Source organism: Limanda limanda, chromosome 12 (genome assembly GCF_963576545.1).
Source record: "Limanda limanda chromosome 12, fLimLim1.1, whole genome shotgun sequence".
Taxonomy (NCBI): domain Eukaryota; kingdom Metazoa; phylum Chordata; class Actinopteri; order Pleuronectiformes; family Pleuronectidae; genus Limanda; species Limanda limanda.
The window spans coordinates 21103300-21225195 of record NC_083647.1 but is presented as its reverse complement, the minus strand read 5'-3'; the positions used below and the strand labels follow the sequence as shown (position 1 = coordinate 21225195).

General features: G+C 43.9%; 4 protein-coding genes across 6 annotated transcripts; all 4 read left to right on the top strand.

Annotated features, from left to right (window-relative positions):
• Positions 1-751: 751 nt before the first annotated feature.
• On the top strand, positions 752-22840 carry ttbk2a (tau tubulin kinase 2a). Of its 2 annotated transcripts, XM_061082417.1 has the most exons (16): positions 752-1189; positions 6709-6873; positions 8990-9137; positions 11012-11085; positions 12483-12623; positions 12999-13103; positions 13683-13748; positions 13869-13961; positions 14060-14185; positions 14381-14538; positions 14621-14828; positions 14939-15168; positions 15261-15816; positions 16639-16974; positions 18518-19491; positions 20849-22840. In XM_061082417.1, the coding sequence occupies exons 2-16, from the start codon at positions 6805-6807 to the stop codon at positions 21306-21308; spliced, it is 3744 nt and encodes a 1247-aa protein (XP_060938400.1). In that variant the 5' UTR covers positions 752-1189; positions 6709-6804; the 3' UTR covers positions 21309-22840. The 2 variants fall into 2 exon arrangements, with proteins under 2 accessions (XP_060938400.1, XP_060938401.1); XM_061082418.1 differs by lacking the exon at positions 16639-16974 and having other exon boundaries at positions 753-1189.
• A 2145-nt stretch (positions 22841-24985) lies between these two features.
• Positions 24986-37585, top strand: cdan1 (codanin 1). Its single transcript, XM_061082637.1, has 28 exons — positions 24986-25063; positions 26204-26931; positions 27027-27227; positions 27513-27703; positions 27888-28004; positions 28090-28168; positions 28266-28386; positions 28558-28667; positions 28758-28847; positions 28961-29036; positions 29206-29411; positions 29555-29687; positions 29828-29971; positions 30140-30306; positions 30925-31006; positions 31118-31207; positions 31731-31785; positions 31942-32078; positions 32167-32270; positions 32641-32790; positions 32961-33024; positions 33196-33274; positions 34219-34433; positions 34541-34648; positions 34738-34801; positions 35353-35564; positions 36409-36516; positions 36647-37585. The coding sequence occupies exons 1-28, from the start codon at positions 24986-24988 to the stop codon at positions 36767-36769; spliced, it is 4032 nt and encodes a 1343-aa protein (XP_060938620.1). The 3' UTR covers positions 36770-37585.
• Positions 37586-39101: 1516 nt separating this feature from the next.
• On the top strand, positions 39102-78360 carry stard9 (StAR-related lipid transfer (START) domain containing 9). Of its 2 annotated transcripts, none has more exons than XM_061082516.1 (32): positions 39102-39327; positions 42649-42718; positions 45159-45275; positions 54024-54140; positions 54397-54429; positions 54542-54603; positions 55034-55146; positions 57259-57401; positions 57610-57677; positions 57864-57961; positions 58170-58391; positions 58857-58954; positions 59050-59127; positions 59409-59483; positions 60501-60680; positions 61518-61569; positions 62019-62144; positions 62582-62664; positions 62874-62935; positions 63428-63621; positions 63835-64315; positions 64466-71083; positions 71331-71534; positions 71626-71809; positions 72268-72414; positions 72589-72688; positions 72916-73082; positions 73209-73273; positions 73379-73581; positions 74422-74501; positions 75233-75391; positions 76128-78360. In XM_061082516.1, the coding sequence occupies exons 1-32, from the start codon at positions 39281-39283 to the stop codon at positions 76227-76229; spliced, it is 10548 nt and encodes a 3515-aa protein (XP_060938499.1). In that variant the 5' UTR covers positions 39102-39280; the 3' UTR covers positions 76230-78360. The 2 variants fall into 2 exon arrangements, with proteins under 2 accessions (XP_060938499.1, XP_060938498.1); XM_061082515.1 differs by having other exon boundaries at positions 59406-59483.
• Positions 78361-85946: 7586 nt separating this feature from the next.
• On the top strand, positions 85947-121157 carry sptb (spectrin, beta, erythrocytic). The gene is made up of 36 exons (XM_061083064.1): positions 85947-86097; positions 95653-95804; positions 95909-96082; positions 97797-97894; positions 98810-98890; positions 99059-99174; positions 99302-99414; positions 99500-99687; positions 100174-100291; positions 101070-101228; positions 101878-102180; positions 102263-102413; positions 102832-103702; positions 103789-103926; positions 104231-104990; positions 106057-106259; positions 107364-107454; positions 107716-107862; positions 108617-108883; positions 109341-109565; positions 110169-110258; positions 111379-111669; positions 112064-112194; positions 112438-112642; positions 113636-113859; positions 113972-114122; positions 114629-114873; positions 115657-115795; positions 116145-116229; positions 116386-116582; positions 117057-117139; positions 117770-117833; positions 118330-118586; positions 119030-119203; positions 120460-120502; positions 120933-121157. The coding sequence occupies exons 1-36, from the start codon at positions 85953-85955 to the stop codon at positions 121131-121133; spliced, it is 7080 nt and encodes a 2359-aa protein (XP_060939047.1). The 5' UTR covers positions 85947-85952; the 3' UTR covers positions 121134-121157.
• Positions 121158-121896: the final 739 nt, after the last annotated feature.

Sequence of the window (121896 nt, the reverse complement as noted above, 5' to 3'; positions counted from 1 at the left end):
ACAGTGTTGCCAGGTTGGTCAGCCTTTCCGTCTTTTAGGATAAGTAAATGTTATTGGTTCATGTTGTTATTATGATCTTGGCTGATTCTTAATACAATGTTGTCTATTTATCCTTTTATCTTTGAAGTAAAAGTCCACAAACATAACTTGCTTGCAAATATTTGTGTTTTTTAGTTGTATTTAGTATCAATGTTATTTATTGACAGTGCAAATAACAGTAGATAACAAACAAAGACTGCTACTGGTCGAGTGTTATAGTTTAGTTTAAACTAATATTTGTTTAGAATGGCTCTTCAATTTGCAAATCACTGAATCTGCGGCTGAACTATTCTTTCTTCTGTTTGTCAAATTTACCATCTAATGAAATAAGCAACGACTTTTTGTGATTTTTTTTTATATAAACAAAATACATGAAAATTATTCGCAGAGAGCACATACATATAAATAAAAGCAATACAAAAAACAAGAAAACCAAACACACGCACACACAGAGAGACAAAAAAATAAAACAACAATATTCTAATAAGAATAAGAACAAGAATAAGCATAAGCATAAGCATAAGCATAAGTATAAGCATAGGAATAAGCATAAGAATAAGCATAAGCATAAGCATAAGCATAAGAATAAGAATAAGAATTAGAATAATAAAATAAAACAATAATCATCATCATCATCATCATCATCATCATCATCATCATCATCATCATCATCATCATCATCATCATCATCATCATCATCATCAGCATCATCATCAATATGCACGTTTCCATATTTCTCAACTTTTTTATTTTTTCATCGAATCTGGCAACGTCGTGTGCAGCGCGCGTGCCCGACCCCACACGAACGAGCTTTTTTAAAGCCTCTGCTGCGCGCGGCCGAGCTGTTGCGAGGGGCGATGGGATCGGGAGCGCGCACGCAGGGGCAGGCTGCCGATCACCGTCACGTCGCGGATCCGCCGCAGCGACAGAGATGCTGAGGTGAAGCCGCAGAGGAGACACCTTCGCCCGGACACATTCCCTCCTCTTCCACCGCTTTGTTCGGTTCCTCTCCCCCGGTGGTCGCCTCGCCTCCTGCCCGGAGGACCCTCCCCTCGCTATGGGCTCCAGCTCCGCGTCGTCCCCGGCGGAGGATCGTCTGTAACCACACCCGGAGCCTCCTCCTCCTCCTCCGTGGATCCACAGACCCGAGGTAAGGCTGCACGATCCCCGCAGGCCGAGGCCCCTCCGGCCGGGGGGATTTAACTCACCCACCCACCCTCCCTCTCCGTGCGTGTGCTGCGTGCGTGTGTCGGCTTCATGTGGTCGCAGCTGACCGGGCACGATCCTGCGTGGCCTGTGGATCCATGCAACAGCCAGCCCACTGCAGGGAGCTGGAGGATGGGTGTCATGCTCTTCTCTCTGCTGCCTGTCACATCCCATTGAGAACAGCTCACCAGACCTCAGGGTTCTCATTCTGCACTGACGCATGCTCTTATTTTGAAGGATCGTCATTGACAGTAGGGTTAGGTGTTCTCCATAAAAACACTGATCAGTTTCATGATCCATCCATGCAGAGAGTGGAACCAGAGAGTGGAAGGGCCTCCCCATGCTGGCTCCTCTCCAGCAGCTCCAGCAGCTCCCAGTCCTCCCAGTCCTCCCAGTCCTGCTGTCCAACCAGACCTCAGGGTTCTCATTCTGCACGGACACATGCTCTTATTTTGAAGGATTGTCATTGACAGTAGGGATAGGTGTGCTCTATTAAAAACACTGATCAGTTGCATCCATCCATGCTGAGTGTGGAGGGGCCTCCCCATGCTGGCTCCTCTCCAGCAGCTCCAACAGCTCCCAGTCCTCCCAGTCCTGCTGTCCACCCAGGCCCCGACCATCATTGTCAGTCTGGTTATTCTCACTCGAGCCATGTGTTGTTGCACTGATGGTGTCAGAGTTTAATTTGTTTTGTGTGAATACTTAGTTTTTAAAGGACAAGGAGCAGTGGGTGTGTCTGGTCTGTTGTGTCATCACTCATAAGATTAGATAAGATAATAATCCTGTGTTAGTGGCACAATGGGGACATTTGCAATATTACAACAGCAAGAGTCAAGAAATAGGCCCCAGTTAGTAATAATAAGGAACATGCAATACTTAAGTGTAAGGATAACAACACTTTAAATATATAAAAAACTGATGTACACTGTGTAACAAAAAGAAAATGGTTTGCACAAGAACCATTGGATTTGACAGACAGAATGAATATTGCACAGTAAGGGTTCAAGTTCAGTCCCTAATGGGTGTGTGTAGTTCTACTGGGAGCAGCACTGGTTGTACTGTACCTGTATGATGTTGTAGTTTGTGTGTAGATGTAAACTTTTAGCTTCCAGGAGGCAGAGAAATGGAATCTCATTGATTGTCAGTGTAGTGATCATCGCCGGGGCCACGTGTTGTTGAAGGTTCATGCCCTCGCCGGCTTCCAGGGTCCCAGGGTCCGAGGTTATTTGTTTTGTGAGGTTTTATAGTTTCAGGATGAGCAGCAGAGTGAGTGTTTCCTCTGTAGAGACACACGTCACTGACATATAATTCCACAATGCTTCGCTTTGCGTTGCTGTGAATGTGCAGCTGGCCGCCGGCTGAGAAAGGGCCGAGGCTGCAGTCAGCAACGGGAGAAAGATGGCACTGCACCATCGTCGCCATGGAGATGCTGGGGGTCAGGTAGCGTGTGATTCATGGCGACACAAGAGCCGGCTGTCATAGATTGTTTTTGTCATTATTATTGTTCCGTCCCTCGAGTTGTTTACTTCTCTTTTTCTTCTCTGGCGGTGATTTGTACGGAGGAGGACGAGGAGGAGGAAGAAGAAGAGGAGCAGAGCCGTGCCTCCGTGTGTGAGGTGTGAGATTAGTCACAGTGTGAGGCGGCCTGGCTTGTACACAAGTGTGTGTGTGTGTGTGTGGGTCTAATAAGTTGGTTGTGTGACAGATTGATCGGGGGGGCCTACGCTGTTGATAACAATGTCTCAGTCACTTCCTGTGTCTTTACCCTAAAGTTTTATTTAGATTATAAAACACTCACCTCCCCAAACACCCATCTTATACTTTTGTGTTTCCTCCACTCTTCCCTCCTTCACATCCATCCCTCCTTTGATTGAATTTTTAACAAAGTTACCAAATCGTTTTTTAAAAAAGGGAAACACCAGGACGACATGTGACCTTGGAGTGACTCACGGCCGAGGTCATTTAATCTCAGCGTTCACAGTCGGTTTGTTTATCTCTCTCTCTCTGTGGGTTCGATGCTGTGCTGTCGTTAGTAACAATGGGAAGGATTCAAGTGATGCCTTCAAACACAAAGTGCAGACTCTGACTCTGTTTCTCTGTGTCTACACAACCCCCAACCCCACAGATTGCAAACACGTGAGGCAGGAAATTCAGGTTTTAGTGGCTGACGTCAACACAAATTGTTGCCAGAAAAAATCCATTAATAGGCTCAAGGTTTAGTTTGTGTGGATTTGTTCAGATGTGTTGGCGTCTGTTCCTCTTGTTTACGAGTGTTTTTGATGCAGATTAGTTAATCTTTCAGGATTTATAGCAAGCGACACAGTTTCGGTGTCAGTTCCGGTGTTGGTTCAGATTCTAATGTGTCAGTCACAGTTGCTTTCATGTTGTCTAGATATTCATCGTCCCCAGAGGATGATGTGGGCTTCGGAGATCATTTGACTTTAATGTAGTGCCACCATCAGGTCATAACTGTATTGTAAATCCCTCTGTGATTTGGCTCATATGTTAAAACCTGCAAATTGTCACATTGACCCCACTCTACTTTAATTTTAAGGATTATATGAGATTTACAGCTCACTAACTCACTAAACACATTAAACCTGCTCAACATCTATTAGTATTTGATATTAGCATTTAGCTGTTAGCACAACTGTGAAGAAACAGTGTTGCAGCACGGCTGTGTTCTCTTAAACATTCCATCTACTTTCCAAAGGATAAAACTATTTTTAAAGAATATCTTCTCTGTTTCTATTATAATTCTATACTGGTTAATAACACACTTATTGTCGTCATGTTCCCATCTAAAACTTTATGATAGTAACATTAAGCCACTGTACGTCATTAATATTTTTTTATTGTTTTATAACGAGTGAAATAAGGGAACAAATTGGATAAAACTCATGTGTCACAACCACGAAACACTGAAATGAAATGACACATAAGATGCGTTATTTTTATAATTACCAAATATTATATACAGTATATATAAGATATAGATTAGGGCTTGATGTTTTTATCTTTTATTGATTAGTGTGGCCAACTGCCCATTATTTTCTTGATTTATCATTTTAATCGTAAAGAAGATATTCACTTTACCAGTCACTGAAACCAGCAGCTGTTTGTTGGTGTTGCCTCACTAATGACTGAGACCATTCTCAGAAGTTTCTCATTGATTATTCTATTCATAAACTAATTGATTAGTCAGATAATCAATTCAACTTTCAGGTTTTTGTGTATTTTTAAGTGAGCTATATAAAAACGTTTTAACATCTACAGCTGTTAAACTAAAACACAATCTATGTTAACATTTTATATAAGGAGTATGTATAAGTAGAAATACTGTACTGTACTACATATTACTAAATGTTTCTCTATTATGGGAGGAAGAAACTCATGTTATTGTCAAATTGTTAGTGTCCGTCCTTGAATAACTTCCCCACATTGTAACAGACGATGATAACAAATGGCCACTGCTACACAGAGTGCGCACAGTTCAAAGTCTGCTAAAAGTAAATAGTCTGTAATTATCCTGAAACCTCTCGTCTGGTTTGGTCTGTGAGTTGAAACGCTGCCGCTGCTCCAAGGCCACTCGCTCCAGAGTCCTGTAACCCTGGGTCACATTTCACGCTCGTCATTCCGCTGTTATTGAGTCGATCCACGCTTTGCCCTCTTCCATCTCTCGACCTCATCCCGGTGCATGAAGGGATTGATTGGCTCCTTGATGTCGGCATCATGTCCCGTTACCAAATAGTGTTTTGAAGGCCCGTTGCATAACGGTTAGATTCCAGCACGCCGTGTGCAGCGCTGATGAATCAAAGTCGGCTGTGCTCTGATTCTTTGAAGCCAGGCTAAAGGAAGTTAGCTGCTCTGCTGAGGAATCTTATCTCTGACACGGATGTTGTGTAACATCAGAGAAAGATGCAGATTTGACAAGGAACTCTTCACTGAAGCCATATTTCACAGGAAACCTACTTTCTGTGTAAAAGAGACTTGTGCCACAAGGCGATAGATGTAAAAAGTACCATTCTATAATAGACCTGTTTCCATGACAGGGTTGAATGTTAATAAATAATTTAGTCATATTTAATAGTAACATTTGATTAGTCTGTTATTCATAATAAATATGAATTTCCATTCAGCAAACAAACTATCCTCCAGTGGGACACTTGTCTTTTTGGCTCTTTACTCCACTCCATCTAGTTTTGAGAAAAACCTGCTAAAATTCACAAAATCACAAATGATGTTAATAAGTGAACGTGTGCAGTTGAAATGATAACTCAAAATGAATAAATTAGCAGATCATTCACGATTGATTCATATTTATAAGTCTGGTTTCAAGCACAAATATCAACAATATGCTGATGTCAGCTTCTCCAATAAGCTATGTGCAAGTTGTCTTTAGTCTCGGTTGTAAACTGAAGACCTTTGGGTTTGGACAGATTTTTCATTATTTAATTTCATTGAAAAAATAGTTTGTAGGTTATTTGATGATGGAAACAAGAAAGGCACTGAGAGAGATACTACCATGCCGTGTAACAAAAGGGAAAAAACAAGAAATCATTGGATCTGCCTGTTCATCCTGTTTATCCTTCCTTGGGTCAAGCTCCACCCCTCCACTGCATTTCATGGAAATCTGGTTTTGTGTAATTCTGCCTGAATAACAGACAAACAGAGATGAAAACATCAACTCCTTCGTGGAGGAAACAATTTGTGGCAACCTTAAACAGTAAAGTGATTTAACTGTAAGTATTATTAGATAATAATCTATTATTGACAAAAGAAAAAACAAAAGCCAGTGGATTTTTCACAAGCTAAAAGCAAGTATTTCTGATTATTTGTTCACAAATGATATTTGACTCATTATTTAATAATTGATAACCATCAATAATTAAAACAACTAACCTTGTAGTGCACACAATTTTGGTTTTCATTATAATCTAACTTACAATATTGTGATTTACACATTTCTGTTTTTTACAAAACTTAATACGGCTTAACCGTCCAATCCAAAGTGAAGCAGATTTAAAAGTGTCTCATATCTGATGAGATGTATTTTCGAGGTCTGCTCCATGGTCGTCTTATAATGAAGATATATGACTGGGAAAAATGACACTGAGCCGAGGCCTTTGGAAATGTAAGATGCGGGACATTCGCCTGGGAGCTGCTGGCAGGAGTCGGTCCAGAAAGACAGCTGCTGGCAGCAGCTGTGGCAGCTGCAGCCGTGGTCAAGTATCAGAGAAGCTGCAGACATTAAGCTCAGGGTTTAACTTCGTCTCACAACCGGGGAGACGCTCACTTTTTTCACATGAATTTCAACCAGGCCTAGAAAATAACTCCTTGTTCAACACCCAAGAACAAGACCTTAAGTTTCTTAAGTTATCATGTTGTGCAACTTCTCCAGAATCACCAGGACTCATCCATCAGCTGCTGACAGTTTTATGTCTCTCTCTTGGATGTCTGCAGGGTTCTCCCATCCAGGTCCACATGCCCGGCCCAGTGTGAGGCAGCGGGTCGCGGGAGGGGAAGCAGTGAGGACAGCGTCTCCGGTCCACAGGCGTGATGAGCGGGGGAGCGGAGCAAGCTGACATCCTCAGCGTGCTCGCCCTGGTCAAGGAACGATGGAAAGTGGTGAGTGACATGTCGTTTTAAAAACAAGGGACGCAGTGTGTGTGTTGGGTCCTGTCGCCGGCCGTCCCTTCGCTCGCTCTCCGACCCACAACACAACAACACTTTGTTCCTCAGACAAAGCTCTGCCCTGCCAGCCAGTCCCTCTCTCTTCTTCTTCTGAAAGTATCTCACCTGTGGCTCGGCCAGCTTGGGGTCCTGTCCCTCCGTCCAGGTTTAGTGCTGCAGCAGTGTGAGAGATCCAGAAATAGCTCTCCTATCTATTCGTGGCAGTGCAGTGAGCTATAGGCGGCCGAGGCATTGCTCCCCCGAGGGCCCATGGCTCTCACTGCTGGTCCCGCCCGGGCGCCATGTGAGGCTGTGATTTCTCTACTGGCAGCCTGGCACCACTTCCTGTCTTCCACGGAGCAGAGTTACATAAGAACGCTGCAGATAATCCCACGACTTCATCTCCGAGTGCGACACAGGACTCATATGGAGAGTGAGTGCAGGGAGGACAGTGAAGGACACGTAAGAGCTTAGGGGGAAATTAAAGCTCTGGTCGTGGGCAGTGAGAGCGATGAGTGTTGGAGGAAATTTGAAAGAGCAAACGAGAGAGAGAGAGAGAGCTTGGTTAAAAACAACAGAGCTAAGTTCATTGTCCACATAAATTCCTGCCGGTAATTAAAAAAGTATGTTTCATAAATACTGACCTTGTTATTCTACATCAGAAACAAAAACACGTCTGTTGACACAGTGTAAAATATTCAAAACGGCGAGACTATCCCATATGCATGAACCTGTTAAACCTGCTTATTGTTTGCTGACTGTTGGGGGGGACGAGCTCTGTCCAAACCAGTTTGGAGCAACAGACCCTTGTGATGAATATAAACTGAACAACAAAGAGAGATGACGCCATGATTCTTAGGGTTTTTAAGCATAGGCTGTAAATAAAGATGGACAACGTGTCTCCATCTCTTTCCACTGTAGAAAAATTAAGCCAAAATATCCCGGTTCTAGATCCACTTGACCAATCACGAGTTCTTCTCACCTGTCAATCAGGATGTTTCACTTTGTTTATAGCATCAAATAACAAATTAAAAACCAGACTTGGTGGAGAAAAGAGCAGTTGAGGATACGTTCATGTGATAAGAGCTAACCTGAAATGAGTTAGTTTGGTCCGTGTCCAATCTGCTAACATGGAGGTCGCTGAGTTTATGACCTAAACTGCAGGCGACCACCAGGGGGCGATCAATGTGTTTTGGCTTCACTTTTGGAGACCTACATGTTATGATGTTAGGGTTCTATGGAACCTGTTAAACATTAAGCTTAAGAATATCTTGTCATGAGATAGATAGATAGATAGATAGATAGATAGATAGATAGATAGATAGATAGATAGATAGATAGATAGATAGATAGATAGATAGATAGATAGATAGATAGATAGATAGATAGATAGATAGATAGATAGATAGATAGATAGATAGATAGATAGATAGATAGATAGATAGATAGATAGATTATTTTATTCATCCCCGAAGGGAAATTAAGTCGTCTTAGCAGCCGGTATATTTGAATACAATAAAATACAATACAATAGAATAAAATAAAAAATATTGAGGTAGAAAGAATAAAAACAGAAACACAAGATAAATAGGTAGATAAGGTGCAGTGGCAAGATGATGGTAATAGTACTGATGATATGATGGTAATGTTATTGTTAGACAGTATATAAAAATAGTACAGTATATTTAGTATATAATATAACATAATATATATTTATATATGATAGTAATTATACCTATATAATAGCAGTATATAGCAATAATGGCAGCAACAGTATATATAATAATAATAGTAAATATAATAATAATAATAATATTGTCATCTCCTTCACGCCCACATCGCAAAGTCTCAGCGATTTTACTGCATGTTGCTGCTGCTATCAAACTAAAACTCACTTAAACAATCTTGTAAAGAAAATACATTTCTTATTATGAAATGTTATGTTTTTGATCGCTGAACTACTTGCTCCATTGCTCAAGAGTCTGCTCCAACTCCATGGAGGCTGATTTTTTTGCTGACACATGCAGTCTGGGTAATTATGAAGTTCTTACGTGTTCTCGTCTCGTTCCAGGCGAAGAAGATCGGGGGTGGAGGGTTCGGCGAGATCTACGAGGCGCTGGACCTGCTGACCCGGGTCAGCGTGGCGCTGAAGGTGGAGTCGGCCCAGCAGCCCAAACAGGTGCTCAAGATGGAGGTGGCCGTGCTGAAGAAGCTGCAGGGTGAGTCGACATGGATTCAGCGGATTACATTTCTGGAATCGATTGATCCTCCGTGGCCGCGCTGACCTATCGAGTCGCTCCAGAAGACGATACTCTGTGTGTCACCGGACAAACGGTCCTGTAGATCATTTCTCCTGGGGTGAAATTAACTGAAAAAATCTGAGGAGTAGCCGAGGAGTCTGGGATCTGTTGTGATTAGGGTTGCAAAATTCCGGAAATATTCAAAGTTGGAAACTTTCCATGGGAATTAACGGGAATATACGGGAATTAACGGGAATAAACGGGAATAAACTGGAAATGTTGTGGGTAATTTATACTAACTGTATTCACCTTGTCATATACAGACATAAATATAAACATTTAGTTTTGTCATAGGCTGATTTGAGCCCTTAGGAAACTTTGGGCACTTGACTTTATGCTTCTGCATGGTTGTGTCATTCTTAACATAGGTCTTTGCACAGTATTTGCAAATGTACACAGCCTTTCCTTCTACATTGGATGGGGTGAAATGTCTCCACACATGAGATAGTGCACGTGGCATTGTTCTGTAGAATAAGATGAGAAAAAAGTTTGTAAAAGAACACTAATGCAATGCCAGAGATATAAATAGTTAGCCAAACAATTGGAATCGTCTGTAAACATATTTTACAGACGATTTACGGAAAGTTTCCGGAAATTTACCGGAAACTTTCCGCCCCTTTGCAACCCTAGTTGTGATTGTAGAGTGCACAGGGAGGGATGTTGAGTTTGAAGGCTGCATGGAATAATCTCTCCTTCAGATATAGATCATCTGACTCATCTGAAAACACAGCTTGGCCCAGAGTTCAGCCGTTTGTGTGAGTCTCTCTCTGTCATTCAGCAGATGAAGCATTGTTCTCCTGTCTTTTGATTCCATGGAGGTTTTAATCTAAACGTCTCAGGTGACAGTCGCCGAGGGGACAGGGTTCGTGCAACAGGAAGTGTTATAGTTTTGTATATTTTCGACTGGACGCTCTCACAGCAGAGAAACAGGATCAACACAAGCAATCTCCTCGGGGGGGGTTGTTGTATAGTTTTACTCTTTTCTCTCTTTCTCTCTTCTCCCTCCCCTCGTCCTTCCTGCCTTTCCTAACCACCTTGGCTTTTTCTCCTACTCTTCCTCTTCTCTGAGGGTAAAAAAATCAATGGGCCGGGATCATGTTTGCTGTCTAATGGCTGCAGGCTGGGGCCTCATGGTACTGCATGTAACTTGAGATGGGCTGAACTCCAGCCTCCACAAACACGGCTAACCCCCACCACCCCCCCCCCCCTAGCTGACAGAGTACACATCGACCCGTGGCCTCATAAGAGCACTAATGGATCCTATCCAGCTAATAATAGCCTGTTGTGTTTTCTATTTGGACCTTTTTTCTTAGTCGGATTGTTCTTGATTCATTGTGTAAGAATTGGGGGGGGGGAGGTATTCTTAAAAGCTGTGTTTGTTACCAGGGAGGTTTTGTTTGTGTGACCGTTTGCATTCAGTGCGTGCTGAAGGGCTTCGGGGTGTGGCCGCAGTCAAGCTGCCAGTGCAGCAATGTCCTCTGGGACCAGAGAATACACACACTCAGCTCTTGCTCACTTACACACACACACACAAAAACACACACACACACTCACACACATATGTAGGCACAGTGTTGTGCGCTATTGCATGTAAATCAGCAGGGTTGTTATACAGGAACTATAGAGTTTTAGTGCTCGGAGAGGGAAGGGCAGGGAAATATGAAAACACATCATCATGATTCATGCATCTTCAGCCCAAATGCTGCAGCTGACGTCAAGTAGCTCAGAAGTGACCTCATCTTCCTTCTGGAAAATATCTTTTAAAATGCTCTTTTCCTCTTTTTATTTCCCAGGTAAGGACCACGTGTGTCGCTTCGTGGGATGTGGCCGCAACGACCGCTTCAACTACGTGGTGATGGAGCTTCAGGTCGGTCCTGATGCAGGAGACGTGATGACTCAATGTGACACATCAAGCTTGAGCTGAAATATAATGAGCACAATACAGTTTTAATGGCCAAATGAGTCACTGAAATCATTCATCAAGCAAAAATGCCAAACATTTGCTTCTCAAAGGAGGATTTTCCTACTTTCCACTCTTTTATATGATAAGTATCTTTGTGTTTTAGACAGTTGGCCTTTAAAAATAATCTAAATTTACCCATTTAACAAAAGAATCTCTCCATTGGAAGAATCAGGTTGAGCAAAGGATGAAGCTTATAGCAGCTTTACTCTCAGAGCAGAGATTCAGGCGGAACCAGTGTTTGCTGTTCACACGAGATTTCACCTGCTGTGAACTACAGAGGCGTCAAATTAGTTTCAGTCATTGCATCCAGCACCTGAGGCCGGGATACAACAAGTCATCCTCACAAGTTCACAAATGTATTCTCTGCACTTGATGAGAGATGGTCATGTTGTAGTTTATTCAACCAAACTCACAGGAACATTATGTTAATATTCACTTCACTGTTTAAACACTAGGGATGGGGGGAAAAATCAATTCAGTTACAAATCGTGATTCTTGTGAATGACTATTTTAAATCGCCATGCTGCCTCCCAAATCGATTTTTAAAAAAAACAAACATATTTATTGTTTTTTACAGGGGGGGATATATGGGGGGAGCAACATCACCCCAGAGCATGTTGACCAGCTCTTGTTTTTGCACAAGAATCTAAACATACCCAAGCACTAGCATTGCATCGCCTACATGCAAACAACAATAGCTTACTTTTTGTTTATTTCAAAGTTTATATTTTAAGTAAACTTTTATTCATTCTATTTAATTTACCTTTTATTTATTGTTTAAAAGTAGCCTAAGTGGCATACATTTCTTAATCTGTCAGTTTGTGTGCAGTTGACAGGGGCTATACATTTTTATTTATTTCCTCTATTGGCTGCCCGACAGTCATTAAGTTTATGTTAATATTTGAAATAAAACTTGTAAATCTCTAAGTGAATTTGACTGTGTTGTATTTGAAGGTATGATTCAACATTTTTCCATGGTCCAGTATTTTAAAAGAAAATAACGAAATCCCAGGAAATCGTAATATCGAATCGCAATACCCACAGAATCGTAATACATATCGTATCGCCACCTAAATATCGTGATAGTATCGTATCGGGAGGTCGCTGCCTATTCCCATCCCTATTAAACACAAAGGATCCCTGCAGCTGTATTTGTATTTTTCTCTCCCTGTCCACTAAGCACACATTTGACTGTCACCTCTTTATTTTGTTTTTGTCTGGTGGCAAAGCAATCAGGTGTGTTATAGACGGGACTATGGGTTTGACCTTTGGATTAACATATCTTGTACTTGGTCTCTCAGGGTCGTAATCTGGCCGACCTGAGGAGGAGTATGACCCGCGGCACCTTCAGCATCAGCACCACCCTGCGTCTGGGCCGTCAGATCCTGGAATCCATCGAGAGCATCCACTCGGTCGGCTTCCTGCATCGGGACATCAAACCGGTGGGTCTCAGGACCGGGGGGCTGCAGCAGAAGATTGTCTATTCTTGGTTTTTATTTCATGACCCTCCTATATATTCCTGGCACAGGGGAATATTTTTTATAGCTCTATTGCTAGAGTTCTTGCTGATTTAGTATTTTCCTTTTTTGACTGTTGCACTTACAGTAATTTGGCTCGATACCAGTTTTGGCCAAATGCCCAGAAATATTCTGTCTTCTGAGCTGCCGCATTAAATCCTATTCCACCACAAGAAGACATTTATTCCTCTGAATTTGCATAATGTAAATGCACATACTGTTTTATGGGGATTGCATATCACACCTAACCAGTATTATTTATCTTTCTTTTCAACCTTTGCCTCCTTATCCCCCATTTAGTCCAATTTCGCCATGGGTCGATTCCCAAGCACTTGTCGAACCTGCTACATGCTGGACTTCGGTTTGGCTCGTCAGTTCACCAACTCGTGCCAGGAGGTCCGACCGGTGAGTGCCCTCTTCAGTTAATGAGTTCAAAGCTGCTCATATTAAACATCATTCATATGAACAATGGATCAAATCACTGTGTGACTTGAAGGACGTCACTTTTAGAGAATTTTCTGCCAACTCCGCAAGTTCCAAATGAGCTGTTTGCTTGATGTGTCAATAAATATCTGTTAAGTAGCTTAAAATCCATAAATACATGTTTAGCATAATAAACACTGTCTAAAACTTCGTTCAAGGGTTAAGTTTAACAGTCAGACTGAAGAACTAAAGTTTGTGTTTATTTATGACTAGAATCCTGCTGGATTTCAGAGAACGTCACTTTTGGAGAATTATCTCCAAACTCTAAAAGATTTGTTATGTAGCCTTAAAAATCTATTAATAGATGTTTAAAATAATCTAACACTGTTTAAAACCTCAATCAAGGGTTAAGTTTAAGAATCAGACTGAAGAAAGCTACAAAAACAAGCAGTTTGTGTTTATTTATGACTAGAATTCTGCAGATCTGGTTTGGATTTCAGAGAACATGTTCGATACTGTCTATGTTAGCGTTTAATGTCTGTATCTATCTCTACCCGTCAGCCTCGCCCGGTGGCCGGGTTCAGGGGAACAGTCCGTTATGCATCTGTCAACGCACACAAGAATAAGGTGAGTCTCCTGTGAGCTGTGACGCTGTCCCACAAGTGTTGTAGTTTATTAGTGAAACCCTGACCAGTGACCCCCCATGCTGTTGATAAATGTCAACTCAAACGTGACGTAATCCTGCAGGAGATGGGTCGCCATGACGACCTCTGGTCCCTCTTCTACATGCTGGTGGAGTTTCTGGTCGGTCAGTTGCCGTGGAGGAAGATCAAGGACAAAGTAAGGACAAGTGATGATTGTTGTCCTTCCTTGGGACTGAACAGCCGTGTCCAGGTTGCTGTGAGTGATGGGATGTGACATGTTTTGTTGATTCCTAGGAACACGTGGGGAAGCTGAAGGACACGTATGATCACCGTCTCATGCTCAAACATCTGCCGGCAGAGTTTGGTGTGTTTTTGGAACACATCTCCAGCCTGGACTACTTCACCAAGCCGGACTACCAGGTACACCGGGGATTAACTTGGGTTTAATAAAGACGGCTAGTTTGTGTTAACATATGGGCCATATTCTTTCTGATAAAAAGCAAATGTGAGCAGGACAAGGCCAAGGAGGATCTGTTAAAGCTGATCCACCATAGAGAGGAGCATGATGTTCTGTGAATTTCTCCTGAGTAAACATTTTAACGGTGTGTGTTACAGCTGCTGATGTCAGTGTTCGACAACAGCATGAAAACCTACAACGTGGTGGAGAACGACCCGTACGACTGGGAGCGGACCGGCACCGATGGCACCTTGACCATCAGCGCCAGCGCCACAACGCCACAGCATCACACCCGGCTCACTCCGGCACTTATGGGGTGCGTTTGCTTGAACTTATCTAGTTCTTGGGATTTTTGCAGCCTCAATATGGAATAATGTGTGAACTCTGTGTTTTCCCAGGATGGCGAATGCGTCCCTGATACCTGGAGACCACCAGAGGGAAAACACAGATGAGGTTTTGCAGGACGAGCAGCTCAGTGACGTGGAGAACAACCCCGCCCCCGACCGCCTGCCCGGCTCGCCCCTCCACCCGCACCGCAACCAGGAGGCTGACGTGTGGGAGGAGCTGGACCGCAACCGCAACCGCATCAGGACCGCAGTCTGGAAGGTAGATCCCATGTGAACACACAAACCTGGGCTTTGTAGGAGTTCAGCACTGCAGGTGAAAATCACTTATTCCTTTGGTAAATACATTTAAAAACCGACTGGTTCCCACAGGCGGCGACGGAAGAGGAACACAGCAACAACCAGGGCAACCAGGGGCACCAGGGGCACCAGAGCCCCTACGCCGGGCCCAGTCTGGGTTCTCCGGTCAAACACTCTGAGGCGATGGCTTCAGACCGAGAAGGCCCCCTGCTGAGGAAGCTCCGCAACATCCACAGCTTCGAGCTGGAGAGGAGGCTCGGCCTAGAGTCCAAGCCCAGTCCAGAGCGCTTCCTCGAGACCTGGTGGGTCCATCCAGTAACCACTAAATCTATGATGCAATATTTATGTCCCTAGTAGAGGCCTGATTGTTTGCATCTGTCTTGTGCCTGTTCAGCTCGCCTCAGCAGCAGACCGGGACCCCTCACCAGGAGAAGGAGGCGAATGGAGCTGCAATCATCCCGGTAACTCAGGGTCAAACGGTCGCTGGTGGCGAGCGTCCCGATCGGGTCTGGCACTACGACGATGAGTTCCTGTCGGGCTGTGGTTCTCCTAAACCCGCGTCCCCTGGATCTCTGGAGCATGGGGAGGGGGCGGCCAGCAGCGGGGGGTTTGTGGCCCTCAACTTGAGCTCTGGAAGGCAGGACATTGACTCGAGGGAGTGGGTGATGGTGGAGCGGCCCGGTGCCTCCCCGGGACCCAAGGTCACCCACAGCCCTTCAGAGGAGGAGGAGGAGGAGCCTGAGGTGCTCCAGCCGGGGCAGCGGACTCCTGGGTGGGGGAGAGGCAGCCCGGGCCCGAGCTCTGGAAAAGCCAAACAGGAGAGCACGGCTTCCTCCAGAGGAAGCACCAAAGTGGACAAGCTGGAGCTCAGCGTGGGGCCTGTGGGGACCCTGCCTCCCGTCACTCCAACCAGCCCGGGTGAAGCTCTGGCCGAGGGAGTCCTCACGCAGGTAAGCGCTTTCTTTTGAAAGGCCACCTCTCAACCTGGCATTCATGAGACTGACCGTACTCAGCGTTTTTTACCGAGTTAAAAAGCTGCACAGAGTCAGAGTTCTAGCTCTATAGAACTGTAATGCTAAGATCATGTAAGCTCCACCAGCTGCATCTTGCTGTAGTTTGAAGCTAAGTGTTACGGCTTTGCCCGCTTCTTCTTCACATGTGTATCTGTTAGTAGAAGATAGTTGTGACACAACTGCAGAGCTTTGATCACATCACAGCATGGGGGAAGGGGAGAGCTTTGATTTGCTTTAGATATTATGCATAATTTTGATCTTATTTGCAGATATTTGCAATATGTTGATTTTTTTTAAATTTATTTTACAAAGCAAATGATTTCTTTCCAGAAAATACTTTGATTTGCTTATTTTTTTATATTTTTAATTTTTTTGCTCCTTTGCTGTTCACAACCTTCCACCAGCCCATTGTGCCCGACACCCTGCTCAATCTGCAAGTTCGGCACAAACCGTTTTTACTCAAATTGCAGAGTTTTTCTTTTTCACCACAAGAGGAGTAACTGTCCCCTTAACTCTCATCCGACCAGAACCTGAACCTCCAAGTTGAAGCGCTAAACCATCTTTCCCAGGATCCACCTTCCTCGTCTCCTTCCTCTTCCTTAAACCTGAAACCATCCTCACATCTTTATAATCCCACCATCGCTTAATCTGTGGAAGAACCCGGCTCATCCTCCCTCCATACCTCCTCCATCTCCTCCTCCACCGATCTCACACCTCCTCCTCTCTCCACCTCCCACTTCTCTCGTCCTCCTCTCTTAGTTCCCCACCTCTCCTCCGTCCCTGCCTGACGAGGTCGCGGTGCGGACGTGCAGCCCCACCCCCCTGCGCTCCCCCAGCCCTCACACTCTCCTCACCACCCTGTCGGACCCGCTGCACCTGCGCCACCCGCCGGGCATCAGGCGCAGCCAGTCTGCCGACCAGCAGCAGGACCGAGTCTCCTCCTCCTCCTCCTGCCACGCCTCCCTCCCACTGCCACCAAACCCCGCCCCCGGCACCCGCTCGCCCAGTCGTAGGAAACTGCCCGCCATCCCAGCGGGCGCCGCCAACGCCAAGTTCCCCTCGGTCATACGCATCACACGAGCCCAACTCCAGCAGGTGATGAGCTCATCACGACAAAAAACCGACACATCCATCCAGCCTCCTCTCCTCCTGTCAGTAGCCACTAGGGTTGCAAAATTCCGGGAATATTCAAAGTTGGAAACTTTCCATGGGAATTAACGGGAAAATACGGGAAAATATGGGAATATACGGGAACATACGGGAATTAACGGGAATTAACAGGAATGAACTGGAAATGTTGTGGGTAATTTATACTAACTGTATTTACCTTGTCATATACAGACATAAATATGAACATTTTGTTTTGTCATAGGCTGATTTGAGCCCTGAGGAAACTTTGGGCACTTGACTATATGCTTCTGCATCGTTGTGTCATTCTTAACATAGGTCTTTGCACAGTATTTGCAAATGTACACAGCCTTTCCTTCTACATTGGATGAGGTAAAATGTCTCCACACATGAGAGAGTGCACGTGGCATTGTTCTGTAGAATAAGATGAGAAAAAAGTTTGTAAAAAAACACTAATGCAATGCCAGAGATATAAATAGTTAGCCAAACAATTGAAATCGTCTGTAAACATATTTTACAATTGATGGATAAATGAATGGAAATAGGCTAGATGAACAGATGAACAATCCTCAATCAGCATGCTAATATATTTTCCCCAGTAATATCATCGAAACTTACCTGACTAGTCCTGCACACTACAGCAGACCTCAATAGCGTTTAATTTGCGTATTTATTTTTTTTCAAAATTCCCCAAATTCCCGAGCTTAACTTCCCATGGAAAGTTTCCAGAGGTTTCCGGAAATTTACCGGAAACTTTCCGCTCCTTTGCAACCCTAGCGGCCACACACGGGCTGTCAACCCTTTTGTTTGTCCATTTTCTTTTTCCTTTACGTTGCTTGTTTTGGCTTCTTTGTTTTCCGTTGGCTTGCTCACTGTGGGGGTCTCTCTCTCTCCAGGGACCATGGGGGGCTTTGTGCAGCGCCAGGCAGAGCATGGGTCAGATGTGTCCTTGTGTCTGGACATGTGTTCTTGTGATCTGAATAGGGGTTGTGTGTGTTTGTCTGATTGTGGCATGTGTGTTTTGGAATGTCGAGTCATGACTACCGGTTGCATGATCTCTTTTGTTTCAGATCGTCTTTGTCCTCGCTATTTTTCTCTTCCTCTCTCTCTCCCTGTATTTGTTCCTCACCCTCTCTTCGCTGAAGCCCCCTGCGAAGTTGCGTGAACCTTTCCTGTCCTACTTGCCGGTTTAGTACTCACAGCTTGACTGACACTGCCATAGCACTTTGTGTGTGTTTTGGTCTGATAATGGTAGCTATGGTACTGCATGCTGTTGCCAAACTAATCACCATTTATTACCCCATATTACACACTTCTTCTCTTTTCACACACCTGCACCAGGCACTTGCTACAGCACTACAGCACAACTCGACATGTTGTAGTCTATCAGCAACAGGCCCTTGACAATTCCTATAATATTCCCAACTTTAGTGTGGTTGATTGTTGAATAACACTCGTGTGTGTTTCTCTTCTGTCCCATGTCTTCACCTCCCACCCCCCCCCCCTTCAGTTGACAGCTCAGCGTCCCTCTGGGCTGTCCTCCCAGTCGGGATCGGACAGTGCTCCACAGTGCCTCCTGCTGGAGATGCGTGGAGAGTCGGAGGCTCAGCAGGTCCAGGATCACACGGTGGACATCACCTCCCCTCAGGACCACGTGCCCACCCACCCAGGGACCCCCACAGACCCTCTGGCTGAAATGCTGATCAACGGAGACGGCAACACCAAAGCTCCGAGCCCGGTGCCGAGTCGTGTGTCTTCCCCTCGTTCTCCCCGCTCCCCTCCCCCCCGCTCGCCCTCCTCCCCCCACTCCCCTCGCTCGCCACATTCTCCTCGCTCTCCTCGAAGTCCTGTTTTTACCAATGGCCCCTTCTCCCCCCACGGCTCCGGCCACAAGGATTTAAGTAACGGCGCTTACCCCAAGCTGAGAGACTATGAGAATGATGCCGGCCTCGCCCCCTGTGCCACAGAGTCTCAGCTGAGAAGGGAGGAGGGGGGAGAGGGGGTCCAGGCCAAAGAGCCGACCAGCAGCCCGGGGTCCTCCTCCCGGGCGCCCCCCCGCAAGGACCCCAGCCGCAGGCACAGTCGCATCCCGGTCCTGGAGCCCTGCAGCCTGCTGGAGCTCCCGACTCCGGGGTCGGCCAAGGAGAAACTCTTAAAGAAGAAAGCCAGTCACCAGGGCCCGGTGCCCTCCCCCACCGCCTCGCCCTCCCTCTCCGACAGGCGCAGCGCCATGGTCGCCCTGGCGAGAGACCCCCTGTCCTCGGCCTCGGACCGCTCGCAGGACGAGGACTCGCTCATGGGGTCCCGCTCCGACCGCCAGGGGGACGACGGCCCCTCCCTCTCCTCCTCCTCCAGTCCTCTGTCCCGCAAGAGCAGGATCCCTCGGCCAGTTCACCCGGTGTCTTCTGCTGAGCAGCTGGCTGCCCACTACCTGCCACGCCCACCGCCCGGGAAGCCCCTGAGTCGCTCCACAGTGGAGGGCAGGTAATTAGTTTATCTGAATATAATAATTAATACGATATGATAACATCATACATTAGGGACGGGAATCGGCAGGGACCTCCCGATACGACTATCACGATATTTAGGTGGCGATACGATATGTATTGCGATTCGATATTACGATTTCCTTGGATTTCTTATGGACCATGGAAAAATGTTGAATCATACCGTCAAATACAACACAGTCAAATTTACTTAGAACTTTACAAGTTTTATTTCAAATATTAACATTAACTTAATGACTGCCGGGCAGCCAATAGAGAAAATAAATAAAAAATTATTGTATAGCCCCTGTCAACTGCACACAAACTGACAGATTAAGAAATGTAAGCCACTTAGGCTACTTTTAAACAATAAATAAAAGTTAAATTAAATAGAATGAATAAAAGTTTACTTAAAATATAAACTTTGAAATAAACAAAAAGTAGGCTATTGTTGTTTGCATGTAGCCGATGCAAAGCTAGTGCTTGGGTATGTTTAGATTCTTGTGCAAAAACAACAGCTGGTCAACCTGCTCTGGGTTGATGTTGCCCCCCCCATATATTCCCCTGTATAAACCAATAAATGTTTAAAATTTTTTTTTTTTTTTAAATTCGATTTAAAAGCCAGTCGTCATTCACAAGAATCGCGATTTGTAACTGAATCGATTTTTCCCCCCGTCCCTACTATACATCTATTCTTGTGATGGAAAGAGCAGGAAGATGAAAATAATTCCACCTTAAATTTGACTTTGCCTGTTTATTATTGTGATCGATGGAAGAATTCGTCCTGTCTGTTTGTTGATGGGAATTAAAAGCAAACAATGGTCCTTTCTTTTTTTTTTTTTTTTTTTAATATATTCTTTATTTTTTTTGACAGTTGTTTACAAAAACTTACATCAGCCCAAGGGCAATTTTATTTCTTCTGCTGTCAACCTTTTTAAAAATTGGGTAACTTTGTACATTTTGGGAGAGGTACAGTGCGAACATGTAGACAATAATCACAGATCAGTAGAGAAAAAAAAAAAAATGAAAAAAAACAAGCCGAATAAAAAACAACAACATGTTAGAGGGTGATTTGAGTGAGAATGGGATAGGGGTCGGTGAGGCTGAATCAAGGCAACATTACAGGGTCATTCATTCTATACTTCCACAAAGTCTGGCCTTAGGGGTTTTACATATCTCACCTATTTGCTCCATGATTGGATGAACAAAGTTTTCCAAAGACAAAGGGAGAAAGTAATACAATGGTCCTTTCTATATAAATATGAATGACATGTATCCCTCTGTTTCCTATTTTAATGTGAACCATATGATTTAACTGTTTCTCACACCTCTCCCTGCTTGTTGTGTCCACTCAGGCTGAGGCGCTACCGCATCCGAGCGAGCAGCACCAGTGACTCCGACCTCCTGACCTGCCTGGCTCAGCTGATGCACGGCTCCCGCGGCTCCCCGGTCCACCACCGCTCCTCCGCCCAGCACGCCGGCTCCAGGATGGGCGTGTGCAGCCTGACCAGCTCGCCGCACCACCACCGCAGCTCCAGCGCCTCGCCGCGTAGCTCCTCCTCCCTGCAGCGCTCCGTGAGCTCCTCGCCCTCCCGCCACGAGCCCCGTGGCGGCGGCGGCGGCGGGGGAGGGGGCTGCCTGGGCCGCAGCCGCTCGCCCCCCAGCTTCTCGGGCTGCTCGCCACCCCCCCGCCGCTTCTACTCCCATCACCAGGAGACTTGCTGCAGCCGCCAGGCCCGCACCAGCCCCTTGTACCTGACCAGGGGGAAAGGCTGCAGCCGAGAGGGCAAGTGCTCCACTAAGCTGAGCAGATAGTTGCACTGACACAGCCGAGGATGGAAGACTCCACATTCTGATAGACATCAGCCAGGAGAAGAACCTGAGTCTTCCTCTTTAATTACATTTAAAAAAAAAATCTCCTTTCACAGTTTTCCCTGTCAGTCTGAACCTTACAGTTTCCCCTCCGCTTCCCAGTGTTCGCTCCTTCTATTTGCACCCAGCGTTTGTCATTCAATTCCGTGCTTAGCTTTAAAGGGGAACTCCAGTGACTTAGTATTGAATTTCTGTAAAGTTGTGGGACAAAGTCGACACAGGTTTCAGGAACAAGGGTCAAAATCTGTGCATCAGAGGTCAAAATGTCCTCGCACCAAAAGCCTCTTCTCACATTTACCTGACTCCTTAATATGAGTAAAAATGAAATTGTTCCTGTGCCACTTTCTGACAATTCATCTGACAATTACTGTATCTGGACACATCAGGGTCCTGGTTTTGTTATGTTAAAATGTGGTAGAAGCAAAGTAGTGTAGCTGCAAAATGTAAAAAGTTCTTTCTCAATGCAGGAAGTTCTATGATACATGAATCAAGAGTTAGTTGAGCCGGTAGAAACATAAATAAATCAGCTTATTTAACTCCAAACCATCATGCACAACAATATATAGTAACTTATTTATCCCCCGGTAACAATGCACTGTTTGAATATCAGTGCAGCACATCCCAGCTTTGTTAAATACTAACCCTGGGGTTGACTCCGTTGTCTCCTCCGACTTGAGGAGCAGGCAGGGTATAATATTGACTTTATGCTACGTGTGAATGCATAAAGCCAGAGTTTGTGTACAGGTGTATTTATTGAGATATTTATTTTCATGCTTAGCGATTGCCTACGACTCCCGTTCCCTCTTCTGTGCGATCGTGGACGTGCGGGTTTGTGTCGCCCGGATTAGTTTTACACGCTCAATCGCCGGGATTACGCCGAAGTGATCCTTTATACAATCAATCACGTACCGTGTGTGAGGACACACACCTTTCTGTGCCTACTGTGTTGCTGTGAAGTGATCTGAGGGGATTAAAGGTTGTTATAGTGGAACTCCCTTTTTAGATGTGAAGGCATCATGTGTTAGCTGTAGTTGTAGTAGCAGTGGGAAGCTTAAAGAACACAAGGTACATCACCTGAGTAATGTTCAGATAGATTTGTCCCAGCGTGTGCCTTGGCACTTTGGGCAACTTGAGGATTCACTCTGGTGTGAATGTGATTAGAAGAAGAAAAAAGCCAAAATCAGACGAGTGCCAGTTCCACCAGTATTCTCTAATGTAGAAGAGGTAGCAACACAACTGTTTGTAAATCCGACACAATTTGAACAACGGTTTACTTGAGTGGTTGTTATTTATAAAGATATTTCAAATTTCAAAAACCCACTTCAGCTGTCCTGTCTGTACCAGGTCAGTGTTTGAGACGACACTTTGAACAAATGTGAATTTCTGACCTCAAACAACATTTTTGTCAAATGTTACTGAAAAACAGAGGCCATATGTGTGTATATATATGTATATAAATATATTTCTCACACCAATATGATGAAGAATGTTTTTTTTTTTTGGTTTCTTTGGTTTTCCTCCTGTGCCGGAGAATGTCTTTTTTATAAAACGACGTACAATACGTTTGTGCTCCGGGCGAAGGAGGCAGAGTAATGTTTGTGTTTTGATTTTACTCCAGATTCCTCACTCAAACTCCTCTTCCCACTCCTCTGCTTGTAAGATGCTGTAAAAAAAACTCCGGCTTCCTTCCAGCGCTGCTCTTTGCATGTTCGACAGAGAAAAGACGGGAATATAAAAAGAAAAAATCTGACTCTTTACAGAGTAAAACGCTGCATAACACCTCCCGTAACAGGGCATTTATCTTCATGACCTGTGTGTCTCATTTTCCTTCATCTTCCTAATGTGTGACTCTAGTGTTTCTACGCTTCCTGCACTGACTCGGGACGATTGTGTTGCTGGATAATGATGACACTGTATTTTTATTAGTGCAAATATAGGACGTGATGCGCGAAATTAAAAAAAGGAGAACAGACTTTGTATTGTAGGAAAAAACCACCACAGAGTTGAAAGGTTGAAACAGCAGCCTCTATAGGACCCGGCCGCATGTATGAACAGACATTGCCAAATATTTTGATAGATTTTGCAGATGTGGTTCATCTTGATATAGGATGTAAGTGTATGGAGTGGGCTCTTTGCTTGGTAGACGTGCTGTTTGGGTTGGACTCGTGCAGGAGCCTACGCCGGCCTCACAGAGCAGCTACGATGACTCATCCTGACGGCAGACAGCGTTCAGTCAGTCAGCCGCCTTAAAGTCTCTTCTCTGCCCCCTCTGTGCATAGCGAGGGATGACTGAGCCTTGTCTGTGTTGGTGATCATCCCACTAGTAAAGGGCCGGAGCCTTGTCCCTGTCCCCTATCTCTTGTCTGTGAATGCCTGGTCACCTCGGATGTCCGTGCATAACCCTGTTTGTTCTCTCTGTGTGAGCTTGCATGGGCCGTTTATCGATTGACTGGCTGGAATGAAAACGTTTCAGGTTGCAGTATTCAGTTTGTGTGTCTGTCCGTGCGATCACCGCTCAAACAGGGGCGTGCAGTTTCTACATCAATCCTTAAATCCTCCCTCGTCTTGATTTTCAGCCTCAAGCTTTGCAAAGTTGAGAACGCCGTTGTGCAAGACTTTTAATATATACCTGTATGATATTCAAATAATTATTTAAATGAAATCATTATTGTAAAACCATAACTTCTACGCTAACGAGCTTCAGTGAAAGGGAGGAACAGATACTAAACAGTGCAGCTGATTTTCAAAAGATGATCTGATTTTCTTCTCATCTTTCTCTAAGGTTATTTTTATTGCACATAAGTGGTGTGTAGCTGTAGTCCTGGTGTTTCCCTCCAGGTGAGATTATTGTCGTCACTTTTTCGAGTGGCCTGATGTTGACGGTGTCATATTCATGTAGTGGCGTGCTGGTATTTGTGGTGACAGATACCCAATAGGCCGACGAGAGCAAACCCAGTTGGTTTTTAGTTTTATTTTAAAAATGTGAGAAGGAAACTAACAAAAGCTTTGCTGTACACCCGGTACACTTCTCACCTCATAACATCCGATTACTTGTTAATAACTTATAAATACTTGACAGAAAATTATTTATTGTGACATTTGCTAATGCGCCCATCCATCTTTTTTTTTTTTTTACTTTTAATTGTTGGGATTTTTTAATGGTCAATATTTTTTGTGTTGTAAATGTACGTCTTGGTTTTGAAATGTAACTGTACAGTCTCCAGGAAAGAATGTAACAAGTGGGAGTTTTTGCATTGTATATAACTGTAATTATTTATGTTCACTCTATCATTTGTATCATATCAATGCCTTGTACAGTGTTTTCTTTTCTTTTTTGGTTTTGAAATTATTTTGTATTTTATTTTTATAAAACTGGTTATAAATAAAATACTCATTCCGCATGCAAACAGAATCTCGTGGGAGCTTTTTCCTTCCTTTGATTTTAATATTTTTTAAATATTTTTATATATATATATATATATATAATTCTTATTCTTGTTGCCATGGGAACCGGAGGGGAGCTGTCACCCTCTTCCGGTTGCAAACGCGGTTTATCACACGTCACCCGCAATATGCGCATGCGTGGTCGCTGGCCCCGCCCCCTCCGCCTCAGTTCCAGAATGGCGGCTCTTTTGGAAAGTGTCCTGGCGAGGACAGTGGACATCGAGCCGGTCACCGCCTGGCTCAGGACCCGGAAGGTGAGTGTGGACCGGCACGGCACGGCACGGCACCGCACGGGCCACTCCCTGAAAACCTGCGGGACTCTTACAACGCGTGATTTGCGTGATGACATCGCTCACAAGTCGGTGTAAACAAAACTTTTAGCCGCGGAGCTAACATGCTAACGTAGCCTGGCTGGACTCTGTGGACGTGACGCGTCCCTCCCAGTCCGGAGACAAGTCCCCAGTGCAGTTAGATCAGATTCAACCATCGGTTCTTGCTGGTGTAATTGTTTATGTTATTTAAACTTAGGGCTGCGCAGGTTAGCAGATGTTAGCCTGCACGTTGTTAGCCAGGTTCACTAGCTTGTTTCTGCAGAAATGAGCTGAAGCTGTGCAGCTAATCATCTATTTACATATTTACTCTCTGTCTCTAATTGATATTTGATTTATTAGTGTAGATCATCATATTCCATCTATTAACACTCTGTCTCTAATTGATACTTGATTTACAACTATAGATCATCTATGATACTCCGTCTATTTACTCTCTGTCTCTAATTGATATTTGATTTATCAGATCATCTGTGATACTCCGTCTATTTACTCTCTGTCTCTAATTGAAATTGGATTTATCAGTGTAGATCATTTGTGATACTCCATCTATTTACTCTCTGTCGCAAATTGATACTGGATTTATTAGTGTAGATCATTATATTCCATCTATTTACTCTCTGTCTCTAATTGATATTTGATTTACAACTATCGATCATCTGTGATACTCCATCTATTAACTCGGTCTGTAATTGATACTGGATTTATCAGATCGTCTGTGATACTCTATCTATTTACTCTCTGTCTCTAATTGATATTTGATTTACAACTATAGATCATCTGTGATACTCCATCTATTTACTCTCTGTCTCTAATTGATATTTGATTTACAACTATAGATCATCTGTGATACTCCATCTATTTACTCTCTGTCTCTAATTGATATTGGATTCATCAGTGTAGATCATCTGTGAGACTTTGTCGATTTACTCTCTGTCTCTAATTGATATTTGATTTATTAGTGTAGATCATCTGTGATATTCCATCTATTTACTCTCTGTCTCTAATTGATACTGGATTTCTCTAAACACATCTCAAACGTGACGATGTGTCTCTCTCCAACAGGAGAATGACAGGCTGTCCTTCAGTAAATCCGGGCTGACGGTTCACAAGCAGGAGTTTGTCCCTTTCCTTTTGAACTTCCTGAGAGAGCAGAGCAGCAAAGCCCTCACCCACGGCCCCACCACGCCGGCCAAGACCCCCAGCCGCCACAGGCCTGCTGCTCACACACAGGGCGTCACCGACAGGAGGGCTTGCAGGTCTGCTGATGACGGAGCCGGGTCGAGGAGTGCCAGCCGGGTCCAGCTGTTCTCTCAGCCCAACACGTCCGTGTCCCCGGGGACCGAGTGGGAGGCGGCTGCTCAGTCCGAGTCCCACTGTCTCAGCGGGGTCAGCGCCCTCAGCAGCCCCTCCTCCTTCACCCCGACATGGAGCCCCGCCTCCAGGCCCTCAGGGTCCGAGCGCCGGCCCAGCCAGAGGATCAGTCTCGGGGACTACATGGTTTCCCCTCCGGACCAACACCACAGCCCCAACCTGCAGACGCAGAAGGGCCGCAGGAAGAGTGGGACGGGCATGGCCGGACAAGGAAGACAGGGAGGAGGACGCGGAGGACATCACAGCGAGGAGAGTGTACGGTGGGACAGTGGGGGGAAGCGGTCAGGTAGAGGAGGAGGAGGAGGAGGAGGAGGGTACAGTAGGTTGAATGAACAGGTCTCACCTCCGTCTGTGGGGCAGCTCAACTTTAACAACTTGGAGGATTTCCCTCCTGTTGGGTCGTCACCTGTTTCTCCAGCGTGAGTCCACAACTCTCAGTTCAACTAAAACAACACTGACTCCACCTTATCATTTATTTTCAGATTTGTCTTAACCAGTTTGCATTCCTCCTCAGGGCGTCCAAACCATCAAGGAGAATAAACCCAACACCAGTCAGTGCAGAGCGGCCACACTCCAAACTAAAGACCTGTTTCACCTCCACACCATTCACGAAGACTACTTCCCCCCCGCCGGGGATGGAAGCTCTTCAGGGTCTGATGACAGTGGGCAGCCCGCTGAGCCTGCAGGAAGAGAGGGAGCTTCTGAAGAAGGAGAAGTAGGTGTACATGCAGAATGAATTGTAGTGACCCACAAGTTGACCTTTCTCTTTTGTGTAAAGTCGTGGAAGAAACGCGTGACACAAATATTTGTTTATACTTCTGACCAGTTCTAGAAGCATGTACCAGTCTCCATTTGCTCTACAGGGAGTAATACAAATTTAAACTAGACTTTTTAAGGTATATTCTGTTTACTCATTATTCTACATATATTGTCCGATATATATCCTGGTCTGCAGCATCACTTTGCTGTTTTTAACGATGATGTCTTTCTTGGTTTTCAGGTCCAAGCGAGCCCAGCAGGTCGTTTCTCCTTTGCCGCCGTCCCTGGACCCCTGCACCCCGACCAAGGCCGGGTTTAGGATCGGGTCTAAAGTTACACCAGACCAGCAGACCTCGAGTCCTGAACCGTCCAAAGTCACCTTCTCCTCGGAGCTGGATATCCTGGCAGAACTGTATTGTACCTGCATTTCTGGTAAATGGCCACAAGGTGTCAGAACTGTGCTAATTTAAAGTAAATGGAGGGGAAAAAAAAAAAATAATGTTCAAATATATTGTTATATAAATAATGACCAACACAATAATTTAAAGGGATTTCAAATGTGGCAAATGTCTGTGAAGTCTCTAAAATGAGGATAAGTGATGTGTTTGTGTTACAGAAAACCTGGTGCCAAACATCTTCCTGGAGCTTTTCTTTGTGATGCAGTTGTTGACGTCTCGGTCGCCTCTCTCTCCCATAAGTGATGAACAGGAAAGCTTGTTTTCTGTAAATGCAGGTGCGCAGTTAGCTTTGAATTTCACCTAAATCATATTTTCAACTTTTGATTTCTTGAAATTGAGCCTTGTTTTTCATGTTTTCAGATGTTCTGGAGCGATGTTACCTGCGACAAGTACACAACTGTGTGTATTTTGCAGTGAAGGTTCTGGAGAAGCAGTTTCAGTGAGTCTGATTCTTGTTTTCTTTTCCTTTAAGAGACACTACTCCTCCAGTTGATCTATGAGTGTATTCATAAGCTTCTCCTTTTGTCATCTGTAAGGTTGGTGGCTCATTTGGACAAGTGTACGCTGCGTCTGCTGGCAGAGAACGAGAGGATGGCGTCTTTCTCTCCGGATCTCAGGGACCTTCTCGCTCAAGCCCAGGACAGAAGCACAGCCAAGGTAACGGGCTTTTATTTTATTTTGCAAGTTTAAGTCTTAGTGTTACTGGGTTATGTTATTAGAATATGTTCATAATCTGTCTCTAACAATTTTAGACAACTAAATAAAACTGTCCTGTTCTATTTGTTGGGTTTAAAATATGTTTTTTGTATTTGTCCTCTTCTCTTCCAGCTCTCTCCCTCAGCTTCTACTTTCATCCACTCAGTCCCGTTCCGTCCTGCCACAGACAACAGGTCCAACTTCGGTAGTGACAAGGCCTTCCACACTTTTAAAAAACAGAGGTATATAGCTGAGTAAAGTTTGAGCATTTATAGTAATAGTAATTGCTGTTTCTGGATCTGACGTATTTTATATCTTTGCCCATTTCTCAGAGATATTTTTTATGAAATCCTGCGAGAATGGGAGGATTTTCACTCGGAACCAGGATGGAACTTTGCTTCTTCTTTAGGAAACAGAATACGGCAAGTTCAATGATTTATTCTGTAATTTAATAATCAAAAACTAGTTGTAATGTAATAAATGTATCTGTTCTGCATTTGCTCCTTTATTTTATTCTTTTGCCTTTTTTTTTTAGAGGAATGATGAATCAATTGACCGCTGCTGGAAACCATTCTCATTTTGCGCGGCTGTTCCTGAAGCAGCTCATTCAGGTAGACTTCTGCACCTCATCTACATTTACATAATACATCTTAACTTTTTAAAGTATTTTATCCATCTCAAATGTCTAAAATGATAACATTCACCCTGATGAAAAATAGTACATAGTAAGACAAATATAACACCCCAGTGTAAATAAATAACATCTGTATTTCTTTGCAGATGTGTAAAGGCCCCCGTGTGAACAGCTCCCCCGGAGATGCCCCTGACAACGACCTGCTCGGCATGCTGGGAGCTGACGGCTTGGGGCGTCTGAAGCGTCTCGAAGAGCGTCTCATTCAGCCTCAAGGAGTCGTTGGTCCTTGTCCTCCTCCGTCCTTCCCCGGCCACCAGGAGTTCTTCAGTGACTTTCTCCAGGCGGCGAGCTGGTGAGAAGCAGATATCATGTTGCTGAACTTTCCCAGTAGAATGTTAAATTTACACAGGACAGACTTTTCTTTTTGATTCACTCAACACATTTTCCTCGAGGTTTCTCTATGCGATCTCACTTGTCTTCCTTGTTGTGTACCAGCTGCCAGCTGAACCAGCACCTGCAGGACAGCCTGTGTCAGCAGCTCCTCCAGCTTGACGAGGTGTCCATCCTCAGCCCCCCCGCTCCCACTGCAGAGGGAGAGGAGGAGGGGGACGGAGACATGGAGCAGCAGGTGAACTTTCACAGTCAGACAAACAAACATAATTGAAGCCAGCAGCCTGTTATGTCTTTAAACACGCCAGATTTAGAAAAGACTACTCTGTCATATTTGCTGTTAACTATTACTTAAATCTTTTCCTTCTCCCCCTTCAGGACGAGAAGCAGCGTTTCACCTCCGTGCTCCTCCTCGCTCGACTCCTGGCTAAGTTTCTAGGATTCATTTCTTTCCTTCCTTACCAAACATCTGAGAGACCGTCCAGAGAGATTCAAGAGACTGCGTTAGCGCTGCGAAGCAAGGTGAGGAAAAAAAATCAAGAATATTTATCAATTAAAGAAGTAATTCCCTGAGACCCCTTTGAAATGGAGCAGGTTAAATAGATATCTCATGAATGCTCCTCTCTTTAGTGGAGACCTGTCACATGTTCCTTTCCTGCAGTTGAAATGAACTCTCTCTTGGTCCCTCAGAGTGTTCCAGTGCTGGATGTTTGTGCTGTGCTGAGTAACAGTGTGAAAAGAGGCCGAACCATCCTGACGGTCCCCTGGCTCGTGGAGTTCCTCTCCATGTTGGACTCTACCGGGCCACTGCTGCTCTGCTACAGGACAGCACTAGGCACGCTGCTTCTCCTGTACAGGTCTGTCTCCTCTTAATAATAATAATGTGTTAAACATCTTAAAAGTGCCAAAGTGCAAAAATGACATAACACCGTCATGGTCAAAGCTATTTTCACATGTATAATTAACATTTAAGGAAACAAGTTCTTAATTTTGCCAGGCTGGGATATCATTTCTAAAACTAAAGTACAACTAGAATCCTGAATAGTTTTTTATTACTATTATATATTTGTTGTGCATATCCTTACCTTTAATATGTTTTGTTTATTTACCCCGTTAATGCACAAGTAGACTCGTACTCTGTAACATCTGCTATTAATATCTCAGATGTATTATTTTGAAGAACATGGATTTCACAAACTTCTAAATTAATAGAACTCATAAAAAGAACTTTAAACAAACAAAAGAAAAACTAGAATGGCCCTCAGCAGAGCACTTACTGCCTCCAAGGCCCAACACATTCTCCAAGGCCCCTTCAATTCAATGAAACTGCACCAACAGTCAAACAAATGCTGATGAAAACATATAAAATCTCTATCTTGCATATTTTCTTCCCCCCTGTTTGTTTTTGTGGAGGTTTGATCGCTTGTTGTCCTTCTTAGAAAGTTTGGTTTGATCTGACTTTTCTGTGCTTGTAGGAGAATGTTGCTGAGAGGAAGTGGAGACATGTGCTACCTGAACAAACTGCTCATGCTGTCTGTGTTAGGATGGCTCTTCCAGGTGAGAAACACACACCCTCCTGATGTCTGGTTGCTTTTGTATAGAATGACATCAAATTAATTATAGCGCTCATTTTCGCCTATCATATTACTGTAACTTTCTCTCGTGTAGATTCCTGTGATCCCTGAGGACATCTTCTTCACCAGTGAGTTCACTGAGGTCGCTAAGCTGGAGGACGGCAACACAAGCAGCACAGGACTCGTAAGTAAAACATTCATTCTAGTACAGGGTTCCCGCGGGGTCTTAAAAAGTCTTAAAAGGTCTTAAATTTAATAATCGAAATTTAAGGCCTTAAAAAGTCTTAAAAAGGTCTTAAATTTGATTCGGCCAGAGCTGAGAAGTTAGAGGTTTTGTAGTGTTCGATGGGATGTTTAATTTCCTTCTCTGGACATGTTTTATGGAACATCCTTTTATTTTCAATTTATTTCAGCATGTTTAAAGCTTGTTTGACTTGTGTATTGTTATTGTTCTTATGTTGAATGGGTATAAATTTACTTTGTAAGTAATTCTGTGACTTATATCTTCTTTCATAGTAATTTTCCTTCATACTTCTTGCCAGTATGGTCGTGAAATAGGTCTTAAATTCTATTCAAAGTGGTCTTAAAAGGGTCTTAAAAAGTCTTAAATTTATAGGAACTTTGTAGGAACCCTGTAGTAGGTTTCTCTGTATAAAATACCCACTGTTTGTTTTCATTTAAACTGAGGGCCTGCTTGTTATTTTCAGGACTGTATCCCCCTGGTGGATCAGCAGCTTCTCTATACATGTTGTCCTTTTCTTGGTGAGTTAACCTTATGTTTTGCATTAAGGGATTATGGGCACAATTTCTAAGTGTGTATATTTAGCAGGTCTGTTATTGTGTTCTCTATAGAAGAGGTAAATTCTGTTAATCGGGAGCCAGAGGTTTTATGTTACCTGCCTTGTTTTATCGGTTCAGGTGAGTTTCGTAAGCTCCTCGCAGCCTTCGTGTCCGGGAGCACGGCCAAGAGCGGAGGAATTATCCGCAAGATCACACCCACGTCAGCTGAGCTCAGGGATACGCCCGCTGCCAACCGGTCACATCAGAAACTACACGTGAGTAAACAGGAGAAGCTGTCAGTATGAATATAAAATGGCATCAAAGAACGTCACGGTTTTTAAACCCACCGTTTGAATGTGACAGGTGGACCTGGAACAAGCCTTCTTCCACAACCAGCCTCCGTCGCTGCGTCGCACCGTGGAGTTCGTGGCCGAGAGAATCGGATCCAACGGCGTCAAGCACATGAAGTGAGTATCACAGAGCTTGACTGTGCACGCTGTGAGCAGATCTAGAGATTTCCAAGTCATGAGCTTCTAAATCATCTGTATCATTCACACTGTTTATATTCTACTTTGAGGAGCTTTCCACCAAATTACTTTTTAGAATTGAAAAGGACTTTCAGAGCTGCAGGTAATCTTTCTGCAAACTTGGTTGGTTGCTTGCCTAAGAAGGTAGTCACTGGTCAACAGCATACATTTACCAGCACTTAGGTGGTGGCTGATGGGAATTTACCACTCTGTGCAGATGGAGAAGCATCTTATTTGCTGTTCAGTTAGATTTCTTTTCTTTAAATCTATGTGTTTGTGTGTTGACATTCATTACTGGGTTTTTCTGCAGAGCTACGTTGGTGAATGAGTTGGTGGAGAGAGGAGAGAAGATGCTGAGAGACGGACTGGAGATGCCCAACTCGCAGCCGTCCAAACTGAATGAATCCATCTGCGCTCAGCTGTGTGTTGCAGGATTGGAGGCCCTGCCGAAAGCCACCAGGTACAACGGCCTCTTTTTACAAGCAGCAAGCAAAACTGTCTTGCTGTCAAGTCCATAGATTCATGGCATTCACATTTGATAGTCGGAGAAAGGATTGCTTATTTGGGAGTATTTCACTTCTGTGGGGTAATCCTATCTTTATGGTAATCTCTGTCTGGTGTGATTTGCAGGTTTTGTTGTGAGAAGAGTCCTGAAGCCATAAGAATTCTGCTGCCGGATGAGACCTCTCCTGCTGTAAGTCCCGTAGAGAATTACCATGTAAAAAGGATGATGTGATGTTATTAAAAAAAAACTTTCTCAAAGCCTCTAAGACTTTGACACGGCCTTTAACAAATTCATAAACAGTCTCTAAATGCAGATTCTATTTTTATAACACGGTCACAACTTGTGATTGTCTCTCTGCAGGTCCTGACCACATCGGAGAACATCACCAAACGTCTTGCGACAGAAAAGGCCTGCAGCTGGCTCTCTGCTAACATCACAGGTAGCTGGTCCAGCACCTACTTGTGTTTTTACATGTTTGTTCTCTGTTAAAACTCTGTAACGTACACTCAATGCTATTCCAGCTATTTTCCAGGAGACGCTTCTACTTCATTCCTTTAAGAGAATTAAAGATACTAGATATTTGTATAGTTTACATGTTGATTTTAACAACAACTGTAGACTCTTTTTCTCTTGATTCTAAAACCTCAACTCAGGATATTTCCAAGCAGAAACCTGAAACTAGTGCTCTTTCTTTCTCTGAATATGTATCTGACATATTTTTTTTATCTAAGACAACCTGAGGCCAGGGATTACTGTGGCTAATGGGTTCTCCTTGGCCCAGACGCCAGGTTTCAATCAAATTGGTTCTGTAGTTTTTGCAGTGGTAAAGGTTAAATTGTGTTTGCAGGCCTACTTGCTGTACATGTGATGCAGTGAAAATTCAAAAACACTGCTATGATCCTCTACAGAACTGAAACTTGGACATTATGTGTGAGTGTTGATCGCAGAACATCTCGGTTTTGGTTCCTTTGTCCTCGCTGCTGCTGTTTCGTGTCATCTAGAGTTTCGTCCCCTCGCCTATTTGTCCCATGTGATACGTGCGGTCACCTGTAGATGGTTATTCGGGTCTCATACCAGCAGGATTACACAAAACTGACACCTTTCACTGCAGTTTCATAAGACGGAGCTGAGGCCAGTGTGTCTGCTGCTGAGCCGATGGTGTGGACACGCTCGTGTATAAGCCGCAACAGTTCAGCGGCGTAGACGCCATGAATACCTAATGCAGAGATTGTGCCTCCAGTGTTAAAGCTCTGAGTCCTCCTCGGATCTTGTTACAGAACATTTAAACTGTAGAAGATCAAATGAAGAAGCCAGGGCAGTGGTTAAAGGTTCCCCGAGGACATCACATCTTAAAAATCTCCTTTCTGTTTCCCCCACCCTCAGCGCTCATAAGGCGCGAGTGGAAGAGCAGATATGATCGTGTGATGAAGGCGGTGGGCAGCCCGGCGGCTCCCGACTCGGGGGACGTGGTGGAGTTGGTCGCCCAGGAGCAGTCAACAACTCCCAAGAGAAAACCAGGAAGTGAGCGAGTAATCTCCTGCCCCCCCCACTGCAGCCACAGTGCCTCGCTGCCTTCAGACATCCTCATTGAGTTGAAGGTTTGCTCCTAGAACACGATGCAGTATTCCACCCGTTGGCTTATTTGGTCGTATTTGTCTGGATTTCTATGCTCATGTCTTTTTTCCTTTTATTTTTTTGAATGCAGGAGTTGTTGAGCATCGCCGTCGGCCCGAGGACCGATGGGGAGCTGCCAACAGACTCTCAGCTGAGAACACTGCTGCACAGAGTGGGGGAGGCTCTGGCCTGCAGGAAGGTACAGGAGGCAACACAAGTGATTCACCTGTACTGGGTTTACTGAATCCTGGTCGGCACTGGTCACACTCTTCTTATCTCCTCTCTTAGTTTTCAACTGTGATGTCGGAGCTGATGCTTCTGAACACGACCGTCCTGCTGGCCTGCAAACTGGGTAAGAGGCCATGACAACAATCTCCTTATGACATGTTGACATGTAAACTGACGAAATTGCCCCGTGCTGCTGAAATAGAAGCAACGAAATGGCACTTTCACACGTACCTTGTTTGGTCCCGACCTTCAGACTTTCAGATTAGTTCAAACCAAAGGATTTCAGACCATTTGCAGGAAGTTGAGACAACATTTAACAAAATAAAAAGAAGTGCAAGCGTCGCCCATGGATTGTTTGTCCCCTTCAAGGATATAGTTAAAAGACAAGGGCGTTCATTTTGCTGGTAGTAGCAACATAATGATATTAAAGTGGCAATGAATTAAAACAAAATGAAGCCGTTCATTCATTTACTCAATTCAAATACGTCTGCTTTCGTCTATGCACTTCATTCAAATGAATACAATGGTCAAATTGGTCAAATTTTCCCTTAAATTTCATTGTAAAATCAAAACTAACTAAATTATTCTCGACATGAACCTTGAATTTGGACCCTGGTGTGAAAACGCGTATCTACATCCAGACCTGAGTGTGTATGTGTTGTGTGTCCTGCTCAGTGTCTGCAGAGCTGCCGGTGCTGCCTGTGTCTGTGTGCAGCGGAGGGGGGGAAGTGACCGCGGCCCCCGGTGCAGGTTCAGAGCCTCCTGTCAGATCGCTACTGGAGCAACTCGCTGAGCTGTGGGAGAGAGACTGCTGCTCCTCCGCCCCGCTCCACCTGCTCTTCAGCCCACTCACCGTCTCTGCTGTCCTGAAAGCCAACGACACCGAGGTACATCCTCCACCTCTCTACCGACACACTGTATCTGGATCTTGATTTAGTTTTCCTCCTGTATATTCATCATATTTTTTCAGTCAACCACCAGATAACCAGAAACTTTTGGCTCATTGGATTTCCCTTTAGATCTGTAGTTTTTTTCCTTGTGTTGATAGTTTACACCATAGATTTATATATAAAGACTAGATGTCTCGTCTGCGTTGCTGGCCAACGGAGACGAACGTCCGCATATGGCGGCCATCTTGCCAGAGGTTGCTCGCTCACCCATAACATTGTGTTGGTAGTGGTAAATAACCATAAATTGCTCAATTTTCAACCGACTTTTAAACGAATTGGTTTGTTATAAACGTCAGAGATGTAGATATGACACTGCATACTTATGAATAATAAGTATAAAAAAAGAAATAAGTATAAAAAAAATGAATAATTTATGCAGTGTCATAACTACATCTCTGACGTTTATAACAAACCAGATCGTTTAAAAATCGGTTGAAAATTGAGCAAGTTATGGTTATTCACCACTACCAACGCAATGTAATGGGTGAGCGAGATGCCCCGTAGCAAGATGGCCGCCATTTTCGGACGTCCGGCTCCGTCAAACGAGACATCTAGTCTTTATTTATAAATCTATGGTTTACACTGTGTCTGAGAGGAATTTGTTCATTTCTCTGAGATCTTTAACATGTTCTAATGTGTTTCTCTGTGTCTTTAGTGGAACAACTACCTGTTCCTGGTCTTCCTTGTGTAGATAGTTAACACTTTGTCTGAGTAGAATGTTGAATTTATTCTTTTATCTGAGATCTTTAACATGTTACAATGCGTTTCTCTGTGTCTTCAGTGGAACAACTACCTGTTCCTGGTCAGACAGCTGGTGGACAGAGGGATTCTGAGCGAGGAGGAGGTCATATCTCATTGGAGGAAGCTAACAAACTTGGCCCTGCCGTCGGTGAGCGCTCTCTGCTTCTATTACCATACATTCCAATGGAGCTATTACTTCCACTGGTGATTTGACCTCTTTGACTCCTTCCCTCGCTTTGTTCTGCTCACTTTGTTCTCTCATTTCGGTCTCATTTCAGGAGCTGATAGAGAAATTTCAGCTGCAGTCTCAGAGAATTAAACTCTCCTCGCCTCTGGCTGAGCTCCCTAGTCACATGGACATGCTGCAGGTCTCGCCTCAGACTGTAGAGGGCGCTACGTGACAACGATAACCCCGGCACATTGTCCCCTGACATCTCCTGTGTGATCACCACAGTGTTTTAAGTCACATCTGTCAGCGTGGTGTTCAAGGGGAAGAGACACTTCTGGGTGAATTCATGGATGTTGACCACTTTTCCAGCTCCTGCTCAGCGAACTTCAGACTTTTGTTCCTCTCCTTCTTGTGAAGTGTCGGCAGCCTTTCATGAATCCCTCTGCTCTTTTGCTGAGGTGCTGGCGAGAACCAGAAAGCCCTGCCAGTCAGCTGTAGAAGCAAGGGACCTCAACAGCTCTTACCTTAGATCTTAGAACCTTCCTGCAAGCAAACCTGTATACCATGTTGTGTGTCTGAGGGGAAATACTCAGAGATCAAGCCTTTCAAACAGTCGAGAGCGTAGCCGAGCGTTAGCGGAGACAGGAGAGGAGAGACAAACACGGGTATTTGGGAGTTTCTTCCAGCCGAGAATGTAAACCGAGCAACTTTGTCTCTGTGCATTTCCTCGTGTTGACACCCAAGTTTCCAGCAAAGATTCCAGAAACATTTCATTAGACAGTTTCTAAAAATGGACTGAGGATGAATTTATTCCTTATTTTAGACCAAACAGAGAAATGAAACGTCTTAATTTTAGTGTAGCACTTTCACAAACTGCCTTTGACCGTCACTACTCGTGAATTGCATGTTTCTCTCATGAAAGCGAGACTGCATTTGTGATCGTTTTTGTTCATGTTATATGAGCACCATATTTTCTGCTGCTTTTAAAAACGAAGTATTTTTTATGTTGCCACAAAGTATAACAGTGATAATAAAGATGTATTCTGGTTTAAGTGTGTTGTCATAAGTTGCCATCTTTACTTGAAGCACCAATGTATCACTCAAAAACACTTGATAACAAATAAATGTTCTGCATTAATTATATAAGGAACATAGTTATTATCTGTGAAATGTATTTAAAGGATCAGAAGTAAAGATACTAGGTTCCTGTGACTGATATGTTATTAATTAAAGCATCATTTTAGAGTTGAAGCTTCTTGAAAAAATTTTTGAAAGATAAATGAAGAGTGAAAGAAAAATATTTTGTATTTTTGTATAAAATGGAAATAGTTAAGTACATGTATAATTCTTGAGTAATTGTACGTCTTAGTTACTTTTTTAACATTGGTTGTTAGCAGTTAAAACTGATTTTGTTGATTTATGATAGATTTTGGCTAAACTTTGGCTTTTGCGAAGTAAGGTACAATAAAGCCTGAGATCGTTTTATCTTGCGATGTCTAAATCTTTTATTCTTATTCTCGAATGTTTGACTTTACTGGGATAAAGCCATAATTCACTAAATTTCAAAATTATACCTCATAATTTCGATTTAGTCAAAGTTTTGACAGATTTAGCTAATAAATAAAAAACGTATTTTGAATTAGCTAAATATTGACTGTTTCCTAGTTCAGTCTTTTTTTGTCATAATTTGACATAAATTAACATTTTGACCTTGTCTTATAATTTCCACTTAGGAAATCAAGACTCTTGACTCTTTTGACTTAGGCAACTAACAATTTACAAACAACTAACATATTTTCTTTTTTTTAAAGAATAATTGTGACTTTTTATCATTACATTTTTGTCTTGTCAAGTCAGCAGAATAAAGCAAAGTCACCTCAGATAAGGAGGATTTAAATAATAACAGACATGCAAAGCAAAGATTTGAATGTGTTTGGAGGAGGAGTAAGAGGAGGAGTGAGAGGAGGAGTAAGCAGACTAACAAGAAGAGGAAGAAGAAGAGGAAGAAGAGGAGGAGGAAGAGGAGTGAGGAGAGAAGTGAGAAGAGGAGGAGTAAGAAAAGGAGTAAGAGGCGGGAGAGGAGGAGGAGTAAGAAAAAGAGATGGAGAGAAGTAAGAAGAGGAGTAAGAAGAGGGTAAGAAGATGAGTGAGAGGAGGAGGAGTAAGAAGAGGAGTAAGTAGATGAGTGAGGAGGATGAATAAGAAGAGGAGTAAGTAGAGGGTAATAAGAGGAGTAAGAGGAGGAGGAGGATTGAGAAGAGGAGTAAGAAGAGAAGTAAGAAGAGGAATAAGAGGAGGAATAGTCAGAAGAGGAGTCACAGGAGTAAGAGGAGGAGGAGTGAGAAGAGGAAGAGTAGGAAGAGGAGTCATAGTAGTAAGAGGAGGACAAGTAAGAAGAGGAGTAAGAGGAGGAGGAGTGCGAAGATAAAGAGTAAGAGGAGTAATAGGAGGAGTAAGAGGAGGAGTGAGAAGAGGAGTGTCCCGCGGCGTCCCTCCTCCCTCTGTGTCCGGCAGGAAGTCTCTGTCTCCGGCTGGGAGTGGTGGAGGAGGACCGGTGTGGAGGAGGGCGGGAGAGGCGGTGGATCGTGGAGCAGCAGCCGGGCAGAGGATGAGCTGAGCGGGCAGCAGGAGGCAGCTCCTCCGGCCTCTCACCCTCCGGTCGGACCGACACACACCGACATGCTCACCGGGGGACAGGTGACTCCTCAGCGGCTCCTCTCCGGTGAAACCAGCGGGACACATCATGGCAAACGTTAAAGTTGCCATCAGGGTCCGTCCTCCCACTGCGAGGTAGGAACCAGGGGTAGCTAACTTCTGACTTCTGCTACACAAACTCATGGAGCTTCTTCACTAATGATCACTCTCTGTTGTGTTGTTCTACTGTGTGTGTGTGTGTCTGTGTGTGTGAGCTGCTGCTAGTGCTGCTAACCAGGGAGTGGGAGTGTTAGCATGTTGTAAACAATACACAACATGAGCAGCATTGTGTTGTTGTTTTGAGCTCATATTTGTGGTTCAGAAACAGAGAAGAAGCTAGCTTGTTAGCTTTCTGTGAAACTTTGTGGCAGCTGAGTGGAGAACAAACACTGAAGCTGGTTAATGGATTAAATGTGTTTATATTCTTTAATATTTAACTAATTAATTGTAATTAGAAATGAATTGTGATGTATTCAGGAATAACCAGCTAATTTCAACTACTAAACAACTACCAGAGTTTACAGTTTATTTCTCAAAGAAACACAATATTAAACCCATTAAACACCAATTTCCCCTAAAGTGTCTTTAGAATGAAGAAAATCATTAGATCTAGTATGTTTTATATTATATTTGATTCCTATTTTTCATATTTATACACCACAGCCAATTCCTTGTATTTGCAAAACCTGCTTGGCAATAAAACCGGATTCTGATCATTCAAATCAATAACAAATCAATCAATCCACACTTTTAACAGAAATTTGTTGGTTAACTATTAACTATCTAACTCTCTATATAACTACAGTAAAAAACATTTTATTGTCACCTATGGCTCTGCAGAATAAGTTAAATTATGCATCAATTAATCACATTTTCATTAGTTGCAGACATGAAAATAATTGAATTGCATTCTGTTCATATACACATGCTGCATTGGTTGGTCCCAGTGCTTGAAGCCATATGATCTCCATGTTTTAATGACTGCATATGGCTCCATCAGATGGAAATATTCTTGTGCATTACTTAACACTGACGTTAACATTACTCATTTCACTCAAACCACAGATTGGAACATAAAATTAATCTCATATGCCCTATTTTTTTTTACTGTTGATTGAACAATCATCTGTTAATTCATATATATATTTTTATTCCCATATGCTCATTTTACTTTAAGCAGCTTAGTGAGACACATTTATGGGACAGAGAAAAAACCTTCCCCTTATTTTTCCAGTGCTGTAAAATCTGCTGTTAAAGCAGCAAAGAAACAGGAGGAAGTTGTAAAGTTGCTTTTTTCTCTTCTCTGCAACATGTTGAATAACAGGTCTTCAGGGGCTGCACATATAGAGCATATAAATTATATAGTGGTACATGAAATTGCATTTACCTCCTGCAGGACATTTCTGCAGAGTTGCTGAATCTAACTTCCACCGCTGCACCATGATAAAGAATTATTCAAGCTTTGAAGCGCAGGACAAAGATTCTTTCAACCGGTCTTCCTGGTGTTTTGCATCACAAAAGAATTTCGTATCCATAATGTTCACTTGTGTGCGAGTCTGTCCTTCCTGATTTCTGGCTCTGACACTCACACTGTCCACGTTTCTATTGTAACGAGGTGGATGTGTTTCCTTAAGTTTATATTAGAATAATGATCCACTGCATGAGAGAACATTAGTACCAGCCTGAGCTACAGATAGAAGTTTGTAGTTCTTTGTTTTATTGACCTGTTGGATTCTAGGGGTGGGGGGAAAAATCGATTCAGTTACAAATCGCGATTCTTGTGAATAACGATTTTAAATCACCATGCTGCCTCCCAAATCGATTTAAAAAAAAAACATATTTATTGGTTTATACGGTGGGGGATATATGGGAGGAGCAACATCACCCCAGAGCATGTTGACCAGCTCTTGTTTTTGCACAAGAATCTAAACATACCCAAGCACTAGCTTTGCATCGCCTACATGCAAACAACAATAGCCTACTTTTTGTTTATTTCAAAGTTTATATTTTAATTAAACTTTTATTCATTCTATTTAATATACCTTTTATCTATTGTTTAAAAGTAGCCTAAGTGGCTTACATTTCTTAATCTGTCAGTTTGTGTGCAGTTGACTGGGGCTATACAATAATAGGGCACATTTTTATTTATTTTCTCTATTGGCTGCCCGGCAGTCATTAAGTTAATGTTAATATTTGAAATAAAACTTGTAAAGCTCTAAGTGAATTTGACTGTGTTGTATTTGAAGGTAAGATTCAACTTTTTTCCATGGTCCAATATTTAAAAAAATAATAACCAAAAGAAATCGCAGGAAATCGTGATATCGAATCGCAATACCCAAAGAATCGCCATACATATCGTATCACCACCTAAATATCGTGATAGTATCGTATCGGGAGGTCCCTGCCGATTCCCGTCCCTAGAAGTTTGTAGTTCTTTGTTTTATTGACCTGTCGGACTCAGTGCCCCCCCCTGAGAGAACAGCCAACCCCTCACATGTGCAGGAATCACGTCAGCCCTGTTGTGAAATTGCTCGTCTTGGGTTCGTATCAAGTTGTGTGTTTTTCGTTTTTTTTTACGAGGTTGACTATTTTCCACCCCCCAGCCTCCACTTCTCCATGCTGGGTAGAGCCTGAGGTTGACTGTTGGTGGTTTTGGGTTGGGTCCTCGCTGCTGGGGTTGGCAAAATGAGTCCCGATCTGTGAGGCAATTACACTAGCCCCCTGCCAGCCCCCCCTAAGCCCACCACAGAGACGGAGAATTTGCACTACAGTTGCCATCATTATCGCTCCTGGAGATTTAAAACTCTCTGAGCGCTCTCTTTGTTTTGATTGCCTCCACTTCTGCATGTGTTGCATCAGTTGTGCTCGGTCCAGCTGTTGAAGCACACACAGCCGACAACTGACCTTGTTTCACTCAGTTACACTTACACACATACACACATATACAAGGAGGCAGTTCCACACACACACACAACACTCGTGCACTCTGTGGATTGTGTGGAGCTGGCACAGGCTGTCTCATCAGATGATCTCTTCTGTTTTCATTTGAATCTGAGCCTGTTCAACTCTTAAGTGACAATTTCATGGATCCCATGCACGAGCACACAAAGAATCATTGTTGTACGTGTCACGTGACGGCCTCCGGTCAAGTGGAACCAGCGTAAATGCTTCTGGACATGCTCTCCATTATATCAACAGCAGCAACAGAGGTTTTTAAACCAATTTGAATATGACTGTAGGGGGGGAGAGTCGAGCCCAAAGGGAAGCCATTGTTAAATCTCCTGTGTGGTTTGCATTTGAAGTGGGAGACACTGATCTATACTGATTGTGTCCATTAGATCTCCTCCTCTTCTCCGCTATTGTTTCCCACTGACTGAAGTCGACTGGGGTAAGAATCTGTTGTGTTGTCGTTCACAGGGAAGGTGCGGATGGAGGAAAGCTCGCGGTTCAGGTGGAGGATAAATCTGTGAGGATCCAGAATGGGAAAGTGAGTATTTCTGTACACAGGCATCACACATACCTCCTAATGAGTCATGTGCTGGGGAGTGTTTTGCTGGACTGGGTGAATTGGGACTTGCGTGCAGAGGGAGGACATCCCAGCAGCTACAGGATGTTTACAGCTTTTTGATCAGCCGTTTCCTGCTTGATGTCATTGCTGTTTGTTATTGATCGAGCTCACAAATACACACACACACACACACACACACACACACACGCACACACACACATTGGGTCAAACACATGAAGTCTGGACACTTGTGAAGACGGGCAAGAGTTTTCTATGTTTATACTTTCTGACTGAAAGGGCTAATTTGGGGTTTGATTTGAGTTTGAGGAGTTAGTGTAGGTTTCAAGGAGGTTTTGCACATTTGGAAATAACTATTTTGTTATTTTGTGAAGTCTCGTAAGCTGATACTTTCACCAAGTTACCAACCTGCTGTGTCAGACGGCTTGGCAGACAGTGTGGTTCTCTCCCTACAATTCCAGTTTGGCACATGTTACACACTGTTTTTGAAGTGAATGTTTTGCTTTGCTTAATAGCTAAGATAAAAGCAGGGTAGAGTTTGTAGATAGCTCGTTGTAGCCCCTGTTAAAGATCATATCACAAACGCCCACATCAGAATGTTTACAAGTGATCCGAAACCTACAAAAAGATAAAAGTTTCATTTCAAGTTCAGCTTGAAACTAATTTCACAACCCACGTGTGTGTTCTTCCGTGCCACATGTGTATGTGGTACTTTGTTTACTTTACTTTGGTTTGATTTTAAAAAGGCAGAAGAATGGAGAGAACTTGGGCTGGGGGGGGGTTAGAGAACCGGTTACAAATGATGTGACAGAGACAAACCACATATGGCTTCCCTCTGCCGTGGAAAAGGATCAAGACTCCGAGGCTCTTGCAGGGGCTCATGGGAATAATTTATTTATGGAAAGTGGGACAGTTTGGGAACCGAGACAGAAAACAGCCTGGATTTTTACTGGATAATAAATGTAACGATCCCAAACAGCAAGTAACACAAGCTATAAAGGCTCAGAACTAAATTAAAACTCTTGAAACAAGAACAAGATAAAGGGAAACTTTCCCAAATAGACAACTTAGTTCTCCCTAACACCATCAGTCAGTGGAGGGAGCTTTGTTGTTCCTGGAGATTCTTCCTGTGGCCGCTGTTGCTCTTTGCTAATCCCTCTAACCACGAGGCCTTTGTTGGATTTCAAGTGCTGAGGGTTAAACTGACTCTCTTTTAGGTGAGGAAATCACTGTGTACAAATTGATACCCAGAGCTTAGTGTTGCCCAATGGTGCAAAGTGAGAAAATATGATTTCATGAAGTCATTCATTTGATCATTGATCTAGTTTAGTTTGAAGTACGACTATAGCTGGACCTCACCACATGATGTCATGGCAAAAATACACCGCCTAATGTTTAGTTAACTGTTTTGTTGACAGAAAAATTACTTTCACATTTCCCGACTACAATCAGAAAATCTTCACATTTAAGGAGCTAGAAACAGCCAATGTTTTTTATATTTGAGCTTAAAGGTTCATACGATTACTTGATTTTCAAATTGTTGTCCGTTTATTTTCTCTTTATCCATTAAACAACAAATGGTTTCAGCTCTAATTTTATTGTAAACATATAAAACAAAATCAAACGATGTGGCCTGTTCTCATTGAAAATCATAATTTAAAAAGAAATGGATCTTTAGGCTTAAATTAAGTTTATTTGTTTATTCTGGCTTTGCCGAGAGAGCAGCACCATCTATTTTTCACTATATATATATATATTGTGTTATAATCAGTCAATATACAATCATCAGTCGTAGAGATGCTGTACAGATAAGCCACAGGTGTCACTTTCTCCTCAGAAGATAGAGATCTGTGGAAATACACGTGTTTAGAGGAAAGAAAGAGATTTACAACCTTCAATGAATTCACAGAACATCACTAAACTGAAATGGTTCTCCAGGTTGAACTCAGTGATTTAGAAGAAATGCATAGACGCTGCACAGTTTTCCATTGTAGCTGTGGTGTCTGGACAGGTCCTCCTCCTGCTGTGTTGTTGTTCCTCAGCGGAGGATTCACTCACAGTAAGCAGAAAGGTGTTTAGTGTTAAAGCACCGAGGCGAATCACGGGCTGGAGGAGGAGTGAAAGCGTTCTTAATGAATGGAAACGGCTGGCTTGCATTTCCACACCCCAGCAGTCCCATAAACAAAAAACTGTAATACCTGGCTTTTTAGTTTTCAACTTCACTTTTCATGTTATTAAATGCACAAACACATTCATCCACATACATTTGTGTGTCAGGTTGTTGTGTGTTTGCTGACATTGCTACTGTGTGATGATAAGCATAAGTTACTTTATTGAAGGTCAAATAAATAAGTACAACATTTAAAATGTGCGCTTTATTCTTCTGTTTCCCTGCCTGAAGCTGGATGGACGTGCAGACGGAGCTGTGGATTCCAGGGAGAAGCTTCTGGAGTTTGGTTTTGACTACTGCTACTGGTCGGTGGACCCTGCGGACCCTCACTATGCCTCACAGGAGGAGGTAATGACTGAGTTTCCTAACTGGCTGTGTTTACATGAACTACAAAGCCCTCTTCTTGACCTTTCCCTCAATGAGATATCATTATAATTAAGGCTTTTCTACACACTAACAGTCACTTAACTGTTTTATGTATTTAACATTTATCCATCATTTTCACATTTACATACCATGGGGCTCGCAGGAGTCTAGAATATGAACTGAAATGTCTCTATAGTGTGTTTTAACATCTGTGTTGACATCCAGTGTTCAAGCTTCAACCTGAACTGTCTATCATGTTGCTATCATGACTCAAACTTCTCTCACATACAATACAGCACATTCAGAAAGGAGAACCAACACCTACAATCAACATATTTGTTATTATACGGAAATTTCTTGATCTTGATCTTGTCTTGAATGCTGGAATATGTCAGTTTTAATGCAGGAAGTGAGAAATATATCTACGTATTTGTGCAGTGCTTCCTACAGATTGGTTTGTGTGCCACGTAATCTTGTGTGGGTCGATGTGTGCTGATCAAGGATTTTGCCACGGACAACATCTCTGTACAAACAAGGGTGTGTGTGTTGTGTTGAATGTGTGTAACACTGGTGGCCACTCGGAGAGGGGGATATGCATATCAGCTCCATCTGTTACCCAGGAGTCCCTCTGCCTCAGACACGGCCTGGGTCGAGTCTGCTTGCTTTTCATGTCGCAGCTGTGATTGGGCGACCGGATATCTTTGTGTTGCTTTGATTGGAGGAACGTCCTCAGAACCTGAGAAGGCTCTGAAACCTCTTCCCATACACAGCTCCTTTTTTAGGTAGCGTGTCTTGTTATTAATGCAGTTCCATATATGTTTTCATTGTTCAGCGGAACAGCTCCATTTGGTCCTCGGGGTCCCTCCCCTGCCACTCCCTTGCTGCCTGTCTGTCTTCTTGTCAGAGCTGCCTTTGTGTGTGTTTAAGAAAGACAGGGCTGTGATGGCGGCCTACGCAGAGCACTGAGCAGCAGATAACACAGCCTCTTCCTCTCTTCTTTTCCCCATTTCTCTGACTCTGGGTTTGGCTGCCTCCATCCTCAGCAGAATTGTGTCCAGTCACAGTGTCCTGGTGGACACAAGACCTTCCTCTGTTGACCCGTGGGCGGGCGGCCGAGCTGCGGGATTTAAATCTGAGCATGAGAATCAAAAGCATTGTCTCTTGAAGGAAAAAACTGGTTTACAATCACGTCACTAATCGCATCACAGTTGAAAATATTTGAATAAAGCACGGGGCGGTTATTTAAATGTCTAAAGAGACAGTGAGCGTATGACCGAGTAGGAAAGACTGGATGTGTTTGTGTTGCGATGCAGAAATCCAGATTAATGGTAGTGGCAGGTGGACTCGTAACTTAAGAGCCACTCTACCCATTTACAAGACATGTTCTTTTCCAGAGCAACAAAGAGCCTGTGTGAGCGGCCTGTTGTTTGTTTTATATCTACAACCAAGATTCAGCAGCAATGTTCTGTTGTGTCTCCTACTTTCACTTGGAGGGACTTGTTTTAGATTCATCTTACTCTAGTTCCCATGAGACTGAGGCAAGGGTCTCTCCACTCCAGGACCATCCAACCACACCCAGGACCCCCGAGAGACTGGCCTCCCAGCCCCCTCTGCACTATCGACTGTACATGTCCATACGTCAGTGATAGTTTACACCGGATACTTGTCTTTTCTTCTGTGCAGCAGAGGAGCAGAAAAAGAAATGTGTCATCCTAAACTCTTTGGATGCAGCAGATGTGGTTGTATCGTTGCTGCTAGAAAAAACGTTCTCTTACATGGTGGGAGGTTTAGTAATTAAGTTGTTATTTGGGTGAAAAGTTAAGTAGAGAGCATAGAAAAAGACTAAAACAGGTGAGCCTCAGAGGAGAGGTAGGATTTGGGGAAGAAAACCATAATCCGTAATGGGAACCAGCTGTTCAGTCAATGCACAGGAGAACTGTGACTATTTGTGTAAACGCTGCCTTTTGTTTCAGGCCTAGATATTGAGCTAATAAATAGCTTTCCCCTCTATTTATTGACACAAACCCCCTCGGCTTGTTTATTGCTTCTGACGGTACGGAACATGGGAGTGGAAAGCAACAAGGCACGGAGAGTCAAGAGAAAGTGATTAGGGAAAGTGGGATAGCAAATTCCTCGGGTGGAGAGGGAGCGGGCAGGGTGGGGGGGAATGGGCAGGGGGGGGTCCTCTGTGCCTCTGCAGCCCCCCGGCTCTCGCCTGCCAAACTCTCATCTGCCTCACTAAGTGATTTTTTTGCAGTTAAATTTCAGTGCTAAGACGTCACTGCTGAGGATCGGTCTCAGAGCACAATGCAGTTTTTATGGCCGAATGGAGTCAGCTTGCAGAGGGTTTCCCCCCCCTCCTCCTCCTTCTCATCCTTCTCCTCTTTCTCCTCCTCTTCTTCTATCTCCTCGTGCCTCGGTCAGTGCCGTGCGTGCTTGGATTTTGCTCGCGGTGTTTCTAGGTCTGTGTGTCAGTAGTGCTGCAGGCCGGGGGGGATGAATAGTTTCTCTGTGGACGAGAGGAATCCTCTACACACGTGACCTTCAACACACGGCTGGAATGAGAGTCATACATCCAGTTCAGCCTGGTTCGATTTAACTACAAGTAAGACAGTAAATAAACCATAAGCTGTCCATGGAGAAAGATGAGATTTAGACCATATGGATACAGAAGAAGCTCATGTGATCTATGAATAGACTTTGAAGGCAGAGGATTGACGGAGATGTTACAAGAAAGAGTGGAACTAGTTTTAAGGTGTAGAATACAGAAAATATTTTTTACTATTTGTTAATTTAAACACCTTGCTAGGGCGGCAATTGACATTTTCTATGATTGATTAAACGGCCTGTTATTTTCTTAACTTTCTCAAATAGAATGTAAAACACATTTTGAGGGTTCGACCGAGGGCCGAGTGAAACTGAAATCAGATGTTTGAGAAATGCTTCAAGGATTTCTCAACCATCTTTTTTGTCTTTTCCCTCACAGCTGCTCAAACACCAAATCACAAACACCAATCAGCTGCAGCGTTTTCCCCTTCAGGCACGTCTGGACGCTGTATTTATTTTTTACAATATAAAACAAAAGTTCCAAAGGTATTCTTTGCAGCCTTGGTGAGGTTTCTCCCTCATCTGACAAGGAAAACAAAACCATATGGCAAAAAAACTCACAATCAGAATCACATGTTTCTTTCTGCCAAACATGTTTATGTGTCTGTCAGCAGGATTTCCCAAAAACAGCTGAACCGATTTACGTACAATTTTGTGGAGGGGTGGAGCGTGACCCAAGGAAGAACCCCTCAAATTTGAGATAGATCCAGATAAACGGGCAGATCCAGGAATCTATTTTAACTTTCTCAAACATGGTGAGATCCGCCGTTAGCCTTGATTGAGATATCTCAGTCTTATATTTGAATTCATGTCAAACTCTAGTAATATTGCACCACTTTATCCCCTTAGGGAGGAATCAATACTGTTCCACTGAGCCCTATGGATGTCACACAAGGCTCCCATCAGTGTGAAGGCTGGAGATGTGTTTTGCAGTGTTGTGCTCTGGCCTCTTTAATGAGGAATGGGGGAGGAGCAGCAACTCCACAGACCCCTTCTCCAGATATGGTTCTATTTATTTGTTTTTAAGTCCAGCCTTTGCCCCGGCCTCAGTTGCAGTAAGAGCATATGCTGGTGGAAAGTGGGTTAAACAGCCCGAGTGACCCTCGTGTCTTCTGCTCCTCTTTTTTCCCACTGTTCTTCATTCCCATGCGTAGGGAGGCCCGAGTAATGAAGAGCAGCCTGTCTGTTTGGCCTTCATATCTGCGTCTCTCCCTCCTCCCTCCCTTTGCAGCCTCTCCGCCCTCCCATGCTAATTTGACCTACAAATTCTGTCCAAGTGTGACAAACAAGAGCGTTGTTGAACTCCAGCAAAACAGCTTCCTCTCTCTGTCTTCTGTCTCCCTGTCCTCCTGGTCCTCCTCTTCACATTTAACCCAGTTTCTCCAAATCAGAATCCTCGCAGGAAGTCAGGGCTGGGATCTCTCTTCAGACATTTCTATTTCCCCGTGTCTAAACAGAAGTATTTAGTTATAGCTTGAGATCCAGCTGGTGTGTGTTTGTGATCCAGTTGGAAAGCGTGAGACAGGAACCAAGTGACCCTCGGTTCTGCTGCAGCTGTTCACTCCTGCAGGGCAGAGAAAACTTCACTTTTTTAAATATTTCTTCATAGCAGTAATGTTCTTCGTTTGACTGACCCCATGGGGAAACAAGTTGCATCTCCTTTTGCTCTAGTTGGACCACGTGCAGTCGTGTGTGTTTGCTCTGCATGTAGAGACCACCTCCCAGTACGAGAGGGGAAAATTCATCGCGGTCCTCTCGGTTGCGTCAAACCTGGCAGAAGTAAATAGAGGCTGATGTTTTTAAATGTGGCAAAGGGCTTCACTTAGCTCGGCTGGCCGTCTGCCATCACCCATGACAACAGCTTACACACATTCACACACACTCACATAAATACTTTTCCCGGGGTTCAGCGCGGAGCAGGCCACATAAAACCAGGCGAGCAATCAGCGTTTTCCACAGGCCGGTGATTACAGGACTTAACTCATTACAGAGACATTACAGCATTAGCTTTTTCACTCCTGTCAGCCGGTCCCTAGCGTGATGTCTTTCTCTTTAAACCATCGCCACCATCTTTCAACATTTTTCCCCCACTTCACCGCCTTCCTCCAATATCTTTTTCTTTTTTTTCCAAAGTTAAAAGGCCACAAACCAGACTCCCTCTTTAGAAAATGACCATTTCCCTTGTTTCAAAACAAACAGGGAACGTAGTGTTTATCATCGTTCAGATCTCTTGCATGAAACCCAGCTGGTTCCTGCAGGAGAGTTTTCGTCTGAGAGCTCTGGTCCGACTTAGCTCGCTGCACATTTGACATTCCAGATGGGAGAGTTGGCTTTTTTTGCACAACTTCTCTGTATGTTGTCACTTAGTGGATGTCATACATATCATGTGGCTGTATTAATAGCTCTGTACAGTCTTATCTGCTGATATTACATTGCTCACCTGCTGCGTTCTTCATATGTGAAAGTCCTGAGAAAGCCCGGACCCAATTGTATTCTGTAGCGTTTTAACTCGCACCTGTTTTCTCTGAGGGCTATTCCCTGAGTTTTTCTACTTTACTAGAAACTTGATCTTGCAGAGATGGAACAAAATGTGGGTTATCATGGCTGAACTGTGCAAAAAGTAAACAACAGGGTTTGAAACTGGAAAACTAGACAGAATTAGAGCCGCTCCCCCCCCCTGCTAAACCCGAACCCTTGTTTTATTCTTCCTTCCTTACTCTGTGTTGACTCGATCCATCTGACCTGCATTTCCTGCACAAGAATGAAAACTATATTCTGCTTTTCCTCTTTCATTGTTAGATTGTTTGTCCATTTTTCCCTCAGAGGAGGAAGCAAACTCTGAAGCTTTGGAACTTGTTGTGGATGCTGCTTCCTCTCAGTCGCTTAGCCGGTCAGACACACACACAAACACACACAAACACACACATGCAACAGCCCGGTTGATGACAACTGGCTTCCTGCTAATGGAGGTGTTTAGTCTGTCCCCTGTGTATTTGGAGGTGACCGACCTGCCTACACGCTTGCTGTGGCTCTTGCCCTGTCACTTTATCTCCAGGCTGTTTTCCTCCAACTTGATTTCTGGAGTACATTTCCCTTCCGCACCCATCTCTTGCATCACCTGCTTTGTTGACAAAATACCTCCCGGTGTTGCAGGGTGCTGTAAACTGTGAAAGTGACAGAGGGGGTCATTGTGTTCATTTAGGCATCCAGAGGACAATGGCACAAATTACGATCCTCTGATTTAATTTGATCTGACAAGTGATGACAAACGGGCTCGTTTGAATGTTGACTCATACACATATTAATAATAATCATCACAAGAGGTTGAAATAAGTTTATGCTCCCTGTTTTGTTTTTGTTTGCAGGTTCACTGACGTATTTCGCAGACTTTCAGTTTTAAAAAACCCATTCGAAACCCAGTAGAAACAATTGGATTAGTGTATAGAAATAACGAGATAATCAGGTTCAAAGAAGGATCAGATAGCCGGAGTGAAGTTCCTGCTCTTTTGTGCAAAGCCTGTCGACACCCTCAGTCCCGCCATAGGCCCCATAGTGTGAATTTAAGAGGGTCAACTTTAACAAGAGCCGTGTTGATTCTCCGTGCTTGAGGGAGGAGAGGATGTCTCTGTCTGTCTTTCTGAATAGTGGGATGAGGACAAGACGGGGGCGGCGCTGCTTTTTGTCTCCGTAAGCCTCCATTCAGCCGAGAGGCAGGGGGCAGCACTCGGTGGTCCGAGCTCTAGTGGACCGCACACTTTGTGATTGTTTTGTTGAGCAACATGTAAATGAAAGTCACTCATTCTCAACCCATGTCTTTGCATGAAAGAAAATAGTAGGTCCTGCCTTGGCTTAACAATAATAAGGTTTTCTGTATCTAGACTTAAATTTACCGGTTTACTATATCTTGTTACAGCTTCATTTAGAAAGTATCCTTATCTTTTGGGGTTATTTGAAAAGTTTAAATTGGAAGTTAAACTAGATTCCTTCCTATACATATGAATGATGAGGGTTTCTTATGTTTGTACCACGGCGCCTGCTGGTGATTTATAGGGTCATTGAGTGAGACAGCCGTTGGGGGCAGAACTTTTACTAGTTGCACGTGGCTGTTGTCTGCACACGGTTGGCTTGGCTACAGAGAAATTCTGTCAAATGAGAAATACTGTCTGTCGGGTTCGTGGCCACAGCTGTTTGTTTTCTTTCTTTATTCATAAATCTGTATAGTTCTCTTGGATTATTCAGAATGTTTGCCATTTTTGCTTGATACGTGATTTAAATGACAAATCTATTCATTTTATTAAAATAATTTAAACTGTTCTTTGATCTGCCATTTGACTGATAGTGTCTGTATTTCTGTGCAGTAGTGATACGTAACATGATTTTGAATGTAGTTGTACTTTTATAGTCTGTCAATGGACCAAAGATGAAATTATTAGTCCATAATTGAATTTGTGGATCAACAGAGATTTGCAAAGTGGCTATTTCTAAAGCTGCTAAATCAAATTTCAATCATCTAAATTGTGAATATTTGCTGATTCTCTTGTTCTTTTATGATAATGAATGGAATATCTTTGAGTTTTGTTTTGTGCATTGGACAAAATAAGACGCTTGAAGATGTCCCCTTAGTTTTGTAGAAATTGTTTTGGACCTTTTTTAGTAATTTCTGATATTTTATAGACTTAAAACCGAATAAATTATCTGGAAAACAACCGATTAATCAATACGTGAAGTTGTTAGATTGTAGCCCTACATTGGTGATGGACTCTGTGTCAGTGTTGGAACATTTTACCTCTCAGAGAATAATGCAAGGCTGTTGAATATTAACTGACAGAGATTCTCACAGTCTTAAGAACAACCAGATGACCGGTGCTGCTTTCTCAAGGCCCAGGCCTTTCACAACAGCTTTCAACTACATCCAACCTAAACCTATTCCCACCGTTTCATAAGCCTATAGTACACACCGGCTCAGCTCCAGGTCCATGCTTCTCCTGAGCGTAGAAACACACACACACATACATGGGAGGCATGTTGGACAGTATTCCCGTGTTTGATCCTGGGAGATCTTGGTAGATCTTAGAGCCTCCTCCCTCCTAAGTACACTCACCGTTCAGACTCTGTAGTCCAGACTTGATCCCGGGGGCCAGGGGAGGAGACCCCCTCACTGATCCCAGGGTGTGTTATGGTTCTATGGGGGAATGTGCTGTGTCTCAGGTCTGGTCTGGGATCAGGTTGCTGCCCCCCCTCAAGGCAAGTGTTGCCTTTGGACTGAGTTGTTGCTGATGAGGCCGCATGTCACCCGGGGGCTGGTTCTGATGGAGTTTCTTTTTGCTTATCTCTAATGACCTGGAGAGTTTTTTATCCAGTGAAAGACAAATTAACAAAAAAGTGGCTGTGATGTGTCCTCATGCTAATAATCTCCAGAGTCAGACACACAGAGGGAAAAGAAAACAAGACGCCCTAGTTGATTGTTTTGAGTTGGACTCTCCCGTATCGCCACTGAGCTTCTAGGGAAGGTTTATTTTCCTGACCTGGTCACTCCTCACCAATTTCTTCTTACCCTTGCATTTGTTTCTCTCACATACGCATTCTGCAGAAGTGTTTACCCAGAGCGATAGCCAACCTCCCTGCTCACTTGCCCAAACACCTTCGGCAGGAAGCAGCATTAGTTCCCCACCTCTGGCCTGGTGCCACAGCATTGTGATGGTGAAACCTTGATGCAAATCTACGCTGCTGTAAAAAACACAATGCAGTTAACGTCAAGGTCATCGGCTTACATTGTAAACACCTCATCAATCTACACGTGCGTCTACTTGTTTAGTTAAACAAGCTTTCAGATGTGTTTGCAGAAATCATTTCTTTACTTGAAGGAAATCCATTATTCAACATCTGAATATTTTTGGAAGAAAAGGAGTGAAATCTAGGTGATGAGCTGCACCCAGTTGCTTATAGACATCTCTTTGGCTACATCCATAGTAATACGTTTTTTAAACTATAACAATCTCATGACAGGTGTAAACGTGAAGTAAAAACTCAGTGATGGGTTTTAAAACTACAACATAGAAGTGTTGATGTAGCCCTAGCTGGTCTTTCTCCATGTATTCATGACGTATGTCTGTTTGTCCTCAGGTGTTCCAGGACCTGGGTGTGCTGGTGCTGTCCGGAGCGTCGGAGGGATACAACGTGTGTCTGTTTGCTTACGGCCAAACAGGATCTGGAAAGACGTACACCATGATGGGGACACCGGTGAGGAGGAGTAGGGCCGGGGCAAGCGCCAGACGCACTGGATGGGATTACATGTTATTTGAGTAGATTTAATTGAACCTTCGGGGCCTCAACTGATCTCAACAAACAAAAGGGAATCAATGCGCTTACACACGGAAACAAAATGAAACCATGCTGCTCTGCAGAATAAGCAAAACACTCTGTAAAGAAGAAGCATTACATTCTGATCCCTTCTGTGTCTCATTCTGTGTTTTGTTTTTGTTTTGAACGCTGTCAGGATTCCATTGGCTTAACCCCTCGCATCTGCCAGGTAGGATAGTCCTTTATAATAACATGAATGAAGAGAACACACTGTTAATACTGCTGCTCGTGCATCTGGTGTTAAACTGTGAAGTACATTTTATTCCTCCCTTTCCTTGCAGGGTCTCTTTAGGTCTGAAGACACTTTTCCCGACGGGCAAAATTCAAGCAGAGTGGAGATCAGGTATTTGTTTCCTCATTGTGCGACTCTCTTGGTGACATTGAAATTGAAATTAGCCGAGTGCAACCATAAGTACTTATGGAACAATTATGCTTCGGAATTATGACCGACACAATGCATATGTTCTTGTCATTGTTAGAGAAGTTCCCCAACAATGTAAACCAATTTCCTCCACATGCTGAATAGTGGTATTAATAATAATAATAATAAATACTTTGATGCAAAGAGTAGAAATGATGCTTTGCCACTTGCGCACAAGCAATAATGCAAGTTTTGTTGTGGTTTCAAGAATATAACTCTGCCCTGCACCAACGTCCAAATACTAACCAGAACGAGTGTGACTATAAAGGTAAATTAACATTAAATGATCGAGTCCTGACGTTGAATAAGAGTTTTCATAGTTGGATGTTGTCCTGCTCCTCTGTCCCTGCAGCTTCCTGGAGATCTACAATGAGCGTGTGAGGGACTTGCTGAGAGGAGGAGAGCAGAAGAAGAAAGCCTCACTGAGGGTCCGAGAACATCCTGAGAAAGGACCCTACGTTCAAGGTGAGTGTTGGGGCAGCTGCTACTTAAGTAAAGAAATTGTGGCAATGTTATAATATGTAAAAGATCATTCCAAAAATACATGCAGAAACCTACAGTTGCTAGCATATAACACCTCTGCAGGAGAAGTAGAACAAGAAGCAGTTTTATAAACACCACAAAACACAAAGCAAAGAAAGTAGACAAACTTAATTATAATTCAAACTCAAGATAGAATCGCACAAAATATTGTGCTCAAAAACCAACTGCTCTTTGGAGCATTTGTCTCTTTCTGTCTATCTCACTGATTAAATACTTAACTCGAGGTCCAGAGGCTCCAAATTCTCATTACCCTCCCAGAATAATTTCACCCAGATTAAATATGATATTTGGATTTGTGCTTTTGCAAAAATGCTCTTTTCAACCAACTTGCAGGAATCTTATGTCTCAGCTTGGCAGTGGGACTGGGCCGATTTCAATAGAATGGTCTCATGAGTAGTTGCTCTCACAGGCTCTGACCTCCAAGAAGAGTTAAGTGACAATTTTTCCCCGGCCGCTCACAGTGAATCATATGTCTCCACATGTAATACACATCGTTTTGTCAAATTATGGTCTTGGATGTGTAACTGCAGTATTTTGAGTAATACTCTGCTCCTGCGTATTTAGTTTATAAATCACGGTGGTGTATGGTCACTGGTGGAATTTGGTTCCCTTGTTAAACATTTCATCTGGTCCTGAATTGGCCCTTTCTCCCTCCCTCCGTCTTTTTCTTTCTCTTCCTCTCATTGGCCCGCCCCTCTCTGTTTGAAGCCCGACATCCACTCATTGTCTGTATCAAGAGAAATCCCAGATGACCAGAGGAAGTGAAGTAATTTCCTCTCGGTTCCAGGGAGAACACTTCACCGAACACACAGAGCAAGTTTAGAAGACTCACAGTTTATACAGTTTCTCTTCCATCAGCACACGTCCCACCCCGACAGCATTTTACTCTCACTATTATTGTTTTTGAAATGATTCGAAGAATTGTGTTACTGTATAAATGAAAACAAAGAAGACGTAACCATGTGTTAGAGCGACGGGAGACTTTGTGGTTTCCTGTGCACGTGTTTCACAGACGCTTAAGTTGATGTGATTCATGCCTGGAAGTAGAGCACGGTCACAGATATTCTGTTGGTAAAAGCTCCGGGGGAAAGTATTACAACTCAAACAGGAAGATGTTTGTTTCTTATTCATATTTCTATCTCTCTGGATGTTTAACTCTCGTGACAAGTGTCTTTGTGTCTTTGTCAGTGTTACACACTTCTACATTTTACTCAATTTACCAGTTTAATGTTATTATCCCCTTGTCATATAACGCTGGAGGGTACAGTGATCAGTGTGTTCATCTATCCATCCATCCATCCATCCATCCATCCATCCATCCATCCATCCATCCATCCATCCATCCATCCATCCCTCCCCCCCTCCATCCCTCCCTCCATCCATGAATCTATCCATTCATCCATCCATCCATCTATCCATCCATCCCTCCTTCCATCCGTCCATCCCTCCCTCCCTCCCTCCCTCCCTCCCTCCCTTCATCTATCATCCATCCATCCATCCATCCCTCCATCCATCCCTCCATCCATCAATCCATCCATCCATCTATCCCTCCCTCCATCCATCCCTCCCTCCATCCATCCATCCATCCATCATCCATATTTAATGTTTTTTAATTAATGTTTCAGAGTAAAACTCAACCATGTGGAATTTCCTAACAAAACGTTTAATTATGTTAATCAGTAGATTGATTTAAAGACTTGTTTTATTTTTCTATGGCAACGAGTCTGACCCATTCAAACTGACAGTAGATTTTGTTTTATGAATAAAACTAAATATCTGGATGTGAGGTTTTTTTTAAACATCTGCTACGATCATGTTGTTCAGTGGAGTTGTTCTGTGTTTTTGATAAATGAATAAATAATTTTGCATTATGGTTTTAGAATGATTCCAACCTGTGCCTGGCAAATGTTTCTCTTCCCTCTCTGACCTAATTACCGTCCTCCAAACTCCCATCATGAGCCGGCATTTTATCACTTTCCTTACTGCTCATGGTTTACATGCTTTCTACTCTTTTCTCTGTTTCTCTCTGATCAGATCTGTCTCAGCATGTGGTCTCAGACTGCAAACAGGCCATGGAGCTTTTGGAGGAAGGCATTGCCAACCGCATCACCGCAGCAACACACAACCATGACGCCAGCAGCAGATCCCACGCCATCTTCACCATTCAGTACACACAGGTCATCATCGCCCTCACCACCCCATGAGCTAACTATACAGGCACACTTATTATTTAATAATCTGATAAAGATTCTCTGTCACATTTTTTGGGGCCAATAATGGCTCATCGGTGTTCTGACATTTGATTTATATGGGAGGATCTATTTTAATGTGAAACACTTATCATTAGCAGATTCCTGATTGCTCTTCTAAACTTTTCTCCCGCAGGCAATCCTGGAAAACGACCGTCCTTCAGAAACTGTCAGCAAGATTAACCTGGTGGATTTGGCTGGGAGGTGAAACAGCTTCTTTACTTCTTCCTTCTTTTTTGTCAACATCATTTAACTTCATTGACAAAACTGCCCCCTAGTGGCTCTTGGCTACTGCCTCTCCATTCTCACATTTTCTCCACATCTCCAATTTAATTATTTCAAATGAGACGACCTGAGGTTTCATGTTGTGTTGTGTTTTGTTTTTGACAGTGAGCGAGCCGACCCCCACTACTGCAGAGACAGACTGACCGAAGGCTCCAACATCAACAAGTCGCTGGTCACGTTGGGCATCGTCATTTCTGCTCTTGGTAAGATACTGTTAAAAATGTTATTATTACAGTTTGAAGTTCAAGTGATGAAGTAGAAGAATGTTGTTTTTAGATTTGAATAACATTTTGCATGCAGCTCCACAAATTCCCGTTTTTCTTTCCCCTTTCATCTAATCTGAATCCTCTGTCCTCTCTGTTTTCCCTTTCTCGGCACATCTCACAATTCTTGTATCGTGCTCTTCCACAGCCCAGAACTCCCAGATGTCGAGCAGCTGCCAGAGCATCAACAGCATGGCCTCAGAGGCTGATGGCAGCACGGTGGGTAGTCACAGCAGCTCCCTGTCTGGAGGAGGAGGAGGAGGAGCAGGAGGAGGGAGGAGGCACTGCTTTATCCCCTACAGAGACTCAGTCCTCACCTGGCTGCTGAAAGACAGCCTGGGCGGCAACTCCAAGACCATTATGGTTGCAAGTAAGTGGAATTCCAGAGATTTAATATAGCACTTCCTTGAGCTTGGCTAACTTTGTAAAAGAACATTAAATTATGGTCAGAAGGGATGTGTAAATGAGCTGAGAGGTGACATTGGATCCTAGATTTTTGTATTTATGTAAATGATGTACCAGATAGTAAAGGGGTGACTGATTGTGTTGTGTAAAGTAGACGCGAACACCCCTTTAAGGGAATAGCGCAGTGATTTTGTGTGTTCCTCAAAAAATAAATAGTTTGAAAGTGTCTTTTGGTGTTTTCTAAAAGCAGTTGAATGAAAACTTTGTCAATTCTTAGTCTCTGAAATGTGTCTATGCCTACAAACCTCTGTGCTTTCTTATGTATCGTCTCACTTCCTAAACTGACATTGATGTGATCTTGTTTTTAATTGCTGTGTGTGTGTGTGTGTGTGTCCTTTCCTGTGCGTTTCTCCATTTTTCTGCTCTGCAGCGGTTTCACCCTCCGCTAACAGCTACAATGAGACCCTCAGCACCCTGCGCTACGCTGCCCATGCCAGAAATATTGTCAATAAACCCCGAGTTAATGAGGTCAGTGGCAGTTTATGAATCCGATGCCAAAATTTAATGTCTGAGCTAAATGTTTTTCGGTCGGTTAATGTGTGTGCGCTCTGAATTCTGTGCAGGATGCCAACGTTCGTCTGATCCGGGAGCTGAGAGAGGAGATTGACAGGCTGAAGAGCATGCTGCTCAGTTTTGAATCGGTACAGTGACCTTTTATCATTAGAGCATGTCGCTGACTCTCTCAGGGATACGTCCCGCTTCCACATCCAAAAAAAGAAAGCTCTCTCCATACTGAAAGGCTTTGAATAAAAGAGATTACCACATTAGACGTTTTGGTACTAAAGGCCTAATACTGTGCTTTGTGACTTTGTGACATTTACTGAATGGTAACGATCGAAACGCATTGTATCGTGTGACACTTTCCCTTTGTACAATATGCTGACTGATCCTTTTTTTTCTTCTACCTCTTGACTGACAGCAGCGCAATCCCAGTCCGTCCCTGAGTGATGAGAGGGATGGAAATCTCTCTGACATGGTGCTTCAGAACGAACTGAAGGTAACGCAGGGTCGACACAGACGGCTGCAGCTGGCTGCTTTCATACCAATGAATGTTTTCCAAAGACTCTATGACAGATATTCCACAGAACAGAGATTCAGGGCCCCGTGTAATAAGTTGCATTAAACCCTGATAGACTGATTTATCTCCAAATACATTGAACTGCCAGATGGGGTCAGGGATACAGAGGCAGAAGTAGATTCATACAAAGTACTGTACTGAAAATGTTCTATTGTGGGGATTTGTGGATCAAACCTTGATATCCTCAGTGAATCACTTGAAATAGATTTTTGCATTTCATTACGAACCCTTAAAATGTACATCAGGAGCCTGCCATGTTGCATCACCATGTTTCTACAGTAGCCCAGAACAGACAAACCAAGCACTGGACCCGGAGAGCGCCTTATGTGTTTTTTTACGTTCTCTTAAACTCACTGTAGTTTCTTCTACACGTGGGGAAAATTAGGAGTTTAAGGGGCGAATATTTAGTTGATTGCTGCTCAGAAATTATCCACTTTTTTTGAAATTCTATTTTATTTAGAAAGGCACATTTCCATCACATATATTAAATACAGCTGATTTTGTTTTATGGACCTAAACTACTCCAAGTAGGAACAATAACAGAGGTGAAGAGAACACAAAACACAAGTATATTCAAATAAAATCAGATCTAACTGGTTTTACATACTCAGTCCATTTGGTCCAGATCTTATAAAAAATGTCTTTCTCGACCTTGAGGGAAAAAGAGATCTTTTCCATAACATAAATCTCATACACAATTTCAATCCATTCATCAATGGTGGGAGGGGCCACTTTTAACCATTTCCTCGTGACACATTTCTTACTAGCTGCCAACAGTACAGGGAGCAGTTTTTTGTCTTTTATGTTCCACGTTTCAAACAATACATTGCCCAAAAACAATGTTTCAGAAATTGGCCACTTTTTATCCCCCTCACTAGTCTATTCACCTCTCTTCATGATCTCCCTTCATCCTTTTCACCCTCGTCTCCTCCTCAGGTGCAACAGCTGACGAAAGACTGGTCCGAGAGCTGGGGAGACAAGAAGGAGCTGCTGGAGAAATACAGCGTGGACATCAACAGGGAGCGGGCCGGCTTCCTCATCAACTCCCTCGCACCTCACCTGGTCACCCTCGATCGAGATGTTCTCAGCACCGGGGTCGTCATCTATTACCTCAGGGTAAGAGAGAAGTGGATATGTGCATTTATAAACAGATTCTAGTGTCTTGTTTTGTTTTTTTAGGCTTCTTTGGCCATTTCTGTATGATGTGCACATGCTGGTGCAGGTAGCTCGAGCTAATGTTAATATTAGTAGTGTTTGTGTTGCTGCAATTTTCCTTTTGCTCTACTTTTCCCAAAGTCGCTGTGTTTGTCAGCCGTCTAGAACAAAGCCTAAAATCTCTCTTTTTTTCTTGTCTGCTAGGTTCTTCCCTCTCCTCCTTCTATTTCTCTCTGTTCTGCTAGAAAAACAAAACAAAAACTCTTGAGAAAAGGTGTGTTTCTACTTCCTACTTTCTTTTTAACTTTTACTCTCCGACTGTCCTGTCGATCTCCCGTCTCTGTCTGTGTGTGAATGTCTTCTGTGATGCGTGGAGCTGGGTTGGATAAGAGGCTCTTAGTTCTGAGGCTAGAACTCGGGGGAGCTCGAGACGCCCTGATTCTGACAATGACAAGCTTACCCTCAGGCCTGACAATTACACTGTTTCCTGCACGTGAAGAGCTGAGGCCACCTGGGAGCACATGTGGTCCTGACACCGTATAAGAAGCTTTTAATCCCATTCGATAAGACTTCAAAGTACACAAATTGTTTGTTTTTCTGTCAGAAAAATGGAGGATTAGCAGGAAAAGGACAATAGTACTCTTAAGACCATTGTGTTAAATGTTTGGCATTATATCTACTGCTGTTTTTGTTTTGAAGATACACTGAATAAAGATAAAAGTGTGCATCATTTGCTTTGTGTTGATGTTTTGTGTTCATGTGGATTTTGTATTTACATGTTTCTTTCTGTTGTTGTAGGAAGGAGTCACTCACATGGGACCTCAGAACCAGTGTGAAGAGCCACAGATAGGTAACAGTTTTTTTGCAGGATTTGAGTTCAAGTTCATTTCCTTATCCAGCTGCAAATATTCACTCTCAGATTGTGTAATGCGATTTTTTTGTTGGTTGTGAACTGTTATACAGTACAAGAGTGGGAATCCTCAAAGCCTCTTACAGGCGTGTATTATCCCAGAGTAAACATGCAACAAAATGTGACAGCTCTAGACAATACATGCAGCAAAAAACACAAGATAAAATAGAAGATTCAGGTCAGTAACTTGCCTGTCACACACAAGAAATGCACTGCATTGTAATAGTGAAGTGAGAGTGCATAGTAAAACATATTATGTCTGAAAATGGCTTGTTAACTTTGCATTAAATGCTGCATTGAGCACTGAATACACTCAGCAGTACAGCAGCTGCCTCGGGAGAGCTTTCTAAATCGGTATGTGTGATTGTGTTTCTGTTTCCCGGCTCTAGTTCTGCAGGGCGGTGCGAGCTGTGAGATTGAAAACCGTGGAGGTGTGGTAACGCTCAGACCTCTGTCAGGCTGCTGCTGCCTGCTCGACGACACAGAGATCACCGAGCCCTGCCGACTGGCTCAAGGTCAGCTCCTGTCCACTGCATGTTTATTTATTGTTTTAACCCTGCACGAGACACAAATTGGATTGTTTTATAATGAAATGAAGTGGTCGGGGGCACGTTTTAATATTTGATTCCAGCTTCTATCGATTTTTATGTCGCACTTATTTGACAAACAACACGTACCTTTTCTTATTTCAACATTGGGAGACTGCTATTGTTTATAGAAGTTTATCCCCGAGGCAACACTTGATAGAGTTGAAAGAGAAAGTAATAATTTGTACGATTTCAGTTCTGGTTGAATTGCTGCGTCTCTAACAATACGAGACTGCAGAGTTTAAAATGACACATGTATTGATCACCTTCTAAATAATTGTTTTTGCCGTGATGAAACACTTATGCCTTCTTTGAAAATCGATGTAGCTTTACTTGTACCAACGAATCTGTGTCTCTGTCTCCAGGGATGGTGATCACCTTGGGAGGAGTGCACAGGTTCCGCTTCAACCATCCGGCAGAGGCAGCCGTCCTCCGGGAGCGCAGGCGGGTAGGTGCTGCTCAGCTGAAAGTCAATGTCGCGCTCCTGGTTGAGGTGGCAATCATTGTGATGTTAATGATGAGAAGACAATACTACAACGTCAGTCATGCACAAAATGAATACACAAACAAGAAAGATCTGTTTTTACAATAGTTTCAGGGGTGATTGTTTCTTTTCTGGTGAATTTAATCTGTGCATCTCTTGTCTGTTGTTCTCAGGCTAGTGAAGGTGGCATGAACTGCACCTACATTGACCTCTGCCCCTTGACCCCTGACCACAGGTAAACAAGTCAACAAGAAATAAAGTTGCACAACAATACAAGTGTTTCATTGCTGTGTGTCTGCGTGTGTGTTATGTGCCGAGACCTTATTCTGCCAACTCAACGCATACATATTTGATCAGAGGTACATGTGTTGTACCATGGTTCATGCTGTAGAAATAGGGCAGTACTTCATGCTTCATGCTTCATTGCATGTTTTCCTTCAGCTGGTGCAGATACCATGCGTTTCCATTAGCCCCCACCGTCTCGAACAATCCCAGTGAGCTGTGTACAGGACAGGCACAGTAGTTGCTTGGTTACTGCTCAGACGCTGAACTGAAAACCCACAACAGAAGCTTCTTCTCTAAACCCAACACTCCATCACCAAGCTGCTATATTCTAACCTCAAATGTAGCGTCAATGCTTTTTTTCTGATTTCCTTTTTTCTAACTCTTATTTCATCATAGTGTCTCAGTCTGTGTTTCATCCTGTATCTTTGTGGCTGTATTATAGTGTCGAGGAAGCGAAGCTCCAGGAGCAGCTGGGTGCCTGTCTCTCCGGCTCCGAGGAGCCGACTGTGAGGCAGCTTGTGGAGGAGCAGCAGCGCTACGTGGAGGGTTTGCGACAGGAGATCCAGGCCGCACAGAGACGAGCGGAGGAAGGGCTGGAGAGGGAGCAGGCTCACCTTCGACAGCAGCACGCGGAGAGTAAGTGCTACACACACCCACATGTAGAAAGTTGTCTCCGCTGCTTATGTAGATACCAATCAAGTTTCAAAATCCAAGTAGAGAATCTAGAGAGAGAAAACGAATAATAAAGTGCAACAAAAACTACTTGAAATCCAGTTTATTTGATAAATACGAGTGTGTAAATGTTTTCCATCTGCTCAACATTCCTCTTCTTGTTTCTTTATCCAATAGTCCAGCAGTGGATTATACTAGAGAAACAACGTCTGACAGCTTTCACGCAGAGAGTCACCCAAGAATCTGGAGTTCAAACAGACTTTATCCCTGAGTCTCTCCTGGGGCGGCTCACAAGCCGGACCCCCGAGGATCAGGAAGAGCCGACAGTGCTCCGCCCCTGCCAGGTGGTGAAAGCCAGGAAGAAGGCGGTGCAGGAGGAGCTAATAAAGCATCACGCCCTTTATCGTGCCGAAAGTCGCATCCGTCGGAAAAGGCTGCAGTACCAGCTGGAGAGAATTGCCCGAAAGCAGCGTCTATTGGAGGCTAAGAGGGAACTGCAGCAGCTGGAAAAGGCTCTGCCTCCTGGACCGGACAGCCCGGAGTCTCTTGAGCAAGTGTCCCCCTCAAACCTCAGGGGACAGCATTTTGTTTCTCGTAGACACTCATTCTCAGCAGATGTCCTGTCCCGGCTCTACCCACAACACACCCCCATCTTCAGGTGAGCACGTAGAGTAAATTAGAAAACCTGTCGAGTTAGTTGCTGCTGAACTATGAGGGGCTAATGCTATAGATATAGATAGATATTCTAAGGCTCTTTTGGTTGCATTAACTTATATTTTTTTATATTTTCCTTTTCTCTACTCCACAGACATTTCCTGAAGAGAAACCGACCCACAGACCTGACTTCGGATTCCATCGGCAGCAGGAAGTGGTTGTCAGATGAGTGTCTTCCTCGAGAAAGAACTCAAAGCTGTTCTGGAACAATCTTCTCAGGAAAAAGGCCGTTGTGCCGGAGTCGGTTCACCTCCTCTGAAAACATCAGACAAACTTCCGGTGAGGAACCACAAGCTCTGCCGTGTCGGGATCGGCCTGAGAGAAAACCTCTGCTGCCAAACCGAGATCTGTCCTTTAAAAACCGATCAGATCGGAGCGCAACAGTTATCTTGAAGTCACCGCTTGGAACTGCGGTGCCAGTCAGCAAAGAAAATATACACGGGTCCACAACGGACAATCCTGGTTCTGAAACTGTCTCTTGTATGACTGGGAGAACCCCGTCCCTCACACCTAACAGTGGACTAGACACCATCAGGAAATCTTTCTCTGGTTCAGTGGGACCCAGGTTAAAAACAGCTCTGTCCAAAGTGTTCAGAAAACCACCGTTGGGTGCGAATGGAGGACGAGGCCTCAAACCTTTGGGGAGGATAGCGAGCAAATTTCACTGGAGACAAAAAAGAGACGGGATCCTAAAAGACGGCAACATGAGCCGAAGCCAATGTGCCATCAAAGCAGCCGTCTCCTGTGAGGAGCTCGACCAGAGGAGTCGGTTTGACGGCTTCAGACAGAGGCGATGGCACAGCACCGAGGCCCTGGTGAAAAAGACGTGCCGATGGGTTGAAAGGCAGCAAGAACTGATCGGATGGGATGAGGAGCAAGAAGAGAGGGATGAAGGAACGTCAGACTGCGAGAGCCTTTTCTCTCTCGACTCGCTGTCCTCTGCTTATGTGACGGCTCTGGCGGAGCAGCTGAGACAAGAGGAAGCGCAGAGCGGAGCAGAAAGTGAAGACTCTCAGATGTCTGAAGACTCTTTGGCTGTGGAGAGGAGTGGGAGAAACCTTGCAATGGAGAGACTTAGCCGCACAGTGGCACCAACTTACTCTCTGGTCCCGGATTCTTCTGTTTTACCGATGTGGCACAATGGTCAGAAACCCCAGGTAACCCCAGTGGAGGTTTACCCAAAATCAAGATGTAAAGGTGAGATTGGTGCAGAAGGGAATCCTCCATTTAAAACCCTGTTAGTTGCAGATTCCAGAGGCAAAGACACTACGCAAAAACTGACTGAAGACTCTGGTAACATAGAGACCAGTTTGACCGACAGCCCGCGCTCACTGAGCAGCTACAGCTCGATGGAGCCTGAACACGTGCTTCTCACTGACGCCTGGTCCTCCACTGATGCAGGAGACAGTCCCAGGATTCTAAAGGATTCCCTGCCTTCCCAAAGAAAAATGGTGTTCACACAAGTTGAGAGCAGCAGCTACACCAGCAGCAGCAGATCCAGTCTGACCAGTATGAACCTGTCAGACTCTCAGAGCGGATACAGAAGCTGTAGCTCAACGTCCACCAGCGCTGATGGTGTAAATGCGACAGTGCAGAAACGCAGAACCACGGTTTCAGTGGAGTTTCAAACAACAACAGGAGAGCGAGCAGGGCCACAGTCTGAAAATGTGGAACAGGCTGTTATAGATACTGAGAGTCCAGCAACCTTACCCACCTCGGATCGGAGCACTTCTCTGTCCCACACTGGGATTCTTTACACTGCACAAGCATCAAACATGCATCAGGTGGTTAAAGATGCACCTGCTGTCGTAGCTGGTGATGTCACTATGTCTTCTGACAGTGAAATGAGCCTCTCGTGTTCCCAATCACAAACAAATTCCACGACAAATCCTCCTATTCAAGGCCAAGACCTGAAGAAGGTCTCTGAAGCTCTGAGTTCCTCCAAACCTTCTACTGAAGACGATTCACTATGCAATCTGAATAGAACAGAAACTTTTAAAGATGTACAGCACTATGAGCCTGAGAATACCAAAGATATATCACTGTCCAGGGATGAAACCAAAGGATCTGAGCAGCATGTTGCACTAAACCAGGAGCTTGTTAAATCCACTTGTAAAAATTCCAGGAAGAGAAACAAAGAGCAACAAGATGCTTTTATTGGCAGCATGAAAATTCCAAAAAGGAGCAACAGCAGCGAACTGGTAACGTTCTGCTCGACACCAGTGGGCAGCCCGGAAGATGCTTTGCTCGATGACAATAACAACGCTAATGACTTTAAAGAGGAGCGATCTGCGGTGGAGACTGAATGTGATTCTGCTTGTGCTGAGGGAAGAGACAAAGTGGCTTCAGGAGCATCTGCACTTTCTGTGCCCATGAACAGAAAAGTTGAACCCGTGTTTGCAGACTCTAAATGTCGGCTAACAAGTAGTGAGAAAAGTTCCCAGAGTGACTTCTCGGTGGGAGACAGAAAGGAAGACGAAAAAGGAAACGTAAGAATCGAGGAGGTAGTTGCAGGAACTCGAGGGATTAACAGAAAGCATGCATTCAATGATTCAGATGCTATTTGTAGTGCCATTGACCTGAGAATCTCCGAAATGGTAAAAGAGAGAGTGAGGTTGTCATTGATCGGTGGTGATGGTGAGAGAACGAGCAGGAGTGAACGCCTGAGTGCTTTAGCGTCATGTGTAGGTAATTGTAGTGATGGACATGCATCGATGGAAAAACAGGTTAGAGATGAACAGAAGGATCAGGTGAGAGAGAGAAACCTCAGTGGACGTGAGTCAGTGGAAACCACACGTGACCTGGAGAGAGATGAGCTCCTGGCATCAAATCTGTCAGGTGAATTGAGAGAGAGAAGTAAGAGCTTCATGCTTAAATCCACTAAAGTGACACTAAAGAATGGCCGAGCTCGTAACTTTCCTGACGGGACTTTAAATAAACCAATAAACAAGGAGGCCTCTCCCAAATGCAGCGACATCCAATCACATCTGACACTTACCAGCCACGAAGAGGCCGAGCCCTCTGGAAAAAACATTTCCTCAAAGAATGATTCTCCTTCAGCAAGAAAACATATTGATTTTCACAGGAACACTCTGCAGGAAATTGCTCCATCTGAAGAAATGAATGATGTCGGTAAACAAAAAGTGACTTCCCATCGTAATTCTCCCATGAGTGACGTGAAGAGAATGGACACACAGAGTTGCTCCGATGCTCCCACTGTGGATCCAGATAACCCACAACTTCAACAAACACACAACGAAACACCATCAATAATCAGTGCTGCCTGTGTATCCGTCCGTTTGGAAGCTGTCAGTTTGGAAAGTGCATCTAGTGCCGAAGATAAAAGTCATTATTCATACAAACAAAGCTCACCAAAGACGATTGGCAAGCCTCACTCGTATAGTCCCGACAGATCTGGAGATACAACATTTTCAGTTGGAGGTCGTCTTCTGTTCAAGCCACCCGATCCAAACAGGGACCAGAATACATCCTTTGATGAGAATGCCACGACCAAAGGGATTGCTGTTACTCCTGGCCAGGAGGAAAACGTTGAAGCGGAGACCACAACAGGAGGGAAACTGTCTGTCCCATCACAGGATCAGTTTAACTGTGCAGATCGTTTGGCTCGGGCTTGTGAGAGCAAAAAGAATCACAACAAGAACCACGATTTATCAAATCCACAGAGCAAATGTGATAAATATACTGAAGTCCACAGTAAAGGAACCCGTGTGTTGAAAAATCGGTCTGAAGCACCGGTTCCAGAGATCTCGGCTGAATTAAAACATGACAAAAATAGTTGTGGCTCCATTCAGCCTCCGCTCAAAAGACCACAGGGAAATATTGTCAAGAATACAAATGGCTCTGGATCTCTCGTGTCCAGAGAAGGTGATGTAAACACATCCTGTGTTACCCAAGGTGACTCAGCCCTTCTGTTCAAAAAGACCAAGAGGTTCCGAAGGTCTAAGACCCAGACTCATCCTACCTCTTCCTCTGAGTCCTCCCTGAAGTCGTCAGATGAGGATGAGGAGGATGACAAAACTACCAGAGCGCATCACAGCCGACTCTCATCTAAATGGGTCAAGCTTGCCACACAGAGTCACGGTAAACAAGACGTTAAACAGCCTAGAAGCAACGCTCCAGATGCTTCTATGTCAGTATTAGTAAGCAAAACTAAAATGAAAGGTTGTTCTGCTGGAACTCCGGGTAAAAGTGAAGTGAAATCGAATAGAGACTACGGCCAAAAGAGACAATCATTACCTCCTCAAGCAAAGTCACAAAAGACAAATGCAGAAAGAATCTTTCCAAGTGCAAAGAAGCCACTGACGCCCCAGGACTCCCTTATGCATTTCGCCTCAAGTGACATCAACCCTTTTGTTCACCAGTGGCAAGACGACGACTCAGACCAGCACTGCTACAAGAACCCGTCGTTCGGGAGCGCCGCGGACCTGTCCTGCAAATCTCCTCTTCTGAACAGTGCAGAGAAACGCATTACAAGGTGCTGCAGTGTGGACAACGGTCTGAACGGCCAGAACTCTCCTTTCAATTCCCACCTCAGCACGTACGCCACCAACAAGGGGCTGTCCAGTACACTGAGCAGCATAGAAGACTATAAGGAGCCTGGAAACCAAACGTCTCCGCCTGCACCCGGTCAACAGATCGATCTCCACAGTCATTTAGCCAATCTGACAGTGAGCAGCAGTTCATCAAGCAACTATGCTCCGGGTGGTTTTGGTGCCAACTCCAGTCACGTGGACGAAATTATGTACGTTTACTCCTCTGAGAAAGAATCCCAGGTAAAGAAAACACCGGCCCAAAGGACGAGGACGAGCGAACATGGCACTCAAACAGAGCATGGGCTTCCAACAGTGAAATTTATTAAAAGCTGTAGTGGTCCAATAAGGAAAGATCGTCACAGACGGAGCAACACCGATGAACCTGCGACACGGAAAACCAAGACGGACATTAAAGAGTCTCCTACGTGGGTCAGCATGGAGAGCATGTCGGCTCACCTCTCCAAGTTGATCGACAGCACCTCAGATCTGCTGGGAGACGTCCAGGAAATGAGGACAGGTGAAGTCAGCTTCAGGTCCACTCCGAGGAGGAGCTTCAACTCGTCAAACCTCAGCAGCTCCTGTGGTGAGTCTGTCGACTGCACCACGAGAGACTGGTCTACTCAAACGGCTGTAGATGTTGGGATCCAGACAGAAAAGCTTTCCACACCAGCAGAGGAGGAAGTTGCCGTCCATCAGACGCCCGGTGAGAAGTCCAAACCTCACGAGATCAACGTGATAGTCAAATTGATCGGTTCTGAGGCCGTCAGTGTGTCTCGGGAGAAGGATGTGCACTGCGTGGTGAAAACAAAAGCTAACTCGGACGAAAAGATGCAGAGCCTGCCTGACATCATCGGGCCTAAAACGCCTCCTGGGAAGATTACAGCTGAAAGACGCGTGAGATCGGCTTCTTCTCGAGTCTCAAAGCAAAGCAGGCCTGAGGCTCCGTGCCATAAAAGTGCTGCAACTTCTGAAATCCTCCGAGGATCCTCAAGAGACCAACAGAATCACAGTTCGTCTGTGAGAAATGATCCTTCACCGTGTTCAAAGAAACTGGCCACGTTTAAAGACCGTGCATCATCTCCCATTCTGACTGTGGGAGCAAGATTACGTTTGAAGCAGAGAGGGAAACAAATAACGTGTCCCTCGAAACATGTGGGTGGGAAAACAAGCCTCGCTTTTGAGGAAGATGGACGAAATGTGTCTTCCAGCAAACAGTCAGCCTGCACATCTGTCTCAGGCAATGTGCAAATGTCCACATCGGATTGTGATGTTTCATCGAGTCAGTCAGAGTCCGTGTGGCTTGAGAAGGGAAGTGAAGTGAGCTGCTCGGGTCCTGAAGGATCAGATAACTGCTCTGCAAGCCACAGTTCCTCACTGGATAGATATGTAACGACCTGTAAAGACAAGGAGGACACACATGCCAGCTCAAAAAGACAGATGACCTCTCTTCAAACAAGGACGTCTAAAACAGGTCAAACTGTGAATCACATCCGTCCTTTAAAAACACAAACTGAGCACAAACAGCAGGTGACAGCAAGACATGGAAAACCATCAGGCTACACAAGACCTGTTGTAGACTCTGTGGATTTCTGCATCGATTCCTGCGACTTGTCACCAGTCAGCGACGGGACTGTTCATCTCCAAGAGGACGACATGGTGTCACTGGCTCCCAGTGAGTGCAACACAGAGGTGCTCCTGAGCATTAATCCTGTCACCAGCGTGTCTGTACGTCCAGACCACCTCATGGACCCAGAAGACCTGCCCGTGCACAACAAGTTCAACAACTGGTCGGGCATCCACCCGCAACAATCCAAACACCCGAACAGGTTGGACACATCGCTCGGCAACGACCACGAGCGGAGCAGGAACCGTCCCGAATGGGGGGAGGTGGAAAGTTGCGTTTCAAACTCCACAGAGTCTGTGGAGACCAGCGGCCGACGGGCCAGAGAGATAGAGAGGCTGCGACAGGAGAGAGAGCAGGTGATGGCAACGGTCAACCTGAGCATGAACACCACACCTCTAACCGTGGAGCTGACGGAGGCCAAGCTGCATTATGGGCTGGGAGAAACCGACACGCTGCTGAAGATGCTTTCCCCGAGGTGCAGAGACGAGCTGGAGCCACGGACGCCTGCTCCGACTAAACAGCAGCTGTACGACCGGTGAGAAAACACACGATCCAATTAACATTTATTCTGATGTGATTAAAATTAGGCCTGTGGATTGTTGGAAATATTCTGTTAGGGTGGCCAATATGATGCTTGAGTTTTGGGCCCATTATTAAAGCAATGCATTTGATCCAATAACTTAAAAAACCTTAAAAATTATTTATACTTCAAGATAATAAATGTTGAAAAATGCCCTGTCTCGCGATGTTTAGATTTCTATCTTTCCAATCCTTCCCTTCAGACATCGGAGGAGTATCGAGGGTTTGAGGCAGGAGAGGGAGGATCGGCTCCAGACTTACCGCAGAGCTCGCAGTCTGAGTCCCAGCAAACATCCTCGCTACTTTCCTCCAGAGGCTGCGTCATCCTCCAAAGTGTCAGTCGCCACGACCTGTCGCCCTAATGAGCTCCTGCAGCAGCTCCGCCCAGAGGTGACGGACAGCACCAGGTACAATACTGGGTCTCCAACAAGAATAACAAAGCAGATTGGTGTTTTTTGAATTCATTGTAATGTCTACTGAATTTTCTGCTGTATTCAGAACACCAAATCCTCCAAGAGGAGAGGGCCAGTGTCCGTCTGACATTGAGCAGCTGTTGCGTGACTACGGCCGAGCCCGAGAAGAAGCCAGGACCGAGATTGCGAGGGCGAGGGAGCGACTGAGAGAGAGAACTGAGCAGGAGAAGAGGAGGCTGCAGCAGCAGGCCTCGTCCCAGGAAGCAAAGGTCAGTTTATGGCTCAATATATATGTAATTATATCATAAGTATCACAAATACTTCGGTTCAGACCAAAGTTTTAGTTTAGACCGGTGTCACAACGTTTTTTTATTTGCTATTTAATTTCTAATCATGTAGAAGAGAGAAAAACATCAAATTCTCACAACTGACAAGTTTGAACAAGTAATTAAATTGATTTCCAATAGTTATTTCTTTGGATTTTTTGTATTAGTTAACACAGAATATGTTTTTCTGTTTTTCATTTTTCCTGTTTCAAAATCATTTACCAAAAAAATAGATTAAAAATAATAATTCTTGCAAACACAAATTGGCTTGTGTTTGACAAGAAATAAAAACAATCAATAATTCATATTTAGAATCAGTATTTTCAGTGTCTCTCAGTTATTTCGTGACATTGCAGTATCGCAAATAATTTAACCAGCATCTCCATCATTGTCTCGAGCAGGACGACCTGAGGCATCGGACCAGAATCAGTAACAGCACCTTGTGCACCGGGTCGAGCCTGAGTCTTTCCTCTGGACCCACTTCAGGGTACAACAGTGGCAACACTGTTCAGCTACAGACCAGCAACAGACCAGTTGTGACTGGACAGGTCAGTACACTAATGAAACGGAACATATGAAATACACGAGATGTAAGAACGTACAGCTGAAAATCCAAGAATGGAAAATGAATGATTCTGGATGATTTGTAAAAAAAAACAACTCTGCTCTTTTTAAATTGAGAAAAACAGAGGGAAACTGTCAATGTTACTATTTCTGCTCAGACGACAGGGTTCCAGGATGAAGGGCTGAAGGTCAGGACACGTCCTCCTGTATGTGCCCCCCCGAGTGTGAAGACACAGAGAGTCTGGCTGTCGGCCCAGGGTAAGAACTGAACAGTGATTCACTAAAGCCAACGATACGTGGGCAGAACAAGCATCTGAAGTGTCCTCAAAGTATCAAACACAGAGGATGAATGGAATCATTTTAGATTTAGAAACATAGTCCAGATCTTTATATTATTCCAGATAAATTAGAAAATAGTTAAATTTGCCTGTGTCTGATTTAGTTTTTGCTGAACGTACTCTGCTCACATCCATGTGTCTCATTAGATGTCCGCCATGACGCTTCTATCACCTCCTTTGACCCCCTGATGACCTCATCTCCATCACCCGCCACTGGTGCACGCCAACGCACCGCCTCCTTTGGCTCCGCCTCTTCTATCTCCACGGCCTATCAGGACATCACGTCCATTCTCCTTCGGCAAGCTCTATCAGAGGTAAAGGCGACTTTCAGACAAGTCATTAAACGTTGAATTCATCGATTGTTCATCATAATGAATCCAATAATCATCTCTCTCAGAAATCTTTATCTGGTTTAATAGTAATGTTTTTTTCCTCCACAGGTGCGATTGGCTTCAGCCAGAGATTTGACCAACCTGGTGATGGGCAAGGCCACAGCAGACTGGAGGTGATTCACTAATTTCAACTAAAACATATAGATCCTGTGGTTTGGGATTATAAATATCACAATATCACTCCAGTTTGCTCATATGTTAAATTTGTGTTTGTTCAGGTACCAAGGAGAAGAGCGTGGAATCCAGGCCTACTACAAGCCGTCCTGCAGCCCGTCCGTCCATGGGTTCCTCGGAGCTGTGGAGCTGGACAGACCCGTGGACAGAGTGTGGAGCGTCATCTGCCAACTGTCCAAGAGCCACATGTTCAACCAGTCCGTTCGTTCTGTCTGGACCCGACCACTAGATGACAGCACTCAGCTGGGTGAGTTAACTTCTCTGCTTACTATATATATCTTAAGTTATCATAGGGAAAAAACAGTCGTATATTCTGATACTTTTTATTTGACTTGACTTTTTCCATTTTTAGGCATTTGACATTATTTGATTACATTTTCCCAATTAACCAGGTTTTATATTGTTTTATTTCCACTCTAACTGAAGTGAAGGATCTGGATACTGGTCAGAAATCCCAGTTGATGGTCGCAGTCAGTTGCCAGTATGCAGTAGACATTCAATTAAATCTACTCATTGGTTAAATTATTAGTTTTATGAGATGTACGTTTTTTTGTAGGACGGTGAGCTGCAAAAATATTTAGTTTCTGCAAGAACTATTTATATTTTTGCCTGTGCTGCAGAAGTGTTTACATTTTACGGAGCCTGCAAATGTATTCACTTCACATTATGCATCCGCAGCCCGTAGATATCTTCAGTACAATACAGAGACTCATTCATCACTGACAAGTATATTCTATTACCATGACTCTATATTCACACCTGCACTGTGACGCATTTCATTTCTTTGCTGAGACTCTTGCTTGCTCTCCACAGCGCTGCTCAAACCTTTTTAGACTTTTACCAAAGTTTGTTTTGTGTCTATTGTTTGTTTGTTTTCATTCAGATTTATAGTTTATTATAGTGTTTCATCGTATCATGTTATAAAGACATGATTTATTTGTCTATTTTGGAGTGAGAAGGCTTTTTAATCTTATCAAGCAGTAAAGCTCTGCTCCATCACCTTAATTCCTTTGTATTTTATTTTAATTTAATGCTTTTAATAACCATTTTTTGACCAATCTAGCATCTTTTCCCTCTGTCTCTGTAGTTTACGTACTAACAGACCCGTCCACCTGCCACCTGAGTCAGCCGCGGGACTTCTGCTGCATCAGCACGGAGTCCAAGCAGGTAAGCACAGCTGCAGAGCGCCCAGCCGTTCCCCATGATTACTCAGAGTCGCTCTTCTGTCGGGTCCAATGAGCACTTGCACCAAAATCTATTTTCTCATTTACATTCATTGAAACCAGAATCCGAGAGTTCTGTCTTTTGGAATTAGAACCAACTTGTCTGGTTGCAGGACTCAGTCCACAGAACCCTGAATCTGCACAAAGAGCCGTTCACATGTTTATTCAAAGTTCGGTGAAGCTCGACTCGGTACGCAGAACCCAAAACTAAAGAATCAGTATTCGTGCTGTTGTGATGAACAACATCTTCTACATTCCTGAGTCCCAGCCACATCTTCTACAGGGCACTTGTCACCTTTTTATTCAAAGGGAATCAACAAGTGTGTCCATATCGAACCAAATCTGACCCTAAACAACGACACATCCAGTGTGAAGATAAAATGAACGGTTCTGGAGAAATGTGAGCCACTGGAATTACTAGATTACCGATTTAACAACAAACACTGTGGCTTGGAAGTTTTTCATCACAAAATGTAGAACACGATATTTTGATTTATTGCTAATACTCAGGAAAACAACACAGAGCATAAATGACAGCGACCCAGAGGCAGAGCCAGTGGAAGCTGTTGCTCGTCAGTTGGATGTCGGTGCACAGTTGTTTCTTGCCTGATCAAAAAGCTGAGCTTCCTGTTTTATTGATGATTTGTCTTTGCTCTCTCTCTCTCTTTGCCTCAGGGTGGCCTGTGTGTGCTTGCCATGCAGTCGGTGTTCGAGGAGTCTCTGCCTCGGCCCAGCGTGGATGCTGTTCGGGGGGAAATGATGCCCAGTTGCTGGGTCCTGCAGCCAATTAGACGCGGTGGAAAAGAATCCACCAGGGTCATCTACCTGCTGCAGGTGAGAGGCAGCAGCTGTAAACTAATCAGCTGGCTGAAGAACATGTGTACGTGTTGTGCTTAATGAAAACACCAGCGCATTTCAAGTGCCTGCAAAAGTACAAACTGTTTGATCACGGACAACAAAAGGATCCTCGCAGATAAAGGTGGATTGTGTGAACTAAACCTCTGTCCACACGATAGATAGACATGAAAGTATTATGGAGGATTTGAATCCCACTGTCAATACCTGGAAATCTAATTTAGAATCTGATGATAATTTCTTGCATTGTCATTCGTTCAGACATTCATTTATATTAATTGTAAAACTAGAGTGCCCCAGTTTGATCACTGCAGGCCGCCGGCCAACACCTACTCTGCTTTCACTTTACGGTTCACCGTTGGCAGGAAGCTTGATCTTAGGGAAATTGGCTGGAAGGTGATTAAATGTCGATTTTACGTTTTCTTTTGTTTTGGTCCAGAGTTGACTTTATCGTTGAAGATAATTGTTTAAATGAACCCATTCGATTCTGCCTTATGCAGTATAAGGCAGAATCGAATGGGTTCATTTAAACAATTGTCTTTTAGAAGAACTGTTTGCTTCATTTTCCATCCACTTACATGGAGGAGGTGGGGTTAATGTCCCCTATACATCCACTAGGGGGCGATCAGAACATTTCGCTCTCGCTTTCCAGCGGCTGTATGTGAATAATCTTTGTCGTATTATTTTGTTACTTACTCTTCCTCGCCCCCTTCAGGTCGACCTGGGAACTCCATCCTTCCCTTCCCGACTCTTGAGCACTGTTGCCAGGCGACAGGCGGCCGTCATCGCCGATCTTGACGCTTTCCTCGCTTCGTGACTCCGGGCCGACGCATGAAGACGCACCAGCAGTGAGCACTTAGCCCGAGGCCCCCCCCCCTCAGCACGGAGTTATTAGTCTGCGTTGGGAATTTGCACCTGAGATTTATTTACTTGACTTTTCTTCCATGAGCACTATTTCTATGTTGATTCCCAGTTACAGGAGTTGAAGCAGCTTTTTTTTTGTATGAAGGTTAATTTTTTTTACAAGATATTGAAACTGTATTTTTCTATTTGTACATGAATGCTTTTTACGAATCCTTTTATACCAAAGATTGAAGTCTTAAGGGAACGATTTGACATTAGCACGTTTAGTGTGTTGCATGTAGGTTTCGACGGATTCATCGAATCACTCATTTGATGAAATAGCTTCATAATTCTCTTATAACCAGATAAACACCAGCTATTTAGATTGTTTCAGTGTCTATTTAGCTGTAGGTGTCATTTAATTCCTACATTGAAGAGTGTAACCACAGCCAAATATGCTCAAGTCGAGGTCAAGACCATATTAGAGTTAGTAAATGGTTAATTAGATATAGATATATATTAGTGTCCGTCCATATCACTTTTATCTATCTATGGCTGATAAATGCAGCCGGGTTGGAAGTCATTTCAGAGGGCAGCATCACTTTGTACCAGATCTTTGCTCAAGCAGTTTATGCAAATACTTTATTTTAACCTGTTGGTGTTGACGATAAGAGACATTTTCCAGAAGCTGAAACATTGAGGCACATTTATGAAGGAAATTATTGAATTTTGGTTTGAAACTCTCTTTTGATATGAAAAAACCAACAACACCCGAATTCACCATATGAAGGAAATATTTGCAAATATTGTTCAGCCCTGATTTGTGTTTGAACTTCAAATGTCCTTCAGATATATTAAGGACTTTGCAAAGATTACTGGTGAAGTAATTGTAAGATTTCATTGTTCAATAAGGTGGAGCTTTATTTTCTATATGCACGTTGGTGGAAGTTCCACTAAGATTTAAAGGAAGGTTTAAATTTAGGTACATGATTTGTACCAATTTTAAAGTTATTTTGATACAAGAAAGTTAAAATGTAAAGTTCACAACCCCAGTAATATTTGTACATTTAGTACATTCCCTGATTTATGTATGGGAGAAAATAGTGGTAAACTGAAGGAAGCGAAGGATTATTTATTTAGTCTTAGACTGTTATTTTAAGCGTGTGATTATCTGAATGAGCACTGCAACTTGTAACCACTTAGCAGCTTCTTGTCTCTGCAGACAATCTGATCCTGAAACAGTTCTGTAGCAAAACAGTGAGAGGACGAGTCTGGGACATTTTGAGGATTAAACAGGTCAAAGGGACAAATAGTCGTATCAGCGTCAACCCAGTGACACAGATTCAAGCCCAAGTGCAAACATGTGGCTCCCTGACCCCCCCGACCCCCTGACCCCCCCGACCTCCCCTCTGTACTTCATGGTACCCAAAATCTGCATAAGCTGAGTTTTAAGGGCTTTCGTTTCGCTCTCTCCTCTTTCAGACGTGTGTTGTATTTATTTTCATCCTCCTGCCCGCAGTTTGAAATACTGTTGAATGTGTTTTTTTAAAGTTGTCTTCTGCTGCTTGCACAGAGCAGCTTATGCATTTATTAATGTTACGTACTTTTTGTTGTTGTTGTGCGATGTTTAAAGAAAACTATGCAGAAGCCGATCGCCAGCAGGACGTCTCCCAGTCCTGCTGCTGGATCCAGACATGAAGCCATATTATTTACACTATTATTTACACTAGCTGAAGGTTCGCGACTGTTTCGCCTCACGTTTGAGACGACAGACGTTCCCGCGGCAACCAAAGAAAAAACAAAAAAATACAGACGAAGCGTGAACGATGACGACTTCTGTCCTGATTTCTGTTGTTTGTCTTTCTATGTATTTGAAAAAGTGCTCATTCGTTGTTATTTATGTTCTGATATTGTGTGTTAAATGTATTTTATTATAAACACTCTTGCTTGTTGTTGCTAATAAGTTTTCATCTGCCCTGTGTGTGTTTTATTGGAATGAATACAACATATTTTCAAGTGAATCGTTATTTTTCCCACTTTTTGAACTGATCTCTTGTTTGTTTATGTGAAGACGTGTTGACGGATCGGAATCAATAATGAATCTTTATCAGAGTGTTTGAACCTCAGAGTCAAAATAGATCCAAAACAAACTAATGTTGAATTTACTTTAATTGCTTCTAGTCTCTTTTTTGTGTTTCTTACTTTCAAAGAACCCGTGTTTTGTAGAATAATATTTTGACATTAAGTTTCAAATTGATTCAGACTTCATATTAATTTACTTATTGAACTTACTTTCTACTTTGAAAACTTTCAAACTGTTTTGAACTACAGTTTTTGGTTTACAGTTTTTCCAACTGAGTCAATTAAAAAATATATTTGTTTCAAATTCAGATTTTACTTTTAGAGACAGTTGTAAATATTGTGTTTTAACGACACTGGTGTAGAGATGTTCTCTGTTTGCTCTTATTCAAAGTCGCTGACACCTGTTTATCAAGATTTATCTGGAAAAAAAGTTTTAAAAAGTGACATTATCAACAACAATAACTTAAAACTGATTCCTTTGCATCTCACATACAGTATATCTAGTGCTAAAACATGGCCAAGTGTTGGAAGTTGTGTGTCACAGTTGTGTGTCTGCCATCCTCTCCTCCAGCCTGCGTGCAAGTGACAGGCCGCAGTGGAGGGCTGACATTTCTGAAAGGCTCTGAATGGGTGGGTGGGTGTTATGTGTGCGATTAGAAGCTGGGTGGAGTGTGTGTGTGTGTGTCTGCGTGTGTGTCCTCGTGTGTGTGCGTGTTCCTCTGCCATTTGGAGTCACCAGCTCCGGTCAGGAATGTGCGTCCCCCCCCTACATTACGCACTGGATGCACCCAGGTTATTTTTACCCTTGCAGGGTGGGTCACTCGGGAAAGAGCGTGGAGCGCACGGCGGCTCCAGCCTTCCAGCCCCTCGCCCCCCGTGGACACCCCGGACCCCGGACCCCCCGCTGCGCGGCCCTGGGACTCTAACTGGTTTGTTGGCTCGGAGCAGCCGAAGCACTAACACCACAGTGGGAGACGGGACGACTTCCAGAAGCCAGTAAGTGCAAAGTGGAATCAGCTAAAGTGGAATGAAAGTGTTTGGAAGATGCTCGAACCCCCCACCCCTCGGTCTGTGTGTAGTTGTGTTACAAGTTTCCCTCTGAACCACCTGTTGGAGCAGAGCCGCCATGATCCTGGTCCTGGCGTCGATGGGAAACTCCCAGTGGATTCACTCCAGTTTGAATCTGTTCTTTATAGAAGTTTGGTATTTGTTTAGAAGAAGAAGAAGTCCTGACTTCTCACTGTTATCTGTGCGTGACGTCACTGCGCATGTTCGTGCGTGCCCAAAGTGCGCAAGTCGCTTCTCTGAGAAACTAACGGTGAAGAACGTGTTCAGGTTCAAAGTGTCAGACTGTAACTGCTTTAATTGGTTTAAACAAACTATTTACAATCAATGACAAAAAGTTATGAAAATCCAAAATGTCCCATGTGACAATTAGACTTATTATATATTATATTTTTGGTCTATTATTGCTACTTTTTTGCAAGTTTAATATAAAGAAATAACAGCTCATCGTGTTTTGTTATAGGAAATGTTCTACTCAAATAGTCATCAAAGTTGGAAAAAAGTGCATTAAGCTATAAAAGTAGAGTAAAAGTATTTTTTTTTAAAAGATAAAAGTCCTGTAATTTCAGAAAGATGGTCCCTATAAGTCTATCATAAAGCTTATTATATATTGAATTATACTGATGCCTTCATGTGGTAGTTTCGTTGCTGCTTATATCTTTTTTGTTGTAGCTGGTGAAGGTGAAACTACCATTTATATTCTTTTGGGAAGTTTGACCAATAAAAATAAGAGGTCATCATATTTTGTAAGTGGAAATGCTCATTTGTAAAGTTGATATAAAGTACGTCTGTGACATACATGTTGAGTAAAAGGTAATTTAGCCTGTAAATAGTATAATAAGTATCGTTTAAGCTTTATTTCAGAAGGAAATACTTCTATTTCCCGCTGAAAGTCAGAGTAAAGTAGAGCACAAGTAACAAAGTACAATACTTAGAGTATATGTACATAGTTACATTCCACCACAGATAATAATCAAAAGTACTCTTCATCATTTTTGCATATTTCCTCTCTTCAACTCTCTTTAAACTCCTTCGTATTTTTACCCCTGGTTCCTAACTGTGGTTTAAAATAACTCAGAAATGAAAAGTTCCCCACACAAAACTACTATTCCCCTTAAAAGGACAAGTGTGAGTGTGTTTGTGTGTGTGTGTGTCTGTGTGTTTGTGTGTCTGGACGAGAGCAGGCACTTTTGTGTAAACACACTCTAGGAATAGTTTACTATCAATTCTTTATAACTGCTCAGTGTTTCAGTCCAAACTGAGTCGACTACAACAGAAGAGGTTTTCCACTGTGTTGATTATCATCAGTGTTTTTAAATTAAATGATGAATCTGAGTTAGTTTGGTGTTGAATCGTCCTGTTTGAGGAGAAGCTGCAGACGTCGGTGGTCGCTCATAGTAACCGGCCTCCTCCTCCTCCTCCTCCTCCTCCTCCTCCTCCTCCTCCTCCTCCTCCTCCTCCTCCTCCTCCTCCTCCTCCTCCTCCTCCTCCTCCTCCTCCTCCTCATTGATCTCCTGTGTTTATGTCTCAGATTTACTCTCTGCCCTACACCAGGCCTTGACTCCACTCATCTCTTATTTCATCCATCTGACTCGGTGCCTCTCACCCTAATGTGTTCACTGTGATCCAGTTAATGTGTTGCACTTCAGAAAGTGCTCTATACAGGCATCAGCTCACCTCCAGCTGGGAGAAGGGTTCCAGGCAGAGGTTGTTCTAGGATTTTTCTGAATCAGGGGCCATGAAGGGGCCACAGTTTATACAGAGGGGCCAATTATATGTCAAACATCTAGGCTCAATTTATAATAGATTTACATTTACATAATTACTTGTTTACTATTAGTTCTGAGCAAAGCCACATATCGATTAATGTATTTTGGAAATTGTTTCTTATTCAAAAACATTGTGAACTTCAAATTCTCATATTTATAGTTATTATTATTAGTAAGTGAGTCATTTATTATTATTATTCATCAGGTGTTGATTTGTTGCTTAAATTTCACTTTTCTTTGTCACGTAGTTTTAACAACAAAGCAACAATTTCAATCACAAGCAGGAAAGGTCAACGTCGAAGTTCTTTTCATTCGTCATAAACAATGAATTTCGATTTCTGGTTTGAGAGAATTTAATCTCAGCAAACTTTAAGAGTAAGAATTTCATTATCACCTTTTAAACATTCAAAGGAAATTAATTGCGTCCAAACTTAAAAAAAAATCCCCCGAGGGGATTTTTGTAATTTCCTACAAAAAGAAACATGATGTGGTTTATAACTCGATGTGTGGAGAAAACCCAGAGTCCGATTCTATCATCTGTCATGTCACTACTTTGAGAAATGATCCAGTGCAGCTATAAAAATATAATTTTTACTGAACAATGTGCTGACGACTTCTTACTGCAGCTGATGGAAAGAGATTCAAGTGGTGTCAAAGTTTATTTGTCTCACATTTATCAGTCCAGCTAATATATCCACATCAGACATCACCATGGCAACAATAATGACTTATAATGAAAGTAGATCTTTTATCATTGTTCCTATGAGACTTGTGGGTTTGGACAGAGAAAGAGAAAACTCTGAGTTTACAATTTTCCTTTTGTTTCCCTGGTTGAATCTTTAATTGAACTTGAACTAATTGATATCTCAACATCTATTGAATGGATAATATAAACTTTCATGATTTGACTCCTAGTAGATTGTCATTGTTGATCTTTTCATGTAGCGCCACCATCAGGTCAAATGGTGGCTTATTATCAAACAGTAAGAAAATCAACCGTATTCCCACTATACTCGGCTAATGTTTATATACAGCCTGTGATATTAGCAAGTTTAGCAAGTTTAAAATTATCGAAACTAAATAGTGTGTTTGGGGAACAGTGTAGTTTCTGCAGCCTGTTGGTTTTGAAGTCTGAATCTGTGAAGTGTTCACAGTAGATTGAGGATTAAGTTTCAGCTGGAACTTTATAATTTGGAACAGTTACATCCCCCCTTCCCCTCGATCAGCTTCTTCTCTGGAGTTCTTGTGGAGTTGAGTCTCGGCTGCAGCTCCGTGGAGCCGACAGGGTGACCTGCTGTGAGTGAGCAGCCATGTGAGAGTCCTGCCTCGGGTTCAAGGACACCACCAGAGGATTCCTCTCTATTGACAGGCTCACAGTTGCTGTGGCAGGCCGGTTTCGAACCCGTGACCTTTGTGTCACAGGCCCGTCTATAAGCAGGAGGCCTGTCTTTCTACACAGTAGCTTTAAATGGAGTCTTCTGCCGTATCACCGAGTGAACGTCTCAGCTCGAGTCTTAAACTGCTGAAGTCTGTGTTTGGCAGCTCAGTCGGGCCGTCAGTCCTCGGACGGGATTAGTGTCTCGCGGCCGACACTTTGTGGATACGGGTTGTGAGCGCTGTAAGAGTGTGTTGTGCTGTGGCTCTGTTGGGGTTGTGTGTGTGTGTGTGAGGTGATAAGGGGACCCCCGGTGGTGGGTGGAGCGTCGCTGCTCCGATAACAGACGTCTGCAGAGGACTGATACTGTGCAGGAGGGGGAGGGACACCTGTAGGACATCATCATGTGGGCCTCCTCTCTCACTGCAGCACATCCTCTGTGGGCACTGGGAGTTTGTGTCTTGACTTCCTGAGGTTTAGAAAGTACATTTACTCAAGTACTGTATGTATTCTGGTGGCCAAGAGAGCTCAATGCAGTAGAAAAGGTAGATTGTCAGCAATAATACTCAGGCTGTGGCATTCAAACCATCATTTACTGGTAATAAGGAGACAAACGTGTGCCAGGAAAAGGTAAAAGGCCGGCTGGGTCCATTGATTCCTTCTCTTGACGCCAAATTCCGACTTCACCACCTGCAGCCTGAGCAGAAATCTAGATTCCTGCGTTTTTTCAGATTCTAACTGTACAATAACGACCTCAGATTTCTGTTGTTGGCCGACAGGAGTTAAACCCTGGTGTGGTTTCCTGCTGTTGTGCACCCGGAGATGATTTCCACCTCCTCACAGTTGTAGTCAGTGGTTATCTGAGTCACCAGAGCCTCAACCAGTCTGGTCCTTCTCCTGTGACCCGGCTCAGAAACGAGGCGTTTCCGTCTGAGCAGCAGCTGCTCACTGGACGGTTTAAATGTTCACAACATTCTGAGGAATGAGCTGCTTCACAAAAACCCAAAAATCACATGTTTGCATGTTCTGATGAAGCTCCTGACACACGATTGGCTGATTGGATAATTGCGTAAATCAGCAGCAGTACAGATGTTCCTAGTAAAGAGATATTTTAATCCTAATATTTTTATTCCAGTAAAATTTTGAATACATTTTTTCAAAATAAGATATTTCTGTTTTTTTTTGCCAAATGTCTGATTGCTTTTTTGTTTTTAAAAACTGAATTTGTAAAGTAAAAGCAAATAAAAAGTATTTAGTATTTGTTTAGAAGAATAAACTTGCCTTACTTAAACTACTTGGGTCACGTACCTCTAAGTAACTCAGAGTTTTGTGTAATAGATTACTTGGGAAACGCACAAACACACAGTTGGAGCCACGTGAGCTGCATCATTCAAACGAAGGCGCGCTCTTCCTGTAGCGCGGCCCAGAGTGTGTGTGTGTGTGTGTGTGTGTGTGTGTGTGTGGGGGGGGGGAGTTGCCCTCCCCTGTGTGACACGATAAGAGAGCCATGCTGCACCCAGATAGAGCTATCAGAGCGGCTACCCTCCAGCCCGCCATTCCACACTGAGAGAGCACACAGACACACTGCAGTGACGCACACAAAATGGTGATGGCGAGGGGCTCGGGGGGGCGCCTGGGATCGGTGAGACCTCTGTTTAAAAATATACATGAGACACAACAGAGATTTGAGACCGATTTAATTCCTCCACACCGGGGCTGGTGGATTAAAACTTTTTTTTTAGCTCAGACATAAAACTAAACTGCAGCTGAGAGGATGCTTCCTCCAATCAGCATCAAGTTCCTGCTCTGGAGCTGCGAGTGTTTTCATGTTGATGAATCAGATGATAATTTACAATACTAATCTGTTGAGCTTTATAATAAACTTGAGATAATCTTATTCAATGTCTTTGCTTTTGAAAACTCCTAAAACCCAAATTTACATACAATTTACATTATCTTGTGACCCTAACCCTAATCCCTGAGGCGATTAGTAAAATATCAAAATAGTTGCAGCTTAAATTTCCTGTCGATTAACAAATAAATTGTTACGTTCCTTCCAGACAGAATCCTGAGGAAAATAGAATCAGCTCATCATAAAAAGCTCTTGCTGTCATTTGCTTTATGGCTTAAATTATGTGGAGTTACGACAAATGTCATTATTTATTTTCTGTTTGGATTTTTAGTTCAAACGTCGTCCGGTTCCCAAAAGTATCTCAGTCAGATTCCTCAGTTCTCAGTGATTTGTGTGACACATCTTTCATTGATCTATTCTGTTACATGTGTACATTTATACTTTTATTCTTAAAGAGACACAACTGCTGTTAATATTCCTTCTTTAAATTCTAGATATTACATGATTCTTATCTGTCATTCAAATATCAAAAATCTTAAAATAGGCAAATCTTCCCAGTGTGTGTTTGTGACGGAGATTTAAAATTCCTTCTTGAACTCAGATTTAAACGATCACAGAGAAACTTTCTTCCTTCAGCGGATGAATGTTAAATAAAAAATAATCAATCGAGTAACATGAGCTTTATAATAAACTTGAGATAATCGTATCCAATGTCTTCGCTTTTGAAAACTCCTAAAACCCAAACAAATTTACATAAAATGTTCTTTATCTAGTGATAAGCTCAGGCTTTTTTGTTGAGTTAATCCCTGAGGCAATTAATAAAATATCAAAATAGTTGCAGCTTAAATTTCCTGTCGATTAACAAAAGACTCTTCATTGCTGACAGAATCCTGAGGAAAATAGAATCAGTTCATCAGAAAAAGCAATTATGACAAATGTCGTTAATTATTTTCTTTTTTGATGTATTAGCTCAATCGTTCGGTTCCCAAAAGTTATCTCTGTCAGATTCTTCAGTTCTCTGTGATTTGTGTGACACATTTCAGACAACATTGATCTATTCTGTCACAAGTGTACATTTATATTGTTATTCTTAAAGAGACACAATTGCTTTAAATACCTCCACATCCTTTTCTGTCATTCAAAAATCCAAAATCTACAAATATGCAAATATTGTCAGTGGGTGTTTGACAGAGGTTTAAAATATTGATACAAACAATCACAAAGAAACTTTCTTCCTTCAGCGGATGAATGTGAAAATAACCATCAACGAGTAACATGAGAATAAACAAACCACAGTATTGAATTGAATGAGACATTAAACCTATTTTATTGATTTCTGATAACTTTTGTTGTTATTAAAGTTGCATCACTGTCTTTACACGTGATGACTCACACCTCTGTGTCCTCCTGTGTTTCAGACCTCCGGTATCCCACGTCCATCCTGACATTTCTACCCCCCCGCTCATCTTCCTCGCCACCCAGAGCACCTGAGGACGCCGGCCGCCTCCCCCTTCCCCCCCCCCCGCCCACCCGCTCGCCACGCTGGCCTCCGCCATGACGTCCACGGACTTTGACAACGCGGAGATCTCGCAGCAGTACAGCCACATCAACACCCGCTTCGACCTCCGTGACGAGGAACTAGACAATGACAACTGCTCGGCCCGGCTGTTCGAGCGCTCACGCATCAGGGCGCTCGCAGGTGAGTGGCTGCATAGCAAACAGGCCGCCGCCTGCCCCCCCGCCCGCTCTGCCACACGTCCCAGAGACGCTGGCGTTCTAAGAGCCTGGGAAGGGCAGAGAAATGAAAGGGTGTCTGTTCAGATTCCACAGGGTTGAACAGACCTGAGTAAAACTCTGACCTTCACTGAAAAGCAGTCAAACAAAATGACAGAATCACATCCCGAGCAATTTACCCCTCAAGCCTCCCGACTCGGGCTCTGCAGGTGTTGTGTTGTGTGTTGTGTGTTGTGTGTCTGTGTGTGTCCCTCATGTTCCTCCTGGTGTAACACATTCCCGGGCAGCTGAGCCCTATGAGACTTGTGTGCTCGGACAGAGAAAGAGAAAACTTTGAGTTTTCCATGTTGAATCTTTAATTAAACCTGTGAAATATCTCAACATCTATTGAATGGATAATATAAACTTTCATGATTTGACTCCTAATAAATCGTCATCGTTGATCTTTTCATGTAGCGCCACCATCAGGTCAAAAGGTGGCTTATTATCAAACAGTGTGAAAATCAACCATATTTCCATTATCCTCAGCTGATGTTTATATACAGCCTGTGATATTAGCAAGTTTAGCAAGTTGAGAATGATATAAACTAAATAGTGTGTTTATGGGAACAGTCAAACAAAAATCACATCCCGAGCAATTTCCCCCTCAAGCCTCCCGACTCGGGCTCTGCAGGTGTTGTGTTGTGTTGTGTGTGTGTGTGTGTGTGTGTGTGTGTGTGTGTGTGTGTGTGTGTGTGTGTGTGTGTGTGTCCCTCATGTTCCTCGTGGTGTAACACATTCCCGGGCAGCTGAACCCCGGACACGGCTCCACGCCCTCCACAAGTCACTGGGATCGCTTGCACATTCCCAGCGTGTTCCCGGTCTGAGGGATCTGGACAGCTGCCCCCCCGTCCGCCTCTCATACCTCACATCTCTGGCATTTCTGCCTAAGCCGGTGGGCCGCGACCCACCTGTGGGCCGGGCCGCTCGGCGTTTTAAAATAGCAGCGTTTCTGAGGCGGAAGGAGGCGAGAGAGGGAGAGGAGAGAGGGGAGTTGAGGGTCACATGATGCTCACGCCTGAAGCTGCAGACACAACAGAGGTCACACACAAGGTGGAACAACACAAAGACCTGGAAAACTGACAAATATGGTCCTAAATGTTGAGGCCATTTAGTAACTTTGCCTTTGAAGTAGTTTAAATTTGACATAAATCATATTTATATCATTCATTATTATAGATTTGGCCTCGTTAATCGCTATGTTATAATTATTTACTCAGATTTTAGTCTCCACCGCCTCTGAATGGAAACATGTGGAACGTCTCTACTCAGTTGCTTGATGCTCCTCCCCCTAAAATACATTTACTTCATTACATGTCTTTGTACTTTATTTATTTTCAGGTACATTTCACTTTCACTCCTCTACATATATGAACTAGTATCTGTACTTGCAATGCGCACTTGGTCACATGTTCCCATTGTTTTTTATAATTATAAGTAATCAGTAGGAGGAGAATCGGTCACTGATCCAATCTGACAAATTGTGTCCTAAATATTGAGGCCATTTAGTAACTAAGCATTCGAGGTAGTTCAGATTTGACATAAATCAAATTTATATCATTCGTTATTATTCATTTGGCCTCGTTTATCGCTTTGTGATAATTATTTACTCTCATTTAAACTCAGATTTCAGTCTCCACCACTTTCTGAATGGAAATATGTGGAATATCTATACTTAGTTTCTTGATGCTTCTCCAGGTAGTAACTGATACTTTGTGTTGGGATGTAACAAAGTACATTACTTCATTACATGTCTTTGTACTTCAGGTACTTTTCACTTTCACTCCTCTACATATTTGGACAAGTATCTGTACTTGCAATGTGCACTAGAATCACATATTCCCATTGTTTTTTATTTTTTTAAAGTAATCATTAGGAGGAGAATCGGTCACTGATCCAATCAGAGCAGTCAGGTGTAATTAGACTCCGCCTCCTGCAGCAGCGACACTCACTGATAAAGAGGAAACACCTGAAAAGGCCTGGACTTGATAATGGAGATTACCAAAGTACTTTCTGTTTATTTCAATCAAAGTACTTTTACTCAGGTAGAAAAGTGAATGTGATACTTTTACTTCCTACTACCAGCAGCATCCTTCTTGCTTTCCAGTTATTGGCTCATCCACTGCTTGTTTGACCAGGATCCTCCAGTCGTTGTCTTGCAGGTTGGCATGGCGACCTTGATAAGCGCTACACCACAACTTGTCAATCCCAAACTCTGACTTTAACCTTCACTCACTTTGTTAATCATCTCCTTCTCATGCATGCGTTTGCTCGGGGCTGAGCAGCTCTCCTCCTTCAAAGTCTTTTCCCACCAGATCCCACGTCTCAGTCATTTGAAATCCTGGATGCGAGTGAGGAGGCGTCTGACAGGATGAGAGACGCTGACGGAGAAGGAATGTAGGTCGTGAATAGTCTTTAAAAAAAAAAACTGAGGAAACGATGAGTCACAAATCAAGAGGCGTCTGTTCTGATCTGTCGCTCGGAGCCACGGAGGGTTCAGAGGCAGAAGAAGAGTTTCACACGTGGGCGATCGAACTGTCTTCATCCCGTCCCGACCCCTCACACGACCTCTCCTGCTGTGTCTCTTTAACTGATGAAGACTTGTGTGTGTGTGTGTGTGTGGAGGTGTGTGTGATATTGTGTTAAGAGTGCTGCTGCTTCTTCACTGATGTTTCTGTAATGCAATCAGTGTTTCCTGTTAGTGAGAGAGAGAGAGAGAGAGAGAGCGAGAGAGAGGGAGAGAGAAAGAGAGAGAGGGGGAGGGAGACGGAGAGAGAGAGAGAGTGTGAGAGTGAGAGAGAGAGAGAGGGAGAGAGAGAGAGAGAGAGAGAGAGAGAGAGAGAGAGAGGGAGCAGATGAGAGGAGCTCTGAACGACACCCGCTGCTTATTTACAGCTTGTGAACTCAGGAACACGAATCTAGCCTTCAAAGCACACACACACACACACACACACACACACACACACACACACACACACACACACACACACACACACACACACACACACACACACACACACACACACACACACACACACACACACACACACACACACACACACACACACACACACACACACACACACACACACACACACTAACGAACGTCATTTACACTGCTCGTTATATAAGACTTTTTAAAAAGCCACTTTCCCTGGAGGTCGACAGTTTCTTGTTAGCACAGTGAATCACAACCGTGCCCGCCGCGTGTCTCAAACCCTGTGATGTCATCAGCGTGTGGGCGTGCCGGGTAACGTGAGGGGGCGGGGCCTGGGAGCAGGTGGACGTTTTGAAACATCCTGTATGCATGGCTGGAGCCGGAGGAACCACTCTGAACTGAGCCGACGGCTGCGTGAGCCCCCCGTGCCGCCCGGGAGCGGAGAGGCGCAGCGTCGTCACGGCAGCAGTGAGGAGAGAGTGAGAGGAAGAAAGAGGACTAGAAGAGAGGGAGGGAGGGAGGGAGGAGGAGTGAGCACGAGAGGGATCTGGGAAAGGAGGACAGAGAGCCAAAGAGACGGAGAGAAGAGGAGAGACGTGGAGAGCCCAGGTCCTCAGCCGGCTCCGGGCTGCGTGCTGTTGTTGTTGTTGTTGTTGTTGTTGTTGATCGGGGGGTCAGGATGAGCAGCCCGTGCCTGCTGAGCGCCGCCCCCCCCCAGCCCCGGCTCCGAGAGGTCAAGCTCAGCCTGAGGGCCGTCGGCCGGGAGACCACCAGCACCTCCCACCGCAGCAGCAGCAGCAGCGGGGGGGCCAGGGAGGCGTCCGGCCGGACCCTCGTCCCGGGCGTGAGCAGCAGCAGCCGGAGCAGGAGCACGCCGCCGGTCCACCGGGCCCAGAGCAGGAAGACCAGGGGGGGGGGCGGCAGCATCAGGCAGCCGGAGCGGGAGCGGGAGTCCCCCCCCGAGAGGAACGGCACCCTGCTGCGTGTCCCGGTCGTCGCCGTGGCGCCCGCGGGACTCGCACCCTTCTCCTCATCCTCCTCTTCCTCCTCCGCCTGCACCCCGAGACGTCAGCGGGCCTCTCGCTCTCAACCTCACCTTCCTCACCCTCACCCTCACCCTCCCTCCGCCCCCGCCCCCCCCATCCTCTCCTCCTCCTCCTCCTCCTCCTCGGCCAGGAGCATGAAGAAAGCGCGCTGGCTGAGCTTCAGCTCCTCCAACCTCTGCTTCAACTCGCTGCTGGACGGACGCTTCAGGCAGCTGCAAGGTACAGGGTCCTGCTGGCAGAACTCTGTGTGTGTGTCTGTGTGTGTGTGTGTGTGTGTGTGTGTGTGTGTGTGTGTGTGTGTTCACAGATGAGAAAGACGACACTTTTTCCAATCACACTCCTGTCTTCCCAAACTTGTTCTCTGTGTTGAGGCCGGGACGGGACAGAGGGAGGTGGAGGATGTGATCTGTGAGGCAGCAGCAGTAAATAGGACCCATTCTCCTCCATCGCTGTCGCCCTCTCTATTAAACACATCGAGCCCAGTCAGCGAGTGTGGCACTGCCCCAATTGTTCACTGACTTGACCCTGAATAATTCATGGGGAGAACTTCCTAAAAAGGTTGTGATGGTTTTCTCCTCCGCAGCCGTTCATCTCCACCTTGAGCCGGGAGCTAATTCTCTATCACAGAACAACGTATCTGTCACCGAACTCATCACCTGTTCTCCGTGTGGCCCTCGCTCTCCTCCAAACTGCTCTGCAGGAGAGTGAAAGTGCGTTTTCTCATCCGTTTGTCTCCTGGAATGATTTCCTCTCTTGACGCCTAAACACCCCCCCCCCGCCGGCGTTGTTAGCGTTATAAAAGAGCGGGTTCGCCGTCACTGTGGATTTTTGTTAGCTTGCACTATGCTTTCCAACTCCCTGATGACAGGAGTGCATTAGCGAGAGGAGGAAAATGGAGGAGACATGGCAGAGAGAGGGAGAGAAAGAGAGAGAGAGAGAGGGAACCATGCTTCTTTCTCTCCCCCTGCCCTTGCTGGATTTCAAGTATCGACTGATTCTGAGGACTGCAGACACAACTGATACGAGCAGCGGTAAACTTTTGTAGCTCTCCTAAATTGGAGCGGCCTTCGGAGCCAAGCGTATCGATCCACCAATCGCATATCCTGAAATTTTATTTAACGTTTTTTATTCATCCCCCCAATCAGGGAGATTTAGGAGTGAAGTCAGGTAGAGCAACAATAACAGAGCAACACGAGTGAGGGATGGAGAGAGAGAGAGTCAAGAGTTTTGCACATATTGATTTGGAGTATCCGTTAATGTCTTTGTTGGAAGTTAACACACTCATTGGTGTTGACTCTTTCTGCTGTGTTGGTTGCAGAAAAGTCCACATTGTTGTTGTTTTTGTTGTGACACAATCGACCTTTGACCTTTAAGCATCCTCCTGTCGTGTCTGCACATTTTCCACCTCAAGTTTTCCTTCCTCAAACTATTGTGAGGATGCAAACAGTTATTTTCAAGTATATGCATCTTAATTCTCATCTATTTTGCTCTTAACTTCATCCATAAACGTTGAAAACTCACGGATGTCCACGCAGCAGCTGCAGAAAGTGTTGATCAATGCAGAACAAAGCAGAACAGAGGAGGTGTTTCATGCACCTGCAGACCAGCCTGTACATATGGAGTCATGGCTGCAGGACAGGTAGCCCCGGCCCTGCCATGACTCGGGCTCCTAGGGACCACCGGGGGGGCCACATCCAGTAAGAGCTGACTGTGGGAAAAGACAGATCAGGACGTGTACAGGGAAAATCCATCAGCATGAATAAGTCATGGGGGCTTTCACTGGAGTCAAGGAGTGGATAAGAGATTCTACTCAGTGGAAGCATGTGAAACAGAGGAATGTTTAGTAATGCTTGTACTGATACGCGGGCAGGAGGAGCTGCGGAGGTGGAGAAGGGAAGTGACAGGAAGCTGCTGGTGGAAAAGGGAAGTGACAGAGGACAGTGACAGGAAGCTGCTGTCAGGGTTTGACTGTGTGACTGATGGATGATTTTTAATTCATGTAAAACTGCAGAACAAGCAAACTTTTAACCAGCACTGAGGCTTGGGTCTGTCCTTATAGACTGTGAGTGAGCCACTGCAGACACGACCCGGTTTATGAACTGTAACTAAATATGAAACGCTCATTTGTCTTTAAAACAAGACGAGTCACACGTTCTGCTCTGACAGGATTGTAGTGAAACTCCTTCAGCGAGCCAGGAACAAAGGTATCTTTCAAACACATACGTGAGGCTGCTGGTGCAGTGATTAGAGTTTATGTCAGTGTGGGATTTCTCCAACTTCCTCCCACAGTCCAAACAGGAAGCAGCTTTGCTTTACTGGAGACTCAGTAGAGTTAAGTATTAAGTTTAAAAGTACACGTCTGAAAAGTGATTCCTCTCAGGCCAGAGTACTTTACAGCAGTGTAACACAAAGTACTTGATAAATAGGATTCAGAGGATCCTTGAAAAGTTCTGATCTGATCTCATTGCATCACCAGCTTGTCCCGCCCTTACAGCTGTCGCCTAGCAACAGAGATACGGACTAAAAGTTCTTTGCTTGATTAAAAAAGTTTAAAAGATGATTTTACACTTATTTGGTTGAGTAGTGGAGCTATAAGATGGGTGGGTGGAGTCATAATCGACATAATCAATATTTAATACTAGACAGATTTTTTTTTGTGATCAAATTTTTATTGGGATTTGAAGGACAACAATCATCATCATTCAACAGCACATAAATAAAGTAATTACCGTATACAAACATAAGCATACCCATGTACTAATACTAGACAGATTTAAAGACGGTACATATATATATACGTAAACAACAATTTGAAAGTAAATGGTCGTTTGTGGTTCCACCTGGTTTGGTGGTAATTCCGTTTTGTAGTTTTTGTGAAGTCCTGCTAAAATAACACACAAACAAACTAGTTACAAACGACAGCAACACACTCCTCAGATGCTTTTTGTCGACCCACAAACACTCAAACATCCTCGCTGCTCCTAAAGAAGAATTCCACCTCGTATGAACGTTCTATTGATATGAAACCCTCCTGTGGAGTTCTGTGGTTAAACGGCGCTGAGTGTCCAGACGGATGCTGAGCGGCTCGATGAGGAGCGAGCGCTCAGCGGCTCGTCGTCATGATGAGCTCGTTGCTCGACTCTTCAGGAGACGACTCGGTCGACAGCGTCCTCTCCTCTTCCTCTTCCTCTCCTCCTCAGAGGCCAGCAGCGTCGGCCAGCAGCGTCTCCTCTCCAGGTCTCGTGATGTGAGATGATACCAGGGATGTGCATGTTTTCATTTCCTCTCTCCTCCTCGGAGAGCTGCACCCATTCAGTTCAGGGAGGATTTAGTTCTCGTCTGGTTTTCTGTTTCTGCTAAATCGACTCCGACGCTACTAATGGCTTAATTGCCTTTACTCTTTCATGCCGTGGGTTATCAACGTGGATGTATCGGAGCAGAATGAAGCATGATTTATTTAATCTGCACGTCTGCACCATGTGTTTTACATACAATAAACCACAGTCGGTTCTCTGAGACGGAGCTGCTGTTTACTGGGTCATTTGGATCAGTGGGGGGGGGGGGGGGGGTTGTAGGTAATCTGTCCTGCTCTATTTTCCCGGTTGAGTCTCTGAAGGCTGAAACTGAAAGCCTGCATCTCACTCCCTCCATCCCTCCGTCTGATCCGTCTTTCCCTCCGTCCCCTGCCCTCTTCTCCTCTCTTGTCCTCCTCCCTTGTTTACCTTTGCTCCAGTTTCCCCCCCCGACGCCTCCTCGTCTCTCCCTCTGTGTCACTGTCTCCTTCTTAACCGTCAATCCAATACCTTTAACTTTGTCTCCTCTTATACCACCACCTCCTCTTCCTCCTCTTCCTCCTCCTCTTCCTCCTCCTCCTCCTCCTCCTCCTCCTCCTCCTCCTCCTCCTCCTCCTCCTCCTCCTCCTCCTCCTCCTCCACCTCTTCTTCCTCTTCCTCTTCCTCCTCCTCCTCCTCCTCCTCCTGCTCAGCTGTTCTCTCCTTGTTCTCCGGGTCTGAATCATTTATCACACTGGTCTTTAAGGATGCAGTCCTTTGCACTCTGTAGTTTTCAGTGGTATTTGGGAGCAGGGATAAACAGCACTTGGCCCAGGAGGAACTAGAGGAAGTCACGTGACGCGAGATGAGACGTCTCATCACCAGTAGTTGACCTGATACACTATAGAAGCTGTGTGTGTCTGTGTGTGTCATGAATCATGTATCATGTATCTGTACTTTAGTACTAGTAGATACATTTCAGGTACTTACTTTTACTTTTACTCCGCTATACATCAGCAAATATCTATATATTTTATGAAGAAACACACACTCGGCAGGTACATTTAAAAGTAAGTACTGAATTACTTTTTCTCAAGTACAAAAGTTAATTTACTTGAAGCTTAAGTAATACTAAGTAATTTTACTTTTACTGGAATACTTTTTGGTCTATTTATTTATACTTTTACTTGTGTGTGTGTGTGTGTGTTGGTGTGTGTGTTGGTGTGTGTGTGTGTGTGTGTGTGTGTGTGTGTGTGTGTGTGTGTGTGTGTGTGTGTGTGTGTGTGTGTGTGTGTTTTTGTGTGTGTTTGTGTGGAGGGTCTTCCCACAGACAAACCAGGATTGAAATCTGGAACCTTCTCGCAGTGAGGCGACACAGTTTTTTGATATAATATACATTTTTAATATGTTTATATAATGATCATTTATTTTTCATGTGCTCCATAAGAACAACATCTATGGTTCTCGTCAGTTCTAGTTCTAATCTGTGCTTCAGTGGACTTGTTAAAAATCATGCAGGTGCTTTTCATGTGCTCAAAATCTCCCACATCTCCATTCACAGAAAGATCTAAACTGGTTTCATATCTGCTGCTGAGTGGGAGGCTGGTGAGCCGCTCAGTGAGATGACTGATTGAACGTGTGTCTCCATGTGCTCGTCCTCCCATGAGCCTCTGCAGCTCGGATGCTCTCACTCTCTCTGCCACTTTTCAGTCAGGGAATAATTGCAGTTGAGGGATTTTGGTGTTTCACCTACGCAGAGAAGCCAATCACATCCATTCCAGGGTTGTGCTTGTGTTTATTTTTCCCAGTTCACTGAAGCTACAGTAAGAATTCATTCAAATCCAGTAGATAAATCAGAGCAGCTGCTTTAAGAAGAGAAGATGCATCTCATATTTCTTTCATCACTGTGTTGTAGTAATTGCTGTTGCGTGCTGCATAATTCAGTCTGATATCTGTGTGGGTCTGTTGTGTCAGGAGGCTTCACACAGGAGCCAGAGTCTTATTGTTGAAGAATCCTGAAGTCCAGGTGCAGATCCTCCATCTCTGATATCCACAGACAAATGCTGTATCACAGATATTCCTCCTTCCTTCACTCTGCCAGACATCCGCCCGTCTGCAGCTCGACAGGAAATCCCTTCCAGCTCCAGCGCTGCTGCTCGGGAGCTGAGAAGACTTTTCATTATTCATGGGGCTCATGTTCTTTCTTAACTTTGTGCTCCTGTCAGATGAGCGCGAGGCGGTGCAGAAGAAGACTTTCACCAAATGGGTCAATTCCATCCTGTCCCGGGTCGGCTGTCGCATCTCCGACCTCTACCTGGACCTGCGGGACGGACGCATGCTCATCAAGCTGCTGGAGGTGCTGTCCGGGGAACGACTGGTAAAAACGTTTCTATTATACTTTGTAGACCTTCTTGTTTATTGTCCTTCTATTATCTTCTCTTTATGATCTCTCCCCCTAATCTCTTTCCTCCCTGTCTGCAGCCGAAGCCCACAAAAGGCCGGATGCGTATCCACTGTCTGGAGAACGTGGACAAGGCGCTGCAGTTCCTCAAAGAGCAGAGGGTCCACCTGGAGAACATGGGGTCCCACGACATCGTCGACGGCAACCACCGGCTCATCCTCGGCCTCATCTGGACCATCATCCTGCGCTTCCAGGTAAACCTCACTGAGGGGACACATTCAACTTTCTTTACATAGTGACTTTGCATCGATTTGACTTCTTTCCCCTTTCATTAGTTTAACAACTTTATAAAACACACTGGTTCCATTCTTTAAACTATGTCCTTTATCACAGTTATAGGAAATAAGATAGATATTGATCTCTGGGGGGGAAATTCCCACATTACAGCAGCAAGTAACAAACAGCGTAAAGATGTAGGAAGCACATTAAGAAATATTTGAGCTAATAAATAAAATGCAAAATAAGAAAATCTAGCAATTTACAAGCTAAAGTTATGTAGTTAAAGTTATATAATATGGACATAAAGAGTTTGTAGTAGTTATTTTTATTGAAACTGTTTTAGTGTTGATTATAGGTTAAGATGGTGGTGTGTTTACAGATGTTAGGTGTTAAACTGGTGATTTAGTGTTCATGTGAAGAAGTTAGAAGTCATGTTGTACAAACTACAGGTCAAATTGTGGTTTGTTAAACATCTTACTAAGATACTATATATTATTTATTTGCCAAACCCATGAAATGCAGCATGTAGAACATAGTAATGTTAAAGTTTAGATGCAGAATATATCAAATCAAATCAAATCAAATATATATGGCACCAGACCAGAAAATGAATTATATGATAGAAGACATTGCTACTTCAGTGTTACGTTGATGTAAAACAAGACAAACACTGGTTATTCTGAAGGTTTTGTCGTCATTATAGGATCAATAATTATCAACAGATCAATATCCAATGAAATTCAGTAAAGGGAGACAAACAAAATCATCTCCACTGCAGTTCTGGGCTGAAAGACTTGTGATTTCAAACATGCAAATCAAAATCCGTCCTCTAACGTCCTCTGGTCAGATGCTAAATGTGATCGGAGGAACAACCTGCTGTGTTTAACAGACCAGTGTGTGGTTGTTAATGGTTCGGTCTCTCAGGTCTGTTTCCATGCAGCACAGACACAGTTTAAAACCAGCAGCCTCAGGATGGTTTTCATCTTCTTCCTCGAATGAGACGCCTTCAGGTTCCAGTCGCTACGATTCCACTGATCCCAGCACATCCTCAACATCAGAACACGTCCGTTTGACTCTTTCATCTACTCGGAGGGGACAGATATTTATTTTTAATTTGACAGCAGCACTGTTATTTTTAGGCACAGTAGTTCAAACAATATGGCCTCTTGCATTATTCACCCTTCACAAAAAAAGAACAAAAAAAAAATGAAACAGGAAAGAATTCACTTAGTCCTGTCTGCGTCTTTTCAGTCTGCATGAAACAAGGAGAACCAAAGCCGGCTAAATTTAGACGTCTCTCCGGAGCCGTCTCTCTGATCACATCACTGCTCTAATTACTGGGAAATAAGAACTCCAATTATTACCAGACCCCGTTTCAGTCGGACTTTAGATTCACGAGATTCCAGCCGTGGAACAACATTGATGATTTATCACTGGAGGTTTGTTGTGTTGTAACGCAGATAAAAACCCTCGTCAGTTCAGCCCCATGAAGATAAATGATGGATATCAGAGGGAGATTTGTGCCACTTTAGCAGCATGTTCCCTCCCGGTGCATCCGATTAGCGACGTGTTGGTATCAGTCGGGTTTCTGTTCTCCGATGTGAATTGTTCCCGTTTGATCACAAACATCACGTTCATTAGTCGACCTCCATTATTTACCACCCAGCTGTGCTGCTTGTTCCCCATCAGATCCAGGACATCATCGTGGAAACGGGCCAGGCCGACCAGAAGGAGACGCGCTCGGCCAAGGACGCTCTTCTTCTGTGGTGTCAGATGAAAACTGCAGGGTAAGTGGGCCAGTGACCTTTGGCTTGACCCGGCTGTTGTAAATATCCTCTGGGAAACAGAGTGTGAACGGGAATCCAGTTCTGTGCACAGCTGTAAATCTTTAAATAGAAAGAAATGTTTGTGGTGTGAGTCTTCAGGGCGCTGCAATGCAAAGCCTTTTTATTTGTCTTTTAAAACATAAATATATTATTATATTCTAAGTATAATAATGATATTGATATTCCTTTTCTGTTTTTGCCAAAATGTAACAATTTAATTTAATTTACTTCAGTTAATTGTAATCTGTTATTACACACTGACAATAATAAAATTGACTGCTAATTTAATTCATTAATCTTAAAAAAATGTTAAATCACATAAAATGTATAATTTTTTGAAATTACTTAATTTTATATTTTTCAATATTGCATTTATTTAAAAAAAACAATTAATTAAATAATAACACATTTAATATGAAATTATTTTAATAGAAATTGTGCAAATTGTAACATAGTGAAGTTGCAATTCAAGTTTTAATGATCTAAAAAATACCTCATTGCAGAAACACTTTGTTATTTAAAAATATGTATTAAGAGTTGGCATAAAATTATACTTAAAGTACCAAAAATACAATTACACAGTATGCAGACTCCACTTCTAATGGACATCATAGTTTATTTCCATATTGATATAATGTGTTATTAATCTGAATCAGCAGAGTGATTAGTAACCGAAGTATAAAAAACATTTAGTGGAGTAAAAAGGACATTTGTCCCTTTGTACTGAATATGAAGTTCCTCTGCTCTCCAGCCTCAGAAATAGCTGGTGAATACTCAGACCCTGAGATGCAGGACAAGCCTCAGACATTGATTTAAAGCAGCAGCTCCTGGGTAACGTCCCGTCACTGACTCGCTCGGCTGTCCTTGTTTTTGCAGATATCCCAACGTCAACATCACAAACTTCACCACCAGCTGGAAAGACGGCATGGCCTTCAACGCTCTCATACACAAACACCGGTAAGGAGATGAATGACCAAGTCCACTCTCACCAGCCCTGACATGTAAACACCCACAAGACCCGTCTGCTCAGTGTCTCTCCTCCTCCTCCTCCTCATTCTTCTCCATCTCTTTCTCTGCCTCATCGTCTTTTTCCACGTTTGTTCTCCCTCCATATTTCTCCCTCAGGCCCGATCTGGTGGAGTTTAACAGTCTAAAGAAGTCCAACCCGACCCACAACCTCCACAGCGCCTTCAACGTGGCAGAGCAGAAGCTCGGCGTCCACAAACTGTTAGACCCAGAAGGCGAGTGACTGACGGAGGCCGGGGGCTTCACCTCCAAATAAATGTTTATGAGCTTTAAGCCCGGTGGAAACATAGAGATGTCTCTGGCTCGGCTGCGTCTCACTGTGTCTTCCATTGCTCTGTGTAGATGTGTTCACAGAGAACCCCGATGAGAAGTCCATCATCACGTACGTCGTGGCATTCTACCACTACTTCTCCAAGATGAAGCAGCTCGCCGTCGAGGGCAAGCGAGTTGGGAAGGTGAGATGGAAACACGACGCACACCCGCCCCCCCGGCCGGAGTTCTGTTGGGCCCGTGTGAGCGCTGACTGTCCTCTGACCTCAGGTTCTGGATCACGCCATCGAGACAGAGACGATGATTGACAAGTACGAGACGCTGGCGTCGGACCTGCTGACGTGGATCGAGCAGACCATCATCGTTCTGAACAACAGGAAACTCGCCAACTCTCTGACCGGGGTGCAGCAGCAGCTCCAGGCCTTCAACACGTACCGCACCGTCGAGAAGCCGCCCAAGTGAGTCCAGACAGGAGAACTCTCCACTGCAGCATATCATATTCTATTCCATTCTATTCTATTCTATTCTTCTCTATTCTATTAATCCTGTATTTTTATAAAGAGAAAACTCAAATGCGTATATATGAGTTTTCTTCTAGTTCATATGTAGCTAAATCTAGAATATCAAACAAAGGATGAAAAAAAATCAACACACTTTTAAAATGTATGAAATGTCCTATACGTCATTAAAACACCTGTATTGCCAAACACATGGCTATTTGTATTGTTGTTCTTTTATTTACATGCAGTACATTTAATACTATATATTATTAAATTAACTTTGAAGTGTTAAGTAATTAACTGATAATCAAAACAGACCGGTTTGAGATAAATATTTTTGTTATCATCTTGACCCATACTTCTTTTGTTTTTAAAATGTTGTGACATTTGGCTAAGTAGCTTGTGGCTAACGCTAGCGGCTAACCCGTCCGTGTGACCTTTCAGGTTCCAGGAGAAAGGAAACCTGGAGGTGCTGCTCTTCACCATCCAGAGTCGAATGAGGGCCAACAACCAGAGGGTGTACACGCCCAAAGAGGGAGCGCTGGTGGCAGACATCAACAGAGTGAGACTAAACAGAATCAGAGCACAACATCTCAGGGTTCTATTTATTCAAACATGTCTCTCGTCCTCACGCCACTACAGGAGAGAGAGAAGGAGTCTCTGCAAAACTCTGTGGTTTGAATCTCAAAACACATAAATCAATGTATTCGGCTGCGTACGATCATGAAGCCACAATTTGACCACAAACAAATTGAATTATGCAGGTAGTATTATAGACGTAGTTACTGCTACTTACAAAAATAAAAATAAAAGCGTAGATGGGTTTTTCAAGCTGAGACGACTCAAAACAAGGAATAAGTTCACAGTTATAGTAAAATCATCAATCCACCCTCTATACTGCTGATTACTATAAATACAGATGAAACAATTAGTTAATTAATAGATTAGTAGATTAAAAGACAATTAATATGCCATCATTTTGATAATCGTTTATCTTGGTTATCGTTGCATTATTAAGCAAAAACAAGTTGACATGTTCTGGTTCCAGTTTTTCAATTAGCTGTTTTTTTGTGTGTTTAAAAATAAATGATAAGTTGAATATCTGTAAGTTGTCAATACTTAATTCAACAAAGTAAGGCATTTAAAGAAGCAGCTTATGATTTCTTTCGTTATCCTACAATTTGAAATTTCATAGACTCAAAAAGAATAATCCGCTGATAAATCGATGATTTGAAAGTAACTAAGTTCCAGTTGGGATCACGGTTTTGATGTTGACATGACCACAGCTAACTTGCCAAAGCTGTGAACCCTAACGAGGCGTCTGGTTCGTCTGTGTGCAGGCGTGGGAGCGTCTGGAGAAGGCGGAGCACGTTCGGGAGCGCGTCCTCCGAGACGAGCTGATCAGACAGGAGAAGCTGGAGCAGATGGCGAGAAGGTTCGACAGGAAGGCGGCCATGAGGGAGACGTGGCTCCTGGAGAACCAGAGGCTCGTGGCTCAGGTAAAACAAACAACAAACATCAAGTCATGAATATTGCACAATGTAATTATCTGATATTTATTCAGTGGCGTTGATCTCAGTCGGGTTATTAACATGTTTACGAAGATGAATAACTAGATTTTTACAGTATTTGTATTAATGAGTAAAAAGAGCAGTTTGTTTGTGCGCCTGATTGTTGATGATGGAGGTAAACAGCAGACGCAGATCGGCTCGATGACATAAAACGTTCAGAGCTCATGAAGTTTGTTAGTTAGAGGAAGAGAGGAGAAGCAGAAACCTTCTTAAAGTATAAAAATAAGTATTTCAGAATCAGAAGAAGAATCAGAAGAATCAGAAGTATTTTATGGTTGGTTTATGGCTGGTTATTGGTGCAAACAATGAACATAGAAACATAAAAAGCAATAAATACAACATACATAGGAGAGCAATAAAAAATGGGAAACCAGTATATATTTACTCACTGTTTACTTCTTATTTACTCACTTTTTACCAATATTTATACAAAGTTACATTTATTTTGAGATAAACATTTCTGAATTAAAATATGTAAAAGATAAAAGATATAAAAAGTGAAGTAAAAAAGTGGAAAAAAAAGAGAAAAAAAAGTGAAAAGTTGTACTCAAACTTCTCCCTGCTCTCTCCTCCTCAGGATAACTTTGGCTACGATCTGCCGGCCGTGGAAGCAGCCAAGAAGAAGCACGACGCCATCGAGACGGACATCGCGGCGTACGAGGAGCGCGTCCAGGCCCTCATGGTCATCTCCAAGGAGCTGGAGTCCGAGCGCTACCACGACGCCAAGCGGGTCGACGCGTGGAAAGACAACATCCTGCGTCTGTGGGACTACCTGCAGGAGCTGCTGAAGGCTCGGGGCGGGCGGCTGGAGAAGAACCTGACCCTGCAGAGGATCTTCCAGGAGATGCTGCACATCATCAGCTGGATGGACGACATGAAGGTGCAGAGGAGGAATATTCATAAACCGATCCAACACATTGTTCACAGAGCGAAGTGATCACATGGTCTGATTCTGTCCTCAGGCTCGGCTGCTGTCTCCAGACTTTGGGAAACACTTGCTGGAGGTTGAAGACCTGCTACAGAAACATGCCTTGGTGGAGAATGACATCGCCCTGCAGGCCGAGCGGGTGCACAACGCCAGTGCTGCCGCTCTCAAGTTTGCAAACGGAGACAGTAAGTGCAGTGGGTCATCTTTCCCTTTGGCAAAACTATTTATTATGTGGTTTCATCAGGGATAGAGACACTGAATGAAGAGCAGGAGCTCAGAGCTCAAGACTTTCTGAGTTCTGACTGAAACTGGGATCGAGTTTGGCTAAATGTTAAGAACCAAAAGTCCACATCAGATGCTTTGTTCAGTCTTCTTTTATTTATCTCTGGATAAAGGTAATAACTTCTTATCTTATCTTACAACTAACTTATTTTATTTTGTACCGTGTGGTTGTGCGGCTGCATTTGTCAGGAAAGGGAATTTTTCTGTTATCACAAAAATTATTGCAGTCCAGAGTTTGAAAAGAAATGAGAAAATACAGGAAACTAGATGAATACATAAACAGAATGTTACAGTGATGTTGTCCTTCATCTTTTCTTCCAGGCTACAAGCCATGTGACCCCCAGGTGATCCGGGACCGGGTGCAGCACCTGGACCTGTGCTACCAGGAGCTCTGCGCCCTGGCGGCCCAGCGAAGGGCTCGCCTGGAGCAGTCCCGCCGCTTCTGGTACTTCCTGTGGGAGGTGACGGAGCTGGAGAGCTGGATCAGGGAGAAGGAGCAATTGTTCTCCTCCCTGGATTACGGCAAGGACCTGACGAGCGTGCTGGTGCTGCAGAGCAAACACAGCGCCTTCGAGGACGAGCTGGGCGCCCGGCGCGGCAACCTGGACCAGCTCCTCGCCGAGGGAGACCAGATGATCCAGGCCAAGCACTTTGGTTCCCCCAAGGTTCAGGAGAGCATGGACGACATCGGGAGGCAGTGGCAGCAGCTGGAGGAGCTGGCGGCGTTCCGGAAGCAGAACCTGCAGGACACTCAGAGGTTCTTCCAGTTTCAAGGAGACGCTGATGAGCTCAAGGCCTGGCTGCTGGACGCCAAGAGGCAGATGAGCGTCGACGACGTGGGACACGACGAGTACACCACGCAGCGGCAGCTCAAGAGACACAACGACCTGAGGAACGAAGCCATCAAGAGCGGAGCCACCATCGACGCTCTCTCGAAACAGGCCAATGCTCTGCCAGAGGAGCTCCTGAACACGCCTGATATCCAGAGACGTCTCAAAGACATCAAGGACCTGTTCATGGAACTCCTGTCTCTGGCCGACCTGAGGCAGAAGAAGCTGGAGGACACCATGGCGCTGTACACCATCTTCAGCGAGACGGACGCCTGCGAGATCTGGATGGGCCAGAAGGAGACGTGGCTGGTGGGACTGGAGGTGCCGGAGAAGCTGGAGGATCTGGAAGTCGTACAGAACAGGTACAAAAAGCCAATAATTTGTATTATTCACTTTATTATGACTTTATACAAAGTGTTTTTTAAATGATATTCTTTCCTTATTACAGGTTGAGCATTTTAGCTCAAGATATGGCAAACGTTCAGTCGAGAGTGGATGACGTGAACAAAGCGGTGAAGCAGCTGGAGGAGAGCAGACACCCTCGCACCAAGGAGGTTAAAGAATGTCAGACACGACTGAATACCAGGTGATTCAAACAAGTCTCCAGATAACATGTCTTCCATTCTTACTGTCCATGTGTTTTTCAACATGTCTGATAAATCCTTCTGTGCTTTATCCAAGAAAAACTAACAGTATTCTAATGTTTTATCTTCTTACTGAGGCGTTTAATCATTTTATTTTACAGGTCTGTAGCTTCTGTTTCTCAAAATCAACAAGCAGTTTAACATTGATCAAGTAGAATCAAGTTTCCAATAATAATCGAGTAATAGATGATTGTTTTCCTGTAATCAAGTTTATAACAAGAGATTAAATTAATGATTTCTTCTCAGGTGGGAGGCCTTCAAGGCCATGGTGGAGGACAAGAAGAGGAAGGTGGACTCGGCCGTCAGTCTGCACAGCTACAGGCTGGACTGTGACGAGACGGAGGCCTGGATCAGAGACAAGACGCGGGTGATCGAGTCCACGCAAGACCTGGGCAACGACCTGGCCGCCGTCATGACCATCCAGAGGAAACTGTTTGGCATGGAGAGAGATTTGGCCGCCATAGAGGACAAGCTGACCTTCCTGAGGAGAGAAGCCGACCAGCTGGCCCAGGATCACCCGGACAACGCGGCCGACATCTTAGCCCGCAGAGGAGAACTGGACGCGGCCTGGGACGCGCTGAAAAAGACCCTGAAGGACAGGGAGGACTCCTTGGGCGAGGTCAGCAAGTTACAGACCTTCCTCCAGGACATGGACGACTTCCAGTCCTGGCTTTTCAAGACCCAGAAGGCCGTGGCTTCGGAGGAAACGCCCGCCACGCTGCCGGAGGCCGAGGAGCAGCTCAGCCTCCACGATGCGGTGCGGGAGGACATAAACAACCACGAGGAGGACTACCACCGCGTGAAGGACACAGGGGCGCAGGTCATGCAGGGTCAGGAGGACGACCCTCAGTACCAGCAGCTGGAGCAGAGGCTGAAAGGCATGGACCGGGGCTGGTACGAGCTGCAGAAGATGTGGGACAGTCGCAAGAACTTCCTGGACCAGGGTCTGGGCTTCCAGCAGTTCATGAGAGACGGGAAGGCTGTTGAGGCCGTCCTCAACAACCAGGTACTGGTCCTGCACATGTGTGTGTGGTGTAGGAGTGTTATTATTTCCTTTTGTCGAATACAGTCATACAGTACATCGTTTTTAACATGAAATTAGGTGAAACAGGTACAAGTCTTAGGTTACTGGGGTTAACTGTCCATGTATGTCTCGGGTCCAAGCCATCATGATCGAAGAAGAAGATACACTTTATTAATCCCACACACATGCACAAACATGCAAAGACACACTCATGCATTGGGGAAATTAGTCCTCTGCATTTCACCCATCTGGTGCAGGACACACTGCAGAGCAGAGCAGTGGGCTGCCAGGTACGGTGCCCGGGGAGCAGATGTTGGGGGAGTAAGGTGCCTTGCTCAGGGGCACTAGACAGGGTAGGGAGAAGAGTCTTTTTTTTTTACTTTGGACAGGTCCAGGTTCGTTACACCATCCAGGCAAGTTTCCGCCGAAACTCCGAGGAGACGAACCGTGGAGTCGAACCAGCATCGAACCAGAGACCCCTTCTCTGCCAGTAGTCCAAGTTTTCTGCCACTAGTCCACCGCCTCTCCTATCCGATCCAGACATATCAGAATCAAGTTACTGATTAACAATGTCCACAGACACCATACATCTCACATAACATTACATCAAGACAATATTCTGAGATAGCATGGCCTGCATATGTCCATTGCTTAAAAGGTAAAACAAAAGCAATATATATATATATATTGCTCATATCAGATGGAAATGTAGAGCAATCGGGGACCAGTTGTTTTTAAAAACCTCTGTTTTCAGTTGTAATGGGGCAGTCAGGTATTCCATCCTGTACATATCTTGAATTCTACCCCCTACATTGGGTTTGTGTAGGAGTGTTTAAATTAAGGTTATAACTGTTCAGAAGCCTCATGAGGGGACCACAGAGTTGAGGTTAGGAATGCTACAGGTCTCTAAAAAAATGTGGAACAGAAGAATGCAGCGTAGTCACATCCCACGCTGCATGTTTGTCATTCAGCTGTTTGGGTTTTCCTGTCTCCTCTTGTTTAATGTTTTTCTCTTTCTGCCGACATGTCTCTGGCCGCTCTGTTGCAGGAGTACACGCTGGCCCTCATCGACAAGGCCGACACGCTGGCCGGGGCAGAGAAAGCACTGAAGAAGCATGAGGACTTCCTGAGCACCATGGAGGCCAACGAGGACAAGATCCACGGAGCCCTGCAGGGCGGACAGCGGCTGGTGGACAGTAACAACCTGTACTCCGGGAAGGTTCAGGACAAAATGGACTCCATCATAGACAGGTTGGTCGTCAAAGTGTTTGAATAATGATTTGAATAGTGTAGAGCTTTGGTACAAACCTTTACATAATTTCAGTTTCTTTTCCACAAACACCAGGATTTGGAAAATGTAAATAATTATATTTAATTCTATCTATCAGGGGATGAAGAATAAGACACAAGTGATCCAAGGATTAATCACATTTATTCCCTGGCACAAGGAAGAGCCAACTACAGACAATAATTTACCTGATATGTTCATTTCTTGACAGATTTTCAAATAAAGGTTCAAAAATGCACGAAACTAAATATAAATGTGAGCTTTATATTTTTGCACCTAACAAATGTAAACAAATAAATGATATAGGCTATCCATAAAATTGTATTCAGACAATTGGCTATTTCTTGTTATGTTAAATCTATAGTTCCTTTTTAAATGATTCACAAACTGATAATAAAACAGTTGGAAAAGGTAGAAATCAAAACATGAAATGATTAAACACTTAAAGTAGCTGAAAAATAAATGACGAAACATGAAGACGAGATAATAGATCAAGCATGTAAAAATAAATATTATATTGAACCAGAAAAAGGTGGGTTTTAGTTTAAGATATCAACACTTGAAGTTTCTCCCAGCACAGTGATGTTTTGTACAAATCCTCAAAAACATGTTTCAGAAGTTTCCACATCTTAGAAACCAGAGTCTCGACTTTCTTTCTTATTGAAGTTAAAATGTCTTTTTTAGCGGTTTGGTAAATCCTGCACAGGCTCCGATCTGTTCAGTGCAACACATTCTTCAAGTGAAGCAGTTTCCTTATCACTGTTACATCAGTGTCAACACGAGGCAGTGGAGAGGGCACCGGAGCTTTTCCCCTTAACTCCCTCAATTTACTCGGCCGACAGGCGCCCATGATAATGGATATTGATCTTTAAGTGCGAGCGCTTCCTCTCTGTAGAGGAGCAGACGACTCTTTCAGGTTACTGTGTCAGGTATTTCTCTACTAGGAGGAGGAGGAGCTCATGTGCATTTACTCGCTGCAGCTTGTTTGTCTGGGCTTTGTCACTGAGAGAGATTACACTCAAGTCTTTCATGTTTTTCTTTTTCTTTGTTTCATGTTTGACCTTCAGGCGCGACAAGAACAAAGGACGAGCCCAGGAGGTGTCCGAAAAACTCAGAGATAACCGCGACCTGCGGCACTTCCTGCAAAACACTCAGGATGTGAGTTCACCACGAGTTTAAACGTTCATGCAATTGATGGGTAACATCTATGAGTATATTCATTATTTCTAGATTTTTGGTTAGTATTTCACAGCAGTACTCGGGATTCAGGACCCATGTGGTTAATTACACTTTTGCTCTTTTAAAGAAAGATAAAGAAGTAAATCTTTATTGTTCAAAGTCCAGCTTCACTAACTTCATATGAATGATTAGTAGAGATCCTTGGTTTCCAGTTGACTAACACTCGCTCCTCCTCTCCAGCTGACTCTGTGGATCAACGAGAAGATGCTGACGGCTCAGGACACGTCGTACGACGAGGCCAGGAACCTCCACAGCAAGTGGCTGAAGCATCAGGCCTTCATGGCCGAGCTGGCCTCCAACAAGGACTGGCTCAACAAAGTGGACCAGGTCTGGAAGAACCGTGTGGTGTTCGGAATATCTACATACCGACATGAAACTATTCTGATGTGCACAGAGCTGCCCAGTGTTTTATTAGAGCAACTGTGCACCAACACAAAGCCAAATTATAAGTTAATAAGCAAGAAGACGATCAGGGATCCAAGATCAGCTCTGATTTAATTCTACTTTAAAAGGGTAAATTCACCCAAAATAAGAAAAATTGTATCAGGACACGCAGATCTAGCAGACTGGTTGGTGTAATAAAAGATTATTACACAATTGATGACTATAATTGTAGTCAAATTTATATAATAGTTAAAAATCTAAGATAAGAGCTATAAATACACCAGAGGTAACTAATCAAATGCTAAAGTCTCTATTATTACAGATTTGCTGTGTAGTCCTTCAGTACATTAAATTGTAAAATATACACATGCATTATATTTCCAGGTTTTAAAACACGGTATCTATCTCTGAGATAAATACAAATCCAACAGCAACATCTGTTCCCAGTGTTAATTTGTTCCTGTGATAAACTACAGAGAATGGAGCTCATGAGTGGTTTAATAATTTGAGTGACCCATTAATATTTTAATCTGTTTTATAAAACATTTTAGTGCTAAATTTAAACAAATGATTGTATTCATGAGGTCCATGCATCTACCTTTTCACTCTTGTTCTCAATTCTACAATGAATGAAAATGCCATGTGATATTTTCTTTTTCTAACACATTATAAACCAGGTCTTCCTCTCTGTTCACAGGAGGGCCAGGAGCTGATGGAGTTCAAGCCGGAGTTCGAGCCCATCGTGACGGAGCGTCTGGCCACGCTCCACGAGCTGTGGGACAAACTGGAGTCCACCACCCAGGAGAAAGCCCGGCTGCTGTTCGACGCCAACCGCTCGGAGCTGTTCGACCAGAGCCAGGCGGACATGAAGAAGTGGCTCGGCCAGCTGCAGCAGCAGCTGCAGGGCGGAGACGAGGACGTCAGAGACCTGACGAAGGCCAACATCCTCCTGAAGAAGCACCAGGTCCGCGTCCTTGTAGCGTTTCGCTGCATTAGCTTCATATTTGTATGCTTTCTGCAGCTGCACCTTCTCAGGATGCATGCGGGTCTCAAATCATATTTAGTTAAACCTCACCATGGGAGTGAATACATTATGGTGTTAGCGCGTGTTATTTCTGAGGATTAACTTTGAGTGAGTGAGCGTCTGTGCTGGATCTGTATTAATGTTTCCTGTTTGTATTTGAACACAGCAAACAGAAGCCTTGAATCTTAATCTTAATGGGAAACTAAAAACAACAACAGCAGAAGTTCTTTGAAACGATGTTACAGTCGGCAGGGCTCCGATAAAACTTTCATGATAACAGTGGCTAAGCTCAGTTTCACACAGAAAGAGCCAAGACAAACTAACTTTTGCTGGATTACATCTCCACTACATCCTGATTCTGGAAAAGGCTATTTACCTGTTTCTCTCGCTCTGTCAGATGACGGAGAACCAGGTGCGTGACCGGGCGAGGGAGCTGGAGGAGCTGCAGCAGGCGGTCAGCAAACACGGCTCCGGCCGGGAGGACCAGCCGGAGCTGGAGGCCGAGCAGCGCGCCCTGCAGAGCGAGTTCCAGCAGCTCCTCACGCCGCTGGCGCAGCGCAAGGGCAAGCTGGAGGCCGCCAGGGCCGTGCATCAGTTCTACAGGGACCTGGCCGACGAGCTGGTGAGCATGCTTCCACTGTTTAAGCCAGATGTGTTGAGAGTCCCTGTTCAACATGTGATTGATAATGAATTAGAATAAAGAGTATTTTAAAAGATTCATTTTAGCTCTTGAAATGTATAAAAAAGTCTTTGGAGTTAAATTATTGAAAATATTCAAGTCTGAACTTCAAGGGGTGTTTTTTTCTTTCCTCCCGAAAAAATGATAACTTCTTAATTTGGAAATGAAGTTTTCAATTACAGTACGTTAGCTCAGTCTGTGTGATAGTGGGACCACCTGCTCGCTCCATGAAATTGACTCTCCAGGTGAATCTGGGTAAAAGCTTTAATCCCTTATTGGTTTCTCAACTTAAATCCACTTCAGTCACTCGGAGGAGTCGGCTTAAAGAAGGATTTTTACTGTTTGAGGAGTTGGAGACATTTTGTGAAGGGGTATATAAAAAAGATTCAATATAACTCAGATGGTCCTAACGTTTTCTTTTATACTCGCTTAACGTCAGAGATCTGTGAGACTGTTTCCTCCAAAGATACCCGTTGTCTTTTTCTTTTCCTTTCTTTCTTTATCATCATGATCTCCTTTCTTTCCCTCCATCGTCTGCTCTCTAAGCTCTGGATAGAGGAGAGGTTGCCGCTGGCAACGTCAGACGAGCACGGGCACAATCTTCAAACTGTGCAAATGCTGCAGAAGAAGAACCAGGTAGGATTTAACTTCAGATTTAAAATAAAAGGTTGTGGGTTTTTGTAACTTTGAGTGCTGCATTTAATTAGTTTTCTTGATTAATCAGTTAATTGATCAAGGACCATAAAATGTCACAGAATAGGGGACGTATCCTCCACAATTTCCTGGAGCTCATGGTGATCTCTTCAAATAGCAACAGTCTGAAGGTCACGTTTACAAGAATTAATTCAACAGAAAAGCAACATCCGTCCTGAGTGACTCGATCTCAAGTGAACGGCTCCAAGTACAGATGTGGACAAACCCAGATGTGTCACTCAGACAGTCAGAGGTGCTCTGGGACCCATGTGACCATATATTCTCTCAGCTGGACATTTGTGTTGATTTGCAATTAGAGCCGGGAAGTGAGAACCGATCACGACGAGCAACATGAGACACATTCCAGAAGCATTTTAATGTCCAACTCAGCAGGATGTTAATTACAGAGATACCACAGATCTGCTGATCGACTAATAACAGGCTCAGGTGGAGTTACTCTGTTGTTTCAGTGACGCTACATCATAATATAGCATCTGCAACGTGCACGGTCAAAACAAAGCATTTTAGTTTTTAACATTTAAAATAATAATTCTGTTTCTGTGGATCTTACGAGTTGTCAGATAACTTTAAAAGTTACAGATGACGAAGAAATGGTTAAAAGTGGACCCTCCCACCATTGATGAATGGATTGAAATTGTGTATGAGATTTATGTTATGGAAAAGATCTCTTTTTCCATCAAGGTCGAGAAAGACATTTTTTATAAGACCTGGACCAAATGGACTGAGTATGTTAAACCAGTTAGATCTGATTTTATTTGAATATACTTGTTTGGTGTGATCCTCCTTTTTTCTTTTTGATGTGAAGGGCGCTCTCCGGTTGTGTTCTCTTTACCTCTGTTATTGTTCCTACATGGAGAAGTTTAGGTCCATAAAACAAAACCCCAGAAAGGCAGTATGAACAAAATCAGCTGTATTTAATGTATGTGATGGAAATGTGCTAAACACTATGTTCTAAATAAAAAGAGAATTTCAAAAAAAAAAAAAGTTACAGATGAACATAGTGCCACTGTGATAATGCCGGATTGTGTTTCCTGTCTGTCAGACGTTACAGAGGGAGATGGAGGGTCACCAGCCTCGTGTGGATGAAGTGGTCGAGCGGGGACAGAGGATGGCGATGGCCGCCAGCGTCGAGGGTAGACCCGAAGCAGATCGAATCACCTTCCAGCTGAGGGTGCTGGAGGAGGCGTGGGAGCGGCTGCAGGACGAGATGGCCAAGCGGCGAGAGAGGCTGAGCGGATCCAACTCGGCGCAGCAGTTCTACAACGACGCGGACGAGGCCGAGGCGTGGATCGGAGAGCAGGAGCTGTACATGATCGCAGATGAAAAGGCCAAGGTGAGAAACCGCTGAGTCACAACACAAGGAAACAATCTGACTATCTCAGGGAAGTGTGTGTGTGCAAAGCAGATCATCATTATCCAAATTTAAAAAAGCCATATCATGTTTGTGCTAATAACAAGTGGCACTGTTTGCATTAACATGATTACATGGTTCAGGCTTTCCTCAATTAACGCTGACTCGCTCTACATAAGTGGCAGCCCTCCATTCAGAGCTCATTTGCTTTGCTTTCATCTCTATTATTTCCTCTTTGTTTATCTTCTACCCCCCGTGATTCTTCCTCATCCTCCTCCTCCTCCTCCTCCTCCTCCTCCTCCTCCTCCTCCTCCTCCTCCTCCTCCTCCTCCTCCTCCTCCTCCTCCTCCTCCTCCTCCTCCTCCTCCTCCTCCAGGATGAGCAGAGTGCCATGCTGATGCTGAAGCGCCACATGCTCATGAAGCAGGCGGTGGACGACTACGCCAACTCCATTAAGAAGCTGAATGGCCGTGCCCAGAAGATGTTTGCAGAGGACCATCCTGACGGGTGTGTGCTTTTGAAATTTGATGTACACACAGGATAAAAAAAAAACACTCTTGTTGTTCCAGTCAGTTGTGGTTTGAGTAGATAACAGAGACAAACATGTTAAGTGTGGTAATTCCTGTTTCCTAATCACACGCCTCATCTAGGGTAAACCTCAATCCAATTTCTGTACCCTTCTTTTCCATTTCCTCCATCTTCCCTTCCGTCTCGTTGACCTCCATCCTCTCCCTCTCACCTCGTCTGCAGCGAGGGCATCATCAAGCGGCAGGGCCGGGTGGATAAGCAGTACGCCGGGCTGGGCGAGCTGGCCGAGGACCGCGGCAGGAAGCTGGATCACGCCTACCACCACTTCCTGCTGAGCCGAGAGGTGGAGGACCTGGAGCACTGGATCGCGGAGAGAGACGTGGTGGCCTCCTCCCAGGAGATGGGCCAGGACCTGGATCACGTCTCGGTAGAATTACACACCCAAAACCCACCATCATAGCTTATAGGCCCATTACACATTATATTATATAATAGACGGGAATATTCAAAGTTGGAAACTTTCCATGGGAATTAACGGGAATAAACGGGAATATACGGATATAAACTGGAAATGTTGTGGGTAATTTATACTAACTGTATTTACCTTGTCATATACAGACATAAATATAAACATTTTGTTTTGTCATAGGCTGATTTGAGCCCTGAGGAAACTTTGGGCACTTGACTATATGCTTCTGCATCTTTGTGTCATTCTTAACATAGGTCTTTGCACAGTATTTTCAAATGTACACAGCCTTTCCTTCTACATTGGATGGGGTGAAATGTCTCCACACATGAGATAGTGCACGTGGCATTGTTCTTTAGAATAAGATGAGAAAAAAGTTTGTAAAAAAACACTAATGCAATGCCAGAGATATAAATAGTTAGCCAAACAATTGGAGTCGTCTGCAAACATATTTTACAATTGATGGATAAATGAATGGAAATAGGCTAGATGAACAGATGAACAATCCTCAATCAGCATGCTCATATATTTTCCCCAGTAATATCATGGAAACTTACCTGACTAGTCCTGCACTCTACAGCAGGCCTCAATAGCCCTGCTGTAGAGTGAAGGATGCTGGGAGTTATCTGTGCATGTGATGGAAGAATGCACAGTGGAGGGTTGAAACTCAACATGCAGTGTGTGCTGCATTCAATACATCTGTAAAATAGAGTTTTGAATGATGTTTTTATTGCTCTCCTGAGCTAAACTTCCCATGGAAAGTTTCCGGAAAGTTTCCGGAAATTTACCCGGAAACTGTCCGCCCCTTTACAACCCTATTAAGGACATCAAAAAATACGGATATCACATGAATTCTTAGCTTTTAAAGCCAAAAATAGTTCATATAATATACAATCACACACAAAATACATACCCAATGTGTTTAAACACGCTGCATCTGTCCTTTCCTTTCAGATTCTGAGGGATAAGTTCAGAGAGTTCGCCCGGGAGACGGGGATGGTGGGACAGGAGCGGGTGGACATGGTCAACCTGACGATAGACGAGCTGATCGAAGCCGGTCACGTGGAGGCGGCCACCATGGCCGAGTGGAAGGACACCATCAATGACAGCTGGGCGGATCTGCTGGAGCTCATCGACACTCGGGCTCAGCTCCTCACGGCGTCTTACGAACTGTTGAAGTAAGGAAAGCCAGCGTCCACGTATAACACAACCTGTTAACTTGATTTTAAATGCTACCTTATGTAATGTATTGATAAATGAGTGAGTGAGAGATCAATGTGTTTCTCGAAGGTACTTTGACGATGGGAAGGAGTTGGTGGCTCAGATCCACGAGAAGCAGAAGGAGCTGCCTGAGGACGTGGGAGAGGACTTCAGCAAAGCCGAGTCCTTCCACCGGATGCACGCAGCCTTCGAGAGAGACATCACTGCACTGGGCAAACAGGTAGAGCTCAGCCAATCAGCTGCTTCCATTCTGAGGCTCAATAACAGGCAGCGGCCGAGAGGCAAACTTCGATGACTTACATCCGTCCAGTACAGGGATTCTCACGATTTGTTACATAAGTTAAAGCTGCATTATTCAATCTTTTCATTTTAACACCATTTTGAGATTATATGGATAAATATGGGACTCCCACCATTTTAAATTAATGCAATCTTTTACGTTGAATATGGGAATAAGCAGCAACAACTCAACCATAACTTTATTTGCATTAGTTTTGTGTTTAGAGTTTCTGCTGCCCCCATGTGGTTTAAAATAATCTACAAATGCTGCTTTGATTTAAATACAATTTAAATGGGAACATTGACATTAATTAAGAGTAAGAGGATTTTGCATTGAGAATAGTTGATACATTAAATAAAGTTTGGGAAATAATGGTCAAAGAATAAAGAAGAAATAATTCTGTCCTCACAAGTCGTTTTTTTTTCACCTGCTTCTCCTTCCTCCAGGTTCAACAGTTCCAGGAGACGGCCGGGCGGCTTCATGCCCAGTACGCAGGGAACCGGGCGGACGCCATCCAGGCCACGGAGCGCGAGGTGGTGGAGGCGTGGAAGGGTTTGCTGGACGCCTGCGACGGCCGCCGGGCGCAGCTGGTGGACACGGCTGAGAAGTTCCGCTTCTTCACCATGGTACGAGACCTGATGGCCTGGATGGAGAGCACCATCCAGCAGATAGAGACTCAGGAGAAACCCCGGTGAGTGAGACCAGGGCTACGGTGCTCAGCTTGAAATCCATTTAATAAAACATCTTCACAAATATATCAATATTGCAGAGAGGAAGCTTTTTTTCCCTTAAAAGGAAATGTGATATCAAAAGCTGGGACTTTCACCCTGAAGGTTTTTGAGTTTGCTTTTAAATTTCACTGGTCAGCAAATAGTCCTAGACTTTTATGTTTGGGTCATTAGGGAGACATAGAGCTTGGCTGAGTTTGTTATAATCATGTTTTTATATTAATACAGAATTAAATAACCTGTGAGAAGCTGCATTTCTTTTAATACCAGCTTGATCGATTATAGATTCATATATAACACTACAGATTAAAGCATCATTTGTTATGGGAACAATAACTTTACTCAGATAAATGAATGGATTTCTTATTATATACAGTTCAGTGTAGTTTAAATATATAATAGTAGAAGTAATAGTACGAGCTTTTCAGTTTTTAGATGAACAATAAGTTAAAATGTCATGAGAGACATAATAACCTTAATGAAGAATATTCAGGTTTTTAAAGGTGAAGCAATTGACTCATCCCAGCAAACAAAACCTTAATTCCCCATTAAAGCCGATGGTTTATCTAGCAGCAAAAATGTAGTACTTTACTACTCTTAAGATATAGTATAAGTACAGTATTGTTTGTACTGGATAAAGACCACACAGTAATACATTTGTCAGGAGCTTATAATTAACGTTTCTGCAGCTCTAGTTGTCTGAGAGAAGTTCAGCTTCATGCTTTCTCTCACTTCACATTCATCAGGGACGTCTCATCTGTGGAGCTCCTGCAGAAGTATCACCAGGGGATCCGCTCCGAGATCGAAGCCCGGGGGGCCAAGTTCACCGACTGCACTGACCTGGGCACGGCCCTGCTGACACGGAAGCACCGAGACTCTGCAGAGGTGAGACGGCTTCTTCTTCATCCTCGGCTGGGCCTTAAATTGCTGCTTTCATTAGATTTAATTAGTTTTCTGGGAGTGATTGTTCTCGTCTGGCACAATGGATCCAATTGGATTGCTATGAAGGAAAAAAACTCCACTCCTCTTACACTCGTCTGGGAGACTATAAAGCAAATACTAATTAGAAACGGAAAGCCAAAAAGAATTTAAAAGAGCAATTGACCCTGGCCCTAATTTAACATTCGGTTAATTACTTCACAATACTAATTCTTAGAAGATAATGGCAAGTCTTGGGGCTGAGTTGTTTTGTAATACTGATGTATGACTGCGGCTGTGTTCCTGCCGGTGTCAGATCAAAGAGAAGCTGGTGCAGCTGATGGAGAAACGGAAGGAGATGATGTTCAAGTGGGACGACAGATGGGACTGGCTCCGACTCCGTGAGTAGAAAACCTTCTCACTTTCCTCACAAGTTGAAACTTCTTAACAACTTCGTTATTTGGTTTCTTTGAGATATTTGCAAGATACAAACAAACTGCATGTGTAGAAGCTTTCATAACAGCAGCTGTCTTCATCACTCACACACACACACACAGTGCTGGAGGTGTGTCAGTTTGCACGGGACGCCTCGGTGGCGGAGGCCTGGCTGGTCGCTCAGGAGCCGTACGTGACCAGCAGAGACCTGGGCCACACGGTGGACGAGGTGGAGAAGCTCCTCAAGAGGCACGAGGCCTTTGAGAAGTCCACCGCCACGTGGGAGGAGCGCTTCTGTGCCCTGGAGCGCCTCACCACGGTACGAGGGAAACCCTGGGACTTTATTTACAAAGAGTGGATCACGAGGACATGAATCATAAAACTGGAGCTGGAATTCTTTGTCTGTTTTTCTGTATTTTTATCAGTTTTTCATCTTCAGGGGCTTTCAAATGATATATACATATATAATAAACTTGTATTCCACCCTGTTATAATACATAAATATAATTTATATTCTTTTGGATCTTATTCCAGCTCTTGTTGCAGTTAAATGTTTATACTAAGTGAATTATAAACTAAATTTAAATACACATTTTTACTGCTATTTTATTCAAGCAAATGGACAAAACTAGATTCCATTCCATTTGGAGACGTCCTGTTGATCAGTCCTTACTTTTACTTGAATTTTAATGGGTTTAATATAAACTTGCGGTACCTGTAATGTATCCGATTACTTTAATGAAATTAAGTAATTACTTAAGACTCGATACTGACACTGGTTGTTGTGTTGCAGCTGGAGCTGTTGGAGCTGAGGACGCAGCAACAGGAGATAGAGCAGTTCATTAAAGATGAACAGCGCTCAGATAAGGACAGCAGGTACACACAGTACACACAGTACACACAGTACACACACACACACACACACACACACACACACACACACACACACACACACACACACACACACAGAGGCATTCATGTGCACTGTTCCGTATGCAGGGTGCGTTCTCTAGTGTGACCTATGAATTGATCGTATCATCAGTGAATCTAAAGCCTGATGAGGCTAATCCCTTTCTGCCATAGAGCTCCATTGGTTCGACATAAACTATTTAAAAACAAATCAGTGAGCCACAGCACTGCACTGAGTGACACCTGCTGAAAGTAGTCCCTGGCTAAAGTCAGGATTTACTTTGGTTTCATAGAAAAACTACAGTTAACGAAAGTAGAAGGTTATAAATGTGTGGATCAAATCGTGGGTTTGGTTCCAAGGGTCAGAGAAATTCTCAGAGAGCAGAAAGAGCAGAGGAAGTCAAAGTTGTTTGTTGGCTTTGGACTTTTTAAGGGAATTTGAACACAGACACAAAAATGCTGAATTTCCCCTGAACTTCCAAGCAGTCACGCTCTCACACACACACACACACTCACAGACTCACACTTATCACACTGCTCCACCTGCTGCTGTCGGAGGTCTCTAATGCAGACCCCATGCTGCCCTCTTTCCTCCAGGAGAGAAGACACAGGCTTTGCAGAAGAGTCTTCACAGATCTACACCGTGGAGGGACAAACTCTGGTAACTGCACCTGTCGGCTCCTGTCCTCTGAACCTTATACACTCGTGACCTCTGTTTAAAGAAACTAGAACTTGAAAAAGGAAAACGTTTTCATGCTTTGTGCCATTGTTGTGAATGAGAGATTTCTCAATAACGCCTGAAGGATAAACTAATTAGATGTTTCTGGTGAAAGGTTAAAACAAGCATTCACAGGCTAATTCTGTTTACATACACTTAATCAATTGTATGAAATTAAACATATAATTGTGAGTCTGGACACACACGTATGTAAATTGCATGGTAACTCTAGTTTGTTTCTTTTCATTAGCCAACTTATATTTAAAAGCGCCCCTTGATTTTAGTTTTTAATCAAACTACATTACCCTGTTCAGAATCCTAATCAATACTTCCTAAATGATACACAACAGTTTGTCTTCTCCACACACTCAGGCTGGTTTCTCTGGTCTCATTCTTTAGTCTGTGCCGTGTCTCTTATCTCCATCTTCTCTCCCTCCAGTCCGGTTCTGGTGCCGTTGGGCCCAGTTCTCTTGCTCTGGAAGAGACGGCCGATGACACCACGGTCCCCAAGGTGTCAGAGATGAGAGAGAGCGGCTCTCTGGAGCTGGAGTCCTCCGTGTCGGCGCTGATGCCGAAGGAACCGGAGAGGGCCGCCACGATGCCCGTGGAGCCCCTCAGAGGCCAGGCCGTGCTGCAGGAGGGCCTGCTGGGCCGCAAGCAGGACGTAGAGGGCTCCGGGAAGAAAGCTTCCAACAGGTAGATAACAATCAGGGCTTCAAATAGTTGTTTTCATGCAGCAAAGGAAATATAGCAAACCAATGAAGGCCTGGAAAAGGATAAAAAAGGCCAGTGCATGTGTAGAGTTTGCCTGTAGAGGATTTGTATTTAAGACACATATTGTATATTTAAGGAGCTTAAAACACATTTTAATGGACAGCATTAGTTTGTGTGGTATAGGTGAAACAATATTAAGAAGTTATTAGCAGTATTTTAATGTTTTTAAATGGTGAATTTAATCAATCAAGCTCATATTGTATGTTTAAGGAGCTTTAAACACATTTTAATGGTCAGCATTAGTTTTTGTAGTATAGGTAATATAATAATAAGTATGTGAATGTTTTCAAATGGTTCTATTATGTAATTGAAAGCAGAAATACTGTATTTTTTTTTTAGTGAAGACTTGTCTCTCTTCTCCTCAGGTCATGGAACAACTTGTACTGTGTGCTGAAGCCCGGTCACCTCTCAAGCTACAAGGACGCCAAAAGCTTCGGGCACGGAGTGACGTTTCACGGCGAGGACCCCCTGTCGCTCAGCAGCGCCACCTGGGAGATCCTCGGAAACTACAAGAAGAAGAAGCATGTCGCCAAACTACAGTGAGAATCCATTTGAGCTTTTCCTCATTTCACTATTATTAAAATAAAGGTACACGATTTTTTAGGGGGCCGGGAGCTTTCTTGTTTTTCCATTTCTAATTCGACCAATCGTTTTAGAGCAGGCTTTGTTTGCCAGCAGGTAAACAGTCCGTGTGGAGAGCAGGAGAAGAAGAGCACACTGGCGGAAATGCATCAGCTTTTTAATTGGTTTGCATTCATATGCAGATAGTGGTTTATAGAGATTAGCCAGAATGTTGTCTGGACCTAAAACAGACTGTCTACACTGGATAGCACCAAAAAATATTGGCCGTTGCCCCCAGAGGCTAATTAGTCATCATATGAGCTGACGGGCTGCAAGATTAGCAAAGAATTAGAAAAGAAGATCAGTGTGAGCAGGGAAGGTTACGTGCTGGACTAATTGTATTTCTTGTTTTTTTGGTAAAACCCATTAAGCTGCATTTTCTGCATGATCTGTAATATTTAAGAGTAATATTACGAGTGCAGCAGCTTTGTAAAATGAACACGTCAGCAGCAGCCGAATGCTGCGTTACTCCGACTCGCAGTTTTGTCGAGAGCATCATCTGAACAGCGTCACATCTGACTCTGCACTTCCCCGGGTCCTGAGGAACACAGCTGCCGCGGCATAGTCGTGTTCCAGAGCAACATTAAAGCAAATATGTCATTCGTGTAAAAGTACTCACACACACATTTCAAGGTCCCATTCAAGCTCTAAAGCTCTTTAAATTCCACTCTTGTTGAAACTCTGTTAATTGTCCAAGTTTAATCTAGGAATCTCACAGTTTTCCTGTTGCCTTTACATTTTCCATCAAAACAGTAACAAGCTGCAAAATAAGACATTTTCCATCTAGAGCTGCAACAATTAGTCAATCACTTGCTTTAGAAGTAAAAACATTAAACATTTTGTTGGCTCCAGGTTCTAAAATGTATGAGTTTCCCACGTTTCTCGGTCTTACATCATTTTTGGATTTTGCTGGAATTAGACAAAAGAAGGTGATGATTTCTTCTTGTGCTTTACTTTTAATTAAAAGTACTTTTAATGAACCAAGAGAAGAATCTAAAAAGACAGCACTAATTGCTGCCTTTTGCAAAACAAACATGAACAAACTTTTTTGAATATAAATAAAGAAGTGAAAGTTTCAGGTCTGTTGCTGTGATGACTGAAAAGTCTGAAACTTGTTCCTCTGGCTTTTCTCCACACAATCAATTTGAACTTCCCTCTCTCTCCTCTCTCTCAGTCTTGGTGATGGCAGTGAATATCTGTTCCAGTGTAAAGACGAGGTACGTTTCTCACTGTTATCTCTCTCTCTATGGGTAAAGAAACTCAGCAGCTCTCCACAAATCACATGAGACTTTGTGTTCTGGACTCAGCTGCTGCTCTCTGATCCTTCATAATGCAGCACACACACATATATGCTGTTTAAGTAAGCGTTGTATTTTATTTATGTATGCAGCTGACACATGTACATTTTACTTCTGAACATTTAACCCACTGGGGTCATGAGCTTTTACAAATTTAAAAATAACTATAACAAAATATAATTTGAATAGTACATTTTTCTGTCCATACCTTTCATAGAGTTTCCTTATTAAAAGCACGACCGAGGTTTACTAATAATAGACCAAGAGACAAACACACACTGTCCCACTGGACGCACACTTCCCTTTGTAAGCTCTGATATGATGTGTGTATTTTTGTGCTTAATTTCAGGAGGAGCTCCAGCGCTGGAGCCAGGCCATGGAGAAGGCCATCCAGCCCCTGGCAGCAGAGGAGGCGTCGGGACCCTCGGGGGGGGCCAAAGCCCACAGCCTGCCCCATCCCTCCTCCTCCTCCTCCGCTGCCCTCCCGGAGCCCGGCTCTGCCAAGAAAGACAAGGAGAAGAAGTTCAGCCGCTTTGCCAAGAAGAAGTGAGACGGAGATTGGAAGGGAGGAGGAGGGGGGAGGAGGGGGGAGGGAGGCGGGGTTGGTTACTGAGGCAACCTGGAAAGAGAAAGTAGTATTCGTGTACAATCAGTCAGAGCAAGCTTTTTGTCACTAGATTTTTTTTTTTGTATTATTTTGCGAGCATATTGTAGCTGAGTTTGAAGCCGTCCCTCGTTTTGCCTGTATTTAAATATCCACTTTTTTCTCCTTTGTGTTCTTTATAACAAAACCAAATTGAAAGCATTAAATAATTAAAGCACAGGAACGCTCCTTCCACACTCAACCAAAGAACGTTTGTAAAACTTTTGTTGTGTTACTTCTGCTGCAGGTTCTCTTTGGTTCTTGTTTCAGTGAGGCATGCTCTGATCCAGCTGTGTTCGATACGAAGGCCTGACATGAACGCAGGGTGACCCGAGCACCGGAGCGTACTTTACATTAATCTGCCTTATCAAATGGTTGTGAACTGTAATACTGTGCTGTTTGAATTTGGAGCGCTGAACGCTACTCATAGAATCAGAGGGAAGTTAGCGGGCTTTTGTAAAAGCAGTGTAAAGACTTGGTGGTGAGCAGAATGTGTTGCTGCACGGTGCACACACACAGACACACACACACACACACCGAGTGTTACTGCAGGTATGCAAACTAAACACTCTACGCACTGTGAAGGGTTTGACTGTTGAGATTTCAGGACGCCAACATACGAGCAGTCACGTGACACCACAAGCTGTTAGTCTTGAATATTCTGAACTAA

Bases quoted from the DNA above. Each gene is read 5' to 3' on its own strand.
- sptb (XM_061083064.1), top strand. From the start codon at position 85,953: ATGACGTCCACGGACTTTGACAACGCGGAGATCTCGCAGCAGTACAGC. The intron at 108,884-109,340 runs GTCCGCGTCCTT...TCGCTCTGTCAG, and splicing joins TCCTCCTGAAGAAGCACCAG to ATGACGGAGAACCAGGTGCG. The intron at 120,503-120,932 runs GTACGTTTCTCA...GCTTAATTTCAG, and splicing joins TGTTCCAGTGTAAAGACGAG to GAGGAGCTCCAGCGCTGGAG.
- cdan1 (XM_061082637.1), top strand. From the start codon at position 24,986: ATGGCGGCTCTTTTGGAAAGTGTCCTGGCGAGGACAGTGGACATCGAG. The intron at 28,005-28,089 runs GTGCGCAGTTAG...TCATGTTTTCAG, and splicing joins CTTGTTTTCTGTAAATGCAG to ATGTTCTGGAGCGATGTTAC. The intron at 34,802-35,352 runs GTAAGAGGCCAT...TGTCCTGCTCAG, and splicing joins CCTGCTGGCCTGCAAACTGG to TGTCTGCAGAGCTGCCGGTG.
- stard9 (XM_061082515.1), top strand. From the start codon at position 39,281: ATGGCAAACGTTAAAGTTGCCATCAGGGTCCGTCCTCCCACTGCGAG. The intron at 54,430-54,541 runs GTAGGATAGTCC...CTTTCCTTGCAG, and splicing joins TAACCCCTCGCATCTGCCAG to GGTCTCTTTAGGTCTGAAGA. The intron at 60,681-61,517 runs GTAAGAGAGAAG...CTGTTGTTGTAG, and splicing joins TCGTCATCTATTACCTCAGG to GAAGGAGTCACTCACATGGG.
- ttbk2a (XM_061082417.1), top strand. From the start codon at position 6,805: ATGAGCGGGGGAGCGGAGCAAGCTGACATCCTCAGCGTGCTCGCCCTG. The intron at 13,962-14,059 runs GTAAGGACAAGT...GTTGATTCCTAG, and splicing joins GGAGGAAGATCAAGGACAAA to GAACACGTGGGGAAGCTGAA. The intron at 15,817-16,638 runs GTAAGCGCTTTC...CTCCTCTCTTAG, and splicing joins CCGAGGGAGTCCTCACGCAG to TTCCCCACCTCTCCTCCGTC.